General features: G+C 54.4%; 39 protein-coding genes and 1 non-coding gene across 40 annotated transcripts; 21 read left to right on the forward strand and 19 right to left on the reverse strand.

Annotated features, from left to right (window-relative positions):
• Window positions 1-3033: 3033 nt before the first annotated feature.
• C8A04DRAFT_36986 (NADP-dependent oxidoreductase domain-containing protein) lies at window positions 3034-4154 on the forward strand (the record flags this gene model as incomplete). Its single annotated transcript, XM_062783723.1, has 2 exons — window positions 3034-3210; window positions 3273-4154. 2 exons carry the CDS (start codon window positions 3034-3036, stop codon window positions 4152-4154), a joined length of 1059 nt encoding a protein of 352 aa, XP_062637312.1.
• Window positions 4155-5970: 1816 nt separating this feature from the next.
• Window positions 5971-7527, reverse strand: C8A04DRAFT_28285 (glycoside hydrolase superfamily; the record flags this gene model as incomplete). Its single annotated transcript, XM_062780587.1, has 2 exons — window positions 5971-6781; window positions 6890-7527. The coding sequence occupies 2 exons, from the start codon at window positions 7525-7527 to the stop codon at window positions 5971-5973; spliced, it is 1449 nt and encodes a 482-aa protein (XP_062637313.1).
• A 1370-nt stretch (window positions 7528-8897) lies between these two features.
• C8A04DRAFT_36988 (uncharacterized protein) lies at window positions 8898-13049 on the forward strand (the record flags this gene model as incomplete). The annotated part of the gene is made up of 15 exons (XM_062783724.1): window positions 8898-8909; window positions 9074-9770; window positions 9862-9914; window positions 9993-10450; window positions 10509-10564; window positions 10637-10818; window positions 10884-11086; window positions 11154-11180; window positions 11242-11623; window positions 11697-11775; window positions 11847-11909; window positions 12091-12297; window positions 12385-12505; window positions 12587-12678; window positions 12757-13049. The coding sequence occupies 15 exons, from the start codon at window positions 8898-8900 to the stop codon at window positions 13047-13049; spliced, it is 2925 nt and encodes a 974-aa protein (XP_062637314.1).
• Window positions 13050-13939: 890 nt separating this feature from the next.
• Window positions 13940-14850, forward strand: C8A04DRAFT_28287 (uncharacterized protein; the record flags this gene model as incomplete). The annotated part of the gene is made up of 4 exons (XM_062780588.1): window positions 13940-14015; window positions 14073-14119; window positions 14175-14212; window positions 14283-14850. 4 exons carry the CDS (start codon window positions 13940-13942, stop codon window positions 14848-14850), a joined length of 729 nt encoding a protein of 242 aa, XP_062637315.1.
• Window positions 14851-15067: 217 nt separating this feature from the next.
• On the reverse strand, window positions 15068-17746 carry C8A04DRAFT_28288 (uncharacterized protein; the record flags this gene model as incomplete). The annotated part of the gene is made up of 1 exon (XM_062780589.1): window positions 15068-17746. One exon carries the CDS (start codon window positions 17744-17746, stop codon window positions 15068-15070), a length of 2679 nt encoding a protein of 892 aa, XP_062637316.1.
• Window positions 17747-19809: 2063 nt separating this feature from the next.
• Window positions 19810-20901, reverse strand: C8A04DRAFT_28289 (uncharacterized protein; the record flags this gene model as incomplete). The annotated part of the gene is made up of 2 exons (XM_062780590.1): window positions 19810-20575; window positions 20687-20901. 2 exons carry the CDS (start codon window positions 20899-20901, stop codon window positions 19810-19812), a joined length of 981 nt encoding a protein of 326 aa, XP_062637317.1.
• A 2656-nt stretch (window positions 20902-23557) lies between these two features.
• Window positions 23558-25228, forward strand: C8A04DRAFT_28290 (putative metal ion transmembrane transporter protein; the record flags this gene model as incomplete). The annotated part of the gene is made up of 5 exons (XM_062780591.1): window positions 23558-23823; window positions 23892-24017; window positions 24081-24300; window positions 24368-24641; window positions 24702-25228. The coding sequence occupies 5 exons, from the start codon at window positions 23558-23560 to the stop codon at window positions 25226-25228; spliced, it is 1413 nt and encodes a 470-aa protein (XP_062637318.1).
• A 2042-nt stretch (window positions 25229-27270) lies between these two features.
• C8A04DRAFT_28291 (DnaJ domain-containing protein) lies at window positions 27271-28790 on the forward strand (the record flags this gene model as incomplete). Its single annotated transcript, XM_062780592.1, has 2 exons — window positions 27271-27441; window positions 27525-28790. 2 exons carry the CDS (start codon window positions 27271-27273, stop codon window positions 28788-28790), a joined length of 1437 nt encoding a protein of 478 aa, XP_062637319.1.
• A 667-nt stretch (window positions 28791-29457) lies between these two features.
• C8A04DRAFT_36991 (fungal-specific transcription factor domain-containing protein) lies at window positions 29458-32624 on the reverse strand (the record flags this gene model as incomplete). The annotated part of the gene is made up of 4 exons (XM_062783725.1): window positions 29458-31338; window positions 31389-31751; window positions 31814-32347; window positions 32409-32624. 4 exons carry the CDS (start codon window positions 32622-32624, stop codon window positions 29458-29460), a joined length of 2994 nt encoding a protein of 997 aa, XP_062637320.1.
• Window positions 32625-33473: 849 nt separating this feature from the next.
• On the reverse strand, window positions 33474-34076 carry C8A04DRAFT_36992 (Nudix hydrolase 1; the record flags this gene model as incomplete). Its single annotated transcript, XM_062783726.1, has 3 exons — window positions 33474-33635; window positions 33711-33913; window positions 33977-34076. 3 exons carry the CDS (start codon window positions 34074-34076, stop codon window positions 33474-33476), a joined length of 465 nt encoding a protein of 154 aa, XP_062637321.1.
• A 319-nt stretch (window positions 34077-34395) lies between these two features.
• Window positions 34396-35700, reverse strand: C8A04DRAFT_11924 (uncharacterized protein; the record flags this gene model as incomplete). The annotated part of the gene is made up of 1 exon (XM_062777147.1): window positions 34396-35700. A coding segment is annotated over one exon (1305 nt), but the record flags the coding sequence as incomplete, so codon positions are not given.
• A 1204-nt stretch (window positions 35701-36904) lies between these two features.
• On the reverse strand, window positions 36905-36998 carry C8A04DRAFT_t67. Its single transcript has one exon. It is a non-coding gene; the product is annotated as a tRNA-Arg (tRNA).
• Window positions 36999-37978: 980 nt separating this feature from the next.
• C8A04DRAFT_36994 (uncharacterized protein) lies at window positions 37979-41164 on the reverse strand (the record flags this gene model as incomplete). Its single annotated transcript, XM_062783727.1, has 3 exons — window positions 37979-38095; window positions 38231-38431; window positions 38531-41164. The coding sequence occupies 3 exons, from the start codon at window positions 41162-41164 to the stop codon at window positions 37979-37981; spliced, it is 2952 nt and encodes a 983-aa protein (XP_062637323.1).
• A 2923-nt stretch (window positions 41165-44087) lies between these two features.
• C8A04DRAFT_36995 (inhibitor of apoptosis-promoting Bax1-domain-containing protein) lies at window positions 44088-45184 on the forward strand (the record flags this gene model as incomplete). The annotated part of the gene is made up of 2 exons (XM_062783728.1): window positions 44088-44629; window positions 44698-45184. 2 exons carry the CDS (start codon window positions 44088-44090, stop codon window positions 45182-45184), a joined length of 1029 nt encoding a protein of 342 aa, XP_062637324.1.
• A 394-nt stretch (window positions 45185-45578) lies between these two features.
• Window positions 45579-46274, reverse strand: C8A04DRAFT_36996 (peptide methionine sulfoxide reductase; the record flags this gene model as incomplete). Its single annotated transcript, XM_062783729.1, has 2 exons — window positions 45579-45946; window positions 46022-46274. 2 exons carry the CDS (start codon window positions 46272-46274, stop codon window positions 45579-45581), a joined length of 621 nt encoding a protein of 206 aa, XP_062637325.1.
• Window positions 46275-47731: 1457 nt separating this feature from the next.
• On the reverse strand, window positions 47732-48637 carry C8A04DRAFT_28298 (uncharacterized protein; the record flags this gene model as incomplete). The annotated part of the gene is made up of 1 exon (XM_062780593.1): window positions 47732-48637. One exon carries the CDS (start codon window positions 48635-48637, stop codon window positions 47732-47734), a length of 906 nt encoding a protein of 301 aa, XP_062637326.1.
• A 1151-nt stretch (window positions 48638-49788) lies between these two features.
• C8A04DRAFT_28299 (uncharacterized protein) lies at window positions 49789-51709 on the forward strand (the record flags this gene model as incomplete). The annotated part of the gene is made up of 2 exons (XM_062780594.1): window positions 49789-50323; window positions 50994-51709. The coding sequence occupies 2 exons, from the start codon at window positions 49789-49791 to the stop codon at window positions 51707-51709; spliced, it is 1251 nt and encodes a 416-aa protein (XP_062637327.1).
• A 601-nt stretch (window positions 51710-52310) lies between these two features.
• Window positions 52311-53165, forward strand: C8A04DRAFT_28300 (uncharacterized protein; the record flags this gene model as incomplete). Its single annotated transcript, XM_062780595.1, has 1 exon — window positions 52311-53165. One exon carries the CDS (start codon window positions 52311-52313, stop codon window positions 53163-53165), a length of 855 nt encoding a protein of 284 aa, XP_062637328.1.
• Window positions 53166-53567: 402 nt separating this feature from the next.
• On the reverse strand, window positions 53568-55770 carry C8A04DRAFT_11857 (uncharacterized protein; the record flags this gene model as incomplete). Its single annotated transcript, XM_062777122.1, has 2 exons — window positions 53568-54145; window positions 54258-55770. The coding sequence occupies 2 exons, from the start codon at window positions 55768-55770 to the stop codon at window positions 53568-53570; spliced, it is 2091 nt and encodes a 696-aa protein (XP_062637329.1).
• Window positions 55771-58205: 2435 nt separating this feature from the next.
• Window positions 58206-60211, forward strand: C8A04DRAFT_28302 (uncharacterized protein; the record flags this gene model as incomplete). Its single annotated transcript, XM_062780596.1, has 3 exons — window positions 58206-58387; window positions 58446-58947; window positions 59039-60211. The coding sequence occupies 3 exons, from the start codon at window positions 58206-58208 to the stop codon at window positions 60209-60211; spliced, it is 1857 nt and encodes a 618-aa protein (XP_062637330.1).
• Window positions 60212-60350: 139 nt separating this feature from the next.
• On the reverse strand, window positions 60351-65466 carry C8A04DRAFT_36998 (uncharacterized protein; the record flags this gene model as incomplete). The annotated part of the gene is made up of 11 exons (XM_062783730.1): window positions 60351-60379; window positions 60703-61314; window positions 61391-61607; window positions 62638-63264; window positions 63298-63326; window positions 63360-63490; window positions 63527-63573; window positions 63613-63981; window positions 64024-64159; window positions 64190-64284; window positions 64318-65466. 11 exons carry the CDS (start codon window positions 65464-65466, stop codon window positions 60351-60353), a joined length of 3441 nt encoding a protein of 1146 aa, XP_062637331.1.
• A 520-nt stretch (window positions 65467-65986) lies between these two features.
• Window positions 65987-66348, forward strand: C8A04DRAFT_28305 (ribosomal protein S21e; the record flags this gene model as incomplete). The annotated part of the gene is made up of 2 exons (XM_062780597.1): window positions 65987-66018; window positions 66117-66348. 2 exons carry the CDS (start codon window positions 65987-65989, stop codon window positions 66346-66348), a joined length of 264 nt encoding a protein of 87 aa, XP_062637332.1.
• A 1127-nt stretch (window positions 66349-67475) lies between these two features.
• On the forward strand, window positions 67476-68590 carry C8A04DRAFT_37000 (uncharacterized protein; the record flags this gene model as incomplete). The annotated part of the gene is made up of 4 exons (XM_062783731.1): window positions 67476-67552; window positions 67613-67732; window positions 67811-68176; window positions 68254-68590. The coding sequence occupies 4 exons, from the start codon at window positions 67476-67478 to the stop codon at window positions 68588-68590; spliced, it is 900 nt and encodes a 299-aa protein (XP_062637333.1).
• An 821-nt stretch (window positions 68591-69411) lies between these two features.
• Window positions 69412-70569, forward strand: C8A04DRAFT_37001 (uncharacterized protein; the record flags this gene model as incomplete). Its single annotated transcript, XM_062783732.1, has 1 exon — window positions 69412-70569. The coding sequence occupies one exon, from the start codon at window positions 69412-69414 to the stop codon at window positions 70567-70569; it is 1158 nt and encodes a 385-aa protein (XP_062637334.1).
• Window positions 70570-72456: 1887 nt separating this feature from the next.
• C8A04DRAFT_37002 (uncharacterized protein) lies at window positions 72457-75516 on the forward strand (the record flags this gene model as incomplete). Its single annotated transcript, XM_062783733.1, has 4 exons — window positions 72457-72763; window positions 72848-73428; window positions 73513-74120; window positions 74226-75516. 4 exons carry the CDS (start codon window positions 72457-72459, stop codon window positions 75514-75516), a joined length of 2787 nt encoding a protein of 928 aa, XP_062637335.1.
• A 2287-nt stretch (window positions 75517-77803) lies between these two features.
• C8A04DRAFT_28309 (uncharacterized protein) lies at window positions 77804-79198 on the reverse strand (the record flags this gene model as incomplete). Its single annotated transcript, XM_062780598.1, has 5 exons — window positions 77804-77995; window positions 78063-78199; window positions 78273-78385; window positions 78461-78656; window positions 78772-79198. 5 exons carry the CDS (start codon window positions 79196-79198, stop codon window positions 77804-77806), a joined length of 1065 nt encoding a protein of 354 aa, XP_062637336.1.
• A 1591-nt stretch (window positions 79199-80789) lies between these two features.
• C8A04DRAFT_28310 (uncharacterized protein) lies at window positions 80790-83835 on the forward strand (the record flags this gene model as incomplete). The annotated part of the gene is made up of 5 exons (XM_062780599.1): window positions 80790-80974; window positions 81091-82150; window positions 82254-82959; window positions 83111-83596; window positions 83678-83835. The coding sequence occupies 5 exons, from the start codon at window positions 80790-80792 to the stop codon at window positions 83833-83835; spliced, it is 2595 nt and encodes an 864-aa protein (XP_062637337.1).
• Window positions 83836-84414: 579 nt separating this feature from the next.
• On the reverse strand, window positions 84415-88917 carry C8A04DRAFT_11906 (uncharacterized protein; the record flags this gene model as incomplete). The annotated part of the gene is made up of 2 exons (XM_062777139.1): window positions 84415-84724; window positions 84818-88917. 2 exons carry the CDS (start codon window positions 88915-88917, stop codon window positions 84415-84417), a joined length of 4410 nt encoding a protein of 1469 aa, XP_062637338.1.
• Window positions 88918-89412: 495 nt separating this feature from the next.
• C8A04DRAFT_37005 (mid region of cactin-domain-containing protein) lies at window positions 89413-91393 on the forward strand (the record flags this gene model as incomplete). The annotated part of the gene is made up of 3 exons (XM_062783734.1): window positions 89413-90864; window positions 91280-91312; window positions 91376-91393. 3 exons carry the CDS (start codon window positions 89413-89415, stop codon window positions 91391-91393), a joined length of 1503 nt encoding a protein of 500 aa, XP_062637339.1.
• Window positions 91394-94366: 2973 nt separating this feature from the next.
• On the forward strand, window positions 94367-96342 carry C8A04DRAFT_28313 (uncharacterized protein; the record flags this gene model as incomplete). The annotated part of the gene is made up of 2 exons (XM_062780600.1): window positions 94367-95209; window positions 95338-96342. The coding sequence occupies 2 exons, from the start codon at window positions 94367-94369 to the stop codon at window positions 96340-96342; spliced, it is 1848 nt and encodes a 615-aa protein (XP_062637340.1).
• Window positions 96343-108676: 12334 nt separating this feature from the next.
• Window positions 108677-110275, reverse strand: C8A04DRAFT_37006 (XRCC4-like factor-domain-containing protein; the record flags this gene model as incomplete). The annotated part of the gene is made up of 1 exon (XM_062783735.1): window positions 108677-110275. One exon carries the CDS (start codon window positions 110273-110275, stop codon window positions 108677-108679), a length of 1599 nt encoding a protein of 532 aa, XP_062637341.1.
• Window positions 110276-111312: 1037 nt separating this feature from the next.
• Window positions 111313-111909, forward strand: C8A04DRAFT_11940 (uncharacterized protein; the record flags this gene model as incomplete). Its single annotated transcript, XM_062777155.1, has 1 exon — window positions 111313-111909. A coding segment is annotated over one exon (597 nt), but the record flags the coding sequence as incomplete, so codon positions are not given.
• A 2196-nt stretch (window positions 111910-114105) lies between these two features.
• C8A04DRAFT_11853 (uncharacterized protein) lies at window positions 114106-114435 on the forward strand (the record flags this gene model as incomplete). The annotated part of the gene is made up of 1 exon (XM_062777120.1): window positions 114106-114435. One exon carries the CDS (start codon window positions 114106-114108, stop codon window positions 114433-114435), a length of 330 nt encoding a protein of 109 aa, XP_062637343.1.
• Window positions 114436-115870: 1435 nt separating this feature from the next.
• C8A04DRAFT_37007 (actin-like ATPase domain-containing protein) lies at window positions 115871-118155 on the reverse strand (the record flags this gene model as incomplete). Its single annotated transcript, XM_062783736.1, has 8 exons — window positions 115871-115979; window positions 116073-116176; window positions 116237-116404; window positions 116496-116652; window positions 116716-116831; window positions 116935-116998; window positions 117053-117302; window positions 117435-118155. The coding sequence occupies 8 exons, from the start codon at window positions 118153-118155 to the stop codon at window positions 115871-115873; spliced, it is 1689 nt and encodes a 562-aa protein (XP_062637344.1).
• A 1299-nt stretch (window positions 118156-119454) lies between these two features.
• On the forward strand, window positions 119455-121027 carry C8A04DRAFT_11869 (uncharacterized protein; the record flags this gene model as incomplete). The annotated part of the gene is made up of 2 exons (XM_062777125.1): window positions 119455-120457; window positions 120582-121027. The coding sequence occupies 2 exons, from the start codon at window positions 119455-119457 to the stop codon at window positions 121025-121027; spliced, it is 1449 nt and encodes a 482-aa protein (XP_062637345.1).
• Window positions 121028-121452: 425 nt separating this feature from the next.
• On the forward strand, window positions 121453-122171 carry C8A04DRAFT_28319 (uncharacterized protein; the record flags this gene model as incomplete). Its single annotated transcript, XM_062780601.1, has 2 exons — window positions 121453-121500; window positions 121551-122171. 2 exons carry the CDS (start codon window positions 121453-121455, stop codon window positions 122169-122171), a joined length of 669 nt encoding a protein of 222 aa, XP_062637346.1.
• A 153-nt stretch (window positions 122172-122324) lies between these two features.
• On the reverse strand, window positions 122325-123894 carry C8A04DRAFT_37008 (uncharacterized protein; the record flags this gene model as incomplete). The annotated part of the gene is made up of 2 exons (XM_062783737.1): window positions 122325-123417; window positions 123863-123894. 2 exons carry the CDS (start codon window positions 123892-123894, stop codon window positions 122325-122327), a joined length of 1125 nt encoding a protein of 374 aa, XP_062637347.1.
• A 1126-nt stretch (window positions 123895-125020) lies between these two features.
• Window positions 125021-126028, forward strand: C8A04DRAFT_28321 (uncharacterized protein; the record flags this gene model as incomplete). Its single annotated transcript, XM_062780602.1, has 1 exon — window positions 125021-126028. One exon carries the CDS (start codon window positions 125021-125023, stop codon window positions 126026-126028), a length of 1008 nt encoding a protein of 335 aa, XP_062637348.1.
• A 1650-nt stretch (window positions 126029-127678) lies between these two features.
• C8A04DRAFT_11865 (uncharacterized protein) lies at window positions 127679-129136 on the reverse strand (the record flags this gene model as incomplete). Its single annotated transcript, XM_062777123.1, has 2 exons — window positions 127679-128271; window positions 128362-129136. The coding sequence occupies 2 exons, from the start codon at window positions 129134-129136 to the stop codon at window positions 127679-127681; spliced, it is 1368 nt and encodes a 455-aa protein (XP_062637349.1).
• Window positions 129137-131139: 2003 nt separating this feature from the next.
• C8A04DRAFT_11901 (uncharacterized protein) lies at window positions 131140-132965 on the reverse strand (the record flags this gene model as incomplete). The annotated part of the gene is made up of 7 exons (XM_062777135.1): window positions 131140-131551; window positions 131669-131923; window positions 132040-132145; window positions 132206-132473; window positions 132542-132618; window positions 132683-132719; window positions 132777-132965. 7 exons carry the CDS (start codon window positions 132963-132965, stop codon window positions 131140-131142), a joined length of 1344 nt encoding a protein of 447 aa, XP_062637350.1.
• Window positions 132966-134396: the final 1431 nt, after the last annotated feature.

The following is a 134396-nucleotide window of genomic DNA, read 5'->3' on the forward strand; positions in this document are numbered from 1 at the left end:
CTGAGGAAATCTTGAACAGAAGGCGTGGTTTGTTCGCACCTTACATTCCGGGTTGTCGCAGTTCTCCTTCGGTCTTTCTTTAGTTCTTTCGGCCCATCGGAGCCTCGGCAGGGCCGACCCTCAGGTCCCCTCGCCCATCGCCAACCGCGCACGCACCCGCGTTTTCCTTTTTTTTTCTTTTTTTTTTATGTTTTTCTTTTCTTTTTTTTTTGTTTTAGGTATTCCTTGTTTTTATTTTTGTGATTCATTTTGTTTTGTTTTGTTTAGCGATAGATTTCCGATTTCCAAGGCCTTCCCGGGCGCGACCTAGCGTTTAATGACAACACTCAGTCGAGTGGTTGGCGTCTTCCTTTCTTCGTTTGCCTACAGAATAACCTAGTCCTTAAGCTATAGGCTTTCGGGGTCGGCGATGAACTTCCCATTTCTGTAACCCAGTCGAGCTAGTCGTCAACAGACTAGACATTCTTCTTCTTGACCTTTCGGAGGATTCCGGTCCTTGAGATATGAGCTTTCGATATTGACGACTCAAATCCGATTCCATAGCCCGGTGGTGTTAGCAGTCAACGGACCAGATCGTCGTCTTTGGTTCGTCTTTTGAAAGCCCTGGGCCTCACAATATAGTGGAGAGCCTAGCCCGGAGTTACCGCGCTGTCGTACTCTCAAAGTGTGTCACAAGCCTTGCGTGAGCCATCTCTCCGCTCCGGGAAGGGTGCATGATGATGATGAGCTAATGTTTATTGCCCAATAGTACCGCCACGGGTGATCCTCGATCACCATTCATGTTTTGTACGCGCTGAACATCGTCACTCCCAAGTAACATACTGCCCACCTGTTCCTGGATCTACAGCACCACTCTATCACCACTGGGGTTTCATTGACATCACATGCTGCTAGACGACGGCTTTTGCTGTGCTTTATCAGTGCCAGCTTCTTCACCGGCACACTAAAGCGCTTATCTTAGCGTTTAATTATGCTGTCGCAGACCAGTTCCACAAACGAGTCTAGCGGGGGTGATCATCCACATGTTATTTATACATCAATGTGTAACTACTCTGGCCGCCGGCGTTTGCGAAGAAGACTCAGCGAAAAAGACCCTTTCTCGACAAGCAACGACTCTTTTTAAGTTAATGCACGGTCAACGCAGAGCAGGGAGTACGTATCCCTGGACCCGTTTCCTGGCGAGGATCTGAGGATGTTCCCTATCGCGCCGGCAATGGTCCGTCGTTCTTATTACCTCGAGGTGACGTGGGATCGATGTTTGCGACATGGTGGGTGATTAAGGGGCTGGGATCATTCGGTGAAGTGGCTCCATCTGGAAAACAGACCGAAGGAAGTGTAGGACTGACTGTCTGGAAGATGAGGGATATGCTGTACATGGTTTGACATCATCGTTAAAAAAGTGGTTTAATTACGGCATTATGGAATGCAAATATTAATGAATCCAATGCAGTCTATCAGCCTTTTGTATCTGTGAACTCGAGTTCGCCCATCGACTATCTTGAGGCCATGGCACGCCTATGATTATTACTTGATTACACTGCTGAGGTTATCCTTCCCCGAGCTTTGGTGGTGCAGCTTTTTATTTGTACCACAACCGGCTCGGTCGAATGTAGCCCACGTGGCATGCAGTCAACAGTCAGCAGTCATAGAAAAGTCATAGGGTCCGTAGGTACCTTGTATTAGGTCCATGTTGTGCTCGAGATTACAAACCTGCCGCAACAATGCTTATCCTCACCCGGTCAGGTAGCGGCGGACTCCCCTCGGGATCTGGCAGCATGACTGACAGACTGAATCAATGCGCCTAAACAGCAATCGGGCAGACAACGTCTGGTCGGATAATACGCCAGATCGGTTGGCGAATCAACTTGTTTCCTGGGTGATCCGGATTTAAGATCAAGATTCCGGGAGCGTCGGGGACGCAAAAAGGGGTGTACGGGATTGCCCCAAACAGAATGTTCCCGGGCTGACCGAGGTGATCGATAGGCAACGGGAGTATTTTGAGTGCCGCCACTGCGGTTGGTGGGTGGATAAGTTTCGGGTATGCAAGCCGTGAGGTTACTTGTGATTAAAAACCCCGCATCGGGGGTGCCGAAAGGAGAGATCAATCGTTTGGGACATTCGTGTCGTTGCCGGTGACATGGCATCCACGAAACACATCACAGTAAGAAACTCAAACGAGTGCCTCTCAGTTGTGTTATCAATGCGTTCCACCGCCACGATGTGAAGGCACACAGGTGTGTGAAAATGTCATTTCCGTGGCAGATCTGCGAGTATTTCCAAGGGGATGTTCAAGACAAAAAGCCCCGCAACTAACTTTACCCCGCCGAACCGGCGTGCTGCCCCTCCAATGTCCCTCCGCCAAACCAAACCCCACAACCCCCGAGAGCAGTGGTTCCAACAAAGTGCTGACCAGCCGCATGACAGGCCAGTAAAAAGCAGGGACAACGCCGGAACAGGCATTTTCCAGAAAACTAATCAACTAATCAACCGATTACAAAGCAATGGAAGAATTCCAACCTCGGACGGCCCCCACCAAGTCTTGATCTTTTGCACAAACTTCGTCTGCCTACACCCCGCAATAAAATCCGAAAATCCGGCGCGATGTGATGCGGGTACACATGGAATGTCGTCACAGTCAAGAACTATTGCGATTGATTGTAACCTTTTTACGACTCCTTGTGGCCCATGATGGCACTTGGTCCACAGTTTTAACCCAGCAACAAGAAAATGAGAACGGTGGGGTTCCAATAGATCGAGTCAAGGTGACAAGGTCCCTGTCACCCTCCCGCGTCTAAAAGGGGGGTCGGACGGGCCCTGGGGCCGTGAGGAGGGGCAGCTAAACCAAATGGTGCCGTCATAGGTAAATAAAAAGGCACCATGTCCCGCTCGTTCCCATCCCCGACTCGGGTGACTTCTTCCCAGCTCTATCAACTCTTCTCGTTTCGTTCTTCCTCTTCCCAGGCGACTGGACCTGTCAATTGGCGCGCTTTTACAACAACGACGCAGAAACAAACGCAGAAACCACCCGTAAACATGTCGGCCCCCGTTGTTCCCACCGCCTACGACCCCAAGGGGATGAAGTTCCGCTACTTGGGAAACACTGGTCTTCAAGTCTCGGTATTCTCCCTTGGTGGCTGGCTCACTTACGGTGGTACTCAGAAGGGCAGCATCGTCAAGGAGATCCTGCAAACCGCCTGGGACCATGGAATTGTGAGCACCTCCTGTCAAATCTCGTGATAAAAAGCTATCAATAATTAACCCATTGGTTCCAGCAAACTTTCGATACCGCCGAAACCTATGCCGCCGGCGCGTCCGAGGTTGAGATGGGCAACGCCCTCAAGGAGCTCGCATGGCCCCGCGACGAGTACGTTCTGACGACCAAGGTCTTCTTTGGCACTGGCCGCAAGGAGCCCAACACCCGCGGTCTCAGCCGCAAGCACATCGTCGAGGGCCTCAAGTCCTCGCTTGCCCGCCTGCAAACCCCGTACGTCGACGTCGTGTTCGCTCACCGCCCGGACCCGGGCACGCCCATGCTCGAGATCGTTCACGCCTTCACCCTGGCCATCAACCTGAACCTAGCTTACTACTGGGGTACCTCCGAGTGGAGCGCCACCCAGATCACCGAGGCCATCGGCCTGGCCGAGAAGTACAACCTGATCGCCCCCGTCGTCGAGCAGCCGCAGTACAACGCCTTCCACCGCGAGCGCTTCGAGGTCGAATACGCCCCGCTCTTCCGCCAACACGGCCTCGGCACTACCATCTGGTCCCCACTCGCCAGCGGCCTGCTGACCGGCAAGTACAACGAGGGCATCCCCGAGGACTCGCGGTTTGCCACCAACAAGGCCTTCTTTGAGAATACCGTCAAGGAGCTTCAGTCCGATGCGGGTAAGGCCAAGATCGAGAAGGTCCGGAAGTTGACCAAGGTTGCTGAGCGTCTCGGTGCTTCTGTCACACACCTCTCGCTTGCGTGGGCTGCGAAGAACCCTAACGTCAGCACGGTTATCCTTGGTGCTACCAAGATTGAGCAGGTCAAGGATAACCTGAAGGCCCTCGACCTTATCGACAAGCTCACCCCGGAGATCATTGAGGAGATTGAGGGTATCTTGGATAATAAGCCCAAGGGACCGAACACGTTTGGCCGGGAGCGCTTGTAAGGGAAGGTGTGAAAAAAATGGTGGGATGTGAGAGGGGTGCAGAGCAATTTTGATACCATGAAAATACAATATGCCACGTTTCAAATAACGAAATGGTATGAATGTTTAAGGACTTGGATGTACGTTACATATGACACGCCCAGTATAGTCGCCCAACACTGCTTGTGACAACATTATGCCCACCCAAGTAGCAAGGGAACGCTTCCTAGGGGTGCAGACCCTGGAGGAAAACCCATGAACCAATGCAAGGATCACCTTCAGGGGACTATCAAGTTAGACATGCGGCAATTGACCTTTCACCCAGCCAGCAGGGGGCACACCCATGTTGACTTGGAGAATGGAGCGAGCTCACAAGAGGTGGGCATTCGAGAGGTGAGATTGCTCACGGTGAACTTGGGGTACGCAGCCTGGACTCGGGGTTGGATGAGGGCAACTAAAGGGGACTAGCTGGATGAGATATTTGATTGGGTGCCTCATAGTTCCCGTGCATTCTTGTGGCGGCACGGCGTGTTCCGTGATATCACATCTCCCTCATAATAATTGGTCCAGCCCAATTCAATGAACTCTACTGTCAAATTCCACATAACTATGAATATCTAAGGCAGCGATAAGCGCGCCATCCCGAGAACTACTCTAACGCATGAGTTCCCAGTTACAACCTGCCAAGGTCTCCTCCGTTAACAGGCCAAACGCAGTCTATGATTCCCGCCGGTCTTGTCTTGGACATAAACCAACATCGCGATTTGTGGCTCGTGCCAGTAATGTCGAATTTGGGTGCTGAAAGTGGAGGCGATGGCTGTATGAGGGTTCCCGCTATTTGTATACGGTGAGGTGTTTTTGGCTGTCACTGCAAAGCTTCTTGCCCGTCTCCATATTCTTGATGATGGCCAAGAGTTGAATGTCGCCAGAATAGGTTACAGGCTTGACGATGAACCCGTACTCGACCCGGTAATGCTCAGACTCTGTGTCACTGAGAACCTGAGACCAGGACCACCGGGTCGTAACTTTCTCTTCACTAATTCGCGTGCCTCTCTTTGGAACTTCGGTGGGGCTAATCGCGTCCAGTTTGGGCTCCAGGGAGCCAACGCTTCTTAACCCGGCCACAAACTTGTGATTCTTCTTTATCTTGAGTCGCACGGTAATTTCTTGTTCCTCCCCAACTTTGCAATAGCCTGGACCTTCCGGCCGTAATGTGATTACAACGTCTAGATCGTTAGCGTTGGCGGCCATGGCTTAAGAACTGACAATTGCGTCTGCGGTAACGGTTGCCTTCGGTGTCTTGTAAGGTGATTTCAGGGTTTCTGATGTATTGTTGTTGTGTGACGGGGACATCAGAGGAGAGGGAATTTAGTAGGAGTGCCACCGTAGTTTATATACCCATCTGTCCGACCGTGATAATACGAGTGACCGGCCCTGATCATGGCGGCCGTCATCATGCGAGCAGGCGGGCCCATTCGTCACAACAAAGAAACTACAACTTCGTCCCATTATATCCCGTTAATTCTCGCCAACCCGTGGGCTGGTCATGAATAAAACAATTCCAGTGGACAAGCAGATGAGGAGTGTGCGGCTGATGGACGTTCCTGGTTATGGAGGACATGATTTCAGGCACATGGTGTTGATCAATGAATGTATTCGTGTAGCATGATTTTCTGTCTTCTGGGAAGTTGGAGTTTAGCTGGATCCCATCAAATGGTGGTTCGATTGACTGCCATCAGGGGAGATCCGAGGGTCCGTGATCATGGCTTCAACAAAGGAAACCAACTTCCGTTCATTGATTTTTGGCCCCCTGAACCCCAGCGTAACCGGCCAACCCTCACAACCCACGTCCTGCCTCCCCCGGCTGCAACAAAAATGTGACCATGCTCCTGAACGGCACATTTCCCGTGACCGTCCCATCCGCACCAACAGCTACTTCCACCTCATCACAGTCCCGCGTGTTATCCGTCACCCACGCCGATGCGCTCCCAACAACAAAGCCACCCCCAACAGCAACGGACACAGTCTGGTCACCACCACTATTAATCACCTGAACCGCGACAGTCCCATTCGCATTCAGAAACGCCGTCGTCTTGACACCGCTCCCCCCTGCCAGTGAAGACGACACCCTGATCGCTCCAGGCCTCACAAACCGGCTCCAGTTAGCCATCGCCCACAACCGCTTGGACGGGTCGACCTGGCCGTTGACGACACGGATCAGTTTACTGTTGGTGTTGCTCGACCGGTCCTGCCCACCAATCCAGTACAAATACGCCGAGACATTCCCCTGGGTGATGGCCGAGTAGATGTTATTTGCCCAGGTCATGCCTTCGCCGGCGCCGCCGTTGGCGTACCACGCAGACGTCCACGCACCGTTGTTATCGCCCCCTTCGGTCATCCAGGTCTTGAGGGTGGTGGATAGCGGAGCGGACGGGCCGGAGGAGTAGCTGTGGCCTGTGGCGATTCCCAGCAAGGCTTGGGTGGAGGCTCCCATTTGGTTGAGCATGGTGTTCATGGTCGACCAGCCCATGGTGTCGCAGCAGGTGATTTGGACTGAGGTGAAGTTGTTTTTGTCGAGGGTTGGACGGAGCAGTTTGATCACATCGGCAGCTTGCGTGCCGGAGGAGCTCATGGAGGCGTAGGAGGTGCTGGGAGTTTGTTAGTCATGTTGTTAACAAGTGTGAAAACAAGTGTAAAAAAGGAGACAGGAAACAAGCAAAAGCTTGAAATAAAGATGGAGACCGAAAGATACCGACGTCCAATCTGGCTCATTCAAAAACCCAACATGGGTAATCGACACGCCCGCCTCAGCATAAAACTTGATATACTGCGCCAAATAATTCGCATACGCCTGTTTCCAATCCCCACTCGAGCACGTCGCTCCGCTTACACCACACAGACTACCCCCATTTGCATCGTTCCCGTTCGTCTTCATGTACCCCGGCGCGCTCCACGCATTCGCATAAAACGTCTTAACCCCATACGTGTTCGCCGCCTCGGTTGACACCCACAGCTGACCATTATCCGACCCGTCCCAGACATACTGCGGTTCCGCGTTGGGTCCGCCGGGGTTCCGCGGCTGGATGGAGACCATGTGGTCGTCTGTCATGTCGGGTGAGGAACCGATGCCGTTACGCAGGATGGTGAGGCCCGCGCCAGTCTCGGTGCTGAAGAGCAGGTCGAGGAATTTGCGCTGCTCGGTCTCTGAGAGCTTTTTCATGGTGAGGGCACGCTGGAAGGCTTCGGATGTGCCGAAGCCGTCCATGGTTTGGTACGTCTTGTCGAGGTTGACAGTGATGGTGCTGGACTGGCGCGGTTCGAGGGCCACGGCAGCGGCCGTCTGGCCTAGCCCAGTCGCGATACTGAGTAAGGTGACGAAGTATAGGGACTTCATTGTGCACTTGGTTTTGAATTTACGCATATGGACAATGTCTGGGAATCACGGTGAAAAATCCGGAAGGGAGAAGGTTATGAATTTGTACCTAGTCTAGACCAATATGACTCCCTCGTTTCTTCAAATTTGGGTCACATTTCACATTGGTCCCATCGTGGCCTATACGTAGCAATCATCGTCTAGAGGTTGAGCTTACGGCGCCTCTTACTAGCCGTTTATTTCTCCGTCCATTAATATCCTCGGCTCGGCACTTTAACCTTAGGTAGCCCCTCTGGTACTGGCATCTAATTTTTCCACGTCTCGTGTTGGCCGGAAATTCTCAACGTGCCGTTAGAGGCTAAATCGGGACGACGTTGCAACGACCGAGGCACCCCAGAATCTACTATCTATCCCGTAATCTACCCAGTCTCACTATGGCCAAAAAAAGCGGCACACCAAGTCCCTGGATAACTTACTTTGCTAGAAAGGTGAAAAAAGACCAAAAAGAATAAACCAAAAAAAGGGAGCTCAGCTTACTAGTGGACATGATCTTTTTACTTCTCAGATTCAAGTCATTGACCAGGGGGCGCTGAGTAGTCTCTGACATTTACTCACTGCAATAATCGCCAACGAGCCCCAGCCTGTCTCGTGTGTGCCACTAGTGCAGGGCGTTGTCCATGGCACTGCCACGCCCGCATCGGAACCCGGGCCACCACGATGCATGATGCAACCGCTGAGAGGCCATCGGCGGTTCATGGTGAGGCATCCAATGAACCATGCGCCACAGTCAACAGCAAGCGCAAGGTCCAAAACAAACCATAAGTTTCATAACAACGATGAGGCTGCAGAACAAGGTGGGCTAACCCCAATGACCAGGGCGGGTATCATGGCAACATACACGCGGAAATAATACCGAGGCCCAGTAACCGGGCATGCCGGGCCCAGGAGGGGTTACAACACCAGCCCCCAGACGGCTTGTTGGTTCCAGATGATGCTCTTGGACCCTGTCATTGGCCTTCTAATGCAACAGTCGGCCCCTTGGAAAGCAACCAAAATGGGCAAGGCTCGGCTGCATGCTCGGCTGCATGCTCGGGCGGCTAAGAACCCTCGGCGGCAATGGAAACCTGCTGCACGAGGCAGACTCTCGCATTCTGGGTGCCAACCAGGCCTCCCATGCTCCCTGCTACCTTGTCACTGTAAATTCACCAGATGAAATATCAAGAGAACGACGACCCGCGCTCAACTGCATCGTTTGTTTTTGCGCTCATACATTTGTGTCACGTTCCTCAATCTAAACCCACCTTCTAAAACCTGCCGCTAATTAACCCAAGGTTCTCCTGTCCCTTGACTCAGTCGCTCGGTATCTAAATTGTGCCAATTGCGTCTCCATCATGACCAGGCGAGTACGTGACCCCCCCCAGCGTTCCCGACTCGATCAAAAGCGCTCCCGTACTCCCCAATTCGCACACCTACAGCTTCCCTGCCGGTGTCGCAAACTCCTGGATCGGCTGCCTTGGAATCAGATAACTTAACCGGGGTAAAACTCAGTACAAGCGTAGTAAGGTAGCTAACAGGTGGAAAGCGTCTTTTTCCAGTTGACGGTGCGTCTGACGGTGCTGGACCCAGTCGAGCACCCGCACCGGACAATCCCATACCGTCCATCGAAGATGATGTATACACCGTTACGGAGACGACCGCAAGTCGCTCTCCCACCCCATCCATCTCCGTCAGCGACCCCAGCGAGGCGGAGCCCGGGGGCCCGGAGCCAGCTTCTCCCCGTGGTGCCGCAGAGCGTGATGCGGGATCTGAGACTGAGAGTCTCCCGGACCGCCTTCAATGGCTCCGCCTCCGTAACTCCACGAGCTCTTCTGCTTCCACCGGGCTCGGATTAGGCAGTCTGCGGGCCGCGCTTCCCAGCGCCGAACCTGGGCGCCGAAGCCAGACCCCCAACCTTCTTCTACCTGATGCCTCTCCAGCTGCATCCCCGGGTGGGCGGCGCAGACGTTCATCTTCAATGGGTCAGCGACGGTACGACGTGAGGGACGAGGCCCCTCCACAAGACCGGTTCCACGAGCCCGCATTCCAGCAGGGCCTCGCCGAGGCACAGACTCTCATGTCCCGGCTGGCTGGAGTGCTCGGAAGCAGTACCTTGCATCTTGAGCCGGATTCCAGTATGAAGGGTCTCCAAGAGAGGGCCGACGAGCTGGCCAACTTCCGGTGTCCCCCCACCAGGACCGTGGGTCTTGTTGGCGATTCCGGTGTTGGTATGAAAATAAGCCCCTTTGAAGAAGCCCCTTTGCTCAGGCCATGCTCTAGGGTTGATGACCAAGAACTGACAATGAGGTGCCCAACCAGGTAAAAGCAGTCTGCTTAACTCGCTCCTGGATTATCGCAATTTGGCCCGAACCGTAAGTGATCCTCTCTATTTTTGCAACAATTCCAGCCGAAGATCAGGGCAAGGCAGCCTGGCTGACCTGAGATTCTAGAGCAACGGCGGAGCGGCATGCACCTGTGTTGTCACCGAATACTACCACCACGACCGTGGAGACTTCGTAGTTGATGTTGACCTGTTCAGCGAAGAAGAACTGGAGCAGCAGCTTCGCGACCTGGTACATGCCTACCGCCACAATCACTTCCACTCCGCGGAAATGGATTTGCCGGACGATAGGAGACACTGGGCAAAACGGGCCAAGTTGGCTAAGGACACATTCAGGGCCATGTTCGCGGATCGCTTTAGGACTGCCCTGCTTCGTTCAGAGAACTCGGAGGACACTATCGTCCAAACGTACCTGAACTGGGCCATGGATCTGCGTCCTATTAACGAATTCGACGGTCGTACCGTCACGGATTCGTTGGAAGACTGCTCGAGTTTGTTGATACGGCTGACTTCGGATCTCGATGGCGCTGAAGGCCCAGGGTGCTGGCCTTACATCAAGAAGATCAGGTATGTCAATCGTCTGAAGTTAGACCACATGATGCCCTAAAAACTAATACAATGGCAGAGTATATCTGGATGCGCATATTCTGAGCAAAGGTCTCGTGCTGGTGGATCTTCCAGGTACGTCTCTCATTTGATCTCCCTAAGCTCTCTGCGTCAATCTCTTTCTCACAACTGGTGTCCCGAACCAAGGCCTCCGCGACCTTAATTCTGCGAGGCGGAACATCACAGAGCGCTATCTCCACCAGTGCGATGAGATCTTCGTGGTCTGTCCCATCGGACGGGCCACCACCGATGAAGGTGTCCAGCATCTTATTGAACTGGCTCGTCAAGCAAAATGGTCCAACGTTGGCATCATTTGCACCAAATCCGATGTAGGCCCCCATCCTCTGCCCAAGGTAGGTATCTATCAATATTCCACCAGCTCACAGCCAGTCAGGATATTCGAGCCGATGAAGCCCAGACAGACTGGGCCGGCGCGCAGGCGACGGAAGTGCAGAGATTACGTGGTTCTGTAGCTGAGGCAGATCAACAGCTTGCTGCCCTTACTGAGCTGCTAGTCGACCCGGATGGTCTCGAAGATATGACAGTCGAGGAAGAATTAGAACAAGCTCAGCTCCTTGTGCAATGCGAGCGGGCAAGGTATGTGCCGGTCTATTTTCGGTCTTCAAATCAATATTCGTGACTAACGTTCCGATAATTATCACAGAGGCGAGATTGAAAGCCGCAGATTCGAGTAAGTGGAAGTCCCGGCGACTCATATTTTGCAATTCACTGACCTGATACAACCGCCGTAGGCTCCAACGATACCTAATCACCACGCGCAACGACAAAGTGGAAGCACGGCTCCTTGCTAAATACCGAGGCAAAATACCGGGAGGCAACCTGCACGTGTTCTGCGCCAGCAACACCCTCTACTGGGAGAAGCGTGACTCGAGGCCGCTTGGGGTGACCATCCAGTTCCTCGAGCTGAGCGGTATTATTCCCATACGAAGGCACTGCATGGGACTAGTCTCGCAGAACCAGCTCCGGATCGCCACCAAGTATCTCCGAGACGACATTCCCAACCTGCTCAGCAAAGTTGAGCTCTGGGTTCAGACGGGTGCGGGAACGGCAGATGCGGAGAAGAAACGCGCGGTTCGGGAAGCTCTGGACCAGCTCGAGGGTCAACTCCGGAGGGTAAGTAAGTGACCGCATTTCGAGACAAACAACCCCGGAACCACAGCTAAGATACGTGCGACCTAATTAACAGAGTCTCGACGGGGTTACATCTCCGCTCAATAACCTGGGTCGCAAACTTACCGATGCGTTCCAGGAGACACTGTACCGGCGTGAGTAGCTTCTTGCAGTCAATTAGCGTCACTTAATCTCCGAGGTCCCGTCTCGTTCTAACAGTCACTAGGGAGAAAAATTAGTCGATGGACTGAAGGAGCTATCCAAGCCGGGCAAGTCTGGTCAGGCGTACGTGTCTCTCTCCCCCGCCAAATACCCCCCTCTCTTCCCAATGACTTCTCCCCCAAAACATAGGTACCTATTCACTGATTCATGTCCCTTACAGTGGTATCATTGTAGGTCGAACAACTTTTACTAAGGTAACAACGAGCCAGAGATGAGAACTCTGTAATTAACCTCCGTGACGTTTATAGCAACATACGCTGCATTCTGCAGAAACTACGGGACGTACAACACATCGGCCGCGGGATATCACTGCTGGAACGAAGAAGCGATGAGGTCAATGAACGACGATCTTGCCGACCCATGGGAACGTCTCGAAACCGAAATCCAGCGCCAACTGGACGCCGGTCAGACGTTTGTCTCCGAGACTCTAGACGGGGCTGTTGCCTTCCACCTTGGTTCGTATCAGTGTCGCAACTCTTTATCAACTCCTTTCTGCAAGGATATCGGTTACTAACTGATTGAAACTCCCCTCTGAAAAGAAGGCAATGCGCTCGACTCATTTCTAGATACGGTCGGCCCCCTTCGGACTGCGTTACAGTCCGGCAATCGGCTTCATGTCAGGGCCATCGAAGACCTCTGCGAAACTTTCGAAACAGATCTCAGGTATCTATCTACCTAGCCACTTGCAAACTATGGCGGCTCTTTTAAATGCTGCTCCATTGTACTGACGCTCACCTCCTCTAGCAAACTCCGAACCGATGCTCTCTCCGGCTTACGCACATCATACTTTGGGCAGAGCATGGAAACCACCTACTGGAACGCAATCTGCGAGGCAGGTCGGTAACCCACCACATCCTCCCTCCCAGGATAACGGTAATATCGCAACAGAGGCTAACATAGCAATCAACAAGCAGGGAAGGGAAGCTGGGACCGCAAAAAGGCTATCATCAACGGGGCTCTCCGCCGCGAGGCGCTCTTTAGAGAACTGATGCAGAAACTCAAGCGCAAGTTTGAAGACCTGGCCACTCAGCTCGAGACGGACGCGCGGGCGGCAGTGGGAGAATACCTTGACGGCGTCAAGAACTCGTTGGATATGGTCAGGAGCGAGAATGTGGCGCTCGAGAGCGAGAGGGACCCGGAATTTAGGACTCGCGTGGCGAAGGAGCTGGAGCGTGTCAAGCGACGGATGGAGCATCACGAGTTCTAGGGTGGAATATTCGACCTTGGCTCCTTGGGTGTTGTAAGAATGCATAGAATGTTTTCACGGCTCATGAATTGAGAGATATTGACTTTTGGATTGTTTCTCGTTACATTTTGCTCCGCATCCTTCTAAGTTCTCTGGTATCTTTACAGAGCTATAATTAAAGCTCTACTTGTATGACAACTGAGACAGCCGCAAGCCCGATACATACCTGACTTTCTGTCCCGGTCTCCTCGGGCACCGTCTTGGCATGATAAGAGAGAGTGGACTCAAAGTTCGGTGGGACAACACAGAAGGGCGTCGCACGTTCTTGTGCAACCAGCCCTTGAGATGACACGATCCACCGACTCAAGTTCAGGTAGTGGGTACTGTACGCCTTTGGTTGTGCGTAAAGAGCGGTGGATCAAAGTAACTCCTAGGCCACGCCGCGTAATGTTCGCACATGGTACAACAGAATACGCACACCTCATTATCAATCCTTCCCTCACGTTAAACCCAGCTTAATAACGAAGTGGAAGGTATTGATTGGATCTCTTGACTGGCCCGGTTCGGTTCCTCGGATTCGGGGGCAGCGGGGGGAAATACATTTATTCCCGGGCCAAGACGCAGAAAAGTGGGACCCCCACCTTCCGCTTTGGACCTCCGGTTTGCGCCCGGTTTGACAGAAGCTCCACTGCAACGTCAAGGAAAGGGCGGATGTAGGACAGGACCGAGTCACCGAGGAGGGGAAGGAGGGCGAAGTGGTTACAAATATTGATGTGGGAGCAAAGCAAAGCTCTAAAACCTTTCTTCTTGGCTTCTTTGTAGACCCGAGCTCTGATCTGAGATTTGAAATTTGATATTTGAGAAATAACTTCACCCGGTAACTTACATTGTCAGCACCACCGCGAGCAATAATGTCAGGACAAATCGTCTTGTTTGATATCCCCAGTAGGGAGCCGCGCACATGCTGGTCTCTCAACCCGTGGAAGAGTAAATTCTGACTACTCCAAGTCGTACCTAATTCTGAGTCTTATCTAACAATTGCAGCCCGTATTCTGCTCAACTACAAGGGCCTCGACTACCGTACAGAATGGGTAAGTTCACCTCGGCGCTGTAAACAAAACCCCCTCTTTCTAACGATAGACCCAGCTTGAATATCCCGACATCAGGCCCCGGCTTGAACCTCAGTAAATCACCCTCTTGATTAGCACCTCTCTTTTTTTATGCCAAAAGAAAAAGAAATCTAACAAGTTTCAGCCTCCCCCCCAACGAAGGCAACATGAAATACACCATTCCCACCATCCAACTCCCCTCAGGCGAATACATCACCGACTCCGCCAAAATTGCCGACGCCATCGAGGCCGCCCACCCTTCGCCCCCTGTGCACCTGGACTCCCCAATCCTGCCCAAAATTTACGACATTGCGGCGCGCGTGCGCACCCCCATCCTGGGGCTCTACGCGACTGGCGTGCCGGAGTACATCCTTGCCGAGGCGAGCAAGCCGTACTGGTACGAGACGCGAGCCAAGTTCATTGGGAAGCCGGTAGAGCAGCTGAAGGCGGAGATGGATGTGGACGCGGCGTGGGCGGAGGCTGGGGCTACGGTGCAGGAGGCCACGGCGCTGTTGAAGGAGAATGGGGACGGGCCGTTCTTTTTGGGGAAGGAGATTAGTTATGCGGATTTTGTGTGGGCTGGGTTTTTGCTGTTCTCGAAGAGGGCCAGGCCGGGGCTGTTGGATGACATTCTGGCTCGGTCCGGGGATGCCGAGGCGCATTTGGCTTTGCTGAAGGCGCTGGAGCCGTGGACGGAGCGGGATGGTCATTAAGGAGGCCGCGGGAGAATAGTGTCATGCTTCGAAGGGCAGGCGATAGTGGGCCAGTGGCACTTGGATAGCGCAGCTGGAATAGAGGAAGCACCAGGATCGCTTTTGACACCGGCGAGACCGAGTGAATATGTTCCTTGTTGAAATTGGTATTAACTATGAAGTTTAAAACGCAACGCTATGCATGTATGCTCCCACCACATCCACCTATCCTGACATCCTATGACAACAACCACCCCTGCCTCACGGCCCGCCACCAAGTATGCTCCCCACTATGCCGTTTCTTTTCATTCTGTTCCTCCTCCTCTTCTTCCGTCTCACTTTCACTCTCCTCCTCCGACTCCTCACTGACCACATACCCAGCCTTCCCCTGCTGACTCCCATTTCCATTCGCAGGTCCATTCACCGTCCCATTCACGCCACCTAAACTCCCATCCGTCCTCATGCTCATCCTACTCGCGTCGTAATCACCCAGCCGTCTGCCGTCGGGACCCAACAACCCGTCAATCACGCCCCATAGTTCTCGCATGGCTGCGCTTTCCCGGTTGCCGGCTTTTTTACCGAGGTCTTTGCTGCTGCTGTGTGTATGTCCCTGTGCGTGTGTTTGTCCTTGTGCCTGGGCTTGGGTCTGTCCCACGCCCGGTTTCAAGTTATTGAACACACCGCCAGGGGCGTTCGCAAGGTACGGTGTCCCGCACGCATCACCATCCGCGCTATTATTACGATAGTGCTGCTGGTGGTGATGCTCCGCATGGTAGTGCGTATGCCGGTGGTGACTGAGCTGACTCCACTGACTCCGCTGACTCCGATTACTATTCCTCGAACTGCGATGCATCAAGTCGTATGCACCGTACCCTTCGGAATCGTCGCCCCATCCTTGGCCGTCGTATTGGCCCCAGGGACGTAGCTGGTGGGCGTAGGTGTGGAGGGGAGCGTTGGCGGGTGGGAAGGAGGAGCGGCTGTGTTTGTGGCCGCGTTGGGATCCGTGGGTGATGTGGGAGGCGCGGGAGTGGACGCGGGAGATGGGGCCTGTGCTAGGTTTGGGGCTGGGGCTGGGGCCGAGGCCGTGGTCGGGAATGGGGTTCAGATCGGGGGCTAGAGTGGGGTTGAGATTGGGGTTGTTGAGATTCGGGTTGAGGTTGACGTTCAAGTTGAGGGTTAGGTCGGGGTTGGAGTTGGTGCGTTGAAGAGAGCGGCAGTAGGACCGGGAAAGAGTCCTGGACAGCGCGCGGGAGTGAGTGCGGGATAACGCGCGCGAGTGAGAACGAGAGAGGGCCCGAGAGTGGGAGCGCGGAATGCCGGCGATCGACTCGCACTCGGAGTCGGACTCGTCTTCGGAATCGCCGCCAAAGTAGATGCTGCGGATGTCAAAGTTGTCTGCGCTGTAACTGGCCCCTACCGCCGAGTAGATGCCGCTGCTGATGCCAGTGCTGTCGCTGGCGGTCGTGGATGCTGTGGTCGCGCTGGTGGTGGTGCTGGCGCTTGTGTTGCCGCTTTCGGCGCCGGGCGTAGCGGCTGTGTGTTTGGGATAATTGTCTGAGGCCGTGGCGTCCGCGGTGTTGTCCTCCTCGGCGATGGGCTGGCATGGAAGTGGCTTGTTGTAGTCGGGGAGGGCAGTGAGCGTGGCTGAGACTGGGCGAGTCCGCCGCCGAGAGCTGCCCCTGCGAAGCAAGGTCCCGGTCTGTGGGATTATTTTGTTTTGTGGGCTCGAGAGCGTGATAACAGGGGGCCGTTTCCGTGGCGGGACCAGTGGCGCCGGGACTGCATCTGGGACTGCTGGGACTATTGGCCCTGTTGATGTGGGTAGGTGTGGCATTAATATTTGTGGAATTTGCGAAGGTCGTTGTGGTTGTTGTTCTTGTTGCTGTTGTTGTCGTTGGGTTTGTTCTTCCTCTTGTCGTTGCTGCTGTGCTTGCTGTTCTTGCTCCTGCCGTTCTCGCTGTTGTCTTTGGTACCTCTCTAACGCATGGAGCGGTGGTTGAGAGTACAAAATACACGGTGAGTGCTGAATCGACAACGGGGACATCGAAATTGTCGTATCGAGCATGGTGTTGTCGTTGTCCTTGTCATTGACATTGGCATCGTCGGCCTTGGCGTTGGCCTCGTCAACATGATCCTCCGCAAGCCCCGCCTGCGAACTAGCAGGCCCATTTTGCTGGCCGGCAGGGTTCACAGAAAGCCCGGGGTTGTTGTTGACTCCGCCGCTTCGATCCTCCACACTTGCCGGGCCGGGGCCAACAGGCTGTGCTACCCCCAAGCCCGGCGCAGACACCGTCAGTTGAGGTGCGGGCGGAGCAAGATGAACGACAGGCTCGGTGTTGGCGCGTGCGGGCCCAGGCCGGACGACGGGCGATGGTGGGAGAAGACAGGGGTTGAAGAAATTGAAGACGTCAATGTCGTCAAAGTCGTCGAGTTTTGCTTCGTTCGGAGGTGATGGCGGTTTTACCTGGTATGCTGGGAGTTGTGATGGAGGTGGAAGGACCTGGATAGGGGGTCGGAAGGAGGACGTTTCAAGTGTTGGTGCAGGTACTGTTCCTGGTACCGTTGCTGGTCCCGGTACTGGTACAGATACTGATCCTGCTGGTGGTGGTGGTGGTGGTCGTGCTGCTACCGGTACTGTTGTTGCCGCAGGCTCGGGCCGAGAACCTCCCACAAGAACGGGTTCTGCTCGGCGCCCGTGTGGGATAAAAAGCGGTGGCAACATGTTGGGCCGCATCCTGTATCTCGGTTTCTGCTGCTGAGAGAAACTATCGCGGTGTGTTCGTCTCGCAGTGCTGCTGCTGGGACTAGCGGCCGGAAACGACGAAGGGGCGTGGTACGGCGGTGGGCGGCTCTTATTTGGCCTCCATGATGGCCGGTACACGTGCGTGCCATGAGTGGTCGGCCACGAGGGTGTCATTATGGGCGAGAGTGCGGCACACACACTGACAGTCGGCGGCTTCTAATTTCGAACATTGGTGCAGGAACAACAGAGACATTCAGGAATCGCCACACGGTCGGACATGCGGGCTCCCCGCGAATGACGATGGGGCGGGCACTGGCCCGACTTGTAGTTGGGCATCCTTCAAAGCCCGGCTAGGGTTTTGATGGGTTTCTGTGATTCACAAGTCAGCATCCTGGAAGTTTAGGCCTCTGATCTTCACAGCTTTCCAAGAACGTATTCGGTCTCGCACATTGCCTCCCGAATCATAAACTAGCATGCCCTTGTGCCCCTGCTTCAGCCTCCAAAAAGGACGTTCCGGGGAACAACAACCAAGCTTGCCCCTGGCTTATCACAGTCGCTTGTGGTGTGTTTACTCTTTTTTTGGTCTTTCGGCTCCCCCGTCTTGCCCGTCAACCCCCGGACTCCAATGTCCATCCATCTTTCGTTCTTTCAAGAAATCGCAGATCTTGGCACCTCCAGCGTTGTTTCCGCCATGGGTTAGCCCCTGTGGATGCCGTCCGACAATAATAGAAGTCGGCGTCAAAAAGACACCGATCTCACCCAGCCTCATCCCTGCCCCTTACCTCGGCTTTTGAACAACCCTAACCCTCCGCCGACACGAGAGCTGAGTCAAGCTGAATTGACAGCTCACACGACAATTCATCAATTTCTCTTCCCTTTTCGATAAACGACGAACAAAGTCAAAAATAAAACCCCAGGAAACAAAACCAAAAAGACATGGTCAAAACTAAGACATTCGAGCCACTGCGCCTTGTCAACCGTCATCCTCACCCAAGGAAAGGATCAACACCCGAGACAGCCAACACAGAGCGAACTTGTGGGGATGCTTACTTTTAGTGGCTACTGGTGGCGTGCGCTTGGTGCCAGCGCCAACGCGCTTGAGACACGCTTGGTTGCTTGGTTGCTATTTGCAGCCCACGAGACATGAACATGAAAAGAAAGTGCGCGTGTCGATCACACACCTGTCCCTGCATTTTCAGCATCTGCCAGCAATTATTTTTGCCGGCTCGGCTGTGCCCGAGCTCATTTCGATATGTCGGAAGCTGAACGGATCTTTTTTTTTTCTCTCTCACCCTCTCAGCTCTCGTTCACGCTCCGTCTTGATTCGATTTGTTGACATCTCGGATGCGGCAAAGCACACTCGCAAATCGCGCGATCGGCTGTCATCGTAGGGCCAAATGACGGATGTTGCAAACCGCTTACCTCCGAAAGGGGCGGGTTGTTGCCCGCGGACATTCCGCGTCTGGACGACCAACCCGCGGAGACGGAATACCTCCGCCGCTTCATTCCGGCGCATATTTTGATATTACAGCGTAGCTGTGCATGGCGCTGTGCATTTGGTTTGTGCTTGCTCGGTTGTGTGCACGGTCCTTCTTATCGAGAAGTCGATCTTGACGTCCAGAATAAAAATGGAAGGTTTCTTTTCTCGTCCCGCCCCGGTGGGTATCGTCGATGACACCTGATGGCCCCGTCGTTGTCTCCCCCACAAGCATCATCGGGCCGTCTCCGAGCCGGATGACACCGGTTTCTAAATGGATCATGTACAAAACCAGGGAATTCACAGCCTTGACAATATAAACAGCAACTGACCCCCACCATGCAATGTCAGGTAACGTTAACGAACGTCCAGCGTATTCCGTATTTCGCTTCGCAACCCCCGGCCGAACACCATGCAAACAAAAACAGAGAGATATGAATAGTGTAGACGGACAAATCAGACAGCCAAACAGCATAACCCTTCCAAAAGAGAACGCCTCCGATGCATTTGACCCTGTCCGCCCGAAGAAAAACAAAACACTTGGGGAATAATTACAAGAACCAAACACCGGGCACCGAAAACCGGCCGCGCAAGAAAGGGTAGTAGAAAGGGGGTAGCAAGCGAAAACCCCGACCACAAAGCCGGCTTGGCCGCAACAAGTCTGTCACTCCTGAACCACTTGGTCCTTCACTCACTTGCTTCCTCTCATTAACGAAACACCCTCAACACCTTTCTCTCACTCTCCATGTCAGTTCTCCCCTCACCACCAAATATCCCCTCGCTGCCCAACCCCACCAGGCCCGGTCACGGCGACCGCTGTCCGACCCCCATGTGTCGGCGACCCGGAGCTCGAGCCGTACCCATTCCCACTTCCACTTCCATTTCCGTTTGCATACCCCCCACCATACCCGTTTCCGCCCCCATTTACCATACCACTGCCATATCCATTCCCAACACCATACCCATTCCCATTACCGCTACTATACCCATTGCCATTACCGCTCCCAAATCCATAACCGCTCCCGGTCGAGCCCAGCCCGGACGCCGAAGTAGCCGACCCCGGTGACCGAGGTAGTCCGCCGCTAGCAATCATGCTGTTCCACACCGGGCTGTTGACCCTGCTCCGGACAGTGGGCGTCCGTCGGCGGAGTTCCTCGAGCCGCTTCAGCATGTGGCTGCGGTTCCAGAGCCGGCGCACGTGCAGTTGCTTGGCGGGCGCTGGAATGGGAGTGGGCGAGTGAGGGTTCTGGTGGTGTTGTAGATAGGAGCCGGAGCGGGATTGCGGGTGAGGGCGGGAGTGGGAGTTGGAGCGGTGGCGGTTCTCATTGGCGTCGTCTTCGTCGTCGTCGTAGTAGTGGGAAGAGTGGTGGTTATGGCGGCCAGGCGTTGATGGTGGGGAGGCTACCTGGGGTACGTGCTCAAACAGAAGCATGGCGTCCGCCCATCGGGCGGCAAGTGCGGCGTGTTGGTCCATGAATGTGAACGTTACGGCATCCTCGTCGTCCGGAAGCCGGCAGGTGATGAACCTTTAGGGTACGTTAGACTGTCTGTTTCTCACACATCGATGGGACGAGGAAGAAACTCTGAGCACATGTTGCGTTGCGCTGCGCTAAGCTTCCTTACGGGCCTTGACTCACCAGGTGATAAAGTTCGGCAGCGATAGGGTGACCTCCTTCGAACTTGTGTGAAGTTGTGGCGACCGCTGATACCCCGGAATCGTTTGATACTGCGGTGGCCGTAGGTCTTGAGCGCGGAGATAGGCTGCGTAGGCAGCTGCGACGGCTCGGTCTGAGAAGACCAACCGCATGCGGTCGTCGATGACCGACACGTCGATGGCGACGAGGTTCGGCATGGTGATGGTGGGTGAGGATGTGAAAATCTCGCGCGAGATCTCACTCTGGTGTTTTCGGTGTGGGTGGCGGTGAGCGGTGAGCTGGATCACGGGTGACTCTGCAAAGGGGTCCTGGTGTTCGACTTGCACGAATGGCAAATCCGTTAGTTACGCTGTTGAGCGATGATGTGTCTGGTTAATGGTTATTGCTTCTCCTCTCCCAACAGCCTTTGGTTCCTTCGGGTTGTTCTTGAGGAGAGCAGTCCAGCAGAATATCTCAAGACCGAGCCGCGCCGAGTCATCGCGGTTTTCCTCCTCCTTTGTCGTGTTGGCAATCAGTCCACTGCGGTTCTGCTGGCCCCTCCATCCTGCACCAATGGTAAGGCTCCAGTTGTTCGGCTCGTGGTGTCCTTTGCCCGTCCTGCAGATGGATGCTGCAGAACCGTTCCCACTTACTCCCCCCATGCAGCCAGTCAACAGAGCCCCAAGCCCGCCACCGCGATGCTCCAACTCTCAGCCCAGCCGCGAACGCCTGACCGCCATCCATACAAGAGTGCAGTCGACCCTCCTTGAAACGCGATGTCGTTGGGCTGCCAGTCCCAAGAGTTTCAGTCAGGTACAAATGAGTGGGCACGCCCGCATTTTCCTCCGCCAAATTCTCGTCGGTCGGCCTGGACCCAGGCTGCGAAGGACGGCAATGGTTGAGCGTTCGGAAGCATGGAGCTCAAATCGGTCGAAATGGACCAAATCCGAAATATCTACCGCGCAGTAAGTGATGTGCGAGAAAACGGTGAGGTGATGCAGGCTTAAAAAAAGCCGGGTTTCGCGACGCCATTTCCCAGCCGTTGCCGCTTTTTTCCCCCTGTGGTTCCGGCGCTGCAGAACAAGACTGCGGAAGCGTTGCAAAATTTTCCGTTGGGCCGAGAACGCAGCCCAACCCAAATGTCTCAGGCTACGAGCATCCCGCCACCATCGTTATCTCTCAATCGTAAAATAATAAATCCCAGTGTCGACATCGCGGTAAATAGTATTTGATGATAACGCTTCGAACTTCTCCCATCCTTGGTGATTGGGAACATCCTCGATCGTAGCGGTCGCCACGGAAAGCGTCTCAGGACAGAGGCGAGTTATTGTCTCAGCGAGCCACAGCGGCGGCTGAAGGCAACTCCCTATCCTTCCTCCCAAATTTTTTCCGGGATCCCTTTTTGGGAAAAGAGAGGCTCTCGTGTGTTTTGTTTCGTTGGCGTTCAGTCTGTGGCAGAAGCGATTCCGGCCGCAACTTGGAAAAGTGGGTCTACGCTGAGGAATCCGTGCGAAGTCAAGTCATCGTGAAGCTTGTGAACCGAATGGTGTTGGGCCAAGCTGGAGAGGCACTTAGGCAGTGATAACCATGTGGGAAACAGACAAGACTCGGAGAAAACGTCATAAGATAAGCATCAGAAATTATTGTTGTGTTTCACCTGGCAAAATGCGGGAGCCGCAGTCCACGAAGTCCTTTTTTCAACGTCCATCGGAAGGGGCGGTCCGGCCTGTAACCAGGTTCGGAAGGTGGGGCCATGGCTATCAAGGTTCTCATTGCCGGTTCCCACAAAGCTGAATTTAAGGATCATGGTTGCCCTTTTCGAATCTTGGGGCTCGGGAAAGACCATGACCGTCGAGTAACATGTCCTGTTCACGGCACTTGTACCTTTCTCATCACCTCCCGCTTCTTCACACCTTTGTTGTTCTTCAGTCCCCTTCCTAAATGCCAAACCCCAGCCCTCATTCAACACTCGAATTAATTTATAACTTTGTCGATGTTTGAAGACTCAATTTTGACCTTTAAGATATTACTGGCAGACAGGGAAACACCAGTAAATTTTACCCCGAGAAAAGAAGAGGATTATGTGTGTTTGCTGAGTGTCTCACCAAATGAAATTGTATGGTATGTGAACACGAAAAGCCAGAAAATGTTGCTTGGCTGGATAGAGGCAAAGCAACCATCAAGGTTCTCACAATTTCAACCGTCAGGATTGCTCGGCAATATTGCGTACATTCTGGGCATTTCAAAAGCCAATGAGCTGTCTGATAATTCCCCGTCTGCTCATGGTTGCAAGACCAGCGTGGACCTCCTGGGCTCGGTCACTTGATTCTGTGCGCCCTGCAGACGGGATGCCACCCGGGCTTGTTCCTTATGCTAAGGTTATTCGCATCCCGAGTGAGCGCGAGTTTCTTCAACACGCGCGTGCCTCGAGACACATATAGGAGACCATGAATAGAGGGAATGGGGGGTGAAAAACGGCTTTCGAATTTCCATTGTTCTCCCTTTAATACCGCTCGCTCCCCGACCTAGTCTAAACCATTTGATCCTTTCCAGAGAAGACTTCCAGCCCCTCTCTATACAGTCACCAACGTTTTTACCAAGACTCTTGGCCCGTGGGGACCAACGATATATCTTTCTCACGCCAAGTACGGCACCTTGACGACTCAGTTGCAGCATGGGTTCCCTCGGTGTCTCCGCAATCATCCCGCGCAATTTCCCTTGAGCGTATGGCTCATAAGTCGATCGCGTGCCCCAAGTAGACAGGAAGGGGAGTAGAAACCAATACTCTGAGCGTGCGTCAGTCCGCTGAGTCTTATAACGGGTGGTCACATTCACTCTTCACATCTCCGCCAACAAAACCACACGTCTGCTGTGATGTTTCGGCACAACACCGTCCTCTTACTCGCCGCGGCGTATTGGGGGGTTCCAGCCACGACCCTCGCTGCGGTGACACCCACGCCGACGGAAGCCCACAGCGCTCCCGTCGCATCGAGCTTCACTGCCGTGTCGGAATGCCATCTCCATGGCAGCGCAGTATATTGCGTAGCTGGGACCGCCGAATTTGAGGTCCACGCTAGCGCGACGGCTACACAAGATGTCCCGCCGGCCTTTACGGGGTGTCATAGCCATGGGGCAGAAACGTATGTCCTGCCAATTTCATTAACAACATTAATTACCGCCCGATTTGACTGATATCATTTTTGTGCAGATTCTGCCTTGACCCCAACGGAAATGAAGTAGAACTTCATCCTGCCGGTGAAGAAGAACACGAAGACCATGAAGGACACGACCACGAGTCTTCAGGCGAGAATTGCCATTTCCACGCTGGTGTTGAGTAAGTCCTACTACCTGACCACCTTTTTCGCGTCCGTGTCTGCTAATTACTTAACCACGACAGGCACTGTACCGGCGGTCATGCTCACGAGGCCTGCGAACTGATCCAGAGGGACTACAACGTGTCTCTACGTGTCGGCCTACTGTTCGTCATGCTTGTAACCAGCTCCATTGGCGTGTTCGTTCCGATTCTAGTTGCGTCCTATGTTTCCCCCAGCCATGCGGTTTTCACCATTTTGCGGCAGTTTGGGACTGGTGTCATCATTTCGACGGCTTTCGTCCATGTGAGTGGGGTGTTTCATTGTCGACCATACTGGTTTGCTCCGCGGGTAATTACTGACCTGATTCAAGCTTTACACCCACGCGAACCTGATGTTCCAAAACGAATGCTTGGGAACGCTCGCGTACGAATCGACGGCCTCCGCAATTCTCATGGCTGGTCTATTTCTTTCATTTCTGATCGAGTACGCCGGCAACCGCCTCGTCCAATGGCACCTAGGAAAAGCTGGGTCTGCAAGCGTTGAGTCCGTCAGCTCGGGGAATGTCCACGATTCCACTCCCGCCGCCCGCACCGACATGGTAAACATCATGGTGATGGAGGCGGGTATCATCTTTCACTCTTTGCGTTAGTCCCTCCATTCGCTCTACCGTTCGCTATCCTCATAAACATCTAACAATCTACCAGTCATCGGTCTTACCCTTGTCGTTTCTGGCGACAGCTTTTTCCTCACCCTCTTCGCAGTCATCGTATTCCACCAAATGTTCGAGGGGTTGGCCCTCGGCACCCGTATTGCCGCTCTCGGCCGTGCATCCCCAACGGCCACCATTGACAACTCCTCATCCACAGAGTCAAACGACAAGACGACGACAGTCCACAACGTCACTTCCTCCACGTCTAGCACCGTCACCATCGCCAAGAAGCTGCTACTCGCTTTCCCATTCGCCCTCATCACCCCGCTCGGCATGGCCATCGGTATCGGCGTGCTACACCGCTTCAACGGCAACGACCCGGCCACGGTCATTGCGCTGGGTACTCTGGACGCGTTGTCGGCTGGTATACTGGTGTGGGTGGGTGTGGTGGAGATGTGGGCACATGACTGGATGATGGCCGGCGGGGAGATGACGCGTGCGGGAGCGGCCCGGACGGCTTTGGGTTTGGGGGCATTGGTGGTGGGCATGGGGGTGATGAGTTTGTTAGGCAAGTGGGCGTGATTTATGAGCCGGGTTTAGGTTGAGATGTGTGATGGGGCCACGTGTAATGTTGAAGATAAAGAGGCAGTGCATAGTTCTTTTGTTTCAACAGTATATGGTGTCATCGTATCTTCCTGTCCAACGCATGCTGGCCGAAAAAAAGGTCCGGCTGATATGGTCCGGCTGATATAATTCTGTGAGAGATGAGACTTAATACCAGTCAAAAGCACATGGCCCGGATCACGTCAATGCAATAAGTAGAGTGGAGGTCATATGAGAACCCGAATTTGACACTATGGATCAAACCAAAGAACATATTCCAAAGAAACCTCGAGTGAGATGCTCGGTCAGTGACATGTTTGTAGGTGCTTGTCAAGTCTTTCATGGGGAATACAGCCCGCTCGACGGCCAAGTATTTAAGGCGCGTATATTCCGGTTCCCTCAAGACCCAGAACTTACCCCGGTATGCTAGACGCAAAGGAAAAATCCAAGAATAAGACAAAATACACTAACAGGCCAGGATGTCCAACTCGAACAAGCCCCAAACTTCAAAGTCGCCTTTCTCCACTGGCTCCTCCCCAAGTCACCGTAAGCCAAGCCCTGATGGCATTGAACTGACCACCTTTTCCTCCAATGCCGCACCGTCCTCGAGTACGGTCTCGGTAGCTGGACCTTCGCGGCCCACAGGGCAGCCAACGAATAAGAAAGACGCAAAAAGAGACGCGTTGGCTGTTCCCGGTGGATGGAACTCCGTCGTTGACAGGTGGGCGGAACAGGGGGAAGCCAGAACGAGTGGAGGAGCAGTCGGGAGTTCGAGAAGTGTGGATGTATCAAGTACTATGGGAATGTACGCTCCAAGCTCCCATGCTCCGTCCACAGGCAGTAAGGATAATTCGAAGACGTGATCAAGAAGCCTAGGTAGTTTCAGAATTTAGGTTGAGGGCAGGGAATTTGGGGGCCTGGGAATGATGGGTGGGAATGTTTTGAGGATTGAGTGGCCTGAGACCAGCTTGGCCTTATCTTGGAAACGGCCGAGGGAGGGATGGAAAAGGGGAGTTGACATTAGGACGGGATAACGGAACAGCACACCATTTGCGTTTTGAGATCTATCAGATGAGAAGCTATTTAACTAATGTTAGTTTAAAATCAAGAGGCTTGGTATATCGTAGCTCCATCGTCACATATTGCTAGTCTTCATGGCGTTAGTATGCAATCCGGGTCTGGCAATGGTCAAATAACACTTTGTAGGCCGGACTCCCAACGGATTAATTTACAGAACACAGCAGACCTGTGACATGTCACACCTGTTCGTAGCAAGCGGACTCGCCCGGTCGGAACTGATGACTCCATGTTCCGAAAAGTCTAGCTGAACAGAGCTGGTGACCGAGAGCGAGAGATTGAAGACCCTATTGGAGACCTATTTTGCTACTACTTAGTCGCTGAGATGAAACGATTCGCTATCAAGTTGTGACTGGACAGATGAAAGCCACAGGGAAAAGTTAATTATATCCTGAGTTGTAAATAAGAAAATGGAAGGGATATATTACATAGATATCTAGAGCCGAAAGATCTGAACAACAAATACCGTAAAATCGAATTTGGACAAGATGAAAGAGTGATCCGATGTACGCAGAGCTGATATGAAGAGATGAGGGTGATAGGTGGCAACACAGGGCATCCATTTTGGCGTTGCTAAATCGGAATTTTCTTGTACCATCGTCGAGTCACCGCGGTGTATGTAGGGAATGGTTGATCAGTGCTCAATGACGGACGGTCTTCTACGAACAGTCGCCATGTTCCGGCACACTCGACGTTGCCGCGCGGCCAAAACTTCCTGTCTATTTAAACAGGCCATTTACCTGGATCCATTTCATCCCTTCACACCCTCTTCAACTCGCACCTGCTTCCACTTACTGCCTTACCTCCCTCCTTCCCTTCTTCAAACCAAACCATCCTTTTTCAAACTCAAATCTCGCGTTATTGATTCGGCATCTACCCAACCGCGATAGAACCGAAGCCGAGAATTTTTATCCACCGGCAGTGGACGTACAATTTTATTTGTAATGGACGCTCCTGCCGCCACTCACTATGTCCACCGCGACTATTATGCCATCCTCGAAATCCCGCCGACCGCCGATGAGGCTCTCATCAAATCGAGCTACCGGCGCCTGGCCAAATTGAAGCACCCCGACAAGAATCCGGACAAGCCAGACGCGACGTCCGAATTTCAGCTGGTAAGTCGCCCCCGCGAGGAAAAAAAAACGCAGACATTTGCGTGAACACCGAGCATTATTCACTGATACACTCGATCATCTAGCTCAGCGATGCGTACTCGACCCTTGCGAACAGCTCCAACCGACGGAAATACGACGCCAAGTACTACCCATCGGTTTCGCATCGGCATGCCACGGCGGGACATTCTACAAGGAACCCTTATGGCTTCCCTCGTCACTCTTCGGAAACTTCCGCCCCTTGCGCTGGGCCCGTCCCGAATGACACTATTCCCGACCCCATCACACACTGTAACGCAACAATCGACCTCTACACCCGACGTGTTTTCGAGCTCGACGGTATACTCAACGGCCTTTATGCCAATTATTCCATCCTATCCATGCAGCAGATCACCGCGGAGCAAGACATCGAGAAGACCGAGAATGACCTCGCAAACGTCAAGATCGCCATCAAGCGGGACATGGAGGCCATCCTGAACAAATACAAGGTCGACTCTACCCAAGAAGAGGCTTCCTCCCCAAGGTCCGCTCCCTCTCCCCCAGATGATAACGAAACCACAACCACGGCAACGGTCACTGATACCACCTACCGCAACACACCCCTCTCTGAAGCCGACTTCAAGACTCTCAACGACTGCATCGAGAAATACCAGAAAGACAAACACGCCCTTGAAACCCAGCTAGTCAAGCACAACACCACCGCACACAATCTCCAAAAGCGGATCACCCGCCTCGATCGGGACATGTCTGTGGTGCGCGACCAACGTACCTGGGCCCAACAGTCCCTCAACACTGCCATGTCGGAGAAGAAGTTCTGGAAGGCTGATATGCAGGCCCAGAACCAGGCACGGCAGCAGCAGTACCAGCAGCAGCAACAGCGGCAGCAGGCGGCTGAGGCGGAAGCTCAAGCTAAGGCGGAGGCAGAAGCCCGAGCTGCGGCGATGAACAACACGCAGGTGGGGTCGGCGTCTGCGTCCGAACCGGGCAAGGGAGCGGAGGGCAAGAAGAAAAAGGAAAACAAGGATAAGAAAGTGAGGTGGCAAGTAGAGGAGGAGAAAGCCGAGAAGAAGGTGCTGGATGCCTGGAGGCAAGAAGCGCGGGCCAGGGAGAAGAGGCGTGAGGAAATGAAGCGAGAGAGATGGGCGCGCAAGAACCCGGAGCAGGAGTCTCTTCACCGGGCGTTTAAACAAAAGTTGGACCTCGAACAAAGGGTACTTGAGGAAATGGAGGCTGAGGAGGCGGCCGCAGCGGCGGCACAGCGGGCTCGGAAGGAACAAGGAAAGACTACGATGACGGAGGAGAAGGAAGTGGAGGCGCATGATGCTGAGGCGCCCCAAGATTCCAACAACTGATCACTCCCGGGGGGAGGCCCGGCTCATGCATTTCTCGGTTCAACATACAGACTCTTAGGCTGTCGTATATGATTGTCAGTGGGCTAGAGTCGAGTCCCACAGCCCACTCGCACCAAGCAGGGGATATTTGGCCAGCAGCCTAGGAGGAGGACAAGACAACAGGTGGCAACGGAAAGGCGTTTTTTTTTTTTTTTTCGTTTTCTTTCTTTTTTGTGGGCCTACATGGGTTATTGCCATACACCGAGATACAGGAGCGATCTCTGGTGAAATACTGTAGGAAGGTGATTCAGGAGTTTGGGCGTGTTGCCCTATTTGTTGGGATTTTACAGGCGAGGCTCAAGGGACGGCGATCCGAATGATCGGAAGAACAGCTCAAGACAGGAGCACGATTGTTGTAGCAAGACCATGTAGATGATTAGAGGCGCTTTCGTTGTAGTAGTTAGCCAATGTAAGATATAAACTCTACTAATACGCAGGGTATCTCCGAAGAAAGTGCAGAACCATCGCCAATTCCTATAACACAGTGGCATCAACCTGTAATGCCTTTTCGTTACGCAACCATGCCAAATACCAACCCATCATTGTACCATGTACACACACAATGCCCTTATTAACCCAATCACTTCAACACTTCAACTCGCTTCTCGTCTCGTCTCGTCGTGTTAACCTAAAATCCAGCACCCCAAGTATTACCCGCTCGTCCACCATTCGTCTCAACCTCGTACCTTCCTAAGCTCTCTTGCCACGTTTGCCAGTCAAACCCTTCATCCATGTTCGTATCCATATCCTCGCCGTTGCCCATGGTGGGCATCTGCATGATATCGGGTGTGCCGTTCGCGGGCCAGAGCCACGTGGGGAGGTTCTCATCCGTACCGTTAGAGTTCAGAGAACTTTGCTGGGGTAGGCCGTGTGGTGTGGGTTGTTGTGAGCCTTCTTGCTGTTGCTGCTGTTGGGATTGTGTAAGATTGAGAGGCATGCTCATCGACGTGGAGGTCCTCCCAAGTTGCTGTAGGGTGGGAATTGATGACAAATTAATATCAAAAGTTCCCGCGGACGTACCACCAGTTTGGGTGGGATCATCGGTCGGTTGGTACGGGAGGAATGCAGCACGGGCTAGGTCTGTGGGATCCGCCGACGCCCAAAGAGGTGCGAAATCGGTTGGGATAGAAGACGGATCCGCCATAGCGTCGTCGATGAACTCCATGATTTCCGGTTTGGCAAATTCTGAAGCGGCTTCCGGTATGAAGCTCATCGAGGCCTGTGGCATGGTTTGGCTCCGTGGCAGCTGGCGCGGGAATGACGATGGTTGAGGTTGTTCTTGCGGTTGTTGTTGTTGTTGTTGTGGGGCAGAGATATTAACAAGCTTCCGCCAGCGATCTAGGGCAACAGCGCCCTTCCTTGAACTGGGAATAGTACCAAAACCGTGGGGCGGAGAAATAGGCTGGTCCTTGAAGTCCAGCTCTTGAGCTGCTTCGGGGTCGGTTTGCAACCGCACAATCTCAGCCTCGCGATGCTTCTTCACCTTGATGTACAACTTCCGCAGCGGCATCCACACGGCATGGTGGCTAGCCAGCTTCTCGAGTTCAGCCGGGTTTGGCGACTGGTATGTCAGATTCAATGCGCCCCAAGCTCGTTCGGACTTGGGGCTCCAGGGTCGATGAGAGACTTCGATTAACGTGTACGCTAGCGCATGCCAATGGCTCCATGTCTGGAACAGCCAGCGCCATTGTTTGCACCGTGGGTCTGTGTTGAGGACGTGGCTGTACTCGAACACGTCGAGGGCAGCGTTAAGAAGGCGGGCCCGCACTGCATCAGAGAGCTGGTCGTCGTCCGGCCCCGGAAACAGGACAGGCTGATAAATAACGAGGGTCATCTTGGCGACGATGATGCGTGTGACGATGGACGCGACCCAGTACATAGGGTTGGAACTATCTCTAAGGAGCGAATTCTCCACTTTGTTTGAGACCTCGGACAAGAGTGCCTCACGTTCCTCGAGTGTTTTGTCGGCTTCGGCTGCCGATGGTGGGGCGATCTCGGCTGATACTGTGTGCAAGCGCCGTGACAAGGAGCAAATTTCATAACGAATCAGCGAAAACGTCATGTCCGTGGTGCCTTCTCTTGCCTTGGGAAGGCTCGTGCTTTCGGGCGAGATATCGGCGTCATTAATGTTAAGCGGGATTTGAGTGTCGAAAGTTCCGGATCCGATCGTGAGCTCGGTTCCTTGGTCTTCGGCGGAGCGGAGGTCGAGGACGCACACGGCCCAAAACAGACGGCGGCGCATTTCGATCTGGAAGGGTTTTAAGTTCGGAAAATGGGACCCGTCTCGATGAAGGCCCAGGGCTTGGCTGAGGCGAATCAGCAATCCGGTAAGGCTCCAGGCAAAACGGGTGTCATCGTGCCGACGGACGAGGACGAGGAAGAGCATGAGAGCTTGAACAATAGTGAAATCAGGCTTGGTGAGAAACTCGGCCTTCGCCAAGGCCTGTTCGACAGCGAAACGATACTTTTGGACCAGGGTCTTCTTCTGGGTTCCAAAATTTAATTGTACCTGCGACGAGTCAGCATGTGGCTCCATCCCTCCCATGCATGATATCGTACCTCTTCCTCGTCCAGCGAGGTGATAGCGGCATAATAAATCGAAAACATCAAGGCCTCGGTAGATGGGTTGAGATTATCAAGATTATGTCGAATGTCTTTAATGATCTTGCTCATTGACGGCACGTGGACGACTTTAAGAATGGGATCGACATTTTCCTGATACACCTGCCAGATAAATGGGATCTGGGAAGGCATGGGGTGCAGTTTCTTAAGATCGACGTCAGCCGACCGGTATCCGACAACGAAAGATTGGTGTTCCAGTCGCATTCTCTCGTGCTCCGCGGAGTCAGGGCTGCCCGCGACATCTGACACAATGGACTCGTCGTCACTGAGGTCCTGGGACTCCTTCCGGAGCTCGTCGAGCTAAACCATTGTCAGAGCTACAACAACAAATCTCGGCTTTAACAAATGGACATGAGGCTTACCTCATCATTAATGGATGACCACAGCGAGCTACTGACGTATCGCGTGACACCCCTCTCGTTCAATACCAACCGGCCAAACTGCTTATGCACATCGGGTGACGGCTTGCCTAGCGAGTCCGTATCTGACAAGGAGCCGGATGTCGGCCTAAGCTGCAGCTTCGGGCCAGACGCGCCCGGTGAGTCGTGAGCGGAGCTGCTGCTGCTCGGGGCATTTGGCCCCGCGCCCATGCGGGCCATGATATTGTGGTGATCCTCCTTGAGATATGCAAGCCCACCAGCGTCAGAGCCATGATCTGGGCTGTACGGATGGCGAACCGATTCCACCTCGATCTGGCCGCTGAGCTCCTCGACAATGCCCTCCAACTTCCGCAGGCGCTTCATCAACTCGATCTCGCGCTCGCTCGACGGCTGCTTCGTTGGGGCATTGGGATCCTTGGGACGTGGTCGGCGTGGCGCGCGGCCCGGGGCAGGGAAGATACACGGTATTAGGGCGCGGCGACAATTGGAGCATGGCATGTGCTTGTCACAACGGACCTGCCGGTGGTTAGCCAACCCGTCGGACGTAGGATTACGGGGTTAGAGGGGAAGACCGTACCTTTCTCCTCCGACATGTTACGCAGCTGCGCGGGTTGAGAGCAGGGGATGGGGTAGCCGAAGGGGGGTAAACAGAGGCGCCGGGTGGAGGGTGGCGGGCGAGCGCAATGATCTGTTGTGGATCGTATGTGTCCCCAGCGCCGGCGACTGCAGAGTGATCAGTCGACCGCGGGCTGTCGCCGACCGGTCGGGTGTCGGAGTTTGCGTCCCCATCCATAACCGTAGACACTGTGTAGCCGGCTTTCGTTTTATTATATGGACGGCCGGTAAAAACGGCGCACGAAGTGGACGACAAGAACGGAGGTATCGGTTCAAGTCCGGTTCAGGCCGGACTCGAGGGGCCTGAGGTCTCAGACGGCGGGTCTCGAAAGACTGGGGGTGGAATCTAGAAGCGGATCAATTCGTACGTATTATTCAATACAGGGCGTTCGGGGGGCACCGCAGGCTGCCAGCAACCGGTATGTACAGCGTCTTCGATGGGGCGGCGAGAATGAATCGACGAGGTACCAAATCTTCTAGTCTCCGGGATCGATGATGATTCGGAGATAAATGATTCCCTCACCCAGCAGGGGCGGGAAACGGAAAACATTCCATGGTGGGGTCACACGGCACTGGCCAATGCCACACCGAGGCCCCTGCTCTAAACAAAGCCCCCGCAGGAGCCTGTCGTGAAGCCCGCCGACAAGCTGCCGCTTTGGGGCGATTTTTGGCGACTTGTCCCTGGTTCTTATTCCCGCCAGTTCCTTCCGGCAACCTCAACTGGATGGTGGGGATAACGAACGCCCGGATCTGACGGCCTCGGGTAGACACCCTGGAAGAAACTGCAGGAAACAGTCACGCACCTGCATCCTTTGCGTCCACGCGATCATCTGTGCTTTTCCATGCCCGTCGGACCTCCCGTGGCTCGGCCGAGGAAAGCTCGCCATAATTACTTTGGACTTTTCGCTCCATTGCTCATTTCTAATATATCCCGTAAACGGGGTACCCCCAGAAGTTGCCCATCTTGCTTAAGGAAATCACTCTTCCAACGGCTTCTCATCACCCACTCCATGCAAACGGCAAGCGGTTAACGGCTATCCCCGACCAGCGTTTCGATCTCAGGGTGATCCTTGAGCAGATTGACAATGGGCAGAAAAACTTGGGGTGTCTCGTCGCCCCCCGCAATGGCAACCTTGACGTCAGCCCAGGACCGCCATTTCCAGCTCTCGCACTTCTCAGGCTCTAGAACCTATTCATGTGTCATGACTCCTGATTAGTCGATACAGCCTTGTGAGGGAAAATTGGGCCAGCGAAGTGGATATACCTCCGGTTCTTGAGCCTCATCAGCCCTGCGACATAACACAAAGATGGTAATGTAGTGCTTCGTCGCACTAAAGACATCGTTGGTCAAGGCTAGGAACTTCTCCGCCTTCACAACGAGCCCCGTCTCTTCAAGTGTTTCACGCTCGGCGCACGAAAAGTAGCTCTCGCCAACTTCGAGATGGCCGCCGGGGAACTGCCACTGTCCTTGATGTTGGTCAGTGCATGTTCTTCTGTGTTGAGGTTCTGGCCATCGCCTTGGGGCCGTACCGTGGCCGTGCGAGCCCTTGCGAGTGCCAGTGACCATGCGTCCCTGCGCATCTTGCACAATCGCGGCAACGCCCACCCTGACAACTGGAGCTGTGGCCATGTGTTGGTATTCTTTCGGCCTAAGTCAAGTCTGTGTCATAGTTTGTTTCGCTTGCCCCTCCGTTGGCGGCCTTGTCTGGCGGAGAACCCCCGAAACGGCATTGTTCCGAATTAGGTATAGCGCCATGCAAATTGACATTTTGCTCAACACCAATGCCCCGCAGCGGTTGGGCCCGCCGAACAAGGCCTACCATGATTTTCCAGGCCATCGAAGTCGGAGCATTCCTACATTCCGGGTTGCATTGTACACTACCTATTTGGAATAATCTTCGGTACCTCCCAATCAACAAGAGACGCCAACCACAAATCCAAGATCATTTTCAAGTAGCTTCGGTCTTGCGCGCGCTTGCCCGCTCGGCTCTCATCCAATCCTGAAGCAGTTTGTCGCCTTTAGCAAATCCAGCCAGCGCACTCTGTTTCCACTCCTGGTATAAAGGAATGTTTGCTCCGTCCTCCTTCCCCAAGAAGCACTTTCGTAACCCCTGGAAAAGGGGCTCGAAATCGACCATGTCTTGAGGTATGCCGCCCCCCATGAAAAACAAGCACCGTTGCCATTTGCGGCTCCGGCGGATCAGCTCTGCCATATCAGCCCGCCCACGCCGTTCAAATATAGCAGCAAACTTGGTTTCTTCGTCAGAAAGTTCGTTGCTTCCATCATAGAACTCTCCAACCAGCCACATCATACAAGGCGAACTAAACGCGAGTTCTTTAGCCTCCGCAGATGCAAACTCCCAATCGATCACTCCGGTAATGTTGTACTCGTCATCGACCAGAATATGATCTCCTTTGTCATCGTAATGTCTGAGGTAGAACGGCCCAGTTTGAGACGCCGACTCAGCCACAAGTTCGGGCAAGGTCTTGAAGCGCCAGAGAAAAGCGAGATAGTTGTCTACCGGCAAGCCGCTAACCTCACGCGTGGCGAGCATGTATTGCTGTTGCCTCACCAGGGCTGTGTATGCCTCTGTAAGTGTATCGAACGGTCCCAGCGCTCGATCTGGGGTGACGAAGCAGGGCGCTTGGGCAAAAGGTCCCACTTGGGTACTTCCCTTGTTGGTGATTGCCGAGTTGGAAGACGGAACAAGAGAGCCGGTCAGAGGGATCGGGTGTTGTTCGAGCTCGAGATACAGATCTGCGAGTTGCTCCATGACCCGTGTTCGTTGATGTTCAGTAGCATCGCTCCAGTCCAGCGGCTTACCGGATAGCTTCTCCATAAAAATATAGGAAACCCCCACGGCGTTGTCCGGCGAACTCGGCTCGTACGCATACACCCGCGGTACAGGCACCTTAGTGTCGGCCAAGAATTGAAGTGTTGCAACTTCACTCAAAAATATCCTAGCCTGGACCTCAGGTGGTGGCAGCAGAGGATCATCCAGGCGAATCCGCGCAAGCCAAATGACACCGTCGTTGAACTCAATCTCAAGGTGGCAATTCTGACCACCACACCGGCTCATAATACGGTCAACCTGGGCGTCTGGTGCAACATCTTTTCCAAGAGATGAGATACTGCAGGGCGTGCCGTTGCGAGCCCTACTAGCCGCGGCCTCCAATGCCTCCACATTGATCTTTGCCAGGAGAGCTACGAGGTGATATCTCTTGGCTGTAGCATAGGCTACACCGGCGAAGAAACATGTTTGGTTCGCAGGATAAGATTTGAGTATGAGGGCGAGGCGGCTTTGCGGAGGGGAAGAGGAACTCCTTTGGAAGCATAGGAAATTGTAGCGAAACTACAGCCCGGAAATATAGCCGTAATTAATCCAAGAAACTGCAGCGTTGTGGGGAGTAGAGGAGGAATAAAATCTGTACTCAGCTAAGCTGAACTTGAACTGAAGCATTCAAGAAAGGAACCAGAATTATTTCTCTGGGATTGAGACCTACTGCATTGCATTAATTAATTATGGGAACCAACGGCCATGAGTGAACAGCAAGACAAACGACAACTGCATACCACACAGTGTCAGAACCCAAATTTACAGAGTCTGATACCACTCGGCTTGAAAGGGCACGGAGGGCATGAGATCCTCTGGCTTATAACTACTGAAGGAGTGAGTAGTGACCTAGTCTCGCGGCTCTTACAGGTAGAAATGCAAGCATGAATTTATCGTCGAAAGTGTTGATGGTACCCATTCTCGAAGAGAGGGAGCATGGCGCACTCAAGTATTGCCTAGCCGATGCTAGGGTTCTCGTCACCACATATGAGAAGCACTAGTGTAAAATGGAGCTGGGGGTCAGAGACAAGGAGGACTTGAGGTATTAACACTTAACCCCAAGGGCTCAAAGCATGGTCCGCGTCGAGGACGGAAAGGATATGAGCAGGAGGTGTAAGTACTGTAATTATTAGGTCAGTTTTCCAACCGAGTGGATCCAACTATAGTGATCTTGGGGCTCAGAAGGGCGCACTGGCACTGGCCGCAGAACGGCGCACTGGCCGAAGTGGTTCGAGGAGGTGCTTCGGCATAGTCAACACCGACCAGAAGAAAAGGCTCTGTGTTTCCGATATACCTAGGAGACAGAAACGAATAAGAGAGAGCAAAGACAAGGACTCGGTTGAACAACGCACGATACACACGAAATACTGACGGTTTTTGGTGAACGGCGTGGAAAAACTTTCTCAAGATGTGCACTGGTGTGCAAGGCTCGGCGAAAAGTGCAACGACGACCCTTGTCGACCCCCACCTGTGATGCAACACTCCAAGACCCCGGCATCCTTGTCGCCGGAATCCGGGAGGCGAAGAAGACCCCAATCCCGTTCACAGCAAATCCAGAAGTTTTTGCCGCTGCCAATGACTCGAACGCAGGAATGTTTGGGCCCAAAAAACTTTAAAAAAGGCGCACCCGACGTGGGACTCGAACCCACAGCCTCAAGATGCACTTCTACAAAGAAGGATTAGAAGTCTTGTGCGCTAGCCAATTGCGCCAGCCGGGCCGGATTATTTCGAATTCTCAAACCCAGGCGCTTTGTACGTCGCCATGTCAGCACTCCCAGGGAGCGATAACAGTCATCTAGCACGCTGGTAAACGCCGGTTGACATAATTATTTAACGACAGCAAAGTAGCGGCCTTAATTTGTAGTGCTGAATTCGGTCATGAGTTGTGTTTCGCTTCTACTGGAATACAACACCTTAGTAGGGACTTGCAACGTTCGAGAAGTGAAGAAGTTAAGCGAGGTCGTGTGTTACCATGATTCCATTTGTTAGAGAACAAACAGCAGAACCACTAATACACGCCCGGAACACCTCTAAGTGCTATGAACATTCGTTGGCAATATGTTCAAGGGAATTTTATCACTCTGATGTTATCCACAGCTCAGATGGGGGTACCTATGTTCCATACCATTTACAGGGCGGACTTAATTTATGTATTTTTGTTTTGTTGTTTCCGCCCCTTATTACTTTTCTTTTTTAAACCTTTCAAACTTGTTTCCTTACCGACCGCTGGCTCCTTCAGAAAGCCAAAGCACAATGGAAACAGTTTTCTACCACAATTCCTTTATTTGTCACGAATGATTCCATTCTAAATCCAACCACTTGGACCCTCAGACTACCAGGTATCAGCCATCCTTTCCCCACGTGTTCCTTTCCTCCTTCACCCAGCCTGTTGACAGCGGACCATGACACCAAACCAAACCCCTCTCCCTACCCTCGCTCCATCCCAGCCGGTGGTATCTCCATGGTCATTTAAACATAGAATCCATGACAATATGCAACGTGATCATTCCCCAATTTAAAACCGTCCTATGCACCGCCCATCCAGGATTTTCAGTGGAAACAATCTATCCGTGTATGTTTGCCCATCCTGGTATCCCAGAAAAGAATTTGCTAATATGTGGCCATCAACATCAACGTCGGCATAAATAGACATCAATAAATGTCCTGCATCATCGTCTGTACGTGAACCAATTCCCCATCAACGTAACCCACCGGGGCCCTTCTCCACCACAAACCGGATTGGTTTCCTCACCCTCCGTTTCCGAGCTCCTCGGGGCGGCACCACCGGCCGCATGACGGGACCAGGCCCGAGGGGCTTCATCATACTAGCTGGGGGGTGGTTGATGTTGCCGATGCCGGGCCCTAGAGAAGAAGAGGACTTTTGCAGTCCGCCCCCGACCCCGCCAGCGCCAATCTTCCCTCCCTGGACATGGAGGAGCGCATTCTTGACCGCCGCAGCAGCGGCCGAGCTGGACGAGTTGGAACCCGAAGTGTTACTACCCCCAGCAGCAGCGATCGCCCATGCCCCTTCCTCCGTCTTCCTCTCATCAAATCCCCATCGCCCCACGCCGCCTCCGACAAGCCAGCCTCCCAAATTTTTACACTGGCTCACATCCACCCACTCGAGCCTCGCACACCCTTCCAACACATTCTCAACCCCATTTCCCGTCACCCTCACACACCCCCTGACACTGAGTCCTCTTAACTCGTTCAGATGCAGCGCCACACACCCCAGGCTCGCGTCACTCACAGCGCTCCCGCAAAAAGCCATCCTCAGCTCCCGCAGCAGCGGCAGCCCCAGGGCCACCACCTCCGTCGCGGTGTCCGATAGCGCGCAGCAAAAGCTCAAATCCAGATGTGTCAAACTCTTGGCAGCACCCACCAACGCCACGACACTGTTATCCGACAGATAGGTGCAATCCGCCAGGCAGAGATGTGTTAAACGTGTGAAGCGGTAGGGCGCCCAGGCTTGGAACCCGGCGTCGGTGATGGAGGTGCAGCGGGTTAGGCTGAGGGATTGGAGACGGGACGCCGCGTGCGCGGCGAGGTGGGCCATGGAGCGGTCGGTGATGTGTTTGCAGTAGGAAAGGTTCAGCCGGCGGAGACGGGGGCAACCGATGATGGTGCCTGGGGGAGGGGGAGGTGGGTGCGAAGGGGGTGGGTTTGGCGGTGGTGAGCGGGCTAGTTGCTGCTGCTGCTGTTGCTGCTGCTGCTGCTGGGCGCGACGGGTTTTGCCCGAGGGGGCGATGACAACGTTTTTGTTGTTGGCTCCGTTATTCGCGGGGCCGTTCTCACGAGAAGGTGGTGGGTTTGGCACAACCCAGCCAACGACTCGCGCTAGGAGGTTGTCACCGACTTTGCGACAATTGCTCCAGTCTACTTCCTCTAGGCCCTTGGCACATTCGCTCATCTCGAGGATCTGGGATGCCGATACGTCCCAGACGCTGCGCATACGCCAGATCTTGACATTTTTCCCGCAGGACCTCCAGAGAGTCTGGAAGCCCTGGTCAGTGATATGGAAACAATTGCTGATATCAAGCTCGACTGGGCGAGTGCCAAGGAACGGGGCGATGATGTTAGCCACGGACCAGTCGTTGACTTTGCGGTTTAGTTGGCCGAGGTCAACGCGCCGACACAACTCTGGGCTAGTTGATAGCATGTGCTGCCAGCTCTTGCAGACGCCCCTCAGTCGAATCATCTCCACCAGGTCCATATGTTTGAATACCTCGATCCAAACCCTGTCGGGGAACCTGGCGATGCTCTTCCCCTTTTCTGATTGAGGGAAAATGCGGGCCCTTTTGGGAAGTGGCGAGTCATCCAACGAGATCGGAGACAGAAGCGGGGGAGCTGGAGTGACGGGAGGTACCTTGATACCGCCCACGATCACGCTGCAATCCGTCTGAGGAGTTGGGGGGGCTAGGGAGTTGCGCCGCCTATTCCGTAGGTTCTCCATATCCACGCTTAGGAAAGGGTCCGGATCCGAGGGACGGCGCGTGTCTTCCTCTTCCGTTGGTGGGGAGACAGGTTGTGTAGGTATGGAGAATGTGACGCCCGGAATGGGCTTTTCGATCTGCGGTTGTGGTTCGGCTTCTCCATTTACCGGCGCATCCTCCATCTCGACATCTTCCGTCTCGGGGTGAAAACGTTCCCGGGCCGTTTCCTCAACCTGGGACTTCACTCCTGGCGGGCATCTCTGCCACAGCTCGTCAAGAACATCGCCAGGAATGATGAGGCACTCGACGTCTGACACGGCGCGTACCGTGGCTGTTCTCCACTGAGAGAGACCGAGGCTGGCAACCTCACCAAAGTACTGCCCTTGTTTTAACCTGGGCCGCGCATATGTAGTTTTCGTAGTCCGCCTCAAAGTGGGGCTCACGGGCTCTTGTACGACCTCGGCCTCGCCACGAACAATGAAGAATATGTCATTGCCTGGAGCGCCCTGGCGGACAATATCCGTAAACGGTGGGTACGACTTTGGCTGTGCGTTGAGGCCGAGGAAATGGAGGATGTCGCCTGGTAATGTCGCAAACAGGGGTAACTCTCGGAGTGTGGTTCGCACATTGACATAGCCACTACCAAGGGCACTCCCACTAATGGCGGAATCCTCGACAACCCCTGGACTTGGAGATTTGCGTTTCTTCGTGTTCACGACGGTGCCCTCCTTAATGACGCCCACTTCCCCCGTGCTGACCTCTCCGGGGATGGGCTCGCGCGCAAGGCTAGCAGAACTCGTATCGGGTAGCTTGACCGGTTGACTTCCCTCCTGTCTTTTCTTCTTCAGGATCGCTAATCTCTCTTGGGCTTCTTGACGGATTGCCTGCTCCATTTCGGGGTATTTCGGAAGCTCGGCCTGCAAGTCCTCCTTTTTGAGCACCACCAGCAGACACTTAGTCCGCGCAATGATCGTGGCAGTTCTAGGCATGTCCATGAGCACGCCGATTTCCCCAAAGAACGCACCGGGGTTGAGCTCGGCGTAGACGGCCTCTCCGTCACGGGAGGTGACGGCTACCACGCCCCGCACAACCCAGTACATCGCTTTGGCGTCATCTCCTTCCATCAGGATATGGTCGTGGGCAGCGTGGATCTGAGGTCGCAAGTGCTTGCCAATGGCGGCTAGAAAGTCGTCGGGGGCGGACATGAAGAGTGGAAAGGATCGGATGCGGTCGACTAGGTCCAAAGGCATGTCCGGGATGGTCGAGGCGGTCAGGGGCGAAGGGCGTATCGGGCGGGCTGGGTTGGTCTCGACATTGAACGAGCGCAGGACGGACGAGACTGAGTCACGCGCCTGCTGGCCGTTCTGGGTTCCGCTGGCGCCATACTGGGCTTGGTGATGGGCCAGGGCGCGAAAGGGCGAGGCGGCCGGGGGGGTGCGACTGCGTCGCATGGTTGACTGACTGACTAGGTAGCTAACTAGCTGTCTCGTGGACTCGTGGATGCGGCCGGGAGGATGAGCCTCCCGGGTCCGGAGAGGCGGGCGGTTGGGGCGGACGAAACTGCGCCTGGAACGTCCCAGTTACCTTAATACCGTATAGCAAGCTGGGTCGTGTCGGATGACGCCTGGCGTTTGGGCCGTCCGGAAGATTGCGAGGAACCGGCTCAGTTGCAATTAGGCGCAAGTTCTCTCATGCTATGGCCGCTCAGCCCGCGGCTTCCCCGCAAAACGAATACCAGGAACCCGTTTATGATTATGCGCCCTTCCCCCAGCTCCGAACGATCGTCGTGTGCGTAGTCGCGGGGCAGGTGGGGGTTCGCGAGGGGGAGCAATCGACTCCAAGTCGGGGCTATGTGGGGAGAGATACACCTGTCGCAGACAGCACCGAAGAGCCCAGATTCGAGTAGGTATCGTGGAATTGAAAGACACGCTCCCACTGTTGATTGTCCTCAGCTCCTTGAGATTGTGGTCGCACTCAGGCTCGCGCGCCGGTGTGTTTTGCGGATTTGCTCTGCCCTAGTGTCTGCCGGGTCCCGAGAACAAAGCAGTGTCTGGCGCTGGCGTTTGGCCGACAGTAAGCGGACGGAAAGGCAATAAGATCGCGGAGCGAAAACGTTCGAGCTAGATGGCGTTCTGTTAGAGATTCGATCAGCACTTCATGCTCTGTTCCCTCGAGTTCTTCCTCGCGCGCTACCACACCTCCTTTTCCCGGGGTCGTTTGCTTACATGGTGGGACGAGTTGAAACGTTCAGACACGCGCTTGCAAGGGGGGGGGGGGATTTGCAGCAGCTGAGCGCGACAGACTAACAAGATGTGGGGTAATGCTAGCGTGGGAGGAATGGTTCGTGGCAATTGCTGGTGGTGTTTCAGCAAGGCGGGCGGGGACCGGGCCTCCCTCACAGCTCCCAGCTGCCAGCTGGAAGTTGCAATTATTGAATTGTCGGCGTGCCGGCGCCGAATTGTCAGCGCGGGAAGAACGGGAGTGAAGAGAGCGGTAGGAGTAGTGGTTCGTCTGAGTCAGTGCTCAGGTAATCGACAGTGGTAGTCGCGCCGCTCGTGCTAAGCCGCTGACAGGTTCTCTCCAAGGTGTCTTTCTAGGAGACCCGTAGACGGGACGTGGGGCGTGGCCTTGCTGCGAGGCCCTGCAGTAACTAACAGCTTAGCTCGGTGGGTGCTACTGGTCGTTGCTGCACCTCGCGTTGATTTTCGGGTTTGTGGTGGTACGGATCTTCAGCTCTTCAGCAGACGCCAACTACGAAAGAGGTACGCAAGGGAGCATGGTGGGCGGACGGCGATGTTGGGTAAGCTGCAGGTGGGAGATGGGTGTATGTGTGTAGGCCCATCCAATGCGCAAGCTTGCAGAAGGTCCGGGTGCGTGGGTGTATTTCCGGACGGGAGCATGCGTCTGCCGTGTGTCTGCTTGCCTGTCTGGGTGCGTGCAGTCGGAAGAAAAAAACAGCACGGGTAAACAAATCGATCGGTCGTCGAGAGATGCCGTTCGCTGAAGCTTGCTTGGGGGTTTGGGCTGGGGGAGTTTGTTGTTGCTGTTGTGTTGTCCGTGTGCGGGTGCCCCTGGAAACGCTTCAAAGCTAGAGACGCAATGCAACCAAGGCTTGTAATGTCAAGGGTTAGACAGAGGAGGCTCTCCCGGTATTCTAGGTGCGGAGATGCAGGTGTTGTCAAAGCATGGCTGTCCAGTCCGTTTCAGTCATGGCGATGTCATGATGGAGCGAGCGGTGCAGGGACTCCCAGGTCCCCTTTTTGGCAGAGGAGCGCACGGAGCGGTAATAAATTTCGGGGGCGCCAGAGCTCGGCTTTCAGAACGGCAGAGCTCGCATCAATTGCGGGGCAATGAAACGTTGGAATGGTCCACAGCACTTGAGCATGCGTTTCGAGAGACGCTTCAAGGTTGAAGGGGATTTGAGCGGCTAGGAATCTAGAAAAATCCAAACATGAGGTTCCGGGCGGGACCGAGGTGAGTGGCTGGTCCCCTTCTCTTTCGCTCAGCTGGAGCGGAATCGTGTACAATGGCGGGGTGATCGTCATGACATTGCATTCCGCAGATGACGCCGCGAGACGGCGGTCCAGAACCGGGCGGACTGTCCCATTCTCCAAGTGTCCTTCAGTTGGTACGTCGGTAAGATCGAGAAACCTGTTGAGTAGCCAAGTTGTCAGCTCCACGGTGAAGGATGTCCATTCCGTTCACCTTTTCATCGGCGAGGCCGGTGGTTTCCCAGTCCCTGGTGACATGGAATTGCAATTTATTCGAAAACCGACAGCTGTCACAACCTTCGCGAATCATGTCACACCAGGCATGGTTTCCCCGGACCAGGGCACGGACCTGCAGCAGGAAGGAACTTCCAGAATTGTTCCACAAATGGTCCGTGCTCCTTCCAACCCGCGACAGTTTCGGTCTGTTTTTCTTCCGCTTCACCGGGACAAGAAACTGGACTTTGTCACCCAAAAGAAGTAAACATGGGACGGGAAAGGAAGCAAAGACGGACACAGTAGCAATAGTTATAGTACACAGGTGGGCAAAACATAAAACGCCTCCCTGAGCCTCAACGTTCCATTCTTTGGGATCACGGGACCCCGACATGGTCGGCGGGATTGCGTGAATCAACGAGTCAGTCGGATTTTGGGGACAACTCCTAAAGCCGGCAGGGTTAGGGTTTCGCACTCCGTTGACCCCGACGGAACCGGTGCTGGAAGCTTCCGGAAAAGGCCGGGTCAATTGGTCGAGGTTCCGCCAACCGCCACTTCGCAACGTCATTTCAAAGCAGCCTTCAATCTCAAAACCACCACAACCCCTCCTAGCCGCCCTCGATCGAACATCGTCGCACATCCTTTCGCCATAGATTGAGCAAATTCCACGATGTTCACACTTGCGATCCGCGCAGGCCCCGGCCGTCTTGCGACCAAGGCGCCGCAACTTGCGCGCGCATTCCACCAATCCGCCGCCAAGAACAGTTTCTTCACTGCGAGGACAGCCGCCCTTGCCCAGCGCCCGACGGCCAAAACCTCGTCCAACATCCTCGCCCGCCTTCGCGGCCCCGCACGCGGGTACCAAACACAATATGAGATCTACGTCGACCCAGCGACCCGGCGCCAGCAGCTTTACCGAAAGCTGCTGGTCGGCGGTGCCATTTTTGGCGGCACTCTCGTCACTGTCAACCTGATGTTCAACCGCGAAACCCGCGAAGATGGCGGGATGCCGGCGTTTGAGCGGTCCTACCTCAACCGGACCTTCACGCACACCGGCCTGGGTATTGGCATCATTGGCCTGAGTGCCTACCAGATGATCCAAAGCGGTTTTGTTTACCGCTTGATGGTGACCAACCCATGGGTGGTCGGCATCGGTGGCATCGCTTTGAGCATCGGCAGCATGATGTTGACGCGGGCGATCGACCCTGAGAAGTGAGTTCATTTCCTCCCGAGCGCCAGATGGTAAGGCAAAGCACATTTACTGACTTTTTTTCTCCCAGCTACGTTCCCAAGTATGCCTCGTGGGCCGTCTTCAACGCCACCCAAGCCGCCCTCGTTGCCCCGCTGATGACCATGGCACCGCCCGCCCTTCTTGCCCGCGCGGGCCTCTACACCCTCGCGATGATGGGCAGCATCTCGTTCGTCGGCGCAACTGCCAAGCAAGACAAATACCTGTACATTGGCGGGCCCCTCCTTGCCGGTGCGGCCATCGTCGCGGTCTCGGGCTTTGCACCGCTGGTGCTCCCCGCTACGGCTGTGCGGACCCTCGCGGTGACCGAGAGCCTGTGGCTCTACGGTGGTCTGGCCGTGTTTGGCGGCTTCACGTTGTACGATGTGCAGAAGGTGTTGCATCACGCGCGTGCGGCGGAGCGGGGCATCATCAAGGAGGACCCCGTCAATGAGAGTATCAGCTTGGAGCTCGACTTCCTCAACATTTTCGTGCGCATGGTGCAGATTCTCATGATGCAGCAGAACCGGAGGAGGTAAATGGGAAGCAAGCATAGGAGGCGAGTTGTTGGGCAGAAGGGGTTGTGAGGATAAGATACCCCGAAGGAAGGAAGATGGGATGGCTAGAGCGGGTAATTAGGGGCTAAGTCCCTCGAAGGGGCGTACATAAACCACCACCTCTCTACTCGGTGCTTTTTCTTTGTTTTACGGGCGCCTCGATGTTCCCGGCGGATGCCGTGGATATTCTCCCTCCTGTATTAGGTAGCCAGTGTGGTGTAGCCGCAGAAAAAGAAACAAAAAAACACAAGTAAACACTGCCCTTTCTACCAACTTCTTCGATGTCTTAGTCAAATTTCTGCGTTATGTGAACCTTCACATATCGCAGCATACATACAAGTAAATGGTGATCCTCACATTGTCGCCCTCCGACACTCTACTTCAACTCCGGAAATGACCTCAAAAAATGACTCGGGCACTCATAACCCGACGGGTTGTTGATCAGATACTTCTGATGGTAATTCTCCGCGTCCCACCATTCCTTAGCCGGCAATATCTCTGTGACGATCTTGTCTCCCGCCCCCTTCCCTGCCGTCCACCACTGCTCCGCGGCCCGCTTGGTGATGTCCCGCGCGATCGCTTCTTGTTCGGGCGAGTGGTAGAAGATACCGCTACGGTACTGCGTACCGCGGTCGGGGCCTTGCTGGTTGAGAGTGGTGGGATCGTGCATGCGGTAAAAGAACTCGAGGAGAGTGGTGTAAGAAAGGCGGGTGGGATCGTAGATGAGGAGGGTGGCCTCGGCGTCTAGTTAGTTCAAGATGTTCGAGTTAGCCCGTTTGCTTCAGAGTTCCCCTCTGGGAGATTTTGGAATGTACGTACGCCCCGTATTCCCACTGCACACCGCGCGGTATGACGGGTTCTCCGCGTCTCCGCCAATGTAGCCCACGCGCGCATCGTACAGACCCTTGTCGGCGAAATGCTTTCGGTACAAGTGCTCGACGCCCCAGAAGCAGCCGGCGGCCACAGTTGCTTGCTCGGCGCCCTGAGGGATGGTCACGGGCGCCGCGGCCACGGAGGAGCTCATTGTGGTGGTGGTAAAGGGGCGGAAGATGCGGCTGAGGAGAGAGGTCATTGACAGCAAGGGGATCTAGGCAGGTAAGGGGGCTTTGTTTGGACGAGAAGGTGTCAGTTGCGAAAATTGGTGGGGTTGCAGGTTGGCGGGTTGATTGCAGTGGGCTTTAGCGGGGTTGTTCTTAGGTATTGCGCCAGAAGAGAGCTGGCTTGCGAATTGCTTTTGCAATGAAAATGCTGTCGGTCTTGAAATTCGAAAGCACTCGAGATTATGGGCGGTATTAATACTATGAATTTAGACAGCTAAACATGCTAACAACGGAATTAGGGAAGAGCAATTCCAAATTGTAGATCATCGTCCCGGGCTGTGACGTCGGTCACTGCAGGATGACAAATCGCGGGGCTCAGCAAAATGATTCCAAACTGTGGCGCATCTGAGGCGCCAAACATCAACTCAATGTTTACTAGAGGTAGTCGACCCTGTTCAAAAAACATATCGGGAAAACTAGAAAAGCATAACATCATACCCAGGGATCAGGCCAAGTTCATGAACAATGAAACTGTACTCCGTCAATGTTCAAAGAACGAATCTGCAGTTGAGCTTGGGTTGTTTGCTTTACCCCTGAACTCGTAGTTGTTCGTATGCCCTTTTCACAGGCTCGCCTATAAAAGCCTACTAATTACTCCGTATTTAGAACACAGACCCCAGATTTCTTCGAATAAACCGGATCGCGAGGGATGCACAGTAATAATGAATGTCACCCCAATGACCAAACAAATGGTTATGCTCCTACGATATTTCTCTCAACTGACTTTAAAGTTCATGGTGAATCGATTCAAGACCGGCATTGGATGTTATAGGGGTCTTATTTTCTTGACCAGTATTAGGCTCGTTACGGAAGGCATGGCGAGCAGTGAATATGCTGGGATTATTATGATTTTACACGGAGTAGTAGTGGGTTAGGTACTACACATCAGAGAAAAAATTACTAGAGAAATATGTCTCTACGCGGTAAGTAGCTGAGTTGATTCATCATTATTGAACGTAGGAGGAATGTCACAATGCCTTCTCAGCCTTAGCGAGTGCGAGTTACTCGGCGTTAAAGCACCTTTGATCCGAGTTGAATGCAGCAATATTTCCTGTGTTATTTGCAGCCCATTTTCAAACACACCGGTGTGCGTGTTGTACTTTCGGGTCCCTTGAGTCAAAGAGTCATCAGATATTCTATAATTATAAATTTCATCCACACAACACACCCTTGTAGTGCCCGTAAAGGCCTATGTTAAACAATTACGCGCAAAACTCCACCCTTTCATCGAAAAATTAAGGTTGAGAAAGTAAGGAATGAGCAATGCTTCTAAGTTAGGTTGAAATCTGGTTCCCGAAACCAAGTTCCGGGAACTTAGTGTTGGAAAGTTGGTGTTGGAAATTTAGAGCTGGGATCTCAGTGTTGGAAGTCCGCGCTGAAAGCTCGGTGCTGGGCATGCTGTTGCTCTGCAACGCATATGATAAAACGGCTAATACCGCCGGCTGCCGCTAGAAGAATATCTCGTCCCGCTACCCGTATATCCCCCGCTCCCACTACCCGTATATCCTCCCGTCCCGCTTCCATAAGTGGAAGAACCCGAGCCCCCTCCTCCAAAAAGAGATCTATCGCCCGGAAGGGTGGCCGAGGACATCGAACTATATGTAGTGCCTGAGCTGGAGAATGGACTGGTGCTTGGAAAGGCGGTCGAGGTAGTTGAGCCGTACGTTGTGCCAGAGCTGGAGTATAAACCGGTGCCCGAGCCATATGTGCTGCTAGAGCTAGGATATAATAGACCGGTGGCAAAGCCGAATGTGGCGCTAGAGCTGGAAAATGGACCAGTGGTTGGCGAGGGGGTCGAGGTAGTCGAACCGTAGGTGGAGCTAGAGCTAGAGTACCCCCCGATGCCCGAGCCATATGTGGTGCTAGAGCTGGGGTATAGGCTGCTGCCCGAGTCGTAGGTGGTGGTGCCTGAGCCGTATGTGGTACCTGAGCCGTATGTGGTGCTAGAGCTGGAGCGAGCAGGGTAATCGTCGGCCCGAGTGCCCGTGGGACCCCCAGAGAGGTGGACGCGCGGCCGAAGCGCGCCAGCCCTGCTGGTGTAGCTGTAGCCACCTGTGGAAGCACCCCCATAAGTACCCGTGAGACCTCCCGAAGTATAGCCACTAGGCCCAGCTGTGCTCCGCGTCCAGCTGCCGGAAGTTGGTGACCTAGAGTACATATTATTATACCCTGGGTTGAAAGGAGGGGAGGTGGATTGCGATGCTGGTGCGGTGGAATACAGCGCGGTGCTGGTGGCGGAATCGACTACAGGGACTGAAATGAGCGTGGGAGTGCGGCTGCGGGAGCGGCTTCGACGGCTGTACGGCGGCGAGCTGCTGTAGGTCCGCCCGGGCATGGTTTATGCAGGTGAAGAAGGTAAAGGATGTGAACTGAGCTAGTCGTGAATGGTGGTATGAATTTCACGGTAGGCTGATCAGGCTGTGCGTTAAAGGTTCACTGTGTGATCGAGCTAGGGAAGAGAAGTGGTGCGGGAAATGGTCTGGGGTAGAGAGCGGGTTGGGCCATGGTATTTATACCCATGGATTCAGTATAATTTCATCATAAGAGAGAGGGGGAATCCTTAGCACACCAAAGAACAACACATTGGATGGGTTGTTTTGTTGTTCACAAGCCAAACCGCCATCAACACCACAGACGAGCCTCTCATTGAGGGTTTGTTGTGCTGGCGAACATGTGTTTACTGCCTAAACTTGTGATTCTCCTAGAATATAGCTATCACACGCACTGTATAGCAATTGCTGCACAAAAACGGAGTCACAGGTGGTTCTTGGATTCTAGAAGGTGAGCAGGTGGGAAGAATGAGTAGCGAACAAGGGATCCAAAAATGAAGTCAACAACCAAGCACAGGTACAGGGTCGCCTTGAACCATTGGAGCCCCTATAGCCGATGCCTCATTCGTGGCGGAAACTGCAAGCATCTCCCACTCCACGAACATGATGTTCTAGATACCCAGTCAGGCTGGCGTGGTGCCTTGTGCCCTTTGTCCCCGAACTTTTGACTCAGTGCCATGTACCTTGGTCACAGTCTGCCGGAACAACCTGGAAAAGATGTTGCACCAACTAGCAGCCGCCTTTGTGTTCAGGGAGGCCGAGGTCATGCCTCTGCTACGGGCTACTTGCCGTGTTAATCATGCTGGACCATTGCAGCCAACAACACCATCATCAGTAGATGCATTGGTTAGAGGCGCATGAGAGCTTTAATCTACCTGATTACGTGTTGCAAGGCGCAATGATGGTACTGGCGAATCGAGAGATGCTCTCCTTGTTACACCCTGTAACCACCATTTTCACTTTTGGCAAGGAGTCATAGAGGGTTAATTACTTCTATATAAAGCCCTGGACGTGATGTAAAACCATAACAGTCCAAGCTAGCCCCCAACTCGATTATATTTCTCACGGCTTCTTAGTCGCTAAACAATCACGTCGGCTACCCCACTATTACTGGTCGTGACTCCTCCTACCACTGCCCACTCTTAAGGTCTTCGTAATGTCTGGGCGTGATCATAGGCCATATTATACCAATCGCCCAACGTCATGGCATGGAGAGCTCTCCTTTACCAGTCCCTCTGGCCACCGAAATTACCCGCTTAATCCCCTGATAACTCGCGCTTCGCTACGCACCATCCCGACCAGCTACACCAGCAGCATCTCGTCGTATGCCACCGTACTGACGACCAGCTTGTCTACCAGACTTGGAGCTGGGTACCAAACCGGGCACTCCCGTTCGCGGTCTTTCGAATACACGCCCAGCTACACTCCCAGCTATACCTCCTCTGCTACGTCGAGCTACACCCCCGGCTGCCGCCCCGACTACGCTACTACTTCCACGTCGAAGTACACTCCTAGCTACCGCCGTAACTACGCCACTGCGTCCACGTCGAGCTACACTCCCAGCTACAGCCCCAGTTACACTTGCACGTCAGAGTCGATGCCAACCACGGCTTCGATTTCGAGCAGCAGCACACTGTTCCCTAGTTCTAATCCCACCAGGCGGAACAGCTCCGGATTTGGCATGACGCCTGGTCAGGCAGTAACGACCCGGTTTGCCGGGGCAGGCTCCTTGAACAGCGGACGGTTGCACTTTGGAGGCTTTCGTGCAGGTGGTCAAGGCAGGGCATCTAACAGTTATGTGGGTTTAACCGACACATTTGGACCCTGTTGGAACCGCCTTGTTCGAACTTGGGCCTACGCCTAACGAGCCACAATCGCGACGTTATAATGGAGTCTTTGACTCGAGGCCCTTTGAGTATTCTCGGCCCCCGTCGCCTGATTATTAGACAAGATCCCACAAGCTACATAGATTTTAGCTAGCTGTAGGGATGTTTTATGCCCCAAAATAATTAGCAAAAGCGCCCCATGTTACCCTTTGTTTCACCTATTTCTTCGATCTGATTATATGTTGCAAGGTGCAATGAAGTAATTGGTGAATCTGGAAACGTGTTCTTGGTTACCTCTAATTATCACAGTCGGCACAACTGGAAAGGAGTCATAGAGTAATGATTAAGAGTAGCAGTTACTTCTATATAAAGCCTTTCACCAAGTATAAAAACCATAACATTTCCAACCTCGTTCCCACCTGCACAATATCTCGATAATATCCCCTAGGGCCTATCGGTCGCTCAACAATCATGCCGGCTACCCCCAGTTCCTGATCACTACTCCTCACACTGCTGCTCACACCCGACACCACAGTCATGTCTGAACGTGATCATACGAACCGCCCAGCGCCATGGCGGGGAGCCTTCTCCTCTCCTTACTCTTCTAGTCGCCGGACCTCTACCACCGGCTACCTGGGCAGCACCTCAACGTATTCCAGCTCACCCGCGACCAGCATCTCTAGGTTTGGAACTGTGTACCGAAGCGGGAGCTCCGGCTCGCGGCCTTCCGACTATACCCCTAGCTACACTTCTACATCAAGCTACACCCCCAGCTACTTCTCTAGCTACTCCGCTACTTCTACATCAAGCTATACCCCCAGCTACACTTCTACCTCGAGCTATACCCCCGGTCCCACTTTCACATCGGATCCAGAAGTCGTGTCGGCTAGTACGCCAACATCGACTTCTTTGTTGAACGGCCCACTGTTCCCGGGCTCCGCGTCTTCAATCTCACGGAGCCCGCTGCTCTCTAGCTCCACGTCTCTACGGCCGTCGGGCCATGCTTCAGACGTATCACAAAGCACACTGCAGCGAGGCAGATATAGCATGGTTCTTGGCGAGGCGCCAATGGCCGGGTTCGTCGGAGGAGGTTCTTTGAACAGCGGACGGTTGAATGTTGGAAGCTCTGGTGCAGGTGGCCAGAGCACAAAGCCTACCCGCTGGGTGGCGCCGGTGGCCCCAGCCAACAGGTCGGAGCCCGTTGTGAGGTCCTTTTTCGACCGCCGGTCTACGGATGACAGGTCACGGTAGCGACATTCAAGTGGAGTCTTTGGCTCTAGGGGTGCTTGTTACGATATGGTCTTTGACTTCAGCCGTCCCTTTTCTGCGTTCTCAAGACCTGTTGCCTTGTAATTAGAGAGAGAACCCCATAAGCTACGTAGATTTTAGGTAGCCGTAGCGATGTTTTACGCCCCAAAACAATTAGCAAAAGCACACTATTTTAACCCTCGTTCCGCCCTGTTGGGCTATTCCCCTTGGTGATTTCGTAGACGGCGTGCGTGCACCAGCGTTAATAAGCGCCCATCAATCTATCCACACTGCAGAAAGTCCGGGTGTTTAATCTTAATTACCATATCGTTCTAGCTGCCACATCATCTACTCGCTCGCAGCTGTAATTCCTGGGTTAGGGCTGCTTAGCCTTTATGGGATATCGGATTCAACTATTTCCGTGAGACCTCGTTCTTTGAGTGACGTGCACATGGTTCTGCTTCAATGGGGCCCCTTTCTAACCAGAGCACTGTTCTCTCGGCCTCCAGCTATAAATATCATGCCCACCTAGCCGTCACTCCCACTCCTCTTCTCTCTCCAACACTCCCAGTACTCTTAACAGTCCCCTATATTCACCCACACCATGCCTTCCAACAAGTACCGTCGGCCGCCCTCAGTGCGCTGGTCCTCCGACGTCCCATCCACCACCTTTTCTCTCCCTCCGCCCCCGCGTCCTTCAACTCCCCATCCATCCGCGGGTTTACTTAATCCTCCCCCGCCCTCCGACAACACCAGCCAACTCTACGACTTTGTCCGGCATCCATACCTCCGAGATTCCGAAGCCTATCGTAGTTCGACGCGGAATCTCTACACACTCGATCCAGACAGGCCATGTCGTAGCTCAACCCGAGAGACCTACCCACACGATACATTCGGCACTCGGCATTCGTCAAGCTACTACGCTCCACTCCACAACCAAACACCATCATATTATGGATCCCGTGCTAGATCTGTCTCCCGCGGCCGCGATCGTGACCGCGAGTACCGCTCCCCTACAACCCCGCGCCCATACCATCGCGGCCGAAGCCGAAGCCGAGACCCAATCTCAACAACCCATCTCGGAAGCACAAGGCCATACACCTACCAACCACCGACCACCCCAACCTACGCCACGGGATACTACAACCCCCCAACCGGTAGTCACACCTACGGTGGCAGCTCGCTGTTGTACGACCCACCCACAACGCTATACGACCGACCCAGTGGGGGAGGCGCATACGGTACTCCTACCTATTCCACAAGTTACCCTCGTCGGGAGTCAAGCAGGCGTAGGAGCTCGTCACTGCCTCGCCGCCGCGAACCACCAGTGACTTTGCGCGATAGTACGAGTAGGGAGAGGCCGTTTTATGGGGAGTTGAGGTATGAAGTGGGCGAGAGGGACTACCCAGAGGGAGCGTGGTTGTATGATCCGTTGTCGACGGGGAATAGGAGGTTTTGAATTTTTGAATTTTGGGTTGTTTGTTTGCGTTGGGGGATTTTACTGGGGGCATCCAGGGGGATTCACTGGGGGGGTTTCACGGGATTTGGGTAATTAACTAGCTAGAAGTTGCTGGGCCGCGCTGCTTATGAAAATGTCTTGCTTTTGGCTTCACAGTTTAAAGGTGACGGAGAGGTGAATGTATCAAGCTGAATTTGTGCTACCTAATCTTCCTTAACCCCATTGTGCTCCTAACGGTGTGCCTAAAACCGGAATGATTGAAAACCCCGTAACACGTCCTGAGTAACCTCTGAACCATGGCCTGAGGAAAAGGCTGAGTAAATGAGAGAAAGATGTCAACAGAAAAAAGAAGTCATGAAAATAATATATGGAGGCGCAGAAACAATAAGGGTGAATAATAAATCAGAGGAACATGTTCCGGCTATCCGCATCCTTGCGGCTAGACCCGGGCGCCGTGTAATCTACCCCGCTCAAGCTGGTCAAATCGCTCTCAAACATGGCCTGGATCTTGGTAATCTGCAGCAACTGCTTCAGGTCCAGCTTGGCTCCATCAAACGCCGCCAAGCTCTCGGCCGCCTTAATGGCATTCTTGATCTGCCGCCCATTGAGATCCGTCTCGGCCAGCTGGCTCAGACCCTTCTCATCGATATCCACACCACCGGGAACCATGCCGCAAAAGTTACGCCAGATCTGCCGCCGTGACTCGATGGATAGATCCGTGTAGCGGATGGGAATGTGGATACGGGACTTGAAGGCATCGTCGAACGTGGTTACACGATTGGTGGTGAGGAAGAGAATGCCCGAGTAGTACTCGAGCACCCGCAAGAAGACGCTGACCATGGCGTTGCGGTGGAGGTCGTGCAGCGAACGCCGCTCGAGGAAGACATCGGCTTCGTCGACAAGCAGAACGGCGCGCCATGTGGCGGTCATGTCCATAATTCGGGTCAGGTTGCGGTCCAGATCAGCGCTGCAAGTCCCGACTATAAGGTAATTGTGTTAGTATCTGTTGATATGTTACTTAGTTCGTGGAGGTCAACTTACGATCACCAGACGACACCATGTATAACGGGCGTTTGACAAACTCGGCCACACACTCTGCCGTCAACGTCTTGCCCACGCCCGGCGGGCCGTGCAGCACACACACCAGCCCCATGCCCTTCCCCTTGACGATGTCGTCAAAACTCTCACGTTTCTGGGAGTGCATCGACACCAGCGCCTGTACCGTCTTCTTGATCGCCGGGTCCAGCACCAGCTCATCAAAGCATTTGCTGTTCCACTCTATCTCTGCTAGGTCCTCCACGAAGAACTCGAGGAACTGCTTCGTGGTGAACGAGTAGCCGCGCACCGTTGCGTTGGTCAGCATCGCATTGTCATCCGACAGCTTGTCGAACTTTTTCTTGCCGTCCGCCCCGGCAAACGTCAGGTCTGCCTGTGCCCGCTTCCGGCTGCGCTCCATCTTGGATGGCTCGTTGGTCAGGCTCTTGACAAAGAACGCCGTGTTCGGCTCCAGCCGGTGCGCTGTCTTGCAATCAATCATGACTCGCCCGTTGACCGTAAATCGCGCGTACCCTTCAGGTGTCTTCTTAATCGCAATCCCGTCGTATGCGAGGTAGTGCTGGCCAATGTAGCCCTCGAATCTGCGGCCCCGCGCGAGCAATTCCTCACGCACGTCCGCAGCGTCGCCAAGCAGGTCGATTGGCACGATGTTGAGGTCGTTGAGCTCACGGGTGCCGGAAAATTTGGGCACGCCCAGCTCGAGAATTCGCGTACCCAGGCGGTCGCCATCGAAGTCGATGAATTCACTTTGCAAGGTGAGACCCGGGTTGACCTCGTTATTATCATAGTAGGCGTCGTTGACGCGGAAAGCGCGGTTTTGCGAGAGCAGCTTGCAGTACGCGATAGTTCCGGGGGGGAACAGAGTCCAGAGTCGGTCGTAGTGGATCACCTTTTGCCCTTGCGTGACGCACCGGTCGTAAGCAGCGATGTCGAGCTCAAAGTGGGTGTTGATCCAGTTACTGAGAAGCTTGAGCTGGTCAAGGGACTCGGTGTCATCAGCGAAACGCTTGGCGCCTTCCTCCTCAAGCTGCTTGCGATAGTAGAAGAGCGAGTGGTATGGCGCGGCGATTTTGACGTCGTCCACATCGATTGGGTCGCCGGGATAGGCACCGATAATGTCGAAGAGCAGCTGGCGTAATGGCTGCGGGTTGACGTAGAGCGTGGTGTCCTCCAGCTCGCCATCAGAGTCGTAGACGCGGACGAGGCAGAACGCAAACATGCGCCACCAGTCCTTTTGCTTCGGCTTCTGGACCTCGGTCTTGCGCTCGCAAAAGTACGTCTCGTCGTCATCGTCATACCGCTTGTCGAGGTGCTTGATCTCGCACTTCATGGTCAAGTCCTCCGGCTCACCGGCTTCACCGTTGGCTTCACCGTTGGTTTCACCATTAACTTTGGTCTCTCCATTTGTCTTGGCCTCATCCTTGTCATCGCCGTTTGTTTGCGCGCCCTCCTCCCCTTCTTCCTCCCCGCTATCCTCATCCTCATCGCTCCCGCTCTCTTCGTCGGAATTAGCATCGCCGTTAGTCTTCGTCTCTGACTCGGGGACCATGATTCCCCGCCTAAATGTGACTTTTTTGCCGTTGATAGTCCGGATCTCGATCCCATCAGGATTTGGCTTAGCATCTTTCCCGGCGCCGTTCTTGTTTGAACTCTTGCGCGCCGTGGCCTTTGTTCGTGCCATGGCGCCTGGGTTGGTTGGTGGTGTTAGGGAAAGGTGGGGGTGGGCTGATGGGCTGCTGACCTGGGTTCGGGCCAGATGGGAGAAGAAATCGGTTATCAAATATCGGGTTACGGGGGAAGCAGTTTAGAGCGGCTGGGTACGGTCCAGAGCGGCACCGGGGCGAGAAAACAAAACCAAAGGATCGGTAAAGGGATGTTCGTGTTTTTGAAATTTAAAGAGCTAGAAAATAAAAAGAATGCAAGTGCAAGCCGAAGCGCACACGACTCTTTATCTTCGGAATCAGACCCATACCAGGCGCCAGCACCGGCCGGTATATGAATCGATAGGACTGGCGCAGAAAGCCTGGCGGGGTGACGTGGGCAAGCCTGGTCGCATCAATCCTTGCATGATGAGGCTGCGCGGGGCCGCAGGCCCCCAGTCTGGAGCAGTCAGAATCCAGGAACTCATTCTCTTTCTCTTTCATTCTTTGGGCCGGACAGAGCTGGGTAACAACACCATGGCCCGTTTGGGGAACGGCATCTCTCTCCCAGGCAGCAGAGGGGGTTTTCCTTCAGAGCAGCCCATATTTCCGATATTTTTCCTCAAGGATATTGGATGGATTTGCGTTGCCAGTGGATCGCAAACAAAAACGGGTTTGGTCAGGCAGAACCGCAGTTTGCATTGGTTGCAGTCCTGCAGAAGGAGCTGCCCGCGTGCCAAGAAACGGGACCGTTCGGCTCTAGGCCCCCTGCCGCCCTGCGCCTGCCTGCTGAAGGCGAAGAGGCAGTCGAGCAGCGGCTGAGCAACCGAGGCCGCCTGAAGTCCTGGACCGCGGCGAGAGGCCGCTCCCCCGGCAGCTTCTCCGCAATTACACGCTGGGTCTGACAACAAGCGCCGAAAGCCCGGCTTTCGTGGTGAAACCCCCGGGACATTGGCATAATACGGGGGCAGAGAAAGATATGGCAAGGCATACTCTGTCAAACTGGGGGCTTGAGTTCAAAGTTTAGAAATATCCAACGCCACAAGAAGAAAATGGACTTGTCAACAGTGTTGTCGGCGGCTTGACATTGCCTCCGGGTCTGTGCTCGATTAACCCAGTCTGACAAGCGGCGGCCGGAGCCCCACTTTTGTGTCGGACGGAACCTCTCCCTTGGCCGGCCCCGCTCACCCCGCTCCGACTTGCCCGGTGACTCAACCCGATCATCCCGGTCCCCACTTGTCCAGGCTCCAACTCCGTCCGGGTTTCTGAAACCCCGAAAAGGAAAAAGGCTCACAAAGGCAGTGACAAATTCGAAGAGGGGAAACACGACAAGGAAAACAGTCGAAAGAAAACAGAGCAAGTCGAAATCAAAAGCCGCAGATGTATATAAAACAAAACAAAGAGCTTATGATATTGATCCAAGTGCCGATATGCTGGTAACCGGCTTTGGTTAAACGCAGAAATACCAGCTTCACTGCCTTCTGGCAATCTGCGTTGAGAGATGAGCGACGAATAACTTCTCAGTTGGTGAGACGCGTCCATGGCAACCCGCTGGCACAGGCCGGGATCCCAATGAGGAACGATTGGAGTCCCATTCGCGTGAAGGTTGGTAATGGTGGTTGCGGTTCCGAGACGCCTGTGAAAGCCGAAAATGGAACAAACATCCCTCCACATGTGGCTGTTTCAAGCGGCCACGTTGAGCCTCCCGTCTCCCTCGCGCTTGATGATCCGTCCTAATTGGTTGGTGTGACATTGGGTATTGGATCGGAGAAGTTGCCTCTCGACAGCTCTGTTGGCAGTTGGTTGCAAATTCTGGCCCAGCTGAGCATCGTGCGGCCGCGATTTGCGTCCAACTGCACTGGTGGCCTGGCTGGGGCTCCGTACCTTGGAACCTCGGTATAAGCAGGTAGGTACCTATTCAGGTTGTTATCAAATAAGAGACAAATTGACATTCTGGGTTATCAAAAGATTGAAGCACTGAAGCAGGTATCTGCGATTGGCCATATGGACTGCAACAACAACAGGGTGGATCACGATGGATAACAACATGGATATGCCCCATAGGAGATTAGGGTTTGACAAGGTATTAGGTACCTGGTAAGGTAGATAGATACATGTACCTTCGGGCAGTACAGATGAGTGAGGTTGTGGACTGTGGATCGGTGTGTGCTCGAGGCGCCCTGGGGTTGGGGTCCAGAGCAACTCCCTCAGCCAGAGGCAACCCGTCGCCAGCACGTTCGCTCACCTTAAAGGTTCCTGATGTCTAGGCTGCCAGCCGGCCGTCAGTATGTGACGGCTTTACCCAACCCGTCCTGCTTAGAACCACTCCACCAGTGACGCCACGATGTCGTTCCAATTTGCAGTCGTCCCAAAACGACACATTGATGTGCTTCTGGCCTACAACGATGAGGAGTTCGGGAATTTTATGAAGGTCTGTCGCCAACCAGGTGGTAGGTTTGACATCGAGTTAGAAGGCTGGGACACGCTTGACGGGGATTCGCGCGAGCGACTTTTGGAGCGGTTAAAGTGAGTGCATTCATCTCGCTAGCTCTTTAGGCTTTGCTTGCTGACCACCAGGGTCTAGACCGTTTAGACTCGGGAGAGATTCTAGCACAGAGCGGGAGCGGGCATCGTGGCCGGTCGATTTTGACGCCGTCACCACACGGCTTCTCGACATATCCAACAACAACCAAGAGGCGCTCGTGCCGGCAGCTCTCGAAGACCTGCATTCCAGGATAGTTTCCAGCCCCGATACAGGCAACTTCGCTACTCCGTTAGAGGACGAGATTGGAACAATAAGGAGGTCGGAGGCCGAAGCTTACAACGCGTTGCTCAACGAGGGCGGACGACCTCTTTACCCTTTGGATCTCCTGGAGGATGTCCTGCACAACACTGAGACCCACCGCGAAACCTTGTTGTCATGGCAAAAGAACCCAGAACCCGAGACCATCGACACCGAGGTGTTCCACAAGCAATTATGGAGATGGAGGGCCTTCTGGCACTGGCAAAAGGAAAACAGAGGGATCGATGGCCTGGAAGATGAGCTTTCCTTGTTCACTGCGGAGGGCAATCGGAGGGAGGCTCGGGTAGCCGCTACATGGCCAGGCAAGCGTTACCGAAGAACAGCAGCCGAATACATGGAGCAACTCCGAGCCAAGTTTGATCAAACACGTCCAGAAGCCCGAGCGAGTGACTGAGGAGGAACAGTTTGCGGCGTTTGTGAACGGGATACATCAAGAAAATCTGGAGCATGGACGACGGTGGCCGGGAATGACCGATGACGAACGCCGAGAATCCTACCGCTCTTCTGTCGACAGTACACGAAGTGAGCGACAATATCGGTTTCGCCGACTCCGAAATGGCCGTAGCTGTCGGGAGTTTGCGGAGTATGTTTCCGCGGTTCAGCGCTGTCTTGCGAAACATCATTTTACACGGCCTTTTCAACTCAACAACGATGTCGAAAAGCGGGATCCGTTGACAACGTGTATTGAGTATCTCGCCTGCGAGTGCTTGTGGTACGACCTCTACGAGTCCCTTCTCCAACGATCGCAGAGCATATACGATAAAGAGTGGGCAGAACTTGCCAACTCAGGGATCTTGCGCCGGCGAGAGACAAGTGAATTTCTGCACAGTGGACTATTCATGGTCCGACATCAAACGAAGGGTGATAACGCCCGAAAAGCGGTGAAATCCGCCCAAGAGGCGGGATTGGCAGCTGTGTTCGAACTAAACATAACAGTAACTGCGCATTCAAAAGCTACTAAAGAGGAGCACAGGCCGCGATTAGCGAACGCCTACTACGGACTGATGACTGCAGACGCCAGGCTGGAAGAGTTCAAGAAGAGAGATGACCGTATATCCAGGTTTATCGCGGCAACAAAGACGTATCCCCGTAAGCAACAGGATTTTGGTGGTCAAAAGCTACTCTCGGAATGGGTTCTCGGCCAAATCCCGCTCGTTGAGGCGGAGATGGCCGCGTTGGGACAGTACCAAGTCCAGACAAATGCCGAGAGTTCAGATTTGGGGCCGAGGAGAAGCCTCAGGAGATCACAGCAAGATATGCATCTAATGGATGACAACAGCTCTCCGAAGCGGAAAAGAGAGTCCTCTAACCCGCCCACAGCCCTGGCCACGGCCTCCACGTCAGCTAGGAAGAGTCTAAACCGTGGCACGATCAACGACTTAGACGATGTACCGCCTGCGAAGCGGCTTCGGACCGGCCGCCAACAGTCTGTTCCCAGCAGTTCGCCCATTTTGACGAATTCGACCCTCAGGAATGGATATGTGCATTCACCAGAGACATCGCACCCCAGAGGCTTTGCGGGGAATGGCGACATGGTGGAAGACTGACACTAGTGTGAAGGCGAAGCGGGTTTTGTATTGTTGTTTGATGGCCATGATGCCCGTTTCATGTGGCTTGCTCCTCAAGTATTTACTGACTTCAGTAGCGAACGGCGTGAGGATAAGACCGTAGAAATACCACGCGTATCTATCCGTCTGTTTCAGCTTCCCTCAATTCTACACATCAACGACGAGAAGAGCATGAACGTGACGTATGATCGGGATATGCCCCGACTTTTGTACCCGATTCCCCATTAGGTCGGAGGTATTTCCGGTTGTGTTTCTTATCTGAGATCCCAGCACTGGAACGCCGGCGGCCGAACCCACGTCGACCAGGCCCAACCACCAACCCCCTTCCCGCCCTTCCCAATTCTACAACTTCGACGACTTCTCCCTCTCCGCCTTCTCCTCTTCCTCCTGATCCATCCTTTCTTCCTCCAAAACTTCACCCCTCCATCTAACCTCCACATCCCTCGGCCCAGCTGCGCCCAGCTTCCCACCCTGGAACTTGACCAGCACCACCCTCTCCATATCTCCTCCTTTCGCCGAGGGATCGCTCCCGCGCAGTTCCGGCCCGGGTTTATCCAGCCCTAGCACGACGCGTCCGTCACGACTACGCATGAAGAGCACGGCGGGGCTGATGACTTTTTGGCCCCAGGAGATGGAGGCTGTGGGGTGGTTTGTTGTCGTGGAGGTAAATGGGGAAGATGAGGAGGTGGGGGTGTGGGCGAGGAAGTTAAGCAGCGACGTGCGGGCGGTTTGATGATGATGATCTTGTTGAGATGATGGAGACGACGTGGGAGCGGCGGAGTCGAGGAAAGCGGATACAAGGTGGAGGAGGTAGAACTGGGGTGGGAAGAGAATGATCTCGCCGGCGCGGGCTCGTGCGAGCCAGGTGCTGGCGTGGTCGAAGGCTGCGGCGGTGTGTTCGACTCCGCCGTCGTGGGTTGGCGCGGGGATTACGAGTTCACGAGTTTGCTGTTGAACTAAGCCGCTGCCGGTAGTCGTGGTGCTTGTCGAGGAGAGCGGGAGCATATACAGGTACATTTGCGTCGTGAAGCGTTTTGGTGGGCCGTGGGGGGTTATCCAACGGGTAAAGGGGATGAGGTTATCTAGGCCCGAGGTCAGTTTTCTGGTCCACCATGCCTTCACAGCTTGGGTATTGTCGAACTACAATGGCTGACATACCAACATCGGGCTCCCCGCCCTGCTCCCTCACCCACTCCTCGAACCTCACCTCATTCGCATGCACCTTCTTCCTTCCGTCCTCCCGGACGTCATCAGACAACTGCAGCAGTCCTCCTTGCTCGCGTGTCTGACCAGCTCTTTTGGCTAGCAAAATCCCGCTCTCTTCGAACGTCTCTCGAATGGCAGCGAGCCGGTAAGCAGGTCCATCCTCGTGTACCTGGAGTGAGTCGGAAGCAGGCAGGGTCCCGTCATGAAATGAGGAAAGGTTGCCGCCAGGAAAGACATGGGCTGACGCGAAAGACGTGGAAGTTTGGACACGGTGGAGGAGGAGGACTTGATTGGCGGGGGAAACGAGGAGGATGCTAAAGCTGGTGTTAATACTTTTGGATGGCCCGATAGTGAGCATCAATGGACCGCATCATGATGGCCGACTCACCTCGCACTGGGCCGCAGCGCTGGAGGCGACTTCTTGGCCTTCTTCCCTTCCAGTTCTTCGCCTGCCATCGTCGAATGATGCCGCGTTTTGCGTGATGCAGTTGGTATCTTCGACAATTGTATGTTCGGCCGACCAGTGATTGAACACCAACTCCTCGGGGCTTCAACGATGGGGGAACAAGACAACACGGACGAATGGACGGCAAGCCGAGAATAGCCGCGGGCTGATGAGGTGAATGTCAATCGATGTGTTGTAGTGGTGATGAGGCCGACTCGCCGAGAGTAAATCGGTCTCAAAGTGTTCATTTCGAAGTCACCAACTCCAACTCCAACTGCACATGGGATATTGCGGGTTTTGTCCAGCAAGGGTTGAATGAACTTTGACGGCGAGTTGGAGCTTGAGCCGAGGCAGTGTGTGTTGCGTGTGACCCTGCTGCCCGTTGCGCCCCGCTCTGTTCTCAGGGGCTCCAATGTGGGCGGCCCACTGAGTGGTCGCTGACAAAGTCAAGATCTGGGGTAATGCGACCAAAGGTGCCGGGATCTAACGTTATCTGGAAGGGGTTTGCGATCCACTGGGAGTAACATGGTGGATATCCTATCTGGCTCGGAAACCAATGCTCCTTTCCAAGTCTTCCATCCAATATACCAAGGGGAAAAATAAAGGCTCTGGCTCGTAAAAAATGCATGACTCGTCGTCGTCAACCTCATCATTCCTCATCGTCGATCAATCGTCCACACCTGCACCGCGCTCCTCTAACTCAAAACCTCTTCCTCGCCTTCCCCTTCAGAGTCTCCTTCCACAAACAACACACACTCTTACTGGCGCACCACTCCTTGACCTCCCACGGCGTTACCTCCTCATCGAAACCAACACGATCCAGCTGCCCCGCATTGAGCCATGCTGCCAGGTCCTCAATGATAATCGGGTCGTACATGAGCATTTTCTCATGCCAGCTCGGCTTAGACGGATCTGTGCTGCGCGGTGCGCTTTGGATAGCCCGGGTGATGGACTGAAAGCGCGAGTCTTCGTCCGACGTTCGGATTCCCCCAAGTAGCGAGGTTTCCGTATCTTCTGTGAGAGAGATGTCTATGCCGGCTTGGGAACCCGGCGAGGAGAATAACTCAACATCCCCGATAGAGGAGGATGACGATGCGCAATCCGTGGCCTCGTCGTCTAAGTCTGAGTCGGGAATTTCGATTATGTCCGTGCTGGAACCCTTGCGGTACTTTGGCGTGGTCGGTTGTTTATTGGGAGATTTGGTGCGTTTTGGCGAGGTAGTCCGGCGCGACGTGGTGATCCTTGTTGCAGATGCACTCGTTGTGTCCTTCTTAGGCTTTCCCCGTGTTTTTTTCTCGGCCAGAGGCGCCTCTGTATCAGTAGGCTGGAGGGAAACGGATCTTTTCCGGCCACGTTTGGAAGGGGAGGCTCCCGGCATCGGCTGTGACATTGACGCCTCAGAAATATTTGTAACCGAAGCCGTCGAGTTCTTTCCCGGCCTACCTCGGGGCCGTTTCACAGGCTCTGGTACTCCACTCTCCGCCCCACTCGCGGCCGATTTCTTCTTACGCCCCGGTTTCGCAGCTACCACTTGGACGTCATCGGGTTCAGCGGCCACCGGATTCTTCCTGGGTCGGCCTCTAGGCCGAGGAGGCGAGGCGGCTTGGCTTGCGGCGGTCGTCGACATGGCAGCTTGCGTAGACAAACTGCCCAACGTTCCTGGTGGGGGCTTGCCCTGACTTTCCCAGCACTTTGTGAGCAAAGAAATCATCGCTGTCCGCTTCTTCACCGCTTTGAAACCAAAAGAAGCCACTTCTGTAGCCAGACGGGCATCGGTGTAGAGTTCATAATTTGGGAGTGACAACGCTGCAGGCCCTTTGTGCTGCGGGCTGTTTGACTGCGATAATAACAATTGGTGCTGCTCTTGGTTGCTTGGCGGTGGTTCGAGCTCGGGTACTGGAGGCGGCATTTGCTGGCAAACCTCCACAGCAGGACTAGATTCGTCACAAAGGCTTATTGCGGGTGCCGAGGGCAGAGCAGGAGAAGGAACTGGGTCGGGCCACTCGGCGGAAGGAGGGGTAGCAATGTGCAAAGCTGCATCGGACGTGGGACTTTCGACCGGGGCTTGCCGGCTTGGAGATCCCGAGGGCGTGGATCGCTGCTCATCGACTGGTGGGTTGGGACGAAGTGTAGCTAGTACCGAGGGGGAGGAGCCTGTGAGGTCCAACACCTCTGTGTCTAAAAGATCCCCATCGCCATAACGAGCGCCTGCCATCCAAAGTTCAGATCTAGGCCGGCCGTGGCGCATAGCAAGACCAGTTTTCGAAGGGGTTAGGCTCACAAACGGGTCATCCGCCTGATTTGACTCCCTCATAGCCTCATGTAAGGCTCGGAGAAGGGCTGGGTCATCCTCGGCCGCCAGTTGACTGGCAGTCCCAAACACGAAATCTTGTTTGGAAACCTGGCGCATGGCACTGGTTGGTGAGAGAAGGACAGGTTTCGGCGGCTGTGGCTTCTTCTTGGGCAGCTTGGGCACTTTGGGCACCCTAGGCATCTTGGACGCCTTGGATTTCGAGACCTTGTTCGCAGTTGCGGACTTAATTGGGTCCGTTGGTTGATCAACGGAGGTTGGAGGGCAACTGGGAACGGACTCTTGTTGGGATTTTGTGCCAGTCGCGTCCTCCTCTTTTGCAACCCGATATGCCGCCGTGGCCAACTCCGTTATGGTCCGCGGCTTCTTCTTCACAACCCCTGGTTTGCTGGGAGAGACCTCGGGTACCATTTCCTTGTTCCCGGCGAGTGCAACCATGTCGATTAACTTCCGTTTTCCAAACACGTCGGCTTGTCCTCCGTGTACGGTGGGTTCGATGGTTGGGTTGATAGTGGGTTCGGAAGTTGCAGCTAATCCATAGGTGTCCTGGAGTGTCTTAAACACGTCATCCGTAGCAACGTTGGTTGAAGACGCGGGTTCATTGTGGACGGGGGAGCCTCTGAAACTCGGGATTTGCTCATGTGGCCGGGGTGGCGTCCAGGAGTCCGTCCTTCTCTTCATCGCGGGCTCGAGGATCACCGCTTCACCCTCGAGTAGGCAAGAAGAAAGCTCGGCCTGAACCGCACGGGCTGGAACCGGAGGGGGAAAATGTTTGCTTACTGTCTCGACCTTCTTCTTGCTGTGTGTTCCCTTCGCGGACGGTTTGGTGACCTTTCCCGGTGGTAATGTGGTTTGCGCCCGAGTCGGTTCCTTTTTTGACCTTGGTTTCCTCGACTTCTTGACTGAAACTGTCGGATTCGGAGGGTCCGTCGGGCCGTTTTCTCTTGACCCCGCCGCGCTCGCTGCCTGTGACTGTGTCCCAGCACGCCCTAAGCCCTCATTTGTGATCTGGGAGACCACCCCGACCTGGGGAGGCAATGTGGCTTTTGTGGACAGGCCTGTCTGGGAATCGCTTTCCCCAGGCTGCGGTAATATTGACGTTCGCCAGACGGTAGCCGCGCTTGTGAACGTGCTCTGCGCATCGTCAGGTATGGGGATTGCGTTGGTACCAGAACGCAACGCTGGTTTCCTACGCGCGGTCGGGACAAGGTCGCAAATGGACGGAAACTCGGGCGAGGAAGATATGACAAGAACTGAAGCGTCGTGCGCCATCGTTGCGACTCTGGAGAAAAGGACGCCGTTCGGGTTTGTGGTTGCGGCTCGTGTGCGCAGCAGAACGTCCCGACTGCGTCCAGCGCGTCCACCCCAGATCGGAATGATCCGTGCTGAAGACAATTTGGAAGAGTAAGAGCTCGACAGAGCTCTTCGTAATTCGTGGTGATATTCGGCGAGTAGCCGGGCGTTGTCCTCTAAACAACGATGTACAAAATAACAAACGAGCACCATGACACACAACGTCAACGGCCAGTCGTGTTTGGACAAGAGTGGGGTCAATACTTATCCCACGAACACCTCGCGCCGTCACCTGACATCGCCCAGCTGCCAAGTTTTCCCTCCACCTGGCGAGCTTGAGCATTCCGGAGAATTGTGGTCCGTGCGAATGCCAAGCCCACATCGCCCACCAAATCAGCAAAATTAACCTTCCACTTGAAATTCTCTAGTCCTGCTCTGTGGCACCGCAACGAACACAACGAACCCTCTCAATCAGCAATTTTTCCGACAATAAGCCAAAATGGAGAACGACCGCGGTGAAATTGTCGACCTGTAAGCCAGCCCGATCCAGCGGTCAATGCACAAGCCCTCGTTCGCCGCTCGCAACATCCCCAAGTCCTTTGCTAACTCCAGACCCCCACCTCTTCCAGGTACGTCCCTCGCAAGTGCTCTGCGACGGGTCGCATCATCCGTGCGAAGGACCACGGATCGTGCCAGATTACCGTAGCGAAGGTCGACGAGAACGGTCGCGCCATCCAGGGTGAGAACATCATCTACGCGCTGTCCGGCTTTGTCCGCGCCATGGGTGAGAGCGACGACGCCCTCAACCGCCTGGCCCAGCGCGACGGCCTCCTCAAGAACGTCTGGAGCGCCCAACGGTAGATTACGATATGCTAGGGATTGGGGATGGGAAGATGGTACGTTTTCGACACTCGGTTTTGTCGCCATTGCGGTCAAGGCCTTGGCTTAGGAAAGGGGGGATCGTCCTGCTGATACCGGGTTGGCTCCAGATGTTTCGTTTAACGACCGGCGCCACGACATTTTTTTAGACGGCAGGGAGCATGAGGAATGGCCTCGGGGAGGTACTGGGTTATATTTTTTCGCTCAGAGACTCGTGGTATGACCGAGTTGCGGACGGCGTCATCATCTCGAAACAAATAAACCGGCATTCTCGATCACACATCCAATTCCCGTCTCGCTGCGATCTGTCTTGGGCGACTTCCCGTAGTCCAGGCCTTTGGCTCTAGTCTCCACCCCACTGTGATCGGCTAGCAAAGCCTTCCCATGTCCTACCTTGTCTGTACATGGGAAGCCTGGGCTGCTACGACAGCTCCCATGCCGTAGATTGATGCCCAGGCCTTGAAAAAGCCGTGACACAAAAGTCCATTGTCACGGTACAGATACGGGTCTCACAACTTTCTACGCATCCTTATACTTCCTCGTTCCCCAGTCGCCGCTGATAGAACAAAATCAATCGGGTCTATGTAGTCCGTCGTTGTTCACACAACATTCCATCCAACTAGCTATCTACCATTCCTTGGTCAGACTTATGCCCTTGTTTTATCTACCCTACTAACGGCCTAGCCCCCATACTTCCAAGTTACCTATGCCAGTAGGTCGGCCCCTGCCCCGACTGTTGGAACAACATGTTACTCATGTTGCTAGCCCTGGGTCCGAATCAGGCCGTACAGAGATGCAGTCAAGGGCTCCTCATTAGCAAATCCAACTTCATTCATGCACTAGAAACTTCTGAAGTCATTTCAGTGGACAGTTTCGGGTTGGAACTTGTCACCAACGGGGTTTCAGTGTTTTAAAGAGTTTCCCTATGCAGGTAGTATTGACGTCACAATGAAGAGATTGAACCGCGTCACCACAACGCCTGAATAAGCGATGCCATGCTTACCCCCGACCACAAAAAGGAATGTCTTGACTGTATCCCCATCAAAGGGTATCCGGTGGGAATTCCTTTCCTTAACGCAAAGTCAATAATTCAACAACAAACTTTCATCATGTCGGCCTCCCACTTCAATGAGGACGGCAGCTTCCAAGCTGTGCCTCAGAAGGCGCAATCTCAAAACCTTCCCGGGTAAACATATGATTAGTTATGACCCGTCTCGCGGATAACAATCGCTAAAGTTCGGGACAGTCTTGAGAAGAACATGGAGCCGGCCAGCCAGGCAACCAAACTCGAGGGCGCGGGGCAGGCCTATGAGTATCTTGCGGCGGGCAAGCTCAAGGGTTGCAAATCACTCATCACAGGCGGAGAGTAAGCCGATCACCGGTGTACTGGGGCTGGGGCCTATTTACATTCCCAATTTCCCATGAGCGCTAACAAAAGTCGTAGCTCCGGGATTGGCCGCTCGGTAGCTGTACTCTATGCGCGCGAGGGCGCCGACGTTAGCATCGTGTACTTGCCCCAGGAGCAGTCTGATGCCGAGGATACCAAGAAGATGGTGGAAAAGGAGGGACAGAAGTGTCTACTAATCCCCGGGGACTTGATGGACTACAGCAAATGCAAAGATGCAGTGCAAAAGCATGTGGACGCCTTTGGCGACCTACATGTACTCGTCAACAATGCCTCGAAACAGATCATGTGCGAGGAGTTTGCTGATATCAATATGGAGAACGTCGAAAGCACGTTCCGTAGCAACATTCTGCAGATGTTTGCCGTGACCAAATACGCGTTGCCGCATATGAAGAAGGGAGGATCGTGAGTTTCATCTATGCTTTCCCTGGCTCGGTCAAGAGAGGAGAAAAAGGACGCGGAGCTAACACACAACCTCGTAGCATCATCAACACAACCTCGACCGTCGCCTTCCGCGGCACTGCGGCCATGGTCGACTACGCAGCCACCAAAGGCGCTATCGTGTCTTTCACGCGGGCGCTGGCCAAAAATTTGATGCCCAAAGGCATCCGCGTCAACGCAATTGCTCCCGGACCCGTGCACACACCTCTACAACCGGCGTCGCGGCCGGCCGAGCAGATGGAAGGGTTTGGGGGCAAATCGGGGATTGGGCGGATCGGCCAGCCAAGTGAGATCGCGCCGAGTTTTGTGTTTTTGGCGAGTAAGGATGCGGAACTGTATTATGGGCAGGTGTTGCATGCGTATCCGTTGGGGGATTAGAAATGATGGAGCGAGACCTGAAGCGGAGGGCAAAGAAAGACATTGCGAGAATTGAGGTGGACACTCAACCTCGGAGAAAACAACAAAAAGTCAAAAACCAGGTGTTGAGTTTGGCTTGGGAATCCGGCAGAGAAATGAGATGCCTTCAAACTAGACCGTTCTCAATCTTCCGAGAAACAAAAAAAAAGCCGCTCAGATTTGACGTCCTATCATCCCGTCTCGAGAGCAATGTCAAAGACGAGCAATGTCAGGGACAAGAAGAAAAAGAAAATAACCACCTCTACGAAACGCCCAGCACAAAGCCCCGCTGCAAACCGGCGCTGAAAATGCGCACCCCATTGAGTTTTAACGGCCTGCTGATTCGCTTACAGGTGGAGCTGCCCTGCAGCGAGCCGCTAGTGGGGGGGCGGCCCTGTTCCGAACTGGAAGGTCGGCCACTTCCCGCACTCCTGAGACTCGCCGCCGAGTTGAGCCTGGTGGTGCGCCTGGGGTTCGCATCACCAGTTGGTTCGCCTACGCCTTTGTTTCAACAACCAAAGTTTTTTGTTACGTTTTTGTGGTTTTTATTTTACTCGGATTTTTTTGTTCCGCAAAATTGCCAACATCGAGTGTGAGCTGAGTGCAACACCGAGTGGATGGCTGCTGAACCATAAAACCATAAATACAACACGATCCCGCCTCAGGAGCACTCTCATATCACCCACACATCTCCCAGATTCTCAACCCAAGCCCTACTCTCTCAGGGCAGATTTCCAAACAAAGCAGCCGTTTATACCATGGTCCCCTTCAACCCAACACCCCCACGGGAAACCAACCCAACCATGTCCGCCCCAGATCCCCAAAACCAGCCCACCAAACCCATCACCAAAGCCGATGTCGTCTTCACCATCGCCACCCCGCGCCAGCGCATCCTCTCCTGGGAACTCAACGGCGCTTCCTGGGCCCCGCCCATGACCATCGCCCAGTACGTGGGGCGCGAAACCGCGCTGTCTGAGACGGCGCTCTCCGCAGATGGCGGCACGACGTATTATGTGCTACACCCCAAAGACGACCCCGAGACGATTGTGTCGGCGTGCGAAGTGACTGCTAAGCGGGCGCTTGTGGTGCGAGATGCTGGGGATGTGGAGGAGGTGACGGCGTATGCGATCGCGAGCGTGTTTACCAACCCGGTGTTTCGGGAGCTGGGGATGGCGAGTTTCATGTTGAGGCAGGTGCAGCAGGCCGTGGATGGGAAAGGGGCAGAGTTTGGGGCGCTTTACAGCGATATTGGGCGGGAGTACTACACGCGACTGGGGTGGAAGGATTTCCGCAGTCCCCAGGTCTTGTTAGCGTTGGCGGACGGGTTGGTCCTGCCGAAGCTGTCTGCTGGGGGTGGTGATGGGGTCAAGTTCTTGACGGCCGATGAGGTGGCGTCGCTGTGCGTGGAGGACACGGCGCTCGTCCAGAAGCGGTTCGCGACTGCCGCAGTGAGTAGCAACAGCAACAACGACAACGCTCGCAGTAAACACATCACATTCCTGCCCACGCAGGAGCAGATGGCATGGCATTTCACACGCGACGCATACGTTTGCAAGACCCTCCTCGGCCGGGAAGTTATCAACCGCGGCGCCAAGACGGAAGACGGCAGCGCCTGGATCTACTGGGATCACGACTTGCGCGAGAAGAAACTCAAGGTCCTGCGGATCGTCACGCGCGAGGAACTGGAAGCGGACAAGGAGAAGACGAAGGCTGCCATCAAGAAGCTGTTATTTGCAGCGCTGAGCGAGGCCAAGGACTGGGGATTGCCCAAGGTGCTGTTGTGGGAGCCTAATGCGGACGTGGTTGACATTGCCACGGAGTTTTGGAGCGAGCTGGGGCCGAACTTGTCGGTTACATTTGAGGAGAGGGAGGATGGATCAATCCCCAGTCTGAGGTGGAAGGGGGGCGAGAGCTTGGAGGGTGTGGTTTGGGAGATGAATGACTATTATGCTTGGTGTTAGGGAGCGAGGGGACGGGTGTGAATTGACCCTGGTATATTCGACTTAGTCATGACAACTCCCACAACAACAGGACGCTGGCAAGACTGGCTCGGTCAATGTGAGTTTTGTCGAGCTGTGAGCAACGTGAGATGAGGTAAATTTAGCTTCCACTTCATTTTGTCATATCAAAGTACGTTCTTCACTTTTTTATTGGGTTGATCTTGACTAGGTAAACCGAATCACTTAATTATCGGTTGCGACACAAGCCCAGAAGGTGACAAAACGTCTTGCCAAATGTTTTCGGCCGAAGTCATGTTGCGCTATCTATTGCGCAGAGGAAAGTCAACTGGATTTCTTCTGCCTCGTGACCCTGTGTCCCTCCATTTCCTGGCCGATGAGGTTCTAGACTCGACTCCTCAGTCCTGAGGCTTGGACGCCGTATTTCCGAAGTCGGGCAGCCCTCCAACAATTACACTAGTATTGCGGCTGCCAGAAATTCAGCGCTTAAAATCACTAGTTCACTTCGCTGCGCCACAGAGATAAGGAATTTACAATATTTATTGGTAGAGCATTTCTTTTTTGCGTTTAGAACGGAAGCCCTCCACTGGCGATGCTTGAAGTCCGTCCATCAGAGTGGACGCGGACGCCCGTGAGGTATTCTCTTCCCAGGCGAGCACGACCCAGCCACGGCGGGCCGCAGTCGATCCCACGCGGGATGATGCGGCGTAACGGCGATTGCCCCGGACATTAATTCCCGAAAACACCCCCAAGCACGACGCCCCACTTATACCACATCAAGATACCGTGCTGTTCTGTACTACCTAGGGGGAGTTCCACTGCGAATTCCACGACAAACGCGGGCAGTTTAAATGAAGGGACTGTATGGGAGCTGAATGTAGGAACTGACGAACAATTTGTATGCGATCCTGTAAAATGTAACGGCGGGCGGATTCCGCCGGTGAAAGGCCGTTATGGGCTTCCGTAGTGGGGCTGCGGGTGGTGAACCCCCTGATTGGACATGTTTCTCGCTAAGCTTTTCCCTTCTTGGCCGCTGTGGTTTGCAAGTTCACCGAGCGTCAACGGCTTGATCAGACTGGCACTTTCCCCAGTTTCGTGCCTGTCAGGGCGAGCAGGGAAGGAGCCGCACGTGGACAAGTTCATCACTTCAAAAGAGAGCGACGGCGAGAGAGAGGGCCGAACCCAAAGGAACTGCTTCGCCTCGATGAGGCTTTCGGCCCCTTGGCCTTCCCATTTCCTCTTTTGTCCCTCATCAAGCCCTCAACTGTGAGTGTTCGGACATAACGGAAGATTGGAATTGGAGGCGTCTCACCTGCAAGTCAACTTAAAGAACCCCGCGTGCGGAACCGGCGGAATCGTCGGAGGAAGCCGGAGGCTCTGTCTGCTCGAGGGTTGCGGCTGAGAGGACAGCCCGCGCAACTAGTTATGGCTATCGCTGGATAGCGCCTGCCGCCTGGACAGGCCGCGTTCCCTCTCAGGGCTTCCTTGACCAGGGTCACAGGGCGCTGGCTGGTGATGCGCAAGAGACCCGCTCGCCTGTCTGTTTCTCCCGTTCTTCTTTTCTTCCTCTCCCACAGCTCTGGGAACGCCAATCGGCTTGGCAAATCTGTCAACAACCACCAGTGACCAGACCATCCCAGAGCATAGCCATCGCGTTTGCGACGGGGGACCTAAACTTTGGTTTCGGCGAGGAGGCCGCCCTGATGGTAGCGTGTAGTTGAGAGTTCTATTCTAGGTATCGTCAGTCACATTTTGTGGCTAGTCCATCACTCGGCCGTTTCTGCTTCATAACCCCCGTCATCCTTGGCCTGTTATGCCTCCACTTCGTCTCCGCTTGAGCAGCTCAACACTAACTTCAAGTAACTGGGAGAGGATACTGCGTTTAACTTGATGGATCCGAATAACTTGGCATCAACCACGAATCCGTGGGATTGGCCACCGAGGCAGAGTCAGCAACAAACACCGGTTCATACAGGTCTACAAGCAACTCCACAGTCAACACCATACCCACCCACGCCAGGACAGCCTCAGACACAGACACATACACCACCACCATCTCCACCATTGCCTTCACAACAACAACCGTACCGATCGTCAACAAGCTTCTTCGCCCAGCCGCCCCCCTCCCCACCTCTTCCACCATCCCCGCAACCGCAATATCAGCCGTCACCCTTTTTCGTCCAACAACCGCTGCCAAGTCCTCCACTTTCATCGTCACCACCACAATGGCAACCGCACCCGCACCCGCAGCCACAACAACATCAACAGTATGAACCTCGAGCTCAGCCTGAACCTCAACTACAACAAACGCCATCCACCGACCCCGTCCTAATCCCTTCCCACTTCGACGCCGTAACCGAACATACCAGCCCCGGCCTCCTCCACTCCCAGCTCCAAGCACAATATCAACCGCACCCCCAATATCACTACCAACAACCCGTTCCTGGCACTGTGGCCCTGCTCCCTCGCCCTCAGCTCTGGGATACCGCTATCCGCCGCTTTTCCGCGGCCTCTACCAACCCGGTCGGCCAACAGAAACTTGTCCAACACATTGATACCGCGCGGACTGCATACGCTCGCGCGTTTGTGGCGATCCAGCGGTCGATTACGGATGTAGATGCCGCGGCGATTCTCACAAAGTCAAGCGAGACCGATGTGGCAAGGACGGCGATGGAGATGTTCAAGGAAGGGGGTGGGAATAGTGGTGGCAAGAGTGGGAATGGGAATGGGGAGGATCGGGGACGGGTAGGGAAGTTTTTGGATATTTTGCACCATTACCATGTGGTGTTTGATGTGCTCTCACAGGCGGGGGACTTTGGGTATTTGGCGGTCATTTGGGGTGGTATGAGGTTGATGTTGATGGTAAGTTTGGCCCGTGTGCCCGTCTTTAAACGCCATTATGGTTAGAAGTGATGAGGGGTGAATATCAGGCTCTGACACAGACAGATGGCCAAGAACAAACGCGAGCTACTCGGCCGTATCACCGACATGTTGGTCGAGATCGGCCTCACACTCTCCCGCATTGAGGTCTACGCCAAGTTATTTCCAACTGCCCGCATGATCGAGCTGATCTCGATGCTTTATGCTGCCGTCGCCGACTTCCTCGAGGACATCATACTGCACTTCCAGCAGCGTTCTGCTCTGCGCAAACTGTTCTCCTCTCTCATCCGGCCGTTTGATGAGAAATTTGGCCGCGCTATGGACCGGATTCATCGTCTTGAGACATGCATCGAAAAGGACGCGAGCCTCTTGCACGCCTTGCAAGCGCCCGCTGCCGCACACCATCAACTCGAGACGCATCTACACCGCACACACTTCGTCAACACCCTCAACACGACCTTCACCCAGCCGCATCCCTTACAACACGATGGACTGCCACACCCACCACTACCGGATGTCTTCAACCAAATAAAGTCCACCCTATTCCGTAACTTCCGCGACCAGGCCTCCTACCACGAGTCACTCGCCGCGACCTACAGTGTGACCGCTCGTGCTTGGGAGGAATGGTTCGCCGTCGAACAACGCCATCTCCCGTCCTCTGCCGTGATTCCAACGTCCCCTCCTAACTCGGACCCTATGGGAACATCTCCACGTTCCTCTATCACAGACCTCGGATCCTCGCCCCCAGAAAGCGACAATCCCATCCACCAACGATCCAGCGTCTCCCGCCTGAGCCAAGGTCTCTGCGATGCGCCCGACTACCAGCACGCTCTACAATGGGTCGCCCAGCAGCGACGCCTGACCCCTGATATCCCGAGCGCCTACCTCATCTGGGCGCGGGGTATGACGGTGCACACGGCGATCGCTTCGTTGGTGTTCCAGGTGTTACAGCAGCGGCCGGGGGCTGTGGCCGAGTTCGGTCTGGACTTGAGCGTGTTTGATAGGGCGGTCGCGTCTGTGACGTCGCTGTGGGGGGTGTTTACCTACCTGATGCGGCGGTGTGGTGGGTGTCTGATATACATCTCGATCGGGTCGGCCGGGGATGATGAGTTTGTGATTGTGGAGAAATTTGTTGAGGCTGTTAAGACGTGGGATGGCCCGCCGATATGGGTCACGATTATTCATCCGTATCATGAAGGGTTTGTCGGGATTGAGGAGGCCACGGATCTGGATGGGCTGTATGATGTGCACCCGTCGCTGACGACGACGGATGCGCTGCATCATGTGTTGATGCTGGAGCTGGATATCCACCAGGTGTCGGAGACCATTCAGACTGTGTTGTGGGAGGCGGTTTGGCGTGAGACGAGGTATGCGGCTGTGGGGATTAGTTATACCCGGGTGGTTGCTGTGATTCAGGATCTGGCTGCCGAGTTAGCGGAGTCAGGGGTCGTGGTGACAACTGATGATGAAGACGACGGGGGAAACAGCGCAGGGAAAACACCGTCACCCCTAGTGTTGACAACCACCACAAAAGACCTCTGGATCGGTGCCGTCCAGCGCTGGCTCGACCACCCCGTCGCCTCCAACACCACGCGCGAACTCGTCCAGCGACACCTCGACGTTGTACCCCTCGCTCAGCCCGAAGATGTCCGTGCCGACATCAGCCGCCATCTCAAGTGCCTTGTGTTACGCATCGACGAGCGCAAGGCGGGAACCTTCGCCGAGCGATCCATGACCCAGACTCAGCGGTACCGTGTCTGGGACACCATGAAACAAGCCATCGTCCCGGGGTCCGAGGCCATGTTTTGCGCGTCCATTCGGTCGCTGCTTGCGGACGCCATGCTCGATTTTGCAGAGATCCCGTGTCGGAATATGAGGCAGGCGAATTCGGCTGTGATGAGGTTGTTGAATGATCGGTTTGGGATGGATGGGGCCTGGAAAGGGACGATGTCGAGGGATGATCTGTTGATGGTGGGGGGTATCAAACAGGCGATCATGACGGGGTTTAAGGGGACGATTGAAGCGTTGTCGGAGCCGGACGTGGAAGTGGAAGTGGATGTTCATGAGTGAAGAGGAAGTTCTGATTGGAGTGGTGTGTGTGTTCATTATTGGCGAAGATACCTATCATTTGTTTATTGTGTTGGATGTTAGCGGGCGTAATTTGGAAACTTAGTTCTTCTGGTATTTGAAGATGGATTGTAAGTAGTACTCGGTTGTCAGTCTACAGGAAACATCATGGGTAGTATGCATTCAGCTACATTAGAACCTTGTTGCCTGTGATCGTGTAACGTAGGGAAGCTCATAAGACCGATTCATGGCTTATATGGGCATGGCCTGGCCTCGAAAACACTAACGAGAGACTAGGTGGGCAAAGATCACAAAGGAATGGGAAAAATGAAGAAAGGGATATTTATATCCCCTCATGTGCCCTCGACGTCGTGATAAATAACTGCTAATCACTGGCATAGACTAGACGATGTTGCTCACCTTCCCAACACCAATTTCCGCCCCAAACGTTGATCCTACTCTGCAGGTTTAATGTCAAGCCGTTGGCCAATTGGTTGGGCAAGCTGTAGGTAGCGTGTCAGCTAGAGTCCGTAGCACAAGATTTTACTTTTTTTTGAACGGAGTATTCAACACGTACCTCGTTATCCTCCAGGATGTTGGTCAAACGTGCTCTAACCTCTTGCTCGCCCATGCTTGCGACCTCCTCAACAGCGCCTGGGCGTGGAATTACCCCTTGGTTGACAAGGCCCTCTAGACAACACCGTTAAATCTGATATGGAAAACGATGTGGTGGGCTGGACTCACGCTTGGAGAGATAAGTAAACATAAATATAGCAAAGGGGCGCTTCTGCGTGTCGGAATAGCCCCAACTGACTCCGTTGGGTAACGAATCTCTTGGCCGGGGTTCTAGTTTAAAGCTAATCATCCCGTAGTCCACCGTTAAGAAACAATAACATCAGTAAACGCAAAGGGCTGGGAGTGAAAAGGGGGTGGGGGCTGCTTACGCTGTTTTTGAATCGATTTCCCGGCCTTTCATGACTTCTTCGGAAAGCTCAGAACAACCTATTGCTGCCACAGATTCCCACGGAATGCCAAGAGGAGTCGTAGTTTGGATGAAGTAACACATCACCACCAATCTTCCACAGAGAGGGACAAAGGGCGTCTCCTTCTTGAATCCCGATACGGAGTCCTCGCCTGCCGGTACTAATTGGTAGATCAGCCCCCCCTCTGGATCTTAGCCTTTTTGATATCTGTTGTACTATAAACACGATAATAGAAAAGTGTAATTACCGATGCGAAGAGGGGCAAAGCTGAAGCGCTGTGTTTTATAGCCAGCCGTGTTGTTCCCGATGATGGTGAAAGAACATCGTCCCTTCCACGCTTGCTCGAGTGTCTTACCGTTTAAATCAAGCGTCAAACCGCGTATCAACTCACCGTCAATCATGAAACGAAACCCAATTTTGGGACTCAACGGTTGGAATGAAGGGTCAACGGTGACGAGGAATTCGAACTCCTTGCCTGGATGAGACTGTATGTACTTGGTAACATACGGGAGAGGCTCATTTTTGCCGTGACTTTCTGGAAGGTGAAAAATTGAACAGGGTAGTGTTGTTCGGCGGGATGGATGTTCGGGGTTTGGGTGCTCAAACTCCTCCAGTGGTTTGTCCTCTGACACGAGCCCAATGGACACTGAGAGGCCGGGAATCCCAGGGATTATGACCATGATGGTGGTAATAATCGTGGAATCTAGTTCGGGGGGTTGAAAAAAGTTAAAGTCGAGCGGCTTAGAGGGGAGGAAGATGGGCCGTGGGTGGGTAAGGAGCGTCCACAGACAATTGTGGTTTGGGGATTATAGAAGAGATGAGTTGGGGATCGGGCGAGCGAGATGAAGACTTTAAATACTGACATGACATAGCAGCCGGGAGGGCGATTAGGGTATTGGGACGTTGGCAACTGGCAATTCCCAGATCTTGAATGGCGTCTGGTTCGTGACTTTAATTCCAGGTTATTAGAGATGGGACTTTGCTAGAGAAAGAAGCTACGCACGACTTGTCATGTCAAAGACATCGATCATAATGTCGTTTGATGCTGTCCAGGAACAACTATTTGGCGACTTAGAACAACAAAGACTGGAAAAACTGCATTTGCCGTGGTGGCTCACTGTAGCTACACATACCAAAGCCAAACATATTAAGGCCACACATATAGGCCAAACTGACAACCCACACAACGATATCCAAAGGCTCTTAGAGCCACCCATTGTCCATCATGTTGAACAATCTGAGGGCAGCTCCTCCAGCAAAGAACTGCCAAGTAACAAACACGACGCACCCAAACCAGAACAACGCTCTCAGTCCTCAGTAAGGTCAATTACCACCCGACCTTCCTCTGTACGCCGTTCTTTGTACCGAATCACGGACTTCCCCTCCGCTCGAGCTTTCGCATCCTCTTCGTCGTTGTCCTCCTCTCTCTCGCGCTTGATCCCGCGCGGGCTCTCAACGTCGGATGAGTCGGCGGCTACGATTCGTCCCGGCTGTTGCATCTGGATTACACGGTTTGTTAGCATGAGATCCAGAACAAAGAAACCAAATCATATGGCTTGCACAAACCTCGCCAGCCCCCGGTATGCGGGCGATGTGCCGTCGGGCCTCGGCTTCCGCCTGAATGGTCAAGAGTTCTTGCGCTCGATTTACACGATCCGTTATGGTCCTTGGAGTGATGTCAATTCCTTCTGCGACCAGACCCTCTGCTCAAAGTTGTCAGTGGGACGCTGGTGTCGCGATAACATCTGGGGAGTGATTGTTTGGGCAATAGCTCACTCCTCGAGCGGTACCTGAACTCATATACGGCGAAGGGCCGTCTCTGCGGATCAGAGTACGTCACCCCGATAGAATGGGATTGTATCCTGCGCGGCAGTGCGTGTGAAATATACCTAAAGAGAAACGCTCCATTTAGCGCATCATGGGTCGGAGAAGGAAGCTAGTTACTACCAAGCTCATCAACCTACGTTGTTGCAGAGTCCGTTGCCCGGCCCTTGAGTCCTTTTTCCGCGAAGCTAAGGTCGCTGCGAGGTGCGTCCATGGTATGAGGGCCCATAACCCAGGGATTACTGACAAGATGGAGCGAGAGTGTCACACTGCCGCAGGTCTTAGCTCGATCTCGCTGATGAGCTAGCTCTTCCGGCGAGAGGTTATCATCTTCCACTAGAACCGGAAAACACGATCAGTGATTATCAGACTACACCCGCATCAAACGAAACGGAACGCGCTATTGCACTTCGGACCTATGTTCTAGTAAAGGGAACCTGGATGAACTCACCGATATCCAGAGGAGTAAACTTGAAGGCATGCAATTCATATCCGTCATTGGCATTGCCGGTAATGATATGCCGAAACCGGTACTCCCACACTGGTTGCCCCAACTGATCACAACGTTGGAAGACGGCAAGCCTCGCGGCGACGAGCCGACCGTCAATTCTCAAGTGGCAGCCTATATTGCCAACAGTCCGGGGATTAGGTAGCGAGGACGTGCGTATAGAAATTACAAAATCCTCGGCTGCTCGGGCCTCGATGTACTTGATCACATGGGGCAACGGATCGGTTGGAATGCGGCCCTGGGAGAGGTGAAACGACTCCGCCTGGGGGAGTTCACTCTTGGGGTCGGGGTGTTCGAACTCGGGAAGGGGTCCTCGCTGCGCCGTCTCGACAAAGACTCGGATGTGGCAGAGTGATGGGAGGACGGCCATGGTAGTTGCGGCAGAATAGTCAATTGTTGCAATGCCAGAAAAGTAGTTTTGGAGGTCAAGAAGTGCGAAGAAAGGGTTGAAGGGTTTTATAATCCCTCGAGAAAAAAGGCAGCCAGCAGCAGGTTGCCGGCCCGGATCACGGCGCCTAAGCTGGCTTGCTCAAAAAATACGCTGTGCGGAGGGTGAGGGCAGTAAGGATGGTCTGAGAAAGAGGCCATCGTTGGCCTCGAGGGTGGATGTATTGGCGACAGACCAAGGCTGCTGTTGGGGTCGCTTTGTGGGAGTTGAGCCAATCGTTAACCGCCGGTTCATGGAAGGCGGCGCGGGAAGCGGATAGAGAGGGGGGTGAGGAGGGTTAGGGTTAGAGGAAAAAATAAACAAAACATTGACATCATGTTGATATCTGCAACCACAGCCCTGAAGACTGTTATCACCTATCCTGAATGTCAAGCTTCTTTGCGTGGCGGGCCGAAACCTTTCGGGTTTTCATAACTTTTATCCCCAAAACTACGCCAGACTCGCGTACATTAGAAGTGCTTCCGCCCGAGATCACGCGTCTTCTATCACACGTCTTTCTATCACGTTGCATGCACGTGGACAATACACCGCTATCATACCAGGGTTTGCATCAGGTTCTCTAGTGGTGAGTGAATTCAATCTCATAAACACGCCAGGTGCCTGCTCCTTTTGCGGGACAGATGCGGTGACAAGGCAGTGGAAAAACCACTTTGATTAATTAATTATTTACAGCTACGGCTGAGCAGAATGCTCCCAAGCGTGAATATGCACACTCCCAGGGAGAGATAACGTGAGAACAGTTGTCCTAGCAACGTGAACATTGGGCAGGTGGGTGGCTCATCTCCATCCCGGGAGAAAGAGTTAGCGGGGTGAAAGCGAGGTGGTTCTGTGTGATTGTGATGAAGGAAAAGTCTGTCTGTCAGCTGTTAATTATGCGCAGCGATCATGGCCCTGACAACGCCTTTTGCTTTTCCTCGTCATCGGAATCTACCGGGTCGAAATCTTCCAGATTGGCTACTAAACGACTGCACTCCATGCTCTTGCGTTGTACTGTTTTGTCCAGGCTCCGGATATCCAGGGCCGTAATGATTTTACGTTGCTCCGGTGTTGGCGTGGCGTATCCCAAATTCCCGTTTTGTCTTGATGCATTGGCTGACTTATCTTGTGAGGAAAGAAAGTCCACCGGGGACGCGCGGACGTCGTTCCGAGAGCCTTGCTGTCCGGCCTGCTGAGCCGGTGTATGTATGCCAACAGCATCCTAGTATCATTGATTGGCCGTCGTGTGTCGAGTACTAGTACCATGAGATTGAGAGTGAAACAGTGGCGTATTTGATGGGGCCAGATCCAGCTCCCCTTGTAATCTACTTCACGGCGGCGATCGGATAACTGTGGCCATCCACCAACCCCTATATTTTTGCCGCGATGGCCTGGGCAAGCAAGGCAAGTTCTTGGTATAAATAGATTGTCCTACCTTGGCTTTACCTCCTCCCACTTTTTATTTTGTTAAAACGGCGGACTGGCCACCCTCGTTGAATACGGCTACTACCAACCAACTTACGTACATTGCGGTACTATGGCCACCACTACCACCGACCACCGCGTCTGGGAGGAGGAGCCGTGGGACTCGGATGAGGAAGAGCACGACGCTGACGAGACTCTCGACTCAATCGTGAAAAGCAAGACTATCACCTTCTCTATTCACGCTAACTACACGAACTGGGCGCCGAGAGAAGCTTTCCGTGAGTTGGTGCAGAACTGGTATCTTCGCTTTCCCTAGCAAACTGACCCTTTTCTCACTCCCAACCTCGCACCCACCCCCCACGACCTTGATCATTACCGTCTTCATCATGCTAAGCTTTTCTGTGAGCATCTAGGCGAGACGGCATCATCAAAGCCTTTAGGCTCAACGCACGGGACTTCTGCGTCGTTCGGCAGGAGAAGCCATCGGGAAACGACACCGAAATCGTGTACAAAGTATTACGCACCCAACCCGACGACGACAGCAAGGAATGGCTCGGCTACATCCGCTACAAAGGCCGCAACGGCGAAGGCACCGTTAACATAACGAACCGGTCGGCCACCCTCCAGCCCTGGCATCTGGACCTCGGCGGGACGAGCAAGGCACACGACGACGGCCAGGCCGGGGCCCATGGCGAGGGTCTCAAGCTTGCTCTCCTCGTCCTCATGCGCGGCATGCAGAACCACGGCGTTCGATGCCGCTCGGGCGGGTTCAACTGGAAGTTTAACTTCAGTACCCGTGGCCGGCTGGTGGCTCGTCTGAACCGCATGTCGCCCGCGGCCATCGAAAAGGCCGCCGATCAGGCCACGCGGCTAAGCCAACGGACGCTGCTCCCTTTTGGGAGCCACCCGGGGCGCGATGTACAGTTCGTCATTGGGGAGACTCACCGGGGCCTGAATGAACGGGGTGCTCCGGTGTGTCGGAGTCCCGTGAGCCAAAACGACTTCGAAGCCTGGACCAAGGCTGCGCTATTCCTCCACAACGCACAAGACGGGGCCATTATCTCGACCGACGCCGGCGATCTTCTTACAGGCCCGGACCTCCGCGGGTGCATATATCTGAAGGGACTTTTGCTCTCCGAGTCTCTTCCCGGTCGGTCGGCTAGCATCACGAGCCAGCCGCTTCAGTTCGGCTACAACTTCGCTCGTGGGTACACAAACCGCGAGCGGCAGTCAGTGGGCAGCGCGAATGAAGAGGCTCGGTCCATTCTCGGCGTCTGGAGCAAGGCGCTGGAGGTTAAGCCCGAGATGGTTTCGGAGCTCAGCGCCTTGCTTAATACCACAGAGCCGAAGTATGCCGATATCGCGGGTGCAAAGAGCAACATGAATTTCGAGACGGCAAGTCGGCTGAAAACGTATCTCGGGGGCGCTCAGTTTGCAAATAAGTGGTACTATTGCAGTGAGGACCTGGCCAAGGTAAATATTAGTGACGATCTCTATTACATATCTTCGATTATCGAACCAACCAAGGCCCAATCAATGCCTGTCAATAATGCTAACGAGTTGGTGATCTGATTAGAATCCGAGACTCGAACATGTCATTCAAGGGCTCGGATGCGAAGGGGTCCAGTTGACGGACACATACTGGGCTATCCTACGCCGGCACGGTTTAGTTCGCACCGCCGAAGAAGAAGAACACCGTCGTTTTATCACCGCACCGCCTGTTGCAGCCACAGAGTTGGAGTCTGCTTTTGCCCAGTCGGTCCATCGCCTGCTCCGCGCTTGCCTGCGTGCTTGTCCCAAGACAAGCGGAATAACCATCCAATTTGTCCAAGCCGGTCGGCTCCACCTCCAACTGTTGTATTCCGAGCCGGAGGCGTTGTTTCGGGTCCATGAGCGGTGGCTCTCCAACGACAGCGCCATAGAGGCGATGGGTTTCCCAGCCGACTGGCTCCTCGAGGACGTCGCCGTCCATACCGTGAAACGACTCTTTGCCGACGCCCTGGAGCAGCTTCCGTGCCATGTGTTCGAGGATGATGCTTCTCAGACGGGGGAGTGGGGAAGGAAACTGGAAGTCAGCCGCGCTGATCAGAGACTGCTCACGTATCTCCGAATTGGGCAACCAGAAATGTACCCCAGCTCCGAGTGGACCAAGCATATGCAGTTCACCTTGATATGGGGAACAAAGCATCTAGCGAATGAATTCGAACTCCGTTTTGAGGTACAGTGCCATAGCGCATCGCGATGCCCCCACCGGCGTGAGAACTTCTTGATCGCAGAAGATGGTGAGTCCTTCTCCCCCCGTTGTCCTATTTTCCGCTTTCCTTGTCACCTTTCCCCCCATTTGCGCCTTTCCTTCTTCGTTTCATTTCCTCCTTTGTTTATAACGGAGCTTTCCTGACTTCCCAAATCCCGCTAACCCTTTCGTTGCCTTAGCCCGTGCCGACAGGTTGATGTGTACGATGAAGAATATCAGGGATGATTCGGAAGATGAAGCAGAGCCCCGTCCCGGAGACATACCCAATTCCCAAATCGCCACCTGTCGGTCCTATCAATACCAGTATTTCCCAACAGGGATACACTACGAAGACCACTTAGAGCCAGGCGAGCAGTGCTTCTTTGTGGTGCTACTGCCGGAATATCCGGATTCCTTTGTCGCCTTGTCCCCCATCTCGCCCCCCGCCAAAGAACGTGTGCTACGGAAACCGCGGAAAAGTGGTCCACACGCTGACTTCCATATACGGCGGTCCCGTGACGCCAACGGCGGTATGGCCAAGGATCGGGACGTAGTCTTGTCACCAGGAAGGCAAGAAGACACCGCGACTCCGCTGCCGACCAATGTGGCACCCGTCGCAAAGCAGTCCACCGCTGTCATCCCAGCGCCGGCCCCGGCGATAACCACTGCACCGACAGGCACTTTTAGTAAGTCAACCCTTTCTACTTGCCTTGGTCTTGATACGTAACCCTGTTGCATGGATAAATTACTTACATCAGAATCTCAAGCGCTCGGGCCGAGGCTCTCCGCCCTAGACGTCTTCAAACTCGATAGACATCGATGGTACGAGGCTAGGAACACGGAAAACGTGAAGGCGGTCATTGCTATCTTGGCTGGGGAGAAGACCCTGCCGGAGGAGTCGAAGAAGCGCCAGAGAAAGGATTGAGTGATATGTTGAGAATCCGGTCACAGTTCATTTAAAAAGCGAGTAACCAGGTTTGGGGAAGGAGCCCTGAAGTGTAGCTGAGTAAATTTGGTGCATTCTCCGTGTCCCATTTTGGCTTGGTCGCACTTGACTAAAGCAGACTTCATCGCCCGGGAGGCGGTTTCCCTTTGAGCGCGCGAGTGAATGTCTTTGGATTGATATGGCTTGTAATTACCCCCGAGAGCCAAATTACCTAGGTTATGGATCGAAGGCAAGAAGGAATCTAGAATGGTAGATCAGAGAGGAGGGCATAATCATTGATGCAACTTAACCAGGTTTACTTGGCCCCTTTAATTGAATACCCCCCAAGCCTATATTCTGCGATTGGGCCGTCGCGGCCAAATACCTTGGACACTATCTCAACTTGTTGACTAGCTACACAGGATGCAGCGGTTACCAAATGGCTCTGTTTGACTTCCCCAACACCAGGCACCATTGCAGCTAGAATTCGGCACATGTAAATTCTTAGGTAGACAAACTCACGGAACGATCAAACCGCCCAAGAAACACCAGAGATCCAAACATCAATCCCACCGTAACCTAACGCCGCTCATCAGTAGCAACAAACTTGACACTCTTCCTCCTCTCCCTCTCATTCCCGACCCCCAAAATCCCTCCCCTACCCGGACTCGAACTCAATATCCCCGTGCCTACTCTCGCCCCGCTAAGACCACCGCCAACACCAGCACTAGCACCTCCTACCCCCAGCCCAACCGTACCCCCTAGTGTCTCACGCACTGTTTCCACCGCTCTGCTCTGTGGGATATCATGCCCATCACTACGCACCGAACCCGGGTGTCTTCCACTTCCATAATGATGATACGGACCGCCGAATCCGAGTCCCGCACCACTAGCCGTAGTCATACCCGCAGCGCCACTGGCCCCCAGACCAACAGGCCCGTATTCAACGTCCCCAAGAGGCACTTGTTCCCTCTGCAGCAACTGCTGATGCTGCAGCAGTTCATCTCCGAGCAATCGCCCCTCTCCCATCCCAGGCAGCACATGGCTCCCCACCTCAGCCGCAGCACCGACCCCTCGTTCCGCAGCCGCCGTCGCAGCAGCAGCAGAAGCAGCCGCAGCCACATTCGCTTTAGCCATAGCCGCCCGCGTGGCTTCTCGCAACCCCCCACGCCCCGACGACGGCTCATCAGAGCGGTAATACAACGGTGTTAGACTGCCATCTCCGCCGCCGGTGTTCACATACACGAGATCCGCACGTCGACTGGGCAAGCAGGCATGGCCGCAGCCGTCGAGCGGGCAGCATCCGTCAGAGGGGTCGCTTAGGGCGTGCGGCGGGTCTTCGAGCGGAGAGGAAGGGGAATACGGGTAGTGGGAGTCGGACGCGGTCGCTTCGAGTGTGGCGTGCCAGGATTGGAGACAGGAAGCGTGGCCGCCGTGGCCGCAGCCTGGGCAGTACCACCAGGTGGTGAGGGGTGGGGTGGTGGAAGGCGAAGAGGGTGATTCTTCGGAAAATGGGGAAGAGGATGATGGAAGGGGGATGAAGGACGACGGGATGATGACGTCTCGGCCCCCGCAGACTGCGCATCCGGCCATGGCGGCTCGGCAGCGCTCACATTGCCAGACGGACTCGATTGAGGCGGCGGATCGGTCGACCTCGCGTGGTTTGCGGCAAGAGGTGCAGAAGAAACTGGCCTGCACGCCTTGTTGCGCTGCGGTGAAAACCGCCGGGTAGTCTACTCCCCAGTCCGCTAGCGTACCGCCCGGCCAGCCCTTCATGCACAACTTCCGCAGGAGTGCCGCTTCGGTAAACAGCTTCATGCTCATCAGGCGGGCATGGTGCTGGCGCAAGATGGCGGCGGCCTGGTAGTGATCGATGATGTCGTCCGGGAGGAGCGGTTTGAGTAGGAGAACAATGGCTGAGGCATTGAGGGCGGAAGATTTGGCCTCAAACGCGAGGGCACGGGCGATCAGCGGGTATGGCTGTAGTGGAACAGACGACACAGCGGAGAAGCCGGATGCGGGGTCTATGGGATAGGGAAAGGGGGCATCGTCGGGCCAGCAGAGATAGTCTGTCTCAACGATGAAGGGCGATGTGTCATTGGTGTGTGGGGATAGGACAGGTGAGTCCGAGGAAGAGCGATCTTCCAATTCCTGTTCCCTTTCCCCTTCTAGCAAGGGCGAGCTTACTACAACCGCATCGTCGTCGTGCTGAGAAGCGTACGGCGACTCAAAGCTGTCCGTGGTGGTTTGCGTGATGGCATGGTGTTCATCGGTGAAACTCGTCATGTTCGTCATGTTGGTGTCCGTTCTCCCGAGCATGGCCCGGAACGGCAGAGGAAGTGGAACTCGCTCCGGCGAAGCGTGGATCTCTTCGCCCCGGATCCGGCTCGCAAACTCAACATCTTCCTCTCCTCCATCGTGTTGAGTATTGCCACCAGGAGCACCAATTCGTACAGAATCCGCAGCCAAACTACCCTCGGACGACACGGTACGCGCTGTAGACCGCCTGCTTTCGTCCGTGATGGCAAACAGATGGACATAGCTCTCCTCCGAATCCTGTCGGAGTATTGGCCGACGAGGAAGACCGGGCGACGAGCCGTGTCCCGTGTAATCGTGAACCTGGGTAGGGTCTGGACGAGGACTGATAACATCATCCGGCCCATCTAACATAGCCTCAGTATCGTAAAAATCATATCCTTCGGTACTGGCGTACGTGTTTTCGCTACCGTGACTGACCACGGAAACTGGTACGGAATCGAGGCGTTTCCGCACAGCTAGTGGGGGTCCTGGGTGTACGGCGGGGGGCAGGGTGAAGCTCTCCGGCTCAACGATGGGGGTCAGTTTTCTCCCCCGCTCCCTCTCTAGTCGTGCGTGGACACCGTCAGGGCTATCCTGCACAGGCCGTGCCACAGGAGTGGGGACGTTGGAGGTGCTCTCAAACTCTTCAGCGAGTAGCGAACGTGGATGGAGTGCCTTGTCGAAAGTGACAAGAGAAGAGGACACCTTCCGGGGCGTTTCTTCCCCGATCACCGACACCGATGTCGCTGTAGTCGGCTGGATCGGGGTGGGGTGGAACACTTTGTCCAGCGCCTTAGCCTTAGCCTTGGCTTTCGCCTCGCTCTTCTTCATCTCCGCGTCATGTTGCCGGTCCATGCGGCGATCGAGGTGGTACTGTGCCCGCCTATGCAGTAGCATGTCAACCGCATACGCCAGAATGCGCCACGTCTGCGCCAGGCGGTATTGCTTCACACTGGCGGCCGCCCGGGCGTAGTGCTCGAGAATCACGGCCACCCTCTCGGGGAGCGTCCCGGCTCCGTCAGTGTAGGGCAGGTCCCGATAAAGAGCCTCCAGGTAGTTGACAGCGAGGTAGCCGTACAGGTCGACGTTGGCCGCGGCCGGAACGTGCCCGACGGCCATGGCCTGCTGCGGCTTGTGCGTCCCGGTGGCCTTGATGGTCTGTTCCAGAGACATGACCTCCTCCATGGTAGGACCAGCGGGGGGTGTGGTACTCAAGGTGGCTGTGGACCGGGTGCTGGGCCGTCGTCGCCGGCTACCCCCACGCATCTTGGGCCCGATGAAACTCCCGATCGCGTCATCTTCGGAGTCACTGCGGCTTACGCTGAAGCGGGGGGTTGTGGGGCTCGGACTGTAGGATGTGACAGCCGCGACGTCGCTTTCATGGTGTAACACGGGATGATTAGGATGATGATGTTGCGGTTCATGAGAATGATGCTGCGGGTGAGGGTGATGCTGGTTATGGTGGCTGTGGTGGTTGTGCGGTCGAAGTCGAGGAGGAGGAGCTCGCTCGTCGAGCAGCATCAATACTTCACCTCGCGGGGAAAAGGCCATGGTCGACACAGCCTGCCGGTCAATGACCTTGGGCGCGAAGGAGATGTCGCACTGACTGAACACGCCGTCCTGCCCGGCCGTCCACAAGAGATACTGGTCGTGCCACAGCATAGCGCTGGGCGACGCGTCAAACCGCTGAACCTCCTTGTAGGGCATCGTTGGGCGGGCCAGATCCCAGATGTGCACCACATTGATGCCGTATCGCTTCTGGCTGGTCTCATCATATGCGACCGCCAGCTGTGAGGCTCGTTTTCCCTGAGCCGTAGCCGACCACTGTCCGGGCCTCCAAGCCAGCGTACCCGGCGGAGCGGGTGTCGAAAGCGTCCATTTCGGCTTCTGGCGCTTGTCCTGCTTGGACATGTCCCAGACGCTACATTTGTTATCCATACCCCCGCTGACCAGGTGGACGCCGTCTGGGTGCCACGCCATCGCCGTGCACGCCTTCTCGTGAGCCTTGATCCGCAGGATGGGTGCGCTGGGCTTGCGCATGTCCCACTTGAGCACGAAGCCTTGCTCCGTGGCGCAGCCAAAGAGAAACCCGTCGCGCGGGTTCCACTCAACATGCTGCACCGCGTCTGCGTTGCACTTGAACGCCTGGATGGACCGGAACGTGGCGCCGGCCCGCGTCTGCGTCGGCTGTCGGACGTCAAAGCAGCGCACGATGCCGTCCTGGCTGCCCGACAACAGCCATGAGTTCCGGTGTGGATTGATGTCGAGCGCGTTGACCTGCCGTGAGTCCTCGCGGATCTGCACGCAGTCGACCGGCGAACCCAGGCTTGTAGCCCCCGCGCGTACCAGATCGTAGTGGAAGATCTTGCCGCTGGTCCCGGCCGTGAAGATGACCTGCTTGCCCTGCGGCTCTCCCCACTTGACGGCTTTCACCGAGAGTTGGTCCGCAACCGACGTCGGCATGCTGTTGCGCTGGGACGGTTGGGCGATGATCAAGGCACGCAGGTCGATGCCCTCGGTGACATCAAGTCCGTCGAGATTGACCGTCTTGAGCACATGGCGTCCCGCGAGCACCGCCGAGCGGCCATCGGGTGAGCGATCCAAGCAAGCAATGGGCACGCCTGCCTCGTGGATGACATCTTGCGACACGGTCGGGCGGTAGTGTGGAGTTATCGGCGAGCTGGTGACCGCGGCACCCGGGGTATGCACATCGTGGGCGGAGTCGACGGTCGGCTTGCCTAGCAGTTTGCGCATGATTTTGCCCTGGTTGCCGATGCTGTACATGGCATCGCTTGCGGTGCTCGGCGAGCTACGGCGGCATTATGAAGCGTAAGAAACGTAGTCGGGGCTGCGCGGTAAGGATTCGCGGACAATCGATTCTTCGAAGAGATGCGTGGGGATGGCGTCGGTCAGACGCGAATGGACGATGACGGGAGGGATGAATTGATCACAGCAAACGCAGGAACGGCGGCCGAAATTGAGGTTGTCTCGTTGAATTTGGGCGGATTCGAATCCGCTAACTTGGAGCAGCGGACCCCACTACAGATCGCGGGATGCTGCTGCTTGCAGCGAATGGAACCCTCCGTGACAGCGGACTTCGCATTACCCCACGCTAATTTTCAGGCACGCACTCAGGCAGAATCTCAACCCCGGACTTCGAACCTCGAACTCAGTTGACCGCTTTGACATTTCCCATCAGTAACCAACAGTTCCATCCGTCCAGTCATAAACACACACTTGTCGGCCTAGAAAAACCCAAGACATTATCGCCATATTGCCATGGATCCCGGAAGGCAAGCAATGATCAACGGCTGGAAGCCGCCGACAAAGAACAGAGACCGCGACGTCACAGCTCCGCGCTACGACACGTCGAATCGAATCGCGAAGCCGTCCCGACCACCACCCGCGAAGGCCAACACGGCAGCAGCCGCCGCTGCCGGCAGGTATCTCACGCAAGACCAACAATCCGAACAATTCATTGCCGACGAAGACAAGTTCGTGTTAAAGCAGGCCAAAAAGAAGGCCGACATCCGAGTGCGGGAGCAGCGCGCCCAGCCCATCGACTACCTCGCTTTCGGTTTGCGCTTCATCGATTCCGATCGCGACAGCTTCGACGACGACGATGGAGACGCACACATCCGGATTCCCGCGCCTATGGCCGTTCTCCAAGGCCTCAACGCTGCCGAGCTACAAGAGCTCGAGGAGGACATCCGGTCGTACGACACGCTAGAACACAACGACCGCAACAAAGAGTATTGGTCAGCGCTGCTCTCTCTCTGCATAGACCGGCGCCAGAAATTGAAACCACAAGGGCCAGAAGGGCGGGCCGTGACCTCGGTGGCATCTGATGTCGACCGCATTCTGAGTCCCAAGACACTCGAGCAACTCGAGGCATTGGAGAAGCAGATCAAGGCAAAACTTCGGTCCAACGAGCCGATCGATACCGATTACTGGGAGGAGCTTCTGAAGAGCTTGCTGGTCTACAAGGCCAAGGCCAAGCTCAACAAGGTATGCGCGGCGATCAAGGAAGCCCGCGTCGAGCTGCTCCGAGAGACCGACCCTGAGAAGGCAGCGGCATTGGAAGCGTCTGATGGGTTTTCGAGTGCGGCCCCCAACAATGCTCAATCATCGGGAACTTCCAAAGCCGTGGCCCGGCCGGCCGGTTCGACAGCCGGAGCTCCAAGCGTACCATCTACCGCATCCACCGCGCCGCCTCCGGGGACCGCCCGTTTTGCCTCAGCCAACGACGGTGACTTTTCCCAGGCGACCAAGGCCCTCTACGATCGAGAGGTTGCCCGTGGAGTGGGCGAAGGCGAGGAGATTTTTACCGCAGAAGAAGTTGTCCCCGGCAGCCAGAAGCCCCTCTGGGCCGACAAGTACCGGCCTCGCAAACCCCGGTACTTCAACCGCGTGCAGATGGGTTATGAATGGAACAAGTACAACCAAACGCATTACGACCACGACAATCCGCCGCCCAAGGTGGTTCAAGGGTACCGGTTCAACATCTTTTATCCAGACCTCCTCGACAAGACCAAGGCGCCGACGTTCAAGATCATCAGGGAGCATGGGCGTCGCAAGGGCGAATCGTTCGCCCCCGCGGGTAAGGAGGATACTTGCCTCATCCGTTTCATTGCCGGGCCGCCATACGAGGACCTCGCCTTTCGTATTGTGGATCGAGAGTGGGATTATAGCGCAAAGAAAGAGCGCGGCTTCAAGAGTAGCTTTGACAAGGTATGAGCTTAATTTACCGTTTTTGTTTTCTTATTCCTTTTTTCACTTTTTTTTCTTCTTTTTCTTTTCGGCTTTTCCTGTTTTTATCTGTTCCCCGCCCCGTCTTTTTTGCATCCGGTCCTGTCCTGCATCCTTCTCCTCGTTTCCATGTTTCTCTTACCACGCTTCTGTGCCTCTTGCCATGCGGCCTGGTGATCCGGGGCCGCACATGTGTCTCGGGCCCAATTCGCGGCCCGATGTCAGTCATCCATCCGTTGAAGCAAATGCGCGCCACTTTAGCGCGTCGGGTTCGCCCCCCCACCTTCACGGCGCGGGTGCAACGAGCTCCCTGATGTCATCCCTCGCATGAGACTTGTGCGACGTAGACTTCCAATCGAATCAGTGCCCGCAATACTAACGTGGACTTGACATGTAGGGCATCCTGCAACTGCACTTCCAGTTCAAGAAGGTATGTGATCCCTTGCCTACCTGGTAGCCCCCACGATCGGCCATCACTGACTCGCAAATACAGATTTACTACCGCAAATAGAGCGCGCCCGGTTTTTGCGTTTCGGTCCCGGGAGGGCAGCCTTGGTCCATCCCGGAGTTCTGAGCTCCCGTGTCGGATACGCGGCGGGTTTCTAGCCCCCCCACCCGCAGTGGACCGACGACGCGACCCAGGTCACCCGGCCCGTCTAGGAGGCTCCCGTGTCTCTAACAAGCCCGGCCGTTGTGGTGCCTGTATGATCTCTGCCGATACTGCAGCGGATCGTCCCACGGCCGAACCGACCCCAGGAAAACGAATTAATGACACTTTGATGCGAGCACAGTGTTCCAGCCTTGCCTTGGTTGTGTGACTCTCCCCTTCGTCGGACAGCAGAGCAGGGCCACTTCAAGCCCAGCCAGGTCCCAGGTGCTCCCATTCATCCCGTCCCGTCGCCCACTTTATCTCCGTCGACGCGGGGTTCATTCTGCCTTGTCCTTCTGAGGATGCCTGTTTCCGGGTTAGAGACGTGTGGAACCTAGGAAGACCGCGCCACTCGTTTTTTTTGCCGTACTTCATGGCTATCTCTCCAGAAACTGGTCGTCGGATCGCTCACTCACCCTGACGGAACGGGGCCGCATGATGGATGTTCTCTTGGCAACTACTTGACGAAATTTCGCCTCTTGCGGCTTTGATGGTGGCATCGGTTCGGGACTTCAAAGGAGAGCAGAGGTGTGGACAAGGGGATATCATCCGTAAAATCGACAACACCAAATGTTGACGAAACAACGGGCTACGCTCACTCCCTTGCCGGTACCTAATTGCATTCCGGTTTCTTGATGGCCCCGTATCTTGCCAACTCCCTTTCGGTCTCCCCCGGTATCCAACTCCCTCCCCCGGCACCGTGGGATATCATGAGCAGTCCGATGCCTTCCCTCTCGTTCCCTCGCTTCCATGCCCATCTACACCCAAATTAGGTGGGTGGCTGCGCAAACAGTTGCTAAAAGAGACGCTGCCCCTTTCAACTCAGCCTTTCTAGAATGAAACACGGGACCTGCAGTCGCATTCCTTGCAAATTTGCTGCGGGACGACCGACCCCATCGCTCTCTCCCCCGAATCAGTCACTACACAATACTATCGCACGGTGCCAGACGCCTGACGGAGCGCTGTGCGATGCTTCGCCATTGGATGTAGCCTGGCCGACTGCCCACTCCCGTCTTTTCACTCACCCCTTGGCCGCCTGATTGGCCTCCTGAGTCATTGCACCTGAGAACATGCACCTTTCCGGGGCGTCAGGATTGTTCTGCGGGTTGTTTTTGTCCGCTCGTTCAGCCCGCTTTGCCGTACAGCTATGGACCGAAGATGAAGTAAAATGGCGGGAAAACTTCACAAGTAAACAATCGGACTCAACACTACAATCGCTGAACGGGAAGACGGGGGCCAAACTAGAAGCCCCGGTGCCCCACAAGCTGCACACTTGCAGATAACAATGCTGTTGTTCCTGCTGTTGCGATTGCTGTTCTTACGATTTTCCAAACGCTCGCGGCAGCAATGAGCGGCTTGTTGCGTGCCCCAGGGCCCGCAAACATCAATGTTGGTTGATGATGATGTTGCAGGATGTTGGACGGGAAGTCCCAGGCCCGGGGCCGGGTTCGGGGCCGGGATGGCAGTCGCGGAGATCACACGTCGCCATTTCTATCACCGTGGAGGAAAATCTCGGAGGTGGCGAGGAGTCTCTCATACTGTCCCAGCTGTCTGCCATGAGCCCCCCCGGCCGCAGCGCCAAGAACCACCCATGCGCCCCCCGGTCCGTGGCTGGCCGATGAGCCGATCTCCCAACACGGCAAGGGCAGGAACAACCACCAACGTTAAGTACTGGTGTCGCCTTTTGGCAGTAGATGGAATGCTGGGGGAACAAGCCACAGGCCCCCAATTTGCGTTTGTGGTTGTTTCTTGCTCTTTTTAGCACAAATGTCCAACAGGCAGGCAGGACAGGCAGGACAGGCAGACCGACACCCACACAGACGCACACAAGGTTGGAAAGGCAGGACACACACAGAGACGCATACACGCATACCTGCTCATCCACTGTGTCTGGTACATACACGCCCACACGGATACAGTACGCGACAAGCATCATGCCTCAAGCACACAGTACGTAAGGCAAAAGACGACACGCCCCAGGAGGGCCCACACACCCTCCACGCTCTAGTCTCCGTGCGTGTCTAAACGGCATGGTACATGGTACTTCCCATTTGGCACACAGTCGCGGCAGCATCCCGCGGTCAGTCACTCACACCTCTTGTCTCCTCCATGCACGCAGGTTGCGCAGACTTGCATTGCTACCCTGCGGGCACGTTGCCTGGACCCTCCAGCTTGCCCTAGCTACCTCCTGTCTTTGTGAACGACGTTGAGCAGACCAAGATTCGCGGCCTCTTCCCTGCAAGCAACTGTTGTTCCAGCCCCCACGACCCATGTCTCCTCCGCGGAACACACCCCCCAAAGCCGACACCCAGGCATCACATCCTGGTCCCTTCTTGCCTCCCACCCTTTCTGACACCCTGCCGCCCTTCCGCTCCATCTTGCCCACACCCAGATCAACAAGTACCAAGATACACCAGACATTGTCCCCCTGCAAGGGATCGCCCGATCCGGGGGTGGACATGCACTAACACCACTCCACTCGTTCTCAATCTGTCGTCAACCAACACGCATCTGGACCTGACCTCCTGGTCTTCAGTCTCTGGCGCGAGGACTACTTCTGTCCGGCCCGCCCGACCCAAACTCCAACAAAGATATCTGGTCCATCAAACTCTTCTGATCTTTCCCCATTCCATGTTGCCCAGCACAGCCGACAACCCGTCAGTCTGAACGCGCAACATCTAACGCTCTACCTTCCTTGTGTGCCTTGAAGCAACACTCTGTTGTACTCTGTATTGCTCCCCCCTCTTCGGCCTTCTGACCTTTGCTGCCGGGTCTCAAGGGCGTAACCAACCCATCCACACATCACACACTTTTTACATGGATACCTTCTCGACAATGGCATCCTCGAATGCCCCTTCGCCCCAGCCTCAACTAGACCAACACCTTATCGCGAGAATGAGCAAGATTGGAGTCCAGGAGGCCAGCCACAACCATCACCAGCCTCAACAACACTACGCACCCAGATACTGGAACCAAGGTTCTGCCGCCCCCTCAAAAGCTAGCTCTGAAGCCTTGGACAACCAGGCGCTCCATGGCTCTCCCGTGACCAGCGGCCTCCAACGCACCGCCTCGTCTCAGTCTTCGCCTCGCGCCTGGGAGTCGCCAGAACACCTGGGCCCCACGCCTTGGGAGGCCGCCACGGAGCAACAACTGCACAACCCTTACCCAGGCTTGGACCCCCAGCTTTCTGGCTACATGTACAGCGGCGACAGCGGCATGTCAGCCCCGTATCCCGCAGACTTTGTTCCCTCATCCGGCTTCGATGACCCCGAGAGCGGCTACAGTACCTCCCCGGGACAGGGCGAGTTTCCCCCAACCCCTGAGAGCGCCCACCTCATGTCGCCATGCAGCACAACCCTCACCATGACCATGGACGATCCTCCCGGCTCTCCTGGCGACGACACGGTCAGCCAAGCCGCAACCCTCGTCGCGCAGATGGGTGGTAGTCCACGCAACAACAAGACACCGCCCTCTATGTTGCATCAAGATGACCAGGGGGACAACGACAAGAACGGCGAGGCGTATGCCAAACTCATCTACAAGGCGTTTTTGAGCACACCAAGGCACGCCATGACGCTGCAGGAAATCTACCAATGGTTCCGGGAGAATACCGAAAAAGGCAAGAGTGGCAGCAAAGGCTGGCAGAATAGCATCAGGCACAACCTGAGCATGAATCATGTAAGTTCTCAACTGTCGTCATCCGTCTCTCATTGTCCTTGGCCGTCCCCTATTGTCTCTCTCTGCCCCTCTCGCTCTCTGCTTCTCCCCTGTTTGGACGGTGAACATACAACTAACGAGTTTCCCAGGCCTTTACTAGGCGTGACCGCCGTCCAAGTGCGGGTTCCATTAGCGAAACCGGTCAGTCTAGTGCCAAAAAGGCGGCAGAGTGGTACCTGGAGCCATGGGCGGTTGCCGGCGTTCTGAGCACCACGCGCTACCGGAACGACAACCAGGCCCGGCGAGCGGCTCGGCGCAACGGTGCCCATCTCAACGCGCAGGTGTACCGGCCCTATCACGCGCCGCAACACGCGCACCATCCGTCCCTTGGCCGGAGCCGTGGCCGTGCTCTGCGCGGCTCTTCGCGCCAGTCTCCGCGGAGTCACACGTTCCCCATGGCTGGAGTGGCCACGGCGGCTGTTCACCCCCAACAAGCGCAGCACCACCAGCAACTACCCACTCATGCTTACCACGCCTTCGTCCCTGTCCGGAGTACAACGTACCCGCAGCCACACCACCATGACGTGGTCTTGAGCGACTGCTCAACCCCGTCTCCTCCTCCCTACAGCACCGCCTCAAGTGCATTCTTTGCTCCTCACCACGTTGGGCCCAATGGCATGGAACCATCGAGCCCAACTGTGAAGTACGAGTACCCAGCTGAGCCGCTGTATTTGGGACACCAACACAGTCACGGTTATCCCGGGGCTATGACATCCGGCCCAGCAGATACTTTGCTGAGCGCGCCTGCGCCTGTCCCTTCATCGAGGCCAGGATCGACCGCGCCAACGGCTACATCTGCTCCATCGCCAACAAGAGCAACAACACCTACCACAACCACAGCCGCCCTGACCGACGCCATGGTGTCTGAGCCAACGACAAGAGCACCATCATCATCATGCTCATCATCCTCGTCAACGTCAGGCAGCGGCGACAGTGCGAACGTGTTCCAGGACAGCATGCCTTACTCAACCGCCACGGCGGCCACGCACACGGCATATCACCATCACGCGCATCAACATGGGTACCAGCACCACCAGCATCAACGGAGTCACCCGATGCAAGGGGGGTGGTATGGCCAGGGGCCGGGGTATTAATTGCCTTCGGTTGGGTTAAGTAAGTTGGTTGGTTGGTTGGTCCGGCGGTCAGTGTACGAACATGGGAGTGGGAGAGTGGAAAAAAAAGGCACGAGTAATGCTATTGATGGTGGTGATGTGTGTCACTCTGTCGGTTTGTCTGCCTATCTGTCTGGCTTATCTTGTTAATATCTGGAACTGGTTGAGGGCTGGTTTTCGTTCTGGTCTTGAGAACAACGGTTTGAGTTGGCAATGGTTGGTTGGGTTGGCTCTTCGTGTTTTTTTCCCGGACGTTTATTTTTTTTTCATTCCCCTGTTCTTGTCTCTTCACTTCATTTTCTTGCTCTATTTTTCGACTCTGGGCATACATTCCTACAGTACACTACACACTGTCTAGGCCGGCAACGGTTTCCCGGTCGGGGGCTTGAGCGGTTGGGCGGGTGTTCAGCGGGGCTTGGCGGAACGAACTTGTCGGATGGTCCTTTCGGCCTTTGATAGACGCGGCATTTTCCCTGCAGAGGGTTCCCCCTCGGAGCGGGGGTTACTTTTTGTACACTACTTTTTTCTCATCACATTTTGGTGTCGGTCCTCTGTGTGTGCGTCTCTCTCAATGGAACAATACCCTCGGTTGGTTGGTTGGCTTTCTGGTTTTGCACTGCGCTTTTTTTTAAAAATTTTCTCCCTCTTCCTGGTCTTCGTCATTTTTCTGTTGTCCGCGAGGGGTGTGGGGAACAAGAAAAAGAAAACCTGGATGAGAATGCAGAAAAGAAAAATACGGCGATAGGTAAAATGCAAAAAAAGGATTAAGGAAGCAGTAATTCACTAAATATTCCACTGCATGACGATAAACTGATCATTTCCAGTGATTGAGTACTAGACCAAGAGATAGCTTCTGATCTTTTTGGAACGCGTTCGTTGTCTTTTTTTCCCGCTGCATTCGTGATATCCACCCCCGGTCACTTCAATGTCTCGATCGATCCGCCTGACAGACGTAGACGCACGTCCGCAATAGCCGCGAAGGCCCACAAATCGCACTGCGCGCCCGTCCCCATCCGACACTATTTCACAAGCGCCGCCCCAAGATCACCTGCCGTGGGGGCGAAGGTCGCTTGAAATGGCCCTCACCAACACTATCTTGGTGGTCATGGTCACGCCATGTGCAGGGCGGTCAGTTGAAAGTTGGAAGTTGACTGAATTCGGGCCTACGGCCTGCCCAGGTGGTCACTTACACGCCGAGCCCAGGTGTGGGTCCCGCGGCCGTCGACAGCTGCATGGAAGCTGCGTCTGTCTGTCCGTTGGCAGTCAGTCCAGTGTGCGCGCCTGCAATGACCACGCGGAAAGAGAACTTGGGGGCGCAGGTTTTTCTCTTCCAACCAAGGCAGCCACGGAGCCAGAAAAATCACCCACACACCCGTTGTGATGCTTTGAGCAGGCGCGAGGAGGGTAAACCTGGAAGGAACTCCCCTCGATGTCGGCTCGTGTCGGGTGCTTCGGCCGCCATGCGCGCCTGACTGGGCTGAATTGTTGCGCTTTTTTAGCGCCGGAGGCGCTGAACTCGAAACCCCTTGGGCGGGGGTGTCGTTTCTGACCCCACTTTTCAACCGCCCTGCAAAAGGCCCGTTAACCTCTCCAGTGCCGGAGTTATGCGGCGATCTATCTCCGCTCCCTCCTCCTCTTCTTGACTCCCTTGCCAATATCACGTTCTGTTGATGTAACCAAGCAACCTTGGCCGGGACGGGCTCGATCGAGAGAGATGATGGAGTTGTTCATTATAAAGACGTATTCTTGTTGGCGGAGAAATCTCACCGATGAGCTCCATTGTTATTGTTGGTGGGATACCGCTGGAATTACCCTGGACTTCCATGCACCGAGACCTTACCATGGGAATGGCCTCGAGACTTTTCGTCATTTTCCCGCATGAATTTTTCTTCACATCAGTGCTAACTGTCCATCGTCATATTTTTTCCTTTCCTCTTCCCTTTCATCCAACCCTCCAAGCAGAGAAAGCAGCAACGATGTAACTTGCGCAGGCCGCGGTGGGGCAGCGCGCCGCAAGTCACTCGGGCACCTCATCCGGGTGCAACAGTGTCGTTAACGATTGACAGCGTTGGCGGAGACCTGCATTACGCTGCATGGGGAGAGATCCTTCCCGCAGCAGCCAGGGGGGGTAGAAAGGTGGAGGACGGGGGCTCTTCACCTTTCCATGTTGGTAAGCGTGGTTCGATGCCGCGCAAGGACGGGTACTTGCATGGCCCGCATCACATCGTGCCGTTGTTACTTTGCGGGCCATTTTTTTTTCATTCTTCGTTTTGGTTATTTGCAAAAATGACCCTCGATACTACCAAGACTAAAAGCATTGTATTGGCTAAGTGCTTTGCAAAAACTATGACATTTTCAAGCTTTTGCGATCTTGCGTGACGACCTCAGATGAGTTTACGTCACGATGCCCCTGCTGCCCTCCACACCAAAACTGTTGACAGAGCTCGGCTCATCTCGCCGAAACTGGCACTTTGTTGCCAAGAACACAAAAAGGATATCGGAGACAAATCTTCGCCGCAGCTGCGCAGGACTGGGGCACAGAATTACCCGGTTCGAGGAGTGGGGGAGTGGGGAGGGAGAAAATAAGCTACAAAGTTGGCCGCATGGCGGCACAACCGCCGTGTTTCGCCCACATACGCTACGGACATTAGATCCCTAAAACCCACACAGTCAGAATTTCCAGACGATGTCCTTGACTCGACTGAGACACTCCAAGGTGCAAAAGTCCATTTGATTTGTAGTGAGTGAATAAGCCCCGGTTTCCTCGGATCATACCCGAGCAGCTCATGAGATCCCCTTCCCCACACTCACTCCCTTTGTTCCCGTTTCGTAACGCCCATGAAATCTACCAAGGGTAATCGCCATTCAGAGCCACACCTTTACTTCGCCAAGGCGCTCCAAAGGCAAGACAATTTCGTGTTCCGACGCTCCCCGAGACACACTGAAAAAGAAAGTCGAGGAGAAAGCCACGCTCGTGAGCGGCAGGACATGATTCGCCATTGTGCCGAACTCGGACGCCACCCCTTTTTTTTGTTCCTGTTTCTGAGCGCCGGCCTCACCCAACGGCCGACTAGCAACAGAGGCTTACCATGGACGGTCTGTTGGAAGTTGAATCCTTTGGGGGGCCCGAAACGGAAAAGAATAGGACTTTCCCCCGGATTGGACATGGTTGGGAATACCGGCTTGAGACCTGAATTTCCCGAAGACCGAGGATTACCAACAGACTTTTTCGGCTGTCGTGATCGTTCATGTTCGGCGCGTGGGTGAAGTTGTCCGATGGTTGAAGGAGGTTGAATTTTTGTGATGGGGAACTGAATGCCGGGGAAGCATGACTCGTACAGAAGCCCAGTGTCTCGGCCCGTCCGAAATGCATCGGTGCGGTACTGTGCAGAAACGCGGCCTGGGCTTCAACTGGCTTTAACTCTACTATGTCCGGGAGAATCGCCATGGAAAGTGGGGAATGCAGGTGGGCGAAATTGTACGTTCACTGGTGAAGTCACTTGATGTTGAACTGCCGATAAGTCGACGAGGCTGTAAATCAGGCCTTTGGCTGTTAAGAATTAGGTTTTCGGCAGGTAATTATTAGTATTACGTGGAAATTCAACCTGGACGCTCTGGAACCGCCCGGTGTCGCGATTTTAAGGGTAATTTACCTGCAGAGTGCTGACGAATGACGGTAGGTAGTTATCGCGATGTGTTCTTCCTCACTAACGAGGTAGGCAAGGCCATTATGCAGATTCGGGATGTGGGAGGTGTTACGTATGCCCAATCTGAGAGGAGAAGACGTTAGGCTTCGCAAGCATGTCACGCTTATGGGATGTGCATGTTGAAAACCGGGCCTACCCCCGGGGAAGAGCTCACCGGCCAGCAAGCCCACCCTGTCAATTTCAAGAATCAAGGTGTGACGGCGGCCAGGGATCAACGGCATGAAGGAACGAGATGGGGCAATGTATGCCACTTATTGAGGGCTGGCATGGCTGGCTGGCTGCTTGGCTGACTGGCTACGCTGGCTCGTGGCTGGTCAGATGACTTGGACGGGGCGGGATGGCGCGCGAGGCGTCTCGGCTTAGGCAAATCACAGCGGCATTCTCACGGGAATGACATTCTAGCGCACCCTGGGAACAACGGGAAGTGGGAAGCTCCGCAAGGAACTAAGGTTTGGCACTGATACAGAAGGTTATCTCTGCGTCTCCTGGTCACAAGGATAGTTCGGCGTGGGAGAGCGAGAGAACTGGTTAAACTGCCATGGACTCACCATAGCGCGATCGATCTGATCGCCTCATAACATTCTCATGAGTAACCAAGGCTGGAACCCAACTTCTTGTGAACTGCGTGCGCAACAAATGCAGGTAACCTTCCACCTTGCGCTTTTTACCGTTCTGTGTGACCACCTCATTATGCACAGAATACCCTGTCCAACCTGACCATGTTTCGAGAAGGCGAGAGCCGTCAGAAAATTGCATTCCCAGTATGCCCCAGAGCGCGCTGGATTATGTGCTACTGTGGCGTTGGAAAGGGGTCTTGAATGGAGCTGGGCACTGGAGTTGTTGATCGGCTTGGCCAACTGTCGCGCAAGTGATTATCAATGAAACGAGCTGAAGACCCCCTACCTATGTGCAAAAAACGCCCCGTGGACTCGCCCACCGCCTTTCTGTTGCTATATCAGTGGAGAGGTATTAATTATAGGAGCTTCGCAGGATGGGGCAATGGTGTTGATGCCAGCACCCGCGTCCTCCTGCAAAGGTGTGGCGTTTTCCTCTTCTCATGCTTTTACTTGTAGAACAAGTCTAGGCGGTCAAGCCAGACACCCGGGCGTAGCCTGATCTCACTGTCTTGTAACGTGCCTGCATACATACCAGCAGACCTGGCAAATCGTGTGGCTGTGCTTTCTCTTCTTTGTTTCCATTCCCGTTTTCAAAGTCTCAAACTATGCTGTGCCTCCCCCACGAAGAAGCGAGCAAACTTCCACTGCCGATTGCTTCCACCGGAACGCAGGGATCGTTACACTGACTGTTGGCCTCACGCATCTTTGCAGCAAGATCATTCCAGAATAGGTAAGCATCCGTACAAGATGATGTACCCAAGATACGGCGGGGAGAATGATATTAGAGGAATAATAACCCTGCATCGATCATGCCGACCACCATGGAAAAAGATACACGACTCGTGTGCCAAGCTGAGCCGTCCGACCCCTCCTCGATCACACGCCACGCCCGGCATGTAGCAAGGTCGGGGTCCGCAGCTGCCGATGGCGCTAATCATACTCGGCGATCTGTTAGGGCTTCCACTCAAAGGCAACTGGAAAAGCTGGCTTGGGGGTGATAGAGAGAGGGCGCTGTGCTGTGTAGGTATTTTTAGGACCCGCTAGTCCATACTTACCTACCTAACCAGGGATCTGCCTCAGTGCCGACGTCGCCCAACCCCATCAGGTGGGGTGCTCCCCATCTCATGGAGAGAGGGGGGCCTTGGAGGGTTGGCCGGTTCGGCCCCGAATGAGGTCCCGAAGGGGGCCCGACAAGGAACGGCACACACGGCAGAGGTACAGGACATGTTCAGCATCCGGTCATCTAGAGAACAAAAAGAACACAAACCACTCACCAACCGGCCGGATTGGGACCAAACAGAAAGCGAAAGTCAGCTTCAGCCTCGGAAACCGGAAAGGACTTCTAAGACATACTATGTATGCGGGAGGGTGCTCGGCTGCGAGCGGCCGAGCTCCGTGACCCTGCAGGGATCGTAGGGAAGGAGGAATGGAAGAAAAGAAAAGCAAAGAGGGGGTCAAATGGCAGACAATGGCCCGCAACAAGTCGGAAAACTGGTTCCCACTGGACTCTTGCGCCTATCGAATGCGCGTCAGACACACCATCACCTCGACACGACCCTAGATCGCTATCGGATATGAGGCGGGGAGCGAGTGCGTTCTGATGGCTGGCTGATGGCTGGCAGCCCCACTGCGAATTCAAAGTTCTTCCAGATGCAGGATGTGGGCTCGCCGTTTCAACATCGCCAAGCTTTTGTCGGACCTCTCGCAACTTACACCCAAAAAGCGCAGCCCTGCCGTTAACGTTATCAACAAGAAATTAGGTACCTACCTTGCACATGACATGGGGCGGCGCCGCGATGTTCCGAGAATAACGTACCCAGGCACCCAGGCAACCAGGCAAGAGACATGCAGCGCTTCGGACACAGCGAGAGAAACACGCTGGACACCATTCCGCGTACTTCGTACAGTACGAGGGATAAAGGGACATCCAACTTGCCAAGACAATGTCGGGCTTTGTCGGCCGCCGTGTTAGTGGGGAAGGCAAGGGCAATGGATCAGATCGTCGAACTTGAGATCGTATCATTGGTTACCAATTCCTCGGGTCACCAGTCAGCAGGGGGGGAAGGGTTCGAAAAAGAGACAAAGACAGGGGGCTCTTTGTGACACTCCCACCCTGCTGTGTCTCGCTGAATTGATAGTTTTTCAGCGGGGACCGGGAGGGGGTGTGCCCCCGGCTGTGTCACTCGGAAATACTGTGTACACAGCGGCTCCCAGTTCCCACAATAGGGCTCAAGACTCGGGCTCGTCGGGGATGAAGCAGCGAGCTTGTTTCGATCGCCGCTGACTGTCGCTTTCGGTCCACAAATCCACGAGATGGTGCCAATGGCTTTTCTCCGGAGCGGTCTCCTCCGGCAGTGCCTTGTGCATGGCTTTGCACGCTTCATTTCCGCGCCCAACGGCGTTCCCGCACCCCCAAGCGGAGATTTCGTGCTAGCCGGGGAAGATGAGGAGGTGAGAGTCTGGAGAAGAGGTGAGTACCGGGGATTGGCGGCGGGTGTGGAAACTTGAAACCGGCCTTCTGTGCTGTAGTGCTACACTACAGCAGCGCATCTGAAGCATCGCGCGATGAAGAAAACCCTGGGGCCGATGAAAACCTTTGCCCACCGTGATATGGAATCAACTCGACCTTTTCGGGCCATATTCAACCGCTTGGTCCCATCCATCACACCATGATTAGGGAGAAGGTAGGCGTGCAGCGTGCAGATGACGGACGGAGGACGATGGGCGGATGGCGGATGGCGGAAAGCCACGCTGAGCACACCACCATGAAGTTGGCTCGTGGGGTTGGCCAGCGGAACCAACTCACTATATTGAGTGGACCCTTCCGTATGCAGGGCCGACGGTTACAATTTTGGGGGAAATCGGGGAGTGGGGCACCCGGGGAATTAGTGGGGCAAGCGGGACCAACACGACCAAGATTTCAACACTTCCTCTCCTCCCAGGCCTACGTACTGTGTCTATATTCCGCAAGTCAACCGAGACATGCTTCTCTCCATCCACATGAGAGCACACTTCTCGGAGATTACCCGAGACCCTCAAGACACTTTCGTAGCGACTAGTGAGGTCAAAGAGAAGGAAATTCGCCGAGTCGCGAGATCGAGCCACCTCCCCAGGCTGCATGATCAGATTTGTTGGCAAATCTCATCGAAAGGTATGTTCCTGCATTTCCAGACAAGGGTTTACGAACCTGGTTTTCTTTTTCTTTCTCGAGACGCTGCTTTGATCAAGGCGAGTGGAGCACTGGACACCTACTGCGAGTTGCGGCGGCCCATAGTCATGGACACACCAATTGTTACACCGTTGAGATTGACGCAGAAGGTCCCAAGCATGGATTCCGAAAAGTCATCAAAAACCATGCCTTGGGCGCAATTCTTGACGTTACCCCCTGCCATCTTCCGCAGGTCTCGCGCTAAGCACCCGGCGCCACTCAGTGCACGTGAATTGCCTCGTGTTCATTCTTCGGTCTTACTCGCTTCGGCATTTTCAATGACAATTCGCCAAGAACCATACTTACTTTTTTTGTTCGCTCTACTGAAGACGGATCAGTTCTCTTCCGAGAGCTAGTTCTTGTCCTGGAGAAACGGAACACATCAGCCCACATCAGTGGCGTAACTAATGAGAGCAATTTTGACGAAGTGAAAAAAGAAGACCCGCCGCGAAAATAACCTACACATAGCGAAGATGGGCTGTTGGTACGTGTGATGCTTTCTAATGCCGTGACAGCTGCATATGCAACAACGGTCTAAATTCATCTTGGGCTTAGTTCTGGTCGCCCGCTTGTCAGATATCAGATTTTCAACATTTCGCATCACCCCACCTGCCTTCAAATCCCCACAATTTCCAACCTCCCTCCGAGCCCCACAAGGACGAATCTTCGCCAGTCGCGGCCGATCACCCGGCGTCTGCCGCTCGATCGAGATTAGATCGTCCTCGACCGGCTTGAGGTGGGGCGGCATGGTTCCCTCGTTGACCTTCGGGGAACCCCCGCCTTCCCCCCAGGCACTCGTGCTGGCTCTTCCCCTGTCCAGCGTTGAAGATTGGCAAGAGGTGGCAAAACACAGTATGGCATACGGAATACCTTTGGATCGTCTAATGTCGGGAATTTAGGGGGACTCGGAGCGATTCTAGTGTCTCGGATACACCTGCGCAGGCCCGTCTTGGGCCGACCAGGCGAGCTTCTCGACGTGCAATGGAAGGTCTGGGCGAGACACACGCCTCACAACTCTCCGAGACAATTCGAGACTCGAGCGAGATCAAGGACAAGTGGGTTGTCGAATTGGAGCTATTAGTAGGCACACTGCACTACACGGGTACGGTCTTAAATGTCCGGATGCTCCATGGATTTTCCGAACACCCCATGGAGTGACTTTTCTGGTACCATGGAAAGGTTCGGACAAGAACGTGGGGTCAACGGAGGGTCGAAGACGACCCTCCGCTCCGACCCTTCGCGGTGCACATCCCAGCCTTAATCAACGAAGTACCGACGACAAAGGCAGTTTGAGACCGGCATTGTTAGCACTATCGCTCCCGTTGTCGTTCTCGGCCTCATCCGATCAACAACAACACGAAAAGATGTCTCGTGCTTGAAACCTGACATCAAACCACGCGAGCGACATTTTCTTGATTGCTGCAACCCAACTTATCAACGACACTAGCGAAATTACTCGGACGCGGCTGATCCGATCTGGTCAACCACCATCACCTCCTGCACCCCGATCCATGCCTTGGCCTAGACCATGACGGGCGTCTCGAACAGTGTTTCGTTCTCCCTCCGGTCGTCGTCGGGCCCTCCTCCGCCCTACGGGACCGTACGGGCAAGCCACCACAGCCCTGCCATAGCATCCATGGTCCCCCCTTCCCTCGCAGTCGTCGTCAACCCACGGCCGGACGCAACGACCGGCGAACATATCGCGGTATGTCCCGTGCTAGGACCTCCCTCTCTCTATCCCTTTGATTGCTCATTTGGCAGCCTTACCCCGGCGCCCAAGTCCCTTCATGCACACGGGGGGGGGGCGCAGGGTGAAAAGTGCAAGTAAACAAGATCTAGACTCACCAGGTGCAGGAGAGGGAAGTTTGTTGTGAGGAGGATATTTGAAACGAGGCAAAGAAGACAGAAGTTAGAACCAGAATGCAGACAAGAAAACGTAAAAATAAAACGAAAAAGAGACTGTCAAATGAGATCAAAACCAAGTGCCCCCTTGCTTGACCTGCACTTGCATTGCCACACCCGCGCCCTGATCGATCCGGATCTTAACAAAGGACGTGATCGTGTCATGCATACGGCCGAGGAAGTGGACTCGATATGAGTGGAGCCCGAGTCCCTTAAGGACCGTATCCAGGGGAACAGGGAGAGTTGTGTCATGAAGGCGGAAGCAAGGAGCCGGAGCAAGAGGAGTCTTGGGGAGGGGGGATAGGGCAAATGTAACACACACCCTTCCATGCCGGCTTGCCGGTGCAGTAGTACCATGCAGGCGGGAGGCCACGTCGGCGGTATGATACTCTGCGTACATTGACTGGGTACGGCAGGCCTGGGGAGAGATGGTGCCATGGAGGAAAGGTAATAAATTGAGTCTAAAAGTCGGGATATGATGTGTTACAATTGACGAGAAGACAATAAGAATGTGAGATGGAGTAAAGGGAAACAGATGTGAACAAAACTTAGTCGACCTCCAAGCAAGCAATTTATCTCTTCTGTAGAACGCCTCTCATACACAAGAATCCGCTCAACATTTTCCGTTAATTAAAGACTTGATAAAAACCTCTCAAGCCGCCGAGCATTGATCGAGCTGACGAGGGAAAGGGACGGACAAACTCGGAAATGTGCCGACCTCCGTTTGTATGATTCGGCTTCCGAATATCCCAAATGCTACCGTAACTTCCATCGGAATCCGGGATTCTACCTTAGCGTTGTATGCCCAGTGGGGTTATTAATTACATCTTGAAAATTCACACTGAACTGACAAAGGCCATCCCTCGGGTTCGGATTCTTTTTTTCAGGCAACTAGATGCCCAGACATCCCCAGAATTCAATCCAATCGATCATTTGATCTTTGTGAGAAGTCACAAAAGAGTGATAGAACCAGAGAACAACAAAAATCGGTCCGCGGCCCGATCCCCGGGCGGGCTTATGCAGGTTGCCGCTGCTCACGGGTCTGCTGATACATAAGAATGAAACCTCATGATGGACAATATGCTCCGGCGGGGATACGATGAGCGAGACCTGGCCCTGATACGGACCACCAGCTGGAGTGCAACGCTTTTGTTTAGGGCATCAGCAGCATCGGAAGGCAGAGAGATATTTTTCGTTATTGGAACACAGAGTCAGATTATCCCGTCCTTGCTCGCTGCCTCCCGTCCCATACTCTGGCACCAACAAGGTACCCATTCTGTCATTTTCTTCTCCCATCCCATCACTAGCTGTTCAGCAAATAGATGCATTTCCATTCTCCTTCCTTCCACGCGATATATATATAAAGCCATTACACCATTTCCAGGTGTTCAGTCGTGACTTCGGGTATGTCTTATAAGCCCAGTGTAATATGCTTATACAGTATAAAAAAAGAAAAGGAAAAATAGCCGAAAGGCGGCGGTTTGTCGTATATTAATCAAGCGAGGCATCGCAAGCAAAATATAAAGAAGCTAAGTCAATAGAAATAAAGATAAAGAAGAAAAAGGTATGAAGAAGTAGAAACGGACAGGTCAAAAGAAAAAAAGGGTTGTTGCGCTGATCCCATCGGTAACTTTCGGTCTCCCCACGGAGAGGAAAACGGTATTGCCTAGGCAGAGAAATGGCATACCCCTTCTTTTTTCCCTGTCCCATCATTTGGACAGTTCACCACGCTGGTACCAGTAAGTTGTACGAAAGCCGGTACTTTGAGGCGACACCGGCTGTTCCGTCTGGGTTACTGGAACTGCCCCTTTGTTTACTCAGGAGACCTCACGCGACGGCTCTCTGTTTCATCATCAGCATCCCACTCACTCCTTTCCAAAGTCCCTACTTGGATGAAACATTCCATTTTCTATCTGAGTATCACAAAGCGAAGATGGATCACTTCCTACCTCGCAGTAACGGACCGAGCCTTACTATCGACCCCGCCAGTGCCCACCACTGGGTTCGTCTGACACCATCGTCTTACTTTGGTACTTTGGACACAAAACCTGAGCCTCCCAGTTTGTATTTCCCATCGTCACATTCATGCCCCCACTCCCTTCCCTGCAACTATTACTACCCGTAGTTTTAACTGCTTCGTCCAAGCCGTAGTGGGATAACTATGTTGCACCACCCATCCGCGTGGCACGTTAATTACTTATCCATTACTTACCACACACCCCCTCATCCCTTTGCTTGCGCCATCGTGTGTGGAGTGGTACAGCGTAACCTATACCCATTCATCTCGCTACCAAGAGTTTTGCAGTCGGCCTGGCCCATTCTCGTGCATTTCCCCTTGTTCCCTGATCCATTTGGGCTTCTCTGCCCGGTGGAGGGTAACACCATCGCTTAACGAAGCCCTGAAAGGATCCACGTGCTTGGCTTCGCAGAATGGACAATGAACCAGTGAACGGGCGGTCTACAACCACCCGGTCACCAACTGGGCTGTACACATCCATTTACAACACCGCACTAACAGGAGAAGGGCGGTGTAATCTGGATGGTATTGTGGCTGAATGAGTGCGGATGGATGTACTACTGCGCCCAGCCGTGGGGGTCACGGATACTTACCGTAACCTGCCGCGCGTCGGTGATGCGGTGTTGAGGCTTTGTGCGGGATCAGAGAAGAGGGGTGTGGGATTAAGGGGTTGAGTCTCATATGCGGGCGTTGAAGTGGGAAATGTGAGTTGGCTGAATGAGGCAGGACATCGACATCGACGAAGCCATGCAGGTGGGAACGGAATCTGGGGGATGGAATGATTGAACTATTCCATCATACATTCGAAACCTACTCCCGACTCCCGCGGTAATTACAAACAAGATCCGATTTGTAGACTGCCCAACTAAAACTTCCTCTTCTTTTTCGCCGGCCCAGCTGCAGCCCTCTTCTCCATCTCCCGCTGTAATTCCGCTCTCTTCCGGTCTGCCCGCTCCTGGGACGTCTCTCTCGCAGCCTTGGCAGCCGCCTTTTGTCCCGCAGATGCAGCTGGAGTCTTGCTCCTCCCTCGGGTATCATCGCTAGTGGAGGAGGGTCCAGAGCTCAGGGAGGCCTCCGCGCCTTTTTTGCTGCCGATTGTGCCGAGCTTGTGGCGTCGGGGAAGCTGGCTCGGGGGTCCGTCATCGTCCTCTTGGGCTGCAATAGATGGCGAAGCTGAGCGTGTGTTTCCCTTTGTGGCCTCCTGTGGTTTGGGTTTGCCGCCGATACGCCCGAGACCGCCGCGTTTGGGGCCTGGTTTCGGGGATGGAGGAGGAGGAGCATCTTCTAGATTTTCGTCGTCGGCTTCGGAAGCGGTTTCGGATTGGGTATCAGACTGCGGCGGAGGTGGCGGTGGAGGAGACGGGGATGCCCGTCGAGTCCGTCCGATAGCGCCAAGTTTGGATCCCGAGGCAGGCTTTGACTTTGCGGGAGGAGGAGACGGAGGCGTGGCATCATTGGCGTCCTCCCCATCGGACGTCTCGTCGTCATCCACCGGGGGTGCTAGTTTCGAGGGGCTGCCCCGTTTACGCGTGGATCTGGCCCCGGGTGGAGTAGCCTGGACCTGGAAGTCATCGTCGTCTTCCTTACTCGGCTCGGGTTCTGACGGGGGTAGAGGTGCGGAGTTGGATTCCTCTTGGGATGTACGTTCCGACAACACCACGCTCCTCCCTTTGCCCAGTTTTGTCCACCAGTTGTTGAGCTCGGTAGATTCTTCCAAGTCCGTGCCCGGCTTGTATCGCAACCCAGGCGCGCCAAAGGCAGACCCGAGCAAAGCCGATACATCGGAAGTCTTCGAAATGGGCCGCAGTTCAGCAGCTTTATTCCGAAACTCGGATTCCGAGAAGGTGCCCAACCCCTTCACCCTATCGCCAGCGGTAGCCCTGCTAACGTTCCGTTTCCCAGAGAGTGCATTGAATACATGGTCCAGGCCTGTCCCCGTGGCCTCGAGTTTGTCCACCAGCCTGTTGATCACGGCATCTTTTTCTCTCAAGAGCCCCACGAGCTGGTCAATCTCTCTCGTGCGAGCTTCATGAGCCTGAATCAACGGGAGCACGAGTTGAGACGTCAGAGCCGATTGCGAGCCCTTCGCGAGGTGCATCGGCCACTTGAAGGGCTTCAACGGCTTGGGCAGCTGGCAGGTGACATGGATGACTAATGCATCGGCACCATCACCCGGTGCCAAGGTGAGGGAGGTGTTGCCGTGCTCCGGGTCGCTGCTATCGAAGGCGGCCCGGAGTAGTTCGAGCATTTTGCGGATTTGGTCGGGTCCGTCGCTGGGATCGATGCTCGTGTCCTCGACCATGCCGCGTTTGATAATGGGCCGTCGGTCCATGCTCTCGGCCCAGACATTGGCGAGGTCAGTCAGGTGGAGGGTGTAGGAGTCGGCGTTGAAGCAGGCGGATGCGAGGAGGGTGGGCAGCCCGGGGGCGGTCGCCGGTAAAAGGCGCCAGGCGTAGCCAGCCATTGTGAAAGACAATTGAACAATCTGGCAGTATTCTGGCAATTACAACAAACACGTCAAGTGTTTGTTGGGAGTTTTGAGCTTTGCCGCGTGGGGCGGGAGGTTGAGCCAGCGGAGGTTTAAGGGCGTTTGGCGCTCAGTTGCTCGCTGATATGAGTGCAATGAACTTTGATGATTTGCCGACTGTAGGTTGATCGCGATATCTCAAAGCTTCAAGCTCAACGTAAGAGCGAATTGAGAATTGCTTTATGCGGAGAAATGAGAGAAACCGGCGGCGTGATTTGCATCGGAAAAGTTGTGATGAAATCGAGGAAACTCAGAAGGAGTCCTTCGAATTGAGTCACGGACAAGGGGAATGAACGCGTTGACGCCGTTGATTGGGTTGTTGAGAACCAAGTTTGAGGCAGCAGAGGAAGCCAGGCGTCAGCGACAAGTTTTGGGTGTGATGTCACTGCAGGGTTAGGGTTATTGAGTTACTCTTGGCTTTCGCTCGCTCATAATTACTGATAATTATACAGATTAAGTATAGAACTTGCCATTCCGGCCGCCGAATTTAGCAGGGCAGGGCCGCTATTTTCGGGGGTCCAAACAGTGCGGGGCGCTTGGTTATAGCCAAGTACTCAGTACCTGAAATTCATTAGGGGACCTAACGCTACAACCCTTACCTCCTCTACCTGTGACGGATCGTCTCTCAACCACACTCTGAAAGGGTTCACTGAAGGTATGACAAAAGGGTTGTGATCCGGTGAAGTCAAAAGGTTCACAACAAGATAATGATCTGGTTTCAATGTTCACTGGCCGTACAGACTTCACCCAACGGCTTGGTCAGAAAGATAACGTTGTTGCACAAAAGTGTCGTGGCCTCGCGCAACTTGAACCTGACCTCCATGTCACCGTCATCGCAGCTAGTCTCAAGTTGCTTCACCCTCGAGAAAATTTGTCAATTCATTGTTACCATGGCCGGTACGTCCGACCACAGCGAGGCGTCCGACTCCCTCCAGCACGCCGAACTGGCTACTGAAGCACTGATTCACCTCTAAGTTGGCGAGCGCTACTTCACCACCACGAAAGACACCCTGACCGAGGGGAGCGCCTTCTTTGCGGCCCTTCTATCCAGCCGATGGGACAATGCCCTCGACGACGGCTCCTACTTCATCGACGCTGACCCTGCCCTCTTCGAGCACATCCTGCGTTATCTGTGCCGAGGTATCTTTCCCTTGTTCTTCGACATCGTCAAGGGGCACGACTACCACCTTTATGTCTCCCTCCTGGAAGAGGCCCGATATTTCCAGATTCCCCAACTTGAGGACTGGCTCGAGCGGAAGCGATATTTGGACGCAGTGCAGGTAGCACACACCGCCGACCAGTACGATGACGACTACTCTTTTTGGGCCTACTTGAAAGTACCCTCAGGCGTGACGGTGGAGTATCACTCACAATGGGCCATCAGAAAGGTGTACATCTGCCCGAGGGGTATACCAGGGCACAGAGGCAGCCCAATGTCTTGTGGGCGCCGTTGTGCCGCTGCTAGGGCTGGCAATGATGATAATTTTGAGGAGGAACCGTATCTGATGATGTTGGTTCTGAAGAGGACAGTGAATTTCAAACCTGAAGTTTGCGTGGCTCGAGATAGTTAACACGCCCCCGGGGGGCGGCGTTGTTGGGCCAGTCCAGACAGTTTCTTCGGGAAAGGGGCAGTTGCAAGTCGGCATAATGGAATGCACATTTAGCTCACTTATTGCAAATCCTGAAGTCGCGATTAGAGGACACGACTTGCTTCTTGCCAGCAGTCTCTAGCGTGAGCCGGGAGACCGCTTTGCCGGCCTAGTCGATATGCTATTCAAAAGCCTGTTCCCAATTCTAGTCAGGCCAGTATCTTTCTCACTTACAGTAGTATATCTTGTGTTCGTTGCGAATCGTATACAGGGCCCGATCTCTCAGCCAACTCTACATCTTTCGCTAGATAATCCGAAGCGACAAGCAAGGCAGTGGGACAGACACGAGAGATCTCTTCGGCAAGGGCTTCGAGCCCCTGGTTCGGCATACGCGTTTTCTGGTTTCGAAATATAAGTGATCTAGAAGGGTAGAAAACCGGTAAGATCGGACATACATTATCCTTTCTGCAACATCTGTAAAGGTTACCAGCAGCAGCAGATACCTTCTTACAAGAGCAGTCCAGCGCTTTCCGAGAGATATAAATTTGGACCCTTCCCCTCTGTTGGCGGTTCCTGTAGCACGAAGGTAGATATCAATAGCTATTGTAGCATCCCGTTGACTACGCTCCCCAACGAGGAGTCCATGTCGACAGTCGTCCTATATCTTCTTTCTAAAAGCGGCCAGTATACGTGTTAGCTGTATATAGGCAAGCCTCGAGACAACCCAGTCCTCCGGGTATCTAATCCTGTTGTCTAACTCCCGAATCCATTCAAGCACCCGGCTATCCGTACTTGTTGTATTATCCGGCAGGGTGGTTTTCTCTAGGAGCTCCTTCCAGACTCTGTGAAGCGTCTCACAGTCATCCGCAAAAAGTTGCCGGGCATTAGGTTTAATTAATGAATGTGTAACTTGGTACTAAGCCTCCCATCGTTCATTGGCCTTCACATGCTCGCCATTAAGTGAAGGACCCCGCCTACCGCTTTCTCGTGCGAACATGCAATGCCGAGGAATCAAAGCTCTCGCACGGCACTGGCAGGACAGTTTTGTACGACCAGCCAGCTGAGGGTTTTCTTTGACCTTCCACCCCGCCGAAGTCTTCTTTCCCTCACCACCGCAGCCCCTCTTTCAGTCTTTCTGCCCAACTGGCGTCGTCAAGGTCTGAACAAGTGTGGTACGTCCGCCGACAATATAGGAAACACGATGCCGGCGGAGGACTTGTTCGTGGGTCTTACCGACTCGCCGACCAGATCTCCTGCGCAGTTCGAGGATACACGTATGTTGACACTGTCCGGGTAGCGCAAAGCGCTCGTGACACCAGCTTACACTTACGTGCCTTGTGTCCTGCAGCCTGGCACGTCGCACACTCTGGTCTAGTTTCCTATGGTCGAGCTTCGGATTATCTAGATTACTATGGTCCAGAGTACCCTGGTCCGGCATTTGATGAGCGCTGGGGGATCGGCACGGAAGCGTCTTATGAATATGATGAGAGCACGGTCTATTCCGAGTCACAACTCGGAGCCGCGCCTACGACCGACTTCACGGGGGATGACAGCCTGACTGTCACAGGTTCCGACGATGGGGCCATTCCATTGTCTGCCCTTGGCGATGAGATCTTGTCCCCTGTGCTGCCTCCTGTCCAACTCTTCCAAGCCTCATTCAACAACATCGGCGAGGCAGCGGAGAATGCCATCGACGACGCGCGCCGTAAGATTATGGAAGGACACGAGAATAGCAGATATGTATACAGGCCCAACACCATTACGTCCGAGGAGATTGAAAGAAGGTAGACACGGGCCCAAGGCGAAGCGTCGCCCAGCGCAGTGATACGGGCCCTACTCTACGCAGCGCTTTACCGCCATTTCTGCGACCAGGACCCCCCGAACCCTGAGCCGGCCATGTTTTTAAGGGACGCTGCATATCAACTCCAGGTTCGTTCCCGCAGGGCGGAGGCGCTCGGAGTCAGCCAATCTGTGTTATTGGAGTAGTCCTCCGCAGCCTACAATCACGCCTGGAAGCCGATGCCAGGGAGGACGACAGAACCAGCTTAAGCAGCTAGGGCGAGACCTCGGGCTCTGATCCAGAACCTGCAGCAATGCCGGCTGAGTAATTTTGCCCGAGTCCTGCAGTTTCTCCATGTGTAAGCACATACCTACTGACCCAAGGTAACATCTGCCAGCATGCCCTCCGCCAGCCGCGCCGTTAGACTTTTACGAGAAGCGCAGGGGACAGAGAGGTATTACTGCGACTACCAGGACTGCAGTCGCTGCATCAACCCTTTCTTTGGCAAGGATCACTTCCGTGACCACCTCCGGATCTACCACAGAGAGGATGTTCTCCGCCGCCCGGGCGGGCGCGGTGGTGATAGGACCTGGTGGAAGACCCGCGCGCCGTGTGTCATGCTTGGCGGTTGGTGGCGATGCAGCTGGTGTCTTGTCCGGGTCGAGCAGGCGCGTCACCAGTTTGTCTGTCACGCGTGCGGGCGCGCTTGCGAGACGGAGCGGAAATAGCTGCGCCAGTTGATTGTTGGAACTTGATAGCTGTGCGAGGAGAAGTACAGCCCTCCAAGCTGTTGGACTCATACCCATGGAGGTACTGTACCTGCGGTTGCTGATGTCGATGTCTCTGCATGGTGCTTACATTACGATGAAATGGATGTACATTGCCAAATTTTGCTTCAGATTTACTAGGGCTCGGTGCAGTCAAGGTCTCAGAATATTGGATTCGCCTTGTCGGTGCCATCGTGAACGTGAGCTGAATGTCGCAGGTAACTGAACCCCAAGTCCTACCCTTGGCGCCAGCCCCTCGTGAGTTCCAATCTAAGTCGAAATTGATGAAGACTGGGAAGCGTCGAAGCTAATAGCATGAAGACTTGTGTTTATGTTACGGGTTTGTACATACAAAGTGTGTGCTTGCTAAAACTCCGAAATATGTTGAGGAGAGCGTCGACGGAGGAGTCCTGACGAGACAGAGAAAAACATTGTGGTGGCCCGGCCGGTCAGCAGATGCCACCGACTACAAAGAAGAATCCCTCGACACATGGCCGTCTCCTGGCTCATGATGCTCTTTGGCTTAGACTTCATCGGACGGATCACAGAAAGATCTGTTAGAGGAAAGTAGGAACTGGGTACCTATTTAGGGCTCTCCTGCGGGACATCTGGCACTGGTCGAACCATCCCGCATTCTCATACCCCAAGAATCCAGCACTTGGTCAGGGTTCCCACCATTTCTTCCTGGGCTGGTGGGCTGGCCGTGACGGTGGGACGGGGGTTCGAGGTGCGCCTGGAGGGAAGCTAGGCGCTGCTGGTGGCCATCAATTTGTCTGCATGTTGGGAACCCGGGCAATGAACTGCGAATCGAGCTTGATCTTCTTCTTTCTTAGTCTTTCTGCTTTCTTGGCTTTTATTCTTTCGTAAACAAGTTGATTAGGGATCAGGTGATAGCTTTCCCTTCCCGGCTTCAGTCTTTATAAGAAACCTCATAAATAACTTGATTACCTCCGCCCATGAAACCTGAAGGAAGTATTTTTGACTTCCAGGTTCTTTTCTCCTTTTTCTTTTCTCTGGTTCCTTTGATTCTTGCGCTTCTTTTCTCTTGGGATGGGGGGGAAGGGATGTTGATGCTGCTGAAGACCACCAACAGGACTAGGTACCTACGTACCGTACAAAGGGAGTAAGCTAGTATGGAGTGCGGTGTCCATATACATACTAAGTACAGAGCTTGATGTTCTTGATGCCGGATTTGGCTGGGCCGTGCCGCCATTTTCAGGTGTCTTGACAGCGCGGCGGGCTGTGTCACAGCCAGGTCTCTGATATCATCATAGAAAGCTGTGTATTTCGGGAGGCGCGAATCCTTGTAATCGAGTTCGTTCCAGGGAGTCATGATTTCAGGTTTACTGGCACTGGTACCTCTTCGTGTTGATATTACGTACAAGAACTCGACACGTCAGCTGAACTTCGCTTGGACACTCCCCATCGATACACCGTCCACCTCGAGCGAGAAGGTCATTAGCGCAGACTTGAGCGTGACCACAAGATCATAGCTGATCTCGTAACTGCAGTCGGTGAGCAAAACTGTCCAGCAAATAAGGAACGAAAGGACGGAGAGAAGAGAGAAGGTAGGGAGATGTTGGGGGGGGGGGGCTTACTATGGTTTTCCCTCCTCGTCAACTCCCTTCCTGAATTGTTTGCTCGACAGAGAGCGCAAGTCGGCGGTCACCTTACAGTTGGGACGGATCTTGTTCCCTTTGCTCTGATGTCTCGGTGCCTGCCTGTGTATGGGACTTGATGTTAGCGGATCCGGCCGGGGGACAGGGAAACCAGGGTTTGGGAGCTGGGCATACCGGTCGGCACACTCATACAGCGTGTCGCGGAAAATGAGATCGTTGGGTGTATAATCTTCGTCGATGATCCGGTAGAAAGGCAACTTGATCTCTTGATTGCGCTGGATATCGTCACCCATGTTGATGAACCACGTCATCTGCCAGTCATACGAGCCCCGTCGGTTAGCCACTGGCAAAGCCTGCGCGGGAGAAAGTGAGGAGTGAACAAATGGATGGGGTATCGTATACATTTAGAGCTCTCTTGGTCCCGTCCCGTCGGATCCCGCTTGGGACATCCTTATCCAATACGGGGTCGTAGATTATCCAGGCTTCAACACCGTAATGTTTCGGGGCTGAGGTAGCAACAATAGTCGCTTGTTTTGGCAGCTTGCTTAGGGCCGCTCCCCTATTAACGTGTCAGCCTTCCATCCCCTTCTGCGCTTCTGTTCATGATGCTCTTTGCACTTACTTGACAATGGCCGCCCACGAATCTGTCGGCTGGAGCACCTGGATGTCGGGATGTTCTCTCTCGATGCACGCCTTGAGATACTGGCTGCTACCGAAACCTCCGACCAGGAAAATTCCCTGAATGTTGGGTCAGTACGGTCTTTTTAGCCCCGAAAAAATGTGGAAGGCGAAGGCCTACCGTAACACCGCCGCCAGGGCGCTTGATCATAACCGACTTGACTTGATCATCAATTAAGCGGAGGATGTCGGTGATGAGGGGAGCAAATATAGCTTTTAAATCGGTTCTACTCAAGCCATTAGCAAGGCATCCACTTCAGATCAACATTCATCAAACTTACCCCGTCACCCTCCAGCAGTTGGCTTCAAGCCCGAGATCAGGGTCATCGTCCAAGGAAGCCATCGGGAAATTGACAAAGTACTCCTCGTCCGGATCGCCCTTGAACGCCCGCTTAACTTCTCGGTCGAAGCTTTTTGCAGCAAGCAAGAAGCCCTTGGTCTTGCGAAGCTTGGCGAATTGGTCGTCGCCGACAAGATTCTTCACCGCTTCGGCAAAGCGCTGGTTCAAGCCGAGGGATCCAGCCATGCCACCTACGGTAAATTAATGCGACTTAGCTCCTGGTTCGAGAAGAAGGGGAGGGGAGGAGGGGGAGGAGGGGGGTGGTTAAAAGGGCAAGACAAAGGAATACAAATAAGCGCAGGACGGAGAAGGAGACATCTTACCTGTGCCTGGGACGAGCTCCTTGACCTGAAGGCTCGGGCTGAGCCCGACGACTTCGTAGGAAATGAGATCGACGGTGCCGCCGCCGGCGTCGCAGACCACGAACGCGTCTCCGATGTTGAGCGAGAAGTCGAGAGAGTGCATGGTGTATAGGGCGGCGGCCTCGGGCTCCTTGATCAGGGTGACGGGGAAGATGCCCGCGATCTTGGCGGCCTGCAGCGTCGCGTTCTTGGCCGCGTCCGACCAGACGGCGGGGACAGACAGGACGAAGTGCTTCTGACAGATCTTGAAATAGTCGTGGGGGACCACCTTGGAGATCTCGCCCAGGGCATGGCGGTACACGGCACCAATGAAATCAGCGGCAATCTCGACGGGGGCTTTGGGGAGGCTCTTGATGGTCCGTTTGACGTTGGTGGTTGGGAGGTACAGGGGACGTTCCTGCTTCGGGTCGAGCAGCAGCTTGACGCCGACGATGTTGTCCTGCATACGGTTCACCGACGCTCCCCACGCAAAACCCCCCCCGTCGGCATCGCTGTAGTTGATGAGGGTGGGGATCTTAGGGGCGGATTCTCCTTCGGCACCGGGCCAGTCGAGAATGGCGACGACCTTGGTATCTCGCTGGTTGGCGAAGCAGTAAGCGATCCCAGAAAACGTGGTGCCAAAGTCAAGGGCGATGATGAGCTTCTCATCGGATTCGTAGGCCGTGGGCGCGTCCGTCTCCATATCGTGAAACATTTCATCCAGCAGCGCAGCGAGATCGTCAGGTTTAGGGGTCCGCTGATTTTTCGGCATTCTGTGTCCACATGCAAAGTGTCCGCGCGTTACGTCCACGTTGACGACGAGGAGTTGGGGTGAGGGAAGTGGTGGAGGACTGGGGGTTTATTGAGGCAAAATCGTCGAGGGATCGAGGCAAACCACTCGCAGAACCAAACTCTTTCACGCAAAGCCTTGTCAAATTTGCAGGCACGACGCTCTGATCCAAAGGCGAGACGAGGCTCTGGGTCTGATTGGTATTCAAGTGGTTCTTGGTACTGGGCATCTGGTTCTTGTACATGTGGTCTGCAAGTCCAGGATACTGTAACATTACCTACCCTCTCACACTTTGGGCTTCCTGAAGCAGTCATCTCAGTTCAACGTCGCCCCGGCTAACTTGAAACGTGTAAACTGTGCATGTTTGACGCCGTTTCCCAGGGCGTGTAGGGTAAGAACCAGGCCCCTGCAGTTGTTCGGCCCTACAGCTGAGCCCCGGGGAGTGTCAAGCCGCGAGTATTTCGGTTTTCTATTGGTGCCTGGCGTTGGTTGTAGGGTAGGGCGCGGCGATGCGATGCATGCCAGCAGCGCTTATCGAGACGGGATATGTCTGGGCGGGACGCGTGCAGCCGTTCTGACCGACCCGTCTAAATCGACTGTGTGGCCGTCTATTTTGACGGAGTACAAAAGTACATCAGTTCCAAATACGGCAAGGTCGCGACCCGCTGACTATCGATATGACGAATCTGGCAAGAAGGCAAGTTGATCACGACTGTACTCTGGAGCATTGATCAAAGTATCCCCTAACCTCTAACCATCTGCCCAAACAACCAAGAATCGTAACATGTAACTCAAGAATCACACTGCTATTGACCAGAGGTAGCTAGACCTATATTTAAAGGTACTTATATATCCTATTATAACGGCCGCCTCGTTGTAATATATCTTGGTTTTGGTAGACGGTAGGGAGGACTTTGATTGAGAGTCGGTGGGTCGCGACCTTGCCGTATTTGGAACTGATGTACTTTTGTACTCCGTCAAAATAGACGGCCACACAGTCGATTTAGACGGGTCGGTTTTGACATCCAGCTGAGCCCGGCTCAACTTTCGGGCGCTAAAGGAGAATAGAGTGTCCCTAACCGGGCCGTCCAGGGGGGGGATAGCTCAGTGCTCAGATGCCAGAATCACCAGCCGAGGGCGGCTCTTCTCTTGGACCAGGCATCGCTCGAGACTTTCCGCCCTCCTTTCTCACCAACTTGGCTGGTCTTCACGATGAGCCGAGACGAGTCTCGCCACCGTCTGCATGAGCGTGGACGTCCACCGGTGCCACCACGTCCCACGATTCTCAGGCCCACGACAGTCCGTGTTCGTCGTCGAAGACACAGCGACACGATGGACGGATATGACCAAATGATAGACCTTCCGTCTCAGGGCGCCCCTGCTGAAATCAGCAGCGATTACCGGGGCCAGGAGTCACTCCTAACCCAATTCCAAGCCAAAGTCATCCAGGACATGGCCGGCATCCAGTACGGACTGAACCGCTTGGCGCAGCAGGTTGCCGCTGTCCCTGACCAGGTTTTGGAGGGGATGGTTAGGGTTGAGGCCCCGGAGGGGAGTAGTTGGCGCAGTTGGTTCACAGTGTGTACCCAGCGCCCCTTCGCTCCCTATCGCCAGCACAAACCAGTCCCGCCACCTGACGCCAACGCTGCCCGGCTCGCAGAACTTGAAGACGAAAGCAATGTGTTGAACAACCGCAACAATGAGCTCCAGCGTGAACTGGACGAGGCCCGCCGGGAGCTGCAGACTGTCCGGCGCAGGATGGCCGGCATGGAGGGGCAACTCCATGAGAGCCAAGAGGAGGTGAAGAAGCTCCGTGGGAAGGAAGCCATGTTTCGAACCATAATCCTCGACCAGGCCGGCGTCCAAGAAATCAGCGACAACGACATCCTCCAGGGGTTCCTGAACATGCGGCAAAATGTCCAAAAAATTTCGCGCAGTTCGGCTTACGCGGTCGATACCGACCCTCTTCTCTCGGCTACACTAGAAGCGGCCGCGCCATCTGTGAAGAAATTTTACGCGTCGGCTGCCTGGGGGATGCTTGGTGTCGCAGATCGGCGACTTCGTCTGCGTGCCAAGATCTTCAACGAGCTGTACGCCCAAATCCTGAATTCCAAGTGCTTCGGGCTGCTAGAAGTTCATACATCGGACGGGGACACGAAAGGGCCGGTCGAGCCTGGGCTCCGGCGATTCGAATCCATGCTCAAAGAACGTGGTGGTAAGCACTCCAATTCCTAAAGGATTTGTTTCCTACTCCCCCACTCTCCCCGACCTGCTCCCCAGGGACAAGTCCCACTCGCAGAAAGGAACACCGACAACTAACAGGCACGGTCGAATTATAGTCAGCGACATACTCATCAGTGACTGGATCATTTCAACCATCAAATGCGTGGAGGTGGCTGGAATTGAGGAGATGAACAGTGCGGTTGCCGCACGAGACATCTTCGCCATCCTGGCACCCCTTCTTTCCACGCATACCCGGCCATCGGAAGAAGATGCTCTCCGCGCCAACATCTTGGAGTTGTGTAAAGATGCTTTCAAGCTGAGAATGTTGATGCGCAAGTCCAAAAATCGATACGTGGTCGAGACGATGGATCCCAACGGGATCGTTTTACTCTCCGCCTGCGAGGACAAGGCGGAGTCGGTGGCAGTGGAGGGCGGGAACAACAGCGAGAAGAGTGACAAGGTCGCATATATGTTGTTTGGTGCTCTGATTAAACAACCGCTGGCCGGGGATCAGGTTGTTAAGGTATTGGAGAAGGCTCAGGTTGTTCTCAAGACGAAATAACGGGGCAGGAAAGGCGATGTTCATAACTCTCAGATTAGATCCTATCTCCTACATTCTTAGTTGCGGGAACGTGCGGGGACGGGATCTAACAGAACGCTATGCCCGATTAAGAAGGACGCTATTCCCAGGAGATCTAACACCAAGTTCTCCATTATAGATTAAGTATGGAATTTGCTGTTCTGACCGCCGAATTTGGCAGGGCAGGGCAGGGCCGCCATTTTCGGGTGCCTTTGACAGTGCGGGGCGCTTGTCGCAGCCAGGTACCAGGTACCACCTCCAATCAGTTCATCTGCAGACCTGCGACCCCACCTTGCCCCACCGTCCAATGAGCGTCCCGTCCTGGGCCGCAGTTGAATCCGTTTTCTTCAACCTCGAATCCATTTTCGGCTCCCCAGCACAGCGGCGCGGCGGCGCAACCAGACAGAATGGCACCCCTCGCGCCTCCCATCGTTCCCGGCTTGTCGACTGTCATCGTCAGAGCCGATAGCCCTCGACACTCAACACCAGGCACCGCACACAAAAGCCCCCGCTGCTCGAGCCGTTCAAGCAGATCGAGCACTGCCTCGACGCCGACGCTTCATTCCCGAACTTGTTACCCAAGGGTGTCGTGACGGCCACCGACCAGACGCCGACCATCGACACCGAGGTCAGCGGCATCCAGCTCAGCAGCCTTAGTGTGGCTGGCAAGTGCTTCGTGGCCATCGACTTCCGCAAGGGCTGCTATATGGGGCAGGAGCTGACCATCCACACCGAGCACCGCGGGGTGGTGCGCAAGCGCATCTTGCCGTGTGTGCTCTACCCAGACAACGGCCAACAACCCCCGCCGGGGAACTTGGATTTGGTTGCGGGGTATCGGCCCGAGATTGAGGATGGTGTGACGGCCGAGCAGATCCCACGCGAGGCGAGCATCGGGCGGGCGCCGGGGGGCAAGAAGGGGCGGAGTGCGGGCAAGTGGTTGAGCGGGGTGGGGAATGTCGGGCTGGCGCTGTGCCGGCTGGAGATCATGACTGATGTGGTGCTGCCGGGGGAGGCGAGTTCGGGCGCGGGCGGGTTTGGGGACGGGGATGAGTTTGTTGTGGGGGTTGGGGCGGGTGAAGGGGAGGAGGGGAGGAAGGTTAGGATCAAGGCTTTTGTGCCCGAGTGATTGAGGAGGGGGTTGGTTCGTGGGGAGGGGCATTAAAGGGGTGGGGTTGAAGGGCCGCGGTGTATACTATAGTGGGTGTTTGGAAAGTGTATGAATCTTATATCGAGATGATTCGGCAGACGGAACACTTAGTCGTATTATTACTTCACTGTCTCAACGCCCCTGGCGTCTAGGGGTTTTCCGTGCTCTTGCGGCTGCCTCCTCTCTTCTCCGCCTTATCTTAGCAAAAATCTCACTCCAGTCCGGATACCTGAACTCCAGCTTCGCACCCGTCTTCCTATATATCCGATTCGCCATAACCGCCGCAATCGCCCCTGGGTTACACGTAGTACTCACTTGCTCCCAATACTCAAGTTCCGGATCCCAATCCTCGTCCTCGTGCCACCCCGACTTGTACCATTCGCTCACCATCTCGTCCCGAAACATGCATTGTGCCAGATCGACGATACGCGGTGTCTGCGACTTCCCGTCTACGACCACGTTGCGCGGCGTGCAGTCTTCCATAATGATGCCGTGCTTGTTGATCTCATACGCTGCATCGGCGGCCAACTGGATGATATGCTGCCATGTCCTTAGGTTTTTTGGTAGGGGACCGAGCGTTAGATTGTCCAGACAATATCCGTCGATCCGTTCCAGAAGGATACCTCTTACTTCAAAGTAGGGCGCTACTTCCGGTGGTATGATAGTCGCGGGCTTGGTGGCCGACAGAAGACTTACATAGGCATAGAGGTGTGGGACTACCGTGCCCTGGAGCTTGGCAAGTCGGTGATAGGCCTTGGTCTCGCATTCAAAGTGCTCGCTACAGTCTTGCCAGAGCGCAGCCTCGTACTTGGCAAGACCTTCGGTACGATTAGGCTCGTCGAGGAACTCCCGAGCCCCGACGGGGAGAACGCTCTCCTCGGGGTCGTTTCTTTCATGTCGATGGCGGAGGAACCCAGGCATCATACCCCGCCTGACAAAGGCCTCGAACGCTGCTTCGTTTTCCTGTGTGTGCGGCGCGACCCTGTCCCCGTCAACTTCTCGCAGGCATGAGCCAAATCGACGGTCGTAGAGCTTGAGCACATGGTGGACAGGCAGGCCGTGACGGGTCTGGAAGGTGACATCCAGCACAACGGACATGGTCATGGAGAGCACTTTGCTGATGGTGGCGGTAACGCGGGACGGCAGGTCGGGGGAGTAGCTTTTGCGCACTTGGAGCTCCAGTGGCCTCCCTGCTTGGTAAAGCGTAGGATTGAACGTGGTGGCCCTGAAGTGGGAGAATATCCCGGCCAAGTTAGCGAGAAGGGTTAGCGCCGAGGGGAACCACTTGGCGTTTGCTCACATTGTGATTTTGATCTGCGCTGGCGGATAGTGAAGGGCCGCAAGGGGGGGTAACAGAATCACAGGAGGAGGAAAGTGATGCTTTTTTGCGAAGGATAACCCGTGATGAGACGGTGGTGAGACGCAATCGGCTTGGAGGACCGGAAGTTGCCGAGGGGAAACTGAAGCGTTGAAAATGCCAGCTGTAAGCTACATGAATGAAAAGAGGAAGGACGGGCGAAGTTGTCATGTCAAGGAGCTGAAGACGGGAGGTGGGCCTCAGCTTTATCTAAATGGGTCCCGCCGCGCGACTTGGCCCCGCCCCACATGGCCTACTGCTGCGGCCTTCAAGTGGCTCGTGGACTAAAACGACAACGTCGCGGACCACCCACCTACCTGGTACCAGGCCCGCGTATAGGTGCATCATGATCGTGTCATGCAGAGCCGGGCCGTTTGAGGTTTCCCCCTTTGCATGTCTCGGGCGCTTGGTTACGGCCAACGACCGGACGGCCAACGCGTATGTACACGTACCTTGGGTACCGTATGCATTCTATTTCTAGCAGTCCTATGCGCCGACTGTGTATTTGTCAACAGCCAGGGGGCGCGGAAGCACCCTGGGCTTGTTTAGTTGGACGAGTCACGAAGCCGATCGACGCCTGGACGATGGGGGATTTGGGGGCGAAACCTGGACGTGACCTGTGACAAGCCTGGGCCGCGCTCGCGGGAATGGATTCGGGTCGCCAGTTGGTTCGTGAGGCTGTTTAGGGTCTGGCTGCGCCAACAACCGACATCCAACACTGTAACATGGCAACCAACAATCACCAACAAGGCGACAACAAACCACCAACCTCGAATCAACGACCAACAACCAGCGGCCAGGCCAGCGCGGACAGCCGAAACAGCCGGCTCGGGGGCCCAGCCCAGCTCAGCCTCCTCAGTCAACGACAGCGCGGGGCTACGGGATCTGTCTACATTGCGGTCTCCAGCCTGCTGATCAGGGATGTGTGAGAGAGCATGCCTCAGAGTTGTTGTTACCCAAGCAAGTTGGGGGCCGCCTAAAAATAGTCAGGGCGACTCGTACCTGGCCACGAGCTGTCGCAGAAGGAAGCCGTGACACTACCGATGAACCATCAGTCTTGGGGCGCAAGGTTTGAGCTTGCAACAGGTCTCCGGCCGATGGACCACGGTCTGAGTCCGTCCATCCGTCTCGGGATTCGACCTTCTATCCAGCGTAAGATACAGATCCATACTTGGAGTGGACTAGAGACTGGCGAGGATAAATATCCCTGGCGTCCGTCGTCCTCCGAGTCGTAATTCCAAGTTGACCACCACCACCTCTCGACACTCCCTGCCTTCCGTTGCCTTTTGATATCCCGGTTTATTTACCTTGCCTGTTTAAGGTGTTCCTACTCGCTGGTTGAGACTCGGTACCTAGGTACCTACTCGAATCACCAGTCGAAACTACCTAATCCATGCTGACCAGGTGTCTTAGCAACTTCCAGGTTATTATTCGTCGAAAGAGAAAAGGAAGCCCCTAACAAGTCGTCAAAATGGGCAAGGGAGGAAAGAAAGTAGACAAGGTCACGCTCAGCAAAAAGGACAAAAATAAGATGCAAGTGTACCTCGACGCCGCGAACCCGGCACAAATCTCGGTTCCGCAATGGGGCATCGGGTTGTGGCAAAATTCGCACGGCGAAGGGCGGTCGACCTCGACGCTCACGTTTCACATTGGATTCCTCTACGCGACAGACACGGGGTGCTTCTGGACCTGCATTCTCCTCAAGGACGGAAAGCGCCACAAACCGGTGGCAGGCACCCTTGTCAACTGGGGCACCGAGCAGCCGAGTCCGAGTGACGTCCTGGAGTATTACAAAAACGCTCAGTTCCCGCTACCGGACCCAGACTCTGAGCCCAGCGAGTCCGGCTGGGGAGGAGGCGCTGGCGGTGCCGGCGGTGCCGGCGGGTCATCATCCGGTGGCAGCGCCTGGAAGAAGGATGTTAAGCCCGACGGCAACGGCGGATACTACTACTTCGACCCAGACTACCAATGGATCCCATGCGATGCTTCGGGCAACGAGATCTACTACGATGCTGCCGAAGGCCACCGGACCAGCAGCCCTCGCCACATCAAAGCCGTCTTTGGTCCTTCTGGCAACACCTACTACTACTCGGGAGGCAAAAAGATGGCCTGCACACTGCGCTCTGAGAAGGCGGGGAACATGAACCGGCTTGTGTTCGTTGACGCCCAGGGCAAAAAGTGGCAGGCCCATTACGAAACCCCCAGCAAGGGGCCTGCGTCGGCGGCGAAGACCAACCAGCAGCAGTCATCGGTATCTCTGGCCGCTCGCCCTGCTCCCGCTCGCCCTCCTTCGACTCGCCCTGATCCCGCTCGCGCTGTTTCCACTCGCCCTGCTCTCGCTCCACCTGCTCAGGCTCTCCGTGCGCCGGCTCACCGAGCTCCCGCCCTCCGTCCTACAGCGACTGCGTCTCCCGGCAACCGTTCCAACACTTCTCTCAATTCTCAGAGCAACGTTCGTCACCAACCTCGAGTAGTCTAACAGAAAGTGAATATGTCGGCTCCGATGGCCGCACTTACGGGGGGGTGTAACCGACATGGAGTCGGCGGCGTGTTCAGAAACATCCGGATATCCTGCGGGCTGGGGCATTGAGTTGTATCAGGATTGGTGGCATCTGGTATGCCTGGGATGTGATTTATCCGTGCCGGAGCTGGGACCTAGGTAGGGCTGGCGCTGGCGCCACTTCGGCCGGTGTATGTGTGGGCAAAGGGGAAAGGTGGCGGAGAGAGACATTCGTTTAGTCCAAGAAGCTATCATCTATGACGCTCATTTCCTGAGGCACCGTTTCAGTTCCGAACCTGGGGATAGACTTTTGACCATTATTCTAACTTTAAAGACAGAAAGAAAGGCAAGAAGAAAAATTGAGGTAAAAAGATAACTCTCCCTCTCTTTCTCTCATCTCCTTCTTTTATTTTAGTTTTTGAAAAAATATAAAAAAACACAAAAGAAAAAAGAAAAGAAAAGGAGCAACGGGAATAATTCTGACGATTATTCACCCAAGGTCAGGCACTACCGAACAAACAAAGGGGGACTGTATTACCGAGAGGCCTGGTTGCCACTCCGTCAGCCCCCTTTAGGACCGACCAGTCACAGCCGTAGCACGACACACATCAGGTCTGACTGGGCCATTGTTCTACTTTACTCACGGCCCATCTAGTAAAAGCTGTTTCGCCGAAACGTCAAGGTCCGCACGATCCAGGGCTCGATCTCCTGGTGCCGACATCCCTCCTGACAACAGTCGACCGCCCATCCCTTTCAGGAAAGTCACCCTCCTCGTCTGATTCGTAGAGATTATCAATCCACTCGTGCTCACGAATGTTTCTCTCCGCGATGGGAAAGCCATCCGTTTCACATAGCCACAGGAAGATACTGCGGGTTGTCTGGCCTGCTTGTAGAAGAGTTCGCCGCAAAGATTCCAGATCGGGAATTCAACCCAACTGAGGTGATGTCATTTTTCGCATCGAATTTCTCGTCTCCGGAAGCGGCTGTTAATGGCGTAGAGAAGTGGGTGGCGACAGCCAGGTCCGATGGGGGAGAAGATGGGGTACCAGTCGGGCAAATGACAGTGGACAAGGCATCCGGCCTGGCGAAATAGGGATCGGAGCGCGAGCGAAATTAGGCTAGCGAGCTGGAGACGAGGGAGGCAGGGGAACAGCAAAGCAGAGGAGGAGGCGGGGGGGCTGAGCGAAGGGGATAAGAGAGGGAGGAAGTCGAGAGTATAAGAAAGGGATGTCGAAGAGGAAGGCTATATTTATGCGGCGGGGGCGGCGGGACCGTGCGAGGATGCGAGTCTGACGGAGCGCTATACCCAATTAGGAAGGCCGCTGTTTCCGGATGCAGCGACAGCATGTTGAACATTACAACAATATAGTGGCCTACACAAGGGTATAAGGTACCTTGATTAGATGAAGGCTTTAACAATTCAATATAAAGCCAAATTTTTTTTCATCATGAGTGTGGTTCTCCATCCACCTTTCGATACCCTCATATTCATCGAACATCGTGAAAACAAAACCATCCGCATTTCTAAGGGATGACACCGTGGACTTGATTCCAATTATACCTCAAGATACTTAATACCCTGGATGACTTAAACAGAGATCTGATCCAACCGCCAACATGCCGCTACTCCTACGGATTCCCAACCCAACCCCTCTTAAACTCCTTGAACTCGTCCAGCTTCTTCAACGCTTCCACCCTCTCACGATCCCAGAAACAAAACCCAGCCCACCGCCACCGATACGCCCGCTCTCTTCTCTCAAGCTTCGTTTCCTCATCCTCACCCGCCAGCGATGGGAGCATATGCAGCGCTTCCCCATACCAGTTGACGTAGTGACCATTCAACGCATCCGGCCAAGCCCAAGGTGTCCCACCTGCGTCGGCGTCTGGGTCTTCGTCGCCCGCAAAATCTATCGATTTGAGGTCCTCCTCCCACCCCTTGGTCTCGGGGTGGGGAATTAAGTCATATCTTCGGCGTTGAAACCTGTAGGTCAAGGGGAAGAGGCCGTAACGGTCGAGATACGGGTTCTGGAGGCTTTCGTGGTCCGGGGGCAGTTCGGCCTGGGATGATAGGATGCGTACAGCCTCTTCGACGAGGTCTGGATGGGCTTTGATGTACTGCACCAGATAGGACGAGGACCGGGCGTACATATTGCCGAACTTCACTTCTCGGTTAGCGCTCACCGAATATTGCGGTAGTATTGGATAAAACGGCGGGGGGGGGTCTTCGCCACTGTCGTCGGAGCCGAAGTTGTCGGAGCGAGAGTCGTCGGAGCCGGAGTCGTCGTTATCATCTTCCTTTTCCGCCATGTCACCATAAGTGAGGCGATCGAGCGCAATGCAGAGGCGGCCGAGAAACAGGTTGATGTGGTCGACCTGCTGCGTCCCCCAGGGCTCGAACGCCGCAAGGATTCCCAAGCTCACTTCCCTGGTATCATGCTCACGCCCGTCTATGTTGATATTGCCCATACTGATGATGTCCTCCTCTTCCCATGATTCATATCGCTCATGGCGCCTCGTTGGAGCCCAGGCATTACTGACGATTTGACGACGGTAAAGGGCCCGCAGGACCCGATGGCGCTCAGTAGGAGTCAAGGGAGCTGCCGCGGCCAAAACCGACTCGTTTGAGGAGACATGTTTTTCGACGTAGCGCCGAAAGGTCTGGAGCTGTGTGGCGATATACAGGTCCGCGATTTTGTTCATTTTGTACAACGCGTGAGCAAACTCGGTGAGTTGGTACGGAGTCGGTATGTGAACCACAGGCCGGCTCCAGACTCCCAGACCCCTCACCATGCTGATGTAGATGCGGGCGATATTGCGGACCTGCCCGTGGTAGTGGTATAGGTTATCCGGATTCGGCTCGGCGTACTCAAACGTGTATAGGATTTTGGCATCGATAACCCCGGGCCCAAGCTCCCGTTGAAGGGCGCGCCAGATGAGAACAGCTTTCTCAGCGTTGAAGCGGCCGTATATGAAGCGCGACGTACGCACGAACTGGCCGAGTGTATACACTGAGTCGAGCATAGATAGGATCTTGTCGAACAACTCTAACGGTAAGGAGGCAAGTCCTGTAACCTTTTCGTCGGACATGGTCCCTGTTTCCTCCTCATTCGCCTCGCTTGAGTCGATCGACTCGTCGAGAACTTTAATGTCTCTCTTCTCCATTTTCACCGCGATCCGTTCACGTTTCGGTGGTAACATGGTTGGTTTGCGCACGGGAGAGGAGAATCAAACGAGAAGCGACTTGTTTGTTGCGAGACTGATGGTTCGTAAATTGGAATCGGGAAGTTGGAACCCTTCAAAAATCAGGAGATGCCCGAGATGGGGTCGGGTCAATCTGGTCAAATGTGAACTAAATTTATCTGTTGGCTCTCACACAGGAGAAAAAGATCGAGGGCGTGTGGCACAGCAAAGTTGCAACCACTCAAAATTGCAGGTCGGATGGAGAGAGGGTTTCTGTTTCTGCGCGAAGTTGGCGTTGGGCCGGCAAGTTCAGGCCCTTGTGGACTCTCGACAACCAACAGACTCAGCTCGACCAACTGCGAAAGCGGCAATTCTTGTAATTACCATAGCTCCCGCATCGGGGGCGGCACAATTCGATGTGTGGAAACAATGGAAAACTAAATAACAAATGAAAAGAAGGAGATCGGGGGAAAATGATTTGAACGGTTCAAAGAGTGTTCAACTCGAGTAAGTTTACGAATACCTTCTTGAGCGAGGGGTGGATGAGTGGGTCTTTTCTTCATGCGCATGAATGGGGTCCAACCCGTCTACAACTCCGCATCGAAGCATAACACAAACAAATGCCCAACAATTCGGCCTCTGGTGGGTGCCGGCCAGAGTTGCGGCCTTTCCGGTATCTCCACTGAAATAAACTAAAGGGGCAAAGCTAACCGCTTCATTATTACCTAACTTCTTCGACCTTGTCTTGGGTTTCTAGGTCTTCCAGGTAGAGATAATTACTGGCTAGAAGTTATTCAATGGTCAAAAACGAAGCTAGCGGGCTTGATAGAAAGGCCAGCTCAATTTTATTCCTTGCTATTGAGTACTATAGCGACTCTTGTACCTATTGTATCAACTGAGAGCGTGGAACAATGAGACAGGGCGGAATTCACTATGCAGATAACCCTGCGGCTCTTCATAACCGCCAGTTGCCTAGGTAATCCAGGTAGGTTTCCAGGACACAAGGATAACAGTATGGCCGACTCATGGCGTGGTTAAAGTGCTAATTATCCTCTTTCCACGGACTACTCCTCCACTCACACACTGTCATCAATGTCCCTTGGGAATTTGACCCAACCCCTTCCTCCAACGTCTCTGTCTTCTGATGTCTCACTCAAGTCTTTGACAGCAATTGGTGGGCCAATTCCTCCATTCAGTCCTCAATAAGGCTCTCTTTAGGCCACAATCGGGAAATGTTCCGTAATCCGGCCAACAGATATCCACAGTCTCCGCCCTCGGTCTAATTTCCGCTACCCTGGGGCCTGCATCGTAAGCTCGGAACCAACTCCGAGCACCCATCACCAACAGCTCCAACTCTGGAATAGCCGACCTCCCATTGGCGATCCGCGCCAACAAGTGACTCAGATCGGTGGACGCGCCGAGATGACTATTCCATTCTGCAGGGGAAGAACTGAACCGTGAGTTGCGGTCAGCTCGGAGGCGACTCCGAGACAACAGACAGGGGCGTGGGGGGGGTAGATGGGATCATATTCGGATACTCCTGTAGATAAAAAGTACTTTGCACGGTGAATGGAGTGATTCTAGTGTAAAAGGCCACCATGGCTAATTCTGATCCTGACACAGTGGGCCAAGTAGCCTGCGACGAGCAGGCGTGAGGATAACACGGAACCGACGGTAGGGGGGTGGGTGATGTGGATTGAGGTTCATTCTCAGGAAGAATCTTGGCGAAGGTTGGTCGCAAAAATAAGTCTTGTAGCGGTGCGTTGCAATAATCCCCCAAAAATGTAGAACAAAAGGGAAATCATGTAATTACATCGGAGATCCCAACATCATGGCCATCTAAGATATCAACGAGTCCTACTCTGAGCCCTGTTTCTAGATTAGGTTAAAACAAGAATTGATTACCCCCCTCAATACGCACTGCCTATTTTTGGTTCCGAAATTTCCATCCTAAAGTCGGTATGGACTCTCACCTCCCTACTCCCTAAAGGAGGTTCTGGCCTCGTAATACCTACCTCTTCATCTCCCACGTCTCTTGTCCTCCCATGCGACCTTTTCCCGGGCACACGCTCAACCAATTCAACATCCACCCCCCAAGCATCACCATCACCATCTTCCAATTCCACATACCCCCCATCTACCCAAATCCTCCTCGGACCTCCTCCGCCGCCTCGACCCCTATTGCCCCCACCATCCCCAGATTCAATCCACACATCCCGCTCCATCGCCCCCAACGGTCCCAACTTCTGCTTACTCGGCACACTCCCAATCGTCGGCGGGCCCCCAGGTCCGGACCCCTTCGACAGATTCACCAACGTCTCACTACCTCTCCTACTTCTCCCAGACCCCCCACCGTTCCGACTCTCCGCCCCCGGCCCATGCCCATACCGCTGCCACCTCCATTGTCTCCTTCTTTCCGCTGCGGCACCTGAGCTGGACGTCGATCTGGGTCGTGCGCCTGCTCGAGCGGCAGCAGCAGCGGCAGCTGCGGAGGAGGAAATGGATGAGCTGCCCCATGTTCGTGGGAAGAGGCGGGCGAGTAGGGGTTTGAGGGTCATGACACAGGCGCAGACGATGGCGCCGTTGAGTTCGACGGCGGTGAGGTAGGAGAGCTCGGCGGCGACGTAGGTGAAGTCGGGGTCGGTTTGGGCGCGGATGAGTTGGATGAGGCGGAGGATGGAGATGAAGCAGACGCTGATTGGAGGATGTGTTTTTAGCAGGTTTTTCTTTCTTTCTCTCTTTTCTTTCTTTTCCTCTTTTTCTTTTTTTGTTTCTGAGTAGTAGACTGGAGATTGAAAGGGGCAACTAACATGAAACCAAAACCGAAGATGGCGGAGAGAATGTACTTTTGTCGTCGAGGAAGCCGGATTGTCCAGACCACGGGCATGGGAAGAATGAAGATGAGAAAGTCGGTGACTATGTTCGTTATCAACCTTCACGCTCCCGAGACGACTCAGAATTCCCAGGACAACTTACCCATGTGCAATCCAGTAGCCGACCACCACAAGGCTTGGGGATGGCAGTACTTGTCCGTCACCGTAGTGTCCCAATATGCATACAGCGGAATGCAGGCCGTGAACGCGAGCAGGGTCATGTACAGATGAGACACCGCCACAATCCCAAACAAGATCTGCCCAGCGCGCCGGGCCCATTTGAACGTGAAGAGGTGGATGTAGAGAATAAGGATAGCAAATTTGGCGAAGCAGAGCGAGATTTGGTAGAAGAGGATGCCGTACCAAGCGGCCTGTTGTCCCAAAATCAAGGTGTCAGTGAGGACTTTAAGCGTAGAGGTCGAGGTGAAAATCGCCGTACCCGGCCCCAGGCAAGAGCTGAGGCTGTATCATTGGGATCGAGGTCCCATATGTGATTCCCGGCGCCATGCGTAGCCTCTACAAGGTATTTATCGTTAGCCCGCGGCAGATCGAGGGCAGAAAACGCGGATGAAAGACTAACGTTCTATGACAGCGCCGCCCGTCGCGGCCGCAAACAACTACACCGTATCAGCATTCGTCTGCTTCCCATGTATATCCTAGTTCTGTGGACGTACCAACGCTAGCAGGATACTCCAATCCGATGGGCCAAAGACCCGGAGAATGAACCCTCTCGTGTATACCCTCAACGCCACAAAGAACGCGGCAATGAACCAGCATATTGTTGTCGACACGATGATGTTGACCTTTAGCGAATCGTGTGGGAGATCGGCTGGCGACGGCGGTGGGGGTTGTGTGGTACTCATGATCTTCGTGCGGAGCAACAGCAGGAGTAGCCCGGTGTATGGGAGGCGCAGGTCGGACGCCGAAGGGACATTATTGCCAGATTCAACGATCTGGGGTCACAGTAGCCCTGCTGTGCTTTTGGCGCGACAATAACGTTCTCAAATAGTAGATGATTGCTCCCTGATGTGAAGGGAAAGGAAGAGTAAAAGGCAAATCCACCAAAATAGAATAACCTCAGAACCTAAATCTACGGGTGACAGAGTTCTTAACGGGCCGCATCTTACTTACCAAAGCAGGCCCCTCCCGACTTCACCCCCGAGCTATTACGGAACCACCACATGGCTGAACTCATCAAACCAACGATGCATCCGCTTCAGCCGGCACACAGACCTTCTGCAGATGGCCCAGAATGCCGCAGCCTTCCTCTGCCAAGGGACCTGTCCCATCAAAACATAGACACACTTTTAGACCGCAGAGTGCCAGGAAAACGGCAGGGAATGCAACCATAATTCCCACGAGAGCCAGTCCCAGACTTCCCAACCATCTGGGGGCGGGAACTCTAACTCGGTTCCGGCCGCCCCCTGGATCCATACCATCGGCAGTTCGCTTTCCCACCCATTTTTCCAGTCTGGAACTTTTGCTGACTTTATTACGGGACAGGCAGCATGGGTTCCAACGCAGGCGCATGGGAATCGTTTCGCTCTGCATCATGCGAAGCATGAGAACGGGAGCGAGGGTAGGAAATAAATCATGTGAGAGCACTGGATTTCTTGTTGAAAAGAAATGCTTGACTTAGCACTTACTGTATGATCGACCACTAAATCCTTTTCATTGGTGTCAAATCCACTGCCCCGCCATCCTTGAACTAAAAGATCGAGTGGACGGAGATCAAGGTCGAATGAAGGCTGAATGAGGTTGGCTCGTGCCACACTTTGACAGATCCGAAAAGATGGGGTTCAGGGGTCGAAGGAAGGGACTCAGGGGGGCAGCGGGCGCGCGATGAGACGCCACTAGCACACCCGCGAGGGTCTTGCCGTCTTCCGAGCAAGAAAATTCTCCTTGGGCTCAACTCAACGTAACGGTCGGTTGCATTGGATCTTTGTGGGAAAATAGAAAAAGTGTTTCTAACTTGATCATGATCAATAGCTGAAACCGCATGTATTAATTGTTTTGTAGCCTCGCTCAGCTCGCTTGGGAAAAGGGACAGTGAAATTCACTTGACCCCTTTGAGTATTTTCTCTTTGACAGAGGAGGAGGGCGCTGCAGATTTCCCAAGTGAGCGTTAACGTTACCTCAACCCCAATGCCCCTTCGCACATCTCATTCCCCGCAAAAACGCCATTGCTCAACCGGTGAACAACCAACCCTGGCCACAACCACGCGCTGACCGTCCGTTCACTTGCCCACATCGTTGGTTCCGAAAATCCGAATTCTTGGTTGGCTGGTGCCCGG

Source organism: Dichotomopilus funicola (genome assembly GCF_033296635.1).
Source record: "Dichotomopilus funicola strain CBS 141.50 unplaced genomic scaffold C8A04scaffold_28, whole genome shotgun sequence".
NCBI lineage: Eukaryota > Fungi > Ascomycota > Sordariomycetes > Sordariales > Chaetomiaceae > Dichotomopilus > Dichotomopilus funicola.